This window comes from Astyanax mexicanus, chromosome 7, assembly GCF_023375975.1.
Source record: "Astyanax mexicanus isolate ESR-SI-001 chromosome 7, AstMex3_surface, whole genome shotgun sequence".
NCBI classification, from domain to species: Eukaryota; Metazoa; Chordata; class Actinopteri; order Characiformes; family Acestrorhamphidae; genus Astyanax; species Astyanax mexicanus.
Genome location: NC_064414.1, coordinates 4,825,101 through 4,943,623, shown reverse-complemented (window position 1 = coordinate 4,943,623; position 118,523 = coordinate 4,825,101). Strand labels below are relative to the sequence as shown.

Sequence of the window (118,523 nt, the reverse complement as noted above, 5' to 3'; positions counted from 1 at the left end):
ACCCTCAACCTCTATTCCTGATTGACTGTGCAACCTGAATGGGTTACAGGTACCGTATAATGCAACACAAAACTAGTGAAGAATATGTCAGGGAGGTATTTGTTATTCGTAAGAGTATTTGCCTTTTCCTGCCACCTTTAACACTATTTCCTGTTTGGGTCGGGGGGTTGTCTTACTTACTTATTTACTTTTTTTTAATTACCAATTACCTTTTTATAATTTTGGTGTTATTTTAGACCTCAATTTCTTTAATCATGTTTATATTTTATTATTCTAATTATAATTCAATTTGTTTTATTGCTTTACATTTTAGCCTGACAGCACAAGGCTGCGTCTGTGAGCCTGTCAGAATATCCTTTTATTCTCAATTATTTTGACTTTATTTTATTCTATGTTCTTCTTTATTAAATCTTATATTGTTTGCTTGTATTTATAATTTAAACTTACTTTTTAGTCCCTTTAATTTTGTAAAGGCTTGGAAATGAGGAAAATTGAAAATAAATGTTACCAAAATTCAGAAGTCAGCTACCACCCCTTCCGATACATCAGCTCACAGACGCCTTGTGCGTCGACATCACCCTAGTCATGATGAGGGAAAGAGCGCCATCTACTGTACCCACCTAGTCTACAGATAAAAGACAAACTGCATCTAGTCGAGAATAAAATGTAAGAAATCTGAGCTGTCTAAATGTGCAATGCATTAAATAATATTAAAATAAACCAACAACACAGGGCCCGATTCTCAAATGGCACCACCATCCCTGATAGTCATCACCAGCACTGCCTACGTTTAATTTCCTATCAGGATATTGGCCCAGGTCCTATTGATAAATGCACAGTGCTGAAAAGAAAGCACAACAAAATAAGCAGACAATAACAGGAGACAAGCAGGGGGATGGCTCTGAATAAGAAGGGAAATCAAGAATCAATTTAATAGCAGGCTTAATGAAATGTGTTTCAGTATTGGAGCGATCCATGTTCCCCAGTCTGGCACTAACATAAACCCACAGTTTCACAGAGTCTACCCAGAAAAGACGCCACCACGCGAGGGTAGCACTTTTAGGGAGAGCGCAGCAATTTTAATTAGAGTTTTCCCTGCATCTAATTAGAAGTATGAGAGTGGTGGGGGAAGTGGAGGTTGAGGGGCATTAAGCACAAATGAAAACGGCTTTCTGTGTCGCCTGAATTTAATCTAAAAAAATAAACAATAACTAATAACGCCACCCCCCTCCAAGGCTGGCGCAGGGAAACAACAACAACAAAAAAAAAAAACTAACAAAAAAACAAATCAGCATAGAGACGCAGCCTCTCAGAAGCTCTTCAGCTAAATGAAAGAGAGGTGAAAGGATGATAAGAAATGGAGAATGCATGTGCCACAGGTGGGTCTAATTAACAAACTAAACGCACCAGCCAAACAAGCTTTTAACACAGTAAATGAAGAAAAATAAAAAAAGTAAAAGTATAATAAACTCAGTTTAATAAGAGTTTATGTTGTTTTCTCAAGCTTTTTCAGAAACTCAATGCTTCAAATGGGTCAGCGGGTTTATGCATGAATAAAATATCTCACACAACTGCTGTCTTACAGTTTGCTCCCCCTGGCAACAACTGTGTTGATTGAAAATATTTTATTAATGTTCAACCCACTGACACGTTTAAATCAACCAATCGAATCGAAGCATGTGGGATCCTGAGTGGCAAAACCGACAAAAGTGACTAAACGCCTTTTCGCATCAAGTATGATCATTTGCTCCCTGTGCACCATTGTTGATTTCTTTAATTCTCTTAAAGGTCTGATTCCATCGTAAAATCCATTTTAAAATGTGTAGTTGTGAGCTCTAGTGTAAACAAATGCCATGTGAGCCGTTTTTGTGGAAAAAAGTGCTCCGGTGTTTCTAATTAGCCCTGCTTTAGATCACTGGATTAGTGGTCTCTGAAGAAAGACAGGTTCTTGCTAATGAATATTCATACATGCAAATATATTACAAACTCTGACAGCTAACAGCACTCTTTGCGACTCTTGCGCTTTCCCCTCGGCCGCAAATAAAGAGTCCATATACAGTACAGGCCAAAAGTTTGGACACACCTTCTCTTTTTCAATGCCTTTTCTTTATTTCTATGACTATTTGCATTGTAGATTCTCACTGGAGGCACCAAAACTATGAATAAACACATGTGGAGTTTTTTTATGTACTCAACAAAAAAATGAGCTGTCCTCCACAGTCACCGGACCTGAACCCAATCCAGATGGTTTGGGGTGAGCTGGAGCACAGAGTGAAGAAGGCAAAGAGCAACAAGTGCTAATAAACACCTCTGGGAACTCCTTCCTTCAAGACTGTTGGAAAACTTTTCATTTCAGGTGACCACCTCTTGAAGCTCTTTAAGAGAATGATGCCAAGAGTGTGCAAAGCAGTGATCAGAGCAAAGGGTGGCTCTTTGAAGAAACTAGAATATAAAAATTATATATATATATATTTTTTTTTTGTTAAGTATAAAACTCCACATGTGTTCATTCATAGTTTTGATGCCTTTAGTGAGAATCTACAATGTAAATAATCATGAAAATAAAGAAAACGCATTGAAAAAGAGAAAGTGTCAAAACTTTTGCCCTGTACTGTATATACGTTAAGATGTATTTTGTATTTTTCACAATATTTTCAACAGATGTCTATATTTAATCTGAGCTTCCTCTCTATTTAGGCCTTAATCTAAACAAAATGCAGAGCACAGATGTCCCTACATCCAAATAGAGGCACTTCCAGGACGCTGTACTCCTGCTGATTAATAAGTGGCTTAATTAGCTTCTTTAATGAATTGAATAAGTGGAGTGGACTTCAGGCCAGTGGTCCACCGGTGGAGATAGATGTGTCATGGGACTTCTGAGCAAGAGGCAGCCGCCATGCCAGCCAGAGTTGCCCAGCTAGATTGCAACACTGCAATCAGACAGAGTGGCCACAGCGCACAGAGCCAGCAGACAGTCCAGCGGAACACAAACACTCAAATCAAACTGGAACCAGAACATGTGGAACCAGTCCAGACTCAACCAAAACAAAAATATGTATTCAATTAAATACAACAGTTCAGTTTAAGATAGAAAAAATGCTCACTTTACAAACGTTTTTGATGTTATACAGTATATATAATCGCTGTCCGATGAAAAACAAGAATTTTCAAAACAACAACTTTACAGGAGAGAGAAAAAAACCTTCTAAACTTTCAATGGAAGTCAATGTAAAAAAAGTTTATTTCAGGTCATTTTGAAGTATTTCTATTGGTACATTCATCATGAAATTTTGGCACAGTGTAAAGGACAGTATGTCTGTATAAAATATGTAGTAAAATAAAAAGAAATACCAACAAAAATGAAGATACTTGTTTTTCATTGGACAGCGACGATATATACAGTATCTCTCAAAAGATATCCCAAAAATCTCCCTCGCATTTCTGCAAATATTTTATTAAACACTATAAATATTAAACTTGGATATAACTTAGAGTGGTCAGCGTACAGCTTGTATAGCAATTTATAAATTTCAGGCCCTATCGCACACCCTGCGTAGTGATGCTCATTGCTATCTTACAACCAGTCTATCTTGCCTGCGGGAAATATAGGTGCGCCACTGACTAATTAAAACCCTGACAACAGTCAACAGTCAGCCGTCCAGTCCTATCATTAATGAGTTATTTGGCATGTTTAGTTACTAAAATTATATAATATTGTAACTGTATAAACAGAGCATTTTTATTAAATAGGCCCTTATTTAATCCCTCTGTTCCACTACAAACTTCATCCTGGGCACTCCAGCAGAGATGCACTGTACTTCAAACAGAGCTTTATAAAAGAGCAGAGTCCATCTGGCTGACTGGCATTCTCCTGCTTTTTACGAGGCCTTAATGATGGGTAAAAATTACTGTCAGGAATGAAAGCTGAGCTTTAAATCACACACTAATAATCCTCATCCAAGTCTTACGCTCCAAAAACCCAAGTTAGCCTCAAAAGACAACTCGCACAGATGCTCAAAAGAGCTCTTTGTTCATAGTAAGTTTGAGAGAAGATGAAGGTATTACTGAGGATTTAACAAGAGCTGATGTTTAAAAAGTAAAAGAATTTAAGAATAGAATGTCTTAAAAAAATAATGATAATCCAAATTAAAAGACTAGCGGTCTCAAAATGTGTTTAGTATTACTTTTTAGTACATTCCTCTTATACACTGCAGTGCTTCTTATGTGAACACACATAATGAAGGCTTATAGCTGATATTCAGGATTCTTAAGCATGCTGCTTAACCTTATTCACAAGAGAACACCTCACGACTGAGTGTTCCCAAGGTAACATTTCATGATCACTTTACATACTGCAGTCTCATGACTTTTGGCACTGCTCTTTTATAGTCTCTAGTCATAGATATTCAGCCTGAATACAGACAGCGGTTTTTCATTATTTAAAAATGCATTTTCTGTATTGTAGATTAATACTTAAGTCATCCAAACTATGATAAAAAACACTTGGAATTATTAATGTGTTTGGGAGCATCAGTTGAGTAGTAGCCCTATTTGAGTAATGAATGGCCAATCTGAGATCTATGGCAAAAACTACTTAACTAAGTAAAGAAAAAAAAAAAACATTTTCAAGAACTTTTAAAGTATCCACAAGTGCCCCATCAAAAACATTATAATGAAACTGGCTTTCATCAGTCTGTTATTGTAAAGTGTTACTAAAGTTACACCATATTGTAAACTTTTGTGATTTTACTGACAATGCAAATAGAAAAAAAAATTGTTACATTTTACTTTGACTTTTTTTGATATATACAGAGTACAGGCCAAAAGTTTGGACACACCTTCTCTTTTTCAATGCATTTTATTTATGTTCATGACTATTTACATTGTAGATTCTCACTGAAGGCTTCAAAACTATGAATGAACACATGTGGAGTTTTATGTACTTAACAAAAAAAAATATATATATATATATATTCTAGTTTCTTAAAAATAGCCACCCTTTGCTCTGATTAGTGCTTTGCACACTCTTGGCATCATTCTCTCAATGAGCTTCAAGAGGTGGCCACCTGAAATGAAAAGTTCTCCAACAGTCTTGAAGGAAGGAGTTCCCAGAGGTGTTTATTAGCACTTGTTGCCCCTTTGCCTTCTTCACTCTGTGCTCCAGCTCACCCCAAACCATCTGGATTGGGTTCAGGTCCGGTGACTGTGGAGGTTCAGCTCATTTTTTATTAATTACATAAAACTCCACATGAGTTCATTCATAGTTTTGATGCCTTCAGTGAGAATCTACAATGTAAATAGTCATGAAAATAAAGAAAACGCATTGAAAAAGAAAACTTTTTTTTATCCTATACTGTATATATACAGTGTATATATATATATATATATATATATATATATATATATATATATATATATATAGAAACCCATCCATACACAACTTCATATGTATGACATTTTAGACAGTGCTCTGTAACGTCACAAGGCTACACACTCTACAGATATTTAGAATATGAAGCGATACGCCACTCATCGCTCATAAACCCCATTTACAGCTCCCTGAATAGATGAATAGACTGCCGGACAGCCAGCTCTGGTTTACTACACAAGGCAAAGGTCTCCTTCACACTCTGTCACGGACCCCCAGCATGAGCAGGAACCACGCTGAGGCCTTATCTCCAATTACGTCTGCGGTTACATTAGCAGCCTCTCACCCATGCGTGGGGTAGCTTCTGAACTGTGACCCTGCAGGAAACTGGGTGCAATGGGAGATGAGAAGTATGCAGCCTCAGGATGGGTCTGTACAGTGGGAGGTCTCTCACCAGGACACCAGCGCTGGTCTAATTACAGAGATGCTGACCGTATACACCGGATCCCCTCACTGTCTCTACTGCACACGTCTAAGAAATGCTGGGCACTCTGCCGTGCCACAACTGCGCATTCCAGCTTTTACCCACTTCAGCTACTGAGCGTACGTAACTCAATACACCCAACTCAATCCCAATGACCACCACATTCAATATGGCAAATACGTGCCTTTCAGTAAGCTGCTTCTGAATAAAAAAAGTTTAATTTCACAGTTTATTCATAAAAGAGAGACGCAGGACAGACAGAATATACAGTACCCAGTCAGCTTTAGTTTCTTCTATAATAAATGTATTAAATATGTCAGCATGTCTCATCAGATATAAAGAACACAGCAGAGCTTTAGCCAGCATGTTCCCACTGCCATTCCCTTTGTCCTAATTCCTAGTTCTGCCCAAGCCTGACCTGACCCACCCCTTAAACTGTCATTATGAGCCCGAGCCCGAGCTTGATTTAAAAAAATATTTTTTAGTAAGTAGAGCATTAAATCTGAGCTAAAAACATTTTGGGCTGTTTGAACACATTGCAACACTGAAGAAGCATAGAGTACTTATCATTTAAAAACATGTTTTTAAAGAACAGATCTGCGAAAGATTTTAATTATTGTGTTTTTATTATTATTAACACTTCAGCACAGTCACGCTGTGTCAACAGTTTGGAGGAAAATGTGAAGAGTGAAGTGTGGATGAAAGTAGTAGATGGTTCGATAAGCAGAGCAAGCTTGCTGGATTAGCGTCCGTGCTAGCATACTTAATAACATACTCAAGGTACAGTGTTCACCCTTGTGCTGCGGCAGTATTATGCTGGCAGTATTGGCAGTTCTTTAAAAATATTCTCAATATGTTGAGAATACCATTATGATTTTTTTTCCTTAAAATTAATTCCTTAAAATCACAATACTTCAACAAAACAGTTGAGCTAATTAAACTATTGTTGTGTAAACAAAACTCATAACTTAACTGTTTCAAGTCACCATCTAGCTTGGATTCAGTTAAGTTGAATAAACTTAAAATTGTATATAATATATTTACAACTTAACTGAATCAAAGCAAAATGATAAATTGAGTGAGTTAAGTTGTGTCAGACTGACAGATTGTCTGCATTACATGGAGTAGCTGATTTGTAGTTAAGCTATCAGGCAAATAGTAAGTTAATTATACTATTATTGATCATGTGGTGTTCTTATGTTGTTGGTCACATTAACTCTCCCCTCCCTATTTATTTTTTTAGTGTATTTATTTTGTTCTATTCTCTTTTTATTGTGTTCTTTATTTTGTTACCTATTTTATCTATATTACCTATTTTAACATCAGCTCTTGGGTGTACACTGGATCGCGAGATCACAATTTCGTTCCACCTCATGTACATGCACCACATGTGATGTGAATGACAATAAAATCTCCTTGAATCCTTGAATCCAGAAACTCTGTATAATGTTTTCATGCATGCAAATGATTCATGCAGAGGGCAATACTCAACCTAGAATTAGCTCTAGACTAGACCGGCACAAGCCATAAACCGCTCGGCTTGAGTCAGGCTGAAATATCCTTAGTGTAAAAGCCTCCCCGGTGTGATAAAAGAGCTTTTTACTCATGTCTGCTTTGTGAATAATATGGTTGCAGAAGCGCAGAAGGCTGAGGGACAGGAGAACAGACCTTTCGGATTCATGAATTTCAGATTCGTAGCTTTAACCCCTCAGCCACAGCTGCCACAGCTCTTAAGCATATGCTTGTGCCGGAGCATGTCTGTATATTTAAGAGTCGGGGCAGAACCGGTGCGTGGATCTGTACAGCTCAGGTGGAGAAGTAGACTGCTTGCTTTCCCTGACATTCCACTAATCTCAGCACCCAGAATCTCTTCATTTAGATTCTGGGAGGAAGCCAATTCCACTGCAGAGTGGAAATATATAAATAAAGAAAGAAATACAGTATATATATATATATATATATATATATATATATATATATATATATATATATATATATATAAATATACATATATTTAATGGGCCTCCTCTCCAAAACTCCCGCTTATTTGCTAAACGCAAACGCTTTAACCATGCTGCCCTCCATCGCCGGTTTGCACCTGCTTAAGAAAGTGTAAAATCTTACACATTTCTGCCAAACATCACACTGTTCACTAAGGCTGCATGAATTTAAATGACTTTGAATGATTCAGAGTTATTTGCAGACCAACTAGTTAGAGCGTTTGGAAGCAGCAGGATACAAAGACAATAACCCTGTTTATTTGCTCTTTACCCGAAGTTCACACTTTCTGCGCTAAACGAATGCACTGATAACACCCGGAGCTCGAGGTTTAGCACATATTGAATGCATTGTTATACTGACTGGTGATAAGTTGTAACACAGGCGTGCACATGAACACGATTCAGAAAAAGCTTATAGTATATGAATGAATACAGAGTATTAGATAAAAACTAGCAAAATCTTAGTGCATAAAATATTTCATATTATTTTTTCATTGTCCAAAGAAAAACATGTTGATTTTTTTTGCCAATTTTCTGTTGATTTCTATTTAAATTCGCTTAAATTACTTAACTAAAGAAATGAATACCTCTTTATTTTAGGTTAATAAGTTTAATAATGTGTTTTTCTTCCTTGTAAAGTTGGCATTATTATGAGGTATTTCGAGTATTTTCGGGATACAAGGGTTTCAGTGCTGTACAAAAAAGGTATTTGCCCCCAAAGGTTTCTTTAGTTTTTGCTTTTTAACATATTTTTTTAGGAGATTAACAAGCCAATTTAAATATCAGACATAAATAATTTAATTTATTAAGAGAAAAAATCTATTCAAATCAACCTGGCCCTGTGATAAAAAATATTAGTCCCCTAAAATGTGATGTACTCGCAAAAGGGACTTTTATGGTAAAATCGCCATGCTCAATTTGTTTGACCAATAAGCTGCTAAGAAAAAGTCTTCATGACAGTGCTACTGAGGACCCGCCCCCTTCCTTAGTCCTGCAGACTAGACTACAACATATGCAACATATATGTACCGAATGTTTGGAGAAAAATTCTCATTCAATGTTTTGTTTTATTTATTTATTTGTAAATGAATACGGGCATCATTCAGACTATGAAGAAACACATGTAGGAATCATGTAGTAACTTAAAAAAGGTTAAACAAACCAAAATACCCAAAATGCTCTTATCTGCAGTTCTGTTATCTTAAGGTTTCTGAGGCTGATAACTCTGATGAACTTATTCTGTGCAACAGAGGGAACTCTTGCTCTTCCTTTACTGGGGCGGTCCTGTTGAGAGCCAGTTCCATCATAAATAGATTCTTCAAATTTTTCGGATTTACTGACCTTCGTTTTTTATAGTATGTTTTTTTTTCCTTTATTTAGTTGAGTAGTTGTTGCTTCTCATAATCTGGATTAGAACATTACTCAAATATTCACTATTCACTGTATACCTGTAACTCTACCTCTTCACTACTGTACAACTGATGCTCTCAAACTTTACATTAAGAGACAAGAAATTCAAGTAATTAACTCTTGATGAGTTTAGCACAGCTGTTAACTGAAAGCCATTCAATGGGATGAAAAACGACTCAATTTAACGTGTGTTTAAACTTTTGACTGGTACTGCTGTGTGGTTTATTTCTGTGATTGGTTTTATTCAATACTGAAACTGTCTGTGATTCCTAAGGCCAATATTGCAATAACTCAGCCCTGTCACTCAGTTTAGCGGGATTTTTTTTTTATACGCTGGATGTTAAAACAGCTGTAATCTGTGCACTTGACACTTTTCCTCCTTTAATCTGACTCCTCATCACCTGCGTGAGAAAACGCTCTCTCAGCTCGACGAATAACAGCCCTGTTTAAGGCTCTGCATATATTTCCATTCTGCATCACAAGCCCCGAGCCCAGCAGGCTCTGATGTATGGAGCACGCTCTCTGCTCATACGCTGCCAATCAAACGGTGACAGGCAGAAAGGCGGGAATACGCAGTGTTTTGTCCTCTCTGTGCTAACGGTGGAGGGAGCTTTTAGTGGCTGGGAGCCCTTTTAGACGCAACTCAAAGCAGAGCAGACACGGCAGAGCAGGAATGAAGGCTGGCAGCGCTGAGAGGAGGGTTTTCAACTTGTACAAAAGCCTTTAAGTGCAAAGCTGAAGCATCGTCAACCACACAACTCGAGTGCATAAGTGTGTGTCAGAGAGGCTGCAAGGGAGATAAAGGGAGATAGGAGACTCAGAAAAAGCAGACAAACAAAGAAAAGAAATAGAGAGCGAGAGGGGAGAAGTGTAGGAAAAAAGTGTGACAGACAATTATGAGAAAGGTATACTAGTGATATGACCTGCCTGTAAAACTATGCAACAAAAGCCACGTAAAACTATGTAAAACTATAACCACAAATCAGAGAAAATTGAGATTAAATAACTATAAATAACTACATTAAAAATAATAACAAATAAGGTTCGCAGCCCCAGCTCATGCAGCTTTGCCATCAAGCTGCCAGCGCTCAGAGGGAGCACAATTGGCCCTGCCCCCTCCAGGTGGGTAGATGGCGTTCTCTCCCCACATCACTCCTAGGGTGATGTCCACAGCACAGGGCGTCTGTGAGCTGATGTACCGGAACCGAGCCTCTGCGCTTTCCTCCAAGCGTTAGCGCTGTGATGCTACTCAAGAATGCTACAGCAGCAGCAGCAGCTCGAAAAGAAGCGGTGGCTGACTTCACATGTATCGGAGGAAGCATGTGTTAGTCTTCACCCTCCTGGTGTGTTGGGGCATTACTAGTGATAGGGGGAGTCCTAATCAGTGGGTTGGGTAATTGGCCGTGTAAATTGGGGAAAAATGGGGGAAAAAAATCAAAATAATAGCAAATAAAAAGTGTTGTGTTTCTTACATTTTCTTAAAGGAGAACTCAGGTGTAAATGTACTTTTGTTGTAGTAAAACATGATAAAAAGTACTTACCTTTGATGAATAGCACAGCTCTGTTCTTCCACAGTGAGATCCAGAAATTTTAACATTTTTCCCAAACACCCTTTAGACTGGGTGACACGGGACATAATTTGCCCCGATAAATCGCTTTTTCCACCGTCATCCAATGTCTCAAAGTAGCTCCACACCTCCTTGCTAGAATCCGGAGATCTCTGACACTTAAAATGAGGCATTAATAATAAAAAAAAATGGCAAAAGAAGCTTATTAAAAAAACACTATTTACATCCAGTAGCACTAGCTTCAGATCAGAGTGCTGCCATTACTCTAGGCACCGGCTGCTACGCTATGCAGAGTCTATTTAGAGTTAAAATCCCAATGTAACAATTTCATAAGCTTTATTTTGTATACTTTTTATTCTAGAAATCATGTCAGAACTAGTTATATGAGGAGGAAAACATTTCAATACAACATTTGAATTGTTAAAATGGTTGAAACAGACCTATAGATACACTGTTAAAACCTAGAGATAGTTTAGTTTTATCTGCAGAACTGACCCAGCACACCTACACCCTGTAAATAAGGCCAGATGGGCTCTTTTGGGTTAAGTAAAGAGATAGTATGAAATATCGGCCCAAACTTGGATGCTGGAACTGGGTCAAGTGTGGTTCATGCTAGGCCCTAGGTGCACTTTGTTCATACCATGCTGGAGCACAATTTAGAGATTGCCTAGTGTGAGTACACTATTAGGCTTTGTAGTCTGGTAATTGGCTGAGTAGTGTTTCCTATATCAACACTTGTCTTTATAAGTAATGGGTGGGCTCCTTTCTCAGAACACTGTTACTCAGAACTTTACTATCTGTGATAATTGACTGAACTTCTGAACCAAGCTCTGGTAACTCTGCTGTAAAATTCTCACATTCCAACCGTCCATGCAAGAGGCCCAGGTCCCTGTCTAAGCTAATACACCATAACATATTTAAATACCATTACTAACTCGATTACAGTAACAGCTGAGCACAGGTGAGATAGTTATTTTATTATTAATTGTTATATTGTGTGTTAGGCCAAAGGTAGAGATGGGTAATGGCCTGGTGGACCAGACTATAATATTTTGCATTTTAACCAACAAAAAGAGAGAGATCTGTTGTGTTTTTCATTCAAAACAAACCTGCTTGGGTGGACATAAATCCCATCATGATTTTTTTTTAACTATTTACAATGTGAACCAATTATAGTTACCACCTAAAATACAGTATATTCCTGACAGTGGCATGTCGTTATTACAAACAAAACTAGCATCATTACCTTCATCTACAGATTATAGTTATATTGTTGTGCTATATTATTATATTGTTGTGCTTCGTTGCTATATCTAATATGCCTATTATTGTGGAGTGTGTGTATGCTCATGTTTTAGGCTGCAGTGTGCCAAGTCCTGCTGGAAAATGAAATCAAACAAAACTGCACTGACTTTAGACTTGATGATAAAACACAGTGGATCAACACCAGCAGATGACATGTCTCTCCAAACCATCACTGATCATCAGTAAATTTTACATTTCATTTGTAAATCAAGGGAGCAGAGTCTGGAGGAAGAGTGGAGAGACACACAGTCCAAGCTGCTTGAGGTCTAGTGTAAAGTTTCCACCAATCAGTGATGGTTTTGAGAGAAATGTCAACTTTTAAGGACGTGTAGATTTCATTTTTCAGCAGGACTTTTGCAGCACACTGCCCAGACTGCCAAAAGTACCAATTGGTCTTATGTAATATTCTAATTTTCTGAGATACTGATTTTTGTGTTTTCATTGGCTGTAAGCCATAATCATCAACAATGAAGAAAATAAATGCTTAAAATAGATCACTATGTGAGTAATACATCTATATAATGCAGTTTCACATTTTGAACTGAATTATTAAAAGAAAAAAGTAACTTTTCAATTATATATATGGCTTTGATTTTTTCCTACCACTGCCAAACACGATAACATGACAACTGATGTTATTTAATTTATAATATACAAAAAGATAATGGTGTGTATAATATACAAAATATATTTTTTTTATTTTTAAGTCATGCTTAGTTAAGTTTGAAGAATTTTCTTATAAATGATCCTCTCTGCAGTTGCCTCATACTGTTTGTATTATCTGGGAAGAAGCAGAGTTTACCATATGATGCAACGATATGTAGGCAGCGAGCTCAGTTAAGGGTCAGGTAAGTGGGCTGTTTGTCAGGTAGGAACACCTGTGAGGGATTAACCACGTCAGGAACACTGCGGCAGCCATGCTAACAGAGTACTTCTGACTGAGTGAGCCTGTCTGAGTTTGGGCTTCTGTGTACATGAGTGCTGCCATGTGTGCAGTGGCCCATGGGATTTGTGTGGGGAGACAGGAGAGACTTAAAAAATTAGAAGTAAAAAATGACTGGACTGGCCGCTCTTGGTTTATTCAGCGGCAGAGACTGAAACGAACGGTAAAAGCCCTCTGACAGACACACACACTCACACACTCATAGACACAGCTACCTTATCTATCCTGGTTTGATAAAATGCTCTATTACACCAAACTGTGACACTCAAAACCAAACAAACAAAACACAAAGTTCTAATTATAGCTCTCTCAGACTCACCATGTGCGTGTATGGACATGGTAGCAGTAGAGAAGGTTCACAAGGCCATATTTGTTGAAAGAATAAGTGCTTTGTAGCCCCTGTGAACGTATAAGGAGTGAGAGGAGCCGTCATACACACTGCTGTGCCCATAGCCTCCCTGTACTCTCGCTCTCGCTTCACAGGCCTCCACAACAAGCCTAACAAGAGCTAGTGCCTGGGATATAAAGGAGCAGAGACTTGCATTATTATGTACTGCTTATACACGTGTATTACTGTATACTTAGTCGAGTCCAGTCAAGTTAAAGCAGCACTAGGTAGGATTTCCTTGATTTTTTATCTTTTTAAAGAAGTAAAATTACAGCTTGAAACTCACTGCAGTGCTGCATTGAGGTGTAATAGGAGGAATAGCGGTGCTCTCGTGTCTGTGCCGGAGCTCCTCTGAGCTCAAACCAGACTCTGTAAGTTTTCCGAGGCGGCCGCGACCAACGCTCGCGAGAACTGCGACCTGCTTTCCGACCTTTAGTTCTAACAGTTCTACACGGACTACTGGTCCATTCTTTACAACGACCGCAGCACAGTGAGTTAAAATAGTTCCATAGCTGCTCTGTTTGTAGCTGTGCTGTTTGGCTTGTAAGCGCTGCATCGTTGCTAGGTTACCTGTATGTGGCAGAGTAAAACATGGAGAGCTTCGGAAACAGCACATTCTAAGAACCTTCAAAAAACTTGACACTTGATTGAATGTTCTAAGAATGTTAACCGTCATGTCCAGAAAGCGTTCTACTGACCAAAAAACTGTTTGACCAACGTGACCAGCCAGACAAAACAACTTAATCTGTTCACTTCATAAAAGCATTAATGCAGCGATATTAATCTATCCATATCATTTAATTCAGTGTAGTGGTGGTTTTGCGGCTTAATAGTTAGAACATCTGTAACAGTTTTTTAAAACTTTAAATAAGAAGAAAATGAAAAGAAAAGTAAAGGAGACGAGAGAGATACAAAGATAGAGAAAAAGAGAGAGCGGGGTAGAAGAGATATAGTTAAAGAATGAGAGAGAGAGAGAGAGAGAGAGAGAGAAAGAGAGAGAGAAGAGCACAGACACATTAATCATACTCTTAGAGCCAATATGGTGTATTTTAAGTGTCAAGAAAAGTATGTGTGTGTGTGTATGAGTGAGCACACGGGTTTGTTAGTAGGAAAGTCAGACCCGTAGAAAAGTGAGCATCTCTCTGTAATGACCAAGGAAAAATGAGGACTGAACAAGCTGTTTACTACGGCCAACTGAACACAGTAGCCATAACGCTATACTACAGTGCCATCTGCTGGACATAAACAGCACAGTAAACAAGTTTATTACATTCAAAAGTAACACTTTCATCTGCTTAGAAATCAACACAAAACAAAACTGACTCAAAAGCCTATTACTGTATTAACCCCAGCTGGCACATTACTGACTGACAATGTGGAAATGTGGTGGAAAGAATCTCAGTTGTAGTGTCAAATGTACATAACGTACATCAAACAGAATTAAGCCTAACTGCCTGATTCAGAAGAGGAAAACAGAGAACTTACAGTAGTGATTTTATAGACGGTATAATGCAGGTATAATAGGCAGAGATTGGGTTGGGACATGTTGGATTATAGTCTCAATTCCAGCTGTCAATAGTTTTGCATTTGTTAGAAACTGAGAGAATCTGTCAAGCTCGATTAGGCTCAAGCAGCATCACTACACTACATTTATCCACATTTTAACCCTTGTGTGGTGTTCGGGTTTGTGGGACCCGTTTTCATTTTTCATCAAATGATACTAAAAAAATATTTTTTCTAACTCAAACTCATTGGCATTGGCTCATTTTTTGTGAAAAACATATATCAAAACACATTTTCGATAAACACACACTGTACACCCCCCCCCCCCCTACACATTTATATTACATACAGTATGTTTGGCCAAGGGTTAATAAACATTGCTTCATTTGTAAATTTGAAACTAAACAAATTTTCTACTCATATCTTGAGTTTAATTCATTTTCTTATACATTTTATTAAAAAACTAATAAAAAAAGAGTAGCACTTTTTGAAAGAAATGTAACATAAGAAAGGTAAAGGGCAAATATTAACCATGTAAGCTGTTTATATTGCTTGCAATTTAGGTGAAGCAAGCATGTGTAAAGCATTTTAATGTAGAACTGCTTAATTTTGCTGAATTAAATACAAGTAACAAAGTAAACGAGTAACAAAAATATGAACACCACACAAGGGTTAAGGATGTCTAACTATGAATGCTTTAATATTTTACTCAAGTGTTTTGGGTGTAATGTAAAAATAAACCAATCAGTGTGCCAGTTGCCATTCCCTTTAAGAGGCAGGTGCGCTCAGTGTAACGCTTTTGTGTGTCTCACCAGACAAACGCTATTTTACACTGGGTCAAAAGTCTTTTTTCACGCCTTGCCCCGGCGCCACTGATGGGTGTGGTGGTCTGGAAGTGAGGTGTGTTGAAGTAAATTTTTGCTGTGTTTCTATCTTGGCAGCGTGAAATACAGGTGCGCCAATGATTGATTAAAACCATGACAATAGTCAGGGTTGCTGCACCACACAAACCCGACTTTTAACTCAACAATAAACCGATTCAAATAGAAAATAACATTGCTGTTCCCTTAAATGAGCTGCTGGTGTATCTTCACAGCGTGAACCCCCATCAGTATCCTCTGCTGAGATGCACAAAGTGCTGCGTTGTTAAGATACAAACCTGCAAAAGTCAGTCTCACGCACACACTTTGATTATTTTGCATTATGCTTTGTCCCCTGACATTCACGGCAATTCACCCTACATTATCAGCATCCTAACACTTCTCTCCTCCAGCTCATTAGAATGTGTGAAGAGGAAACCTCCTCCTCTCTAGATCTGTTCATTTATATGCTAATTACAGGACTGTCCACTCACAGTGCAGCGCTGACTGATTCCAGCTTCACATCAAGAGACAGCAAAGAAGTAAACACATAAAGAGGAATAAAGTATATGTTACTACAGTACATTTAAGGATTTACATGCATGGCTGATAAGGACAATTTATGAATTAACATTAAGGGGTAATATCCCAAATATCATGCCAGTTATGTCAATGGGTTCCACGTTGGAAACACATTTGGATATGAGGTGGGACAATACATTGTATCGATAAGTGGTGTCAAATATTGACATTTTGTTAGATGTCTGTGCTGCAGACACGCGAGAGGCCCATGTTCGATTCCCGGCCAATGCACAGTATAATTTTTGTTTGTGCCAGTGCTCAGGATACATTTCAATTGGGCCGGGTACAGTCACAGTTGGATGACATGTGTAAAGGGTGGAAGAAGGCATTGGTGGTTCAGTGGTAGAATTCTCGCCTGCCACGCGGGAGGCCTGGGTTCGATTCCCGGCCAATGCACAGTATTATTTTTGTTTGTGCCAGTGCACAGGATACATTTCAATTGTGCCAGGTACAGTCACAGTTGGATTACATGTGTAAAGAACGGAAGCAGGCATTGGTGGTTAAGTGGTAGAATTCTCGCCTGCCACGCGGGAGGCCCGGGTTCGATTCCCGGCCAATGCACAGTATAATTTTTGTTTGTGCTGGTGCACAGGATACATTTCAATTGTGCAAGGTACAGTCACAGTTGGATGACATGTGTAAAGGTTGGAAGCAGGCATTGGTGGTTCAGTGGTAGAATTCTCGCCTGCCACGCAGAGGGCGGAGTCGATTCCCGGCCAATGCACAGTATAATTTTTGTTTGTGCCAGTGCACAGGATACATTTGCATTGTGCCAGGTGCAGTCACAGTTGGATGACATGTGTAAAGGGTGGAAGCAGGCATTGGTGGTTCAGTGGTAGAATTCTCGCCTGCCACGCGGGAGGCCCGGGTTCGATTCCCGGCCAATGCACAGTGTAATTTTTGTTTGTGCTGGTGCACAGGATACATTTCAATTGTGCAAGGTACAGTCACAGTTGGATGACATGTGTAAAGGTTTGAAGCAGGCATTGGTGGTTCAGTGGTAGAATTCTCGCCTGCCACGCGGAGGGCCGGAGTCGATCCCGGCCAATGCACAGTAAAATTTTTGTTTGTGCTGGTGCACAGGATACATTTCAATTGTGCAAGGTACAGTCACAGTTGGATGACATGTGTAAAGGTTGGAAGCAGGCATTGGTGGTTCAGTGGTAGAATTCTCGTCTGCCACGCGGGAGGCCCGGGTTCGATTCCCGGCCAATGCACAGTATAATTTTTGTTTGTGCTGGTGCACAGGATACATTTCAATTGTGCAAGGTACAGTCACAGTTGGATGACATGTGTAAAGGTTGGAAGCAGGCATTGGTGGTTCAGTGGTAGAATTCTCGCCTGCCACGCGGGAGGCCCGGGTTCGATTCCCGGCCAATGCACAGTATAATTTTTGTTTGTGCTGGTGCACAGGATACATTTCAATTGTGCCAGGTACAGTCACAGTCGGATGACATGTGTAAAGGGTGGAAGCAGGCATTGGTGGTTCAGTGGTAGAATTCTCGCCTGCCACGCGGGAGGCCCGGGTTCGATTCCCGGCCAATGCACAGTATAATTTTTGTTTGTGCTGGTGCACAGGATACATTTCAATTGTGCAAGGTACAGTCACAGTTGGATGACATGTGTGAAGGTTGGAAGCAGGCATTGGTGGTTCAGTGGTAGAATTCTCGCCTGCCACGCGGGAGGCCCGGGTTCGATTCCCGGCCAATGCACAGTATAATTTTTGTTTGTGCTGGTGCACAGGATACATTTCAATTGTGCAAGGTACAGTCACAGTTGGATGACATGTGTAAAGGTTTGAAGCAGGCATTGGTGGTTCAGTGGTAGAATTCTCGCCTGCCACGCGGAGGGCCGGAGTCGATTCCCGGCCAATGCACAGTAAAATTTTTGTTTGTGCTGGTGCACAGGATACATTTCAATTGTGCAAGGTACAGTCACAGTTGGATGACATGTGTAAAGGTTGGAAGCAGGCATTGGTGGTTCAGTGGTAGAATTCTCGTCTGCCACGCGGGAGGCCCGGGTTCGATTCCCGGCCAATGCACAGTATAATTTTTGTTTGTGCTGGTGCACAGGATACATTTCAATTGTGCAAGGTACAGTCACAGTTGGATGACATGTGTAAAGGTTGGAAGCAGGCATTGGTGGTTCAGTGGTAGAATTCTCGCCTGCCACGCGGGAGGCCCGGGTTCGATTCCCGGCCAATGCACAGTATAATTTTTGTTTGTGCTGGTGCACAGGATACATTTCAATTGTGCCAGGTACAGTCACAGTCGGATGACATGTGTAAAGGGTGGAAGCAGGCATTGGTGGTTCAGTGGTAGAATTCTCGCCTGCCACGCGGGAGGCCCGGGTTCGATTCCCGGCCAATGCACAGTATAATTTTTGTTTGTGCTGGTGCACAGGATACATTTCAATTGTGCAAGGTACAGTCACAGTTGGATGACATGTGTGAAGGTTGGAAGCAGGCATTGGTGGTTCAGTGGTAGAATTCTCGCCTGCCACGCGGGAGGCCCGGGTTCGATTCCCGGCCAATGCACAGTATAATTTTTGTTTGTGCTGGTGCACAGGATACATTTCAATTGTGCAAGGTACAGTCACAGTTGGATGACATGTGCAAAGGGTGGAAGCAGGCATTGGTGGTTCAGTGGTAGAATTCTCGCCTGCCACGCGGAGGGCCGGAGTCGATTCCCGGCCAATGCACAGTATAATTTTTGTTTGTGCCAGTGCACAGGATACGTTTGCATTGTGCCAGGTACAGTCACAGTTGGATGACGTGTAAAGTTTGGAAGCCGGCATTGGTGGTTCAGTGGTAGAATTCTCGCCTGCCATGCGGGAGGCCCGGGTTCGATTACCGGCCAATGCACAGTATAATTTTTGTTTGTGCCAGTGCACAGGATACATTTGCATTGTGCCAGGTACAGTCACAGTTGGATGACATGTGTAAAGGGTGGAAGCAGGCATTGGTGGTTCAGTGGTAGAATTCTCGCCTGCCACGCGGGAGGCCCGGGTTCGATTCCCGGCCAATGCACAGTAGAATTTTTGTTTGTGCCAGTGCCCAGGATACATTTGCATTGTGCCAGGTACAGTCACAGTTGGATGACATGTGTAAAGGGTGGAAGCAGGCATTGGTGGTTCAGTGGTAGAATTCTCGCCTGCCACGCGGGAGGCCCGGGTTCGATTCCTGGCCAATGCACAGTATGACTTTTGTTTGTGCTGGTGCACAGGATACATTTCAATTGTGCAAGGTACAGTCACGGTTGGATGACATGTGCAAAGGCTGGAAGCAGGCATTGGTGGTTCAGTGGTAGAATTCTCGCCTGCCACGCGGGAGGCCCGGGTTCGATTCCCGGCCAATGCACAGTAGAATTTTTGTTTGTGCAAGTGCACAGGATACATTTGCATTGTGCCAGGTACAGTCACAGTTGGATGACATGTGTAAAGGGTGGAAGCAGGCATTGGTGGTTCAGTGGTAGAATTCTCGCCTGCCACGCGGGAGGCCCGGGTTCGATTCCCGGCCAATGCACAGTATAATTTTTGTTTGTGCTGGTGCACAGGATACATTTCAATTGTGCAAGGTACAGTCACAGTTGGATGACATGTGTAAAGGTTGGAAGCAGGCATTGGTGGTTCAGTGGTAGAATTCTCGCCTGCCACGCGGGAGGCCCGGGTTCGATTCCCGGCCAATGCACAGTATAATTTTTGTTTGTGCTGGTGCACAGGATACATTTCAATTGTGCAAGGTACAGTCACAGTTGGATGACATGTGCAAAGGGTGGAAGCAGGCATTGGTGGTTCAGTGGCAGAATTCTCGCCTGCCACGCGGAGGGCCGGAGTCGATTCCCGGCCAATGCACAGTATAATTTTTGTTTGTGCTGGTGCACAGGATACATTTCAATTGTGCCAGGTACAGTCACAGTCGGATGACATGTGCAAAGGGTGGAAGCAGGCATTGGTGGTTCAGTGGTAGAATTCTCGCCTGCCACGCGGGAGGCCCGGGTTCGATTCCCGGCCAATGCACAGTAGAATTTTTGTTTGTGCCAGTGCCCAGGATACATTTGCATTGTGCCAGGTACAGTCACAGTTGGATGACATGTGTAAAGGGTGGAAGCAGGCATTGGTGGTTCAGTGGTAGAATTCTCGCCTGCCACGCGGGAGGCCCGGGTTCGATTCCTGGCCAATGCACAGTATAACTTTTGTTTGTGCTGGTGCACAGGATACATTTCAATTGTGCAAGGTACAGTCACAGTTGGATGACATGTGCAAAGGGTGGAAGCAGGCATTGGTGGTTCAGTGGCAGAATTCTCGCCTGCCACGCGGAGGGCCGGAGTCGATTCCCGGCCAACGCACAGTATAATTTTTGTTTGTGCCAGTGCACAGGATACGTTTGCATTGTGCCAGGTACAGTCACAGTTGGATGACGTGTAAAGTTTGGAAGCCGGCATTGGTGGTTCAGTGGTAGAATTCTCGCCTGCCACGCAGGAGGCCCGGGTTCGATTCCCGGCCAATGCACAGTATAATTTTTGTTTGTGCTAGTGCACAGGATACATTTCAATTGTGCCAGGTACAGTCACAGTTGGATGACATGTGTAAAGGGTGGAAGCAGGCATTGGTGGTTCAGTGGTAGAATTCTCGCCTGCCACGCGGGAGGCCCTGGTTCGATTCCCGGCCAATGCACAGTATAATTTTTGTTTGTGCTGGTGCACAGGATACATTTCAATTGTGCAAGGTACAGTCACAGTTGGATGACATGTGTAAAGGTTGGAAGCAGGCATTGGTGGTTCAGTGGTAGAATTCTCGCCTGCCACGCGGGAGGCCCGGGTTCGATTCCCGGCCAATGCACAGTATAATTTTTGTTTGTGCTGGTGCACAGGATACATTTCAATTGTGCAAGGTACAGTCACAGTTGGATGACATGTGTAAAGGTTGGAAGCAGGCATTGGTGGTTCAGTGGTAGAATTCTCGCCTGCCACGCGGGAGGCCCGGGTTTGATTCCCGGCCAATGCACAGTATAATGTTTGTTTGTGCCAGTGCACAGGATACATTTCAATTGTGCCAGGTACATTCACAGTCGGATGACATGTGTAAAGGGTGGAAGCAGGCATTGGTGGTTCAGTGGTAGAATTCTCGCCTGCCACGCGGGAGGCCCGGGTTCGATTCCCGGCCAATGCACACTATAACTTTTGTTCGTGCTTCAGTGGTAGAATTCTCGCCTGCCACGCGGAGGGCCGGAGTCGATTCCCGGCCAATGCACAGTATAATTTTTGTTTGTGCCAGTGCACAGGATACATTTGCATTGTGCCAGGTACAGTCACAGTTGGATGACATGTGTAAAGTTTGGAAGCAGGCATTGGTGGTTCAGTTGTAGAATTCTCGCCTGCCACGCGGGAGGCCCGGGTTCGATTCCCGGCCAATGCACAGTATAATTTTTGTTTGTGCTGGTGCACAGGATACATTTCAATTGTGCAAGCTACAGTCACAGTTGGATGACATGTGTAAAGGTTGGAAGCAGGCATTGGTGGTTCAGTGGTAGAATTCTCGTCTGCCACACGGGAGGCCCGGGTTCGATTCCCGGCCAATGCACAGTATAATTTTTGTTTGTGCTGGTGCACAGGATACATTTCAATTGTGCAAGGTACAGTCACAGTTGGATGACATGTGTAAAGATTGGAAGCAGGCATTGGTGGTTCAGTGGTAGAATTCTCGCCTGCCACGCGGGAGGCCCGGGTTCGATTCCCGGCCAATGCACAGTATAATTTTTGTTTGTGCTGGTGCACAGGATACATTTTAATTGTGCCAGGTACAGTCACAGTCGGATGACATGTGTAAAGGGTGGAAGCAGGCATTGGTGGTTCAGTGGTAGAATTCTCGCCTGCCACGCGGGAGGCCCGGGTTCGATTCCCGGCCAATGCACAGTAGAATTTTTGTTTGTGCCAGTGCCCAGGATACATTTGCATTGTGCCAGATACAGTCACAGTTGGATGACATGTGTAAAGGGTGGAAGCAGGCATTGGTGGTTCAGTGGTAGAATTCTCGCCTGCCACGCGGGAGGCCTGGGTTCGATTCCTGGCCAATGCACAGTATAACTTTTGTTTGTGCTGGTGCACAGGATACATTTCAATTGTGCAAGGTACAGTCACAGTTGGATGACATGTGCAAAGGGTGGAAGCAGGCATTGGTGGTTCAGTGGTAGAATTCTCGCCTGCCACGCGGAGGGCCGGAGTCGATTCCCGGCCAATGCACAGTATAATTTTTGTTTGTGCTGGTGCACAGGATACATTTCAATTGTGCAAGGTACAGTCACAGTTGGATGACATGTGTAAAGGTTGGAAGCAGGCATTGGTGGTTCAGTGGTAGAATTCTCGTCTGCCACACGGGAGGCCCGGGTTCGATTCCCGGCCAATGCACAGTATAATGTTTGTTTGCGCTAGTGCACAGGATACATTTCAATTGTGCCAGGTACAGTCACAGTTGGATGACATGTGTAAAGGGTGGAAGCAGGCATTGGTGGTTCAGTGGTAGAATTCTCGCCTGCCACGCGGGAGGCCCGGGTTCGATTCCCGGCCAATGCACAGTATAACTTTTGTTTGTGCTGGTGCACAGGATACATTTCAATTGTGCAAGGTACAGTCACAGTTGGATGACATGTGTAAAGGTTGGAAGCAGGCATTGGTGGTTCAGTGGTAGAATTCTCGTCTGCCACACGGGAGGCCCGGGTTCGATTCCCGGCCAATGCACAGTATAATGTTTGTTTGCGCTAGTGCACAGGATACATTTCAATTGTGCCAGGTACAGTCACAGTTGGATGACATGTGTAAAGGGTGGAAGCAGGCATTGGTGGTTCAGTGGTAGAATTCTCGCCTACCACGCGGGAGGCCCGGGTTCGATTCCCGGCCAATGCACAGTATAATGTTTGTTTGTGCCAGTGCACAGGATACATTTCAATTGTGCCAGGTACAGTCACAGTCGGATGACATGTGTAAAGGGTGGAAGCAGGCATTGGTGGTTCAGTGGTAGAATTCTCGCCTGCCACGCGGGAGGCCCGGGTTCGATTCCCGGCCAATGCACAGTATAACTTTTGTTTGTGCTGGTGCACAGGATACATTTCAATTGTGCAAGGTACAGTCACAGTTGGATGACATGTGCAAAGGGTGGAAGCAGGCATTGGTGGTTCAGTGGTAGAATTCTCGCCTGCCACGCGGGAGGCCCGGGTTCGATTCCCGGCCAATGCACAGTATAATTTTTGTTGGTGGTTCAGTGGTAGAATTCTCGCCTGCCACGCGGAGGGCCGGAGTCGATTCCCGGCCAATGCACAGTATAATTTTTGTTTGTGCCAGTGCACAGGATACATTTGCATTGTGCCAGGTACAGTCACAGTTGGATGACATGTGTAAAGTTTTGAAGCAGGCATTGGTGGTTCAGTGGTAGAATTCTCGCCTGCCACGCGGGAGGCCGGAGTCGATTCCCGGCCAATGCACAGTATAATTTTTGTTTGTGCCAGTGCACAGGATACGTTTGCATTGTGCCAGGTACAGTCACAGTTGGATGACGTGTAAAGTTTGGAAGCCGGCATTGGTGGTTCAGTGGTAGAATTCTCGCCTGCCACGCGGGAGGCCCGGGTTCGATTCCCGGCCAATGCACAGTATAATTTTTGTTTGTGCTAGTGCACAGGATACATTTCAATTGTGCCAGGTACAGTCACAGTTGGATGACATGTGTAAAGGGTGGAAGCAGGCATTGGTGGTTCAGTGGTAGAATTCTCGCCTGCCACGCGGGAGGCCCGGGTTCGATTCCCGGCCAATGCACAGTATAATTTTTGTTTGTGCTGGTGCACAGGATACATTTCAATTGTGCAAGGTACAGTCACAGTCGGATGACATGTGTAAAGGGTGGAAGCAGGCATTGGTGGTTCAGTGGTAGAATTCTCGCCTGCCACGCGGGAGGCCCGGGTTCGATTCCCGGCCAATGCACAGTATAACTTTTGTTTGTGCTGGTGCACAGGATACATTTCAATTGTGCCAGGTACAGTCACAGTCGGATGACATGTGTAAAGGGTGGAAGCAGGCATTGGTAGTTCAGTGGTAGAATTCTCGCCTGCCATGCGGGAGGCCCGGGTTCGATTCCCGGCCAATGCACAGTATGATTTTTGTTTGCGCTAGTGCACAGGATACATTTCAATTGTGCAAGGTACAGTCACAGTTGGATGACATGTGTAAAGGTTGGAAGCAGGCATTGGTGGTTCAGTGGTAGAATTCTCGCCTGCCACGCGGGAGGCCCGGGTTCGATTCCCGGCCAATGCACAGTATGATTTTTGTTTGCGCTAGTGCACAGGATACAATTCAATTGTGCCATGTACAGTCATTGTTGGATGACATGTGTAAAGGGTGGAAGCAGGCATTGGTGGTTCAGTGGTAGAATTCTCGCCTGCCACGCGGGAGGCCCGGGTTCGATTCCCGGCCAATGCACAGTATAACTTTTGTTTGTGCTGGTGCACAGGATACATTTCAATTGTGCAAGGTACAGTCACAGTTGGATGACATGTGCAAAGGGTGGAAGCAGGCATTGGTGGTTCAGTGGTAGAATTCTCGCCTGCCACGCGGGAGGCCCGGGTTCGATTCCCGGCCAATGCACAGTATAATTTTTGTTGGTGGTTCAGTGGTAGAATTCTCGCCTGCCACGCGGAGGGCCGGAGTCGATTCCCGGCCAATGCACAGTATAATTTTTGTTTGTGCTGGTGCACAGGATACATTTCAATTGTGCAAGGTACAGTCACAGTTGGATGACATGTGCATAGTTTGGAAGCCGGCATTGGTGGTTCAGTGGTAGAATTCTCGCCTGCCACGCGGGAGGCCCGGGTTCGATTCCCGGCCAATGCACAGTATAATTTTTGTTTGTGCTGGTGCACAGGATACATTTCAATTGTGCAAGGTACAGTCACAGTTGGATGACATGTGTAAAGGTTAGAAGCAGGCATTGGTGGTTCAGTGGTAGAATTCTCGCCTGCCACGCGGGAGGCCCGGGTTCGATTCCCGGCCAATGCACAGTATAATGTTTGTTTGTGCCAGTGCACAGGATACATTTCAATTGTGCCAGGTACAGTCACAGTCGGATGACATGTGTAAAGGGTGGAAGCAGGCATTGGTGGTTCAGTGGTAGAATTCTCGCCTGCCACGCGGGAGGCCCGGGTTCGATTCCCGGCCAATGCACACTATAACTTTTGTTGGTGATTCAGTGGTAGAATTCTCGCCTGCCACGCGGAGGGCCGGAGTCGATTCCCGGCCAATGCACAGTATAATTTTTGTTTGTGCCAGTGCACAGGATACATTTCAATTGTGCCATGTACAGTCATTGTTGGATGACATGTGTAAAGGGTGGAAGCAGGCATTGGTGGTTCAGTGGTAGAATTCTCGCCTGCCACGCGGGAGGCCCGGGTTCGATTCCCGGCCAATGCACAGTATAATTTTTGTTTGTGCTGGTGCACAGGATACATTTCAATTGTGCAAGGTACAGTCACAGTTGGATGACATGTGCAAAGGGTGGAAGCAGGCATTGGTGGTTCAGTGGTAGAATTCTCGCCTGCCACGCGGAGGGCCGGAGTCGATTCCCGGCCAATGCACAGTATAATTTTTGTTTGTGCCAGTGCACAGGATACGTTTGCATTGTGCCAGGTACAGTCACAGTTGGATGACGTGTAAAGTTTGGAAGCCGGCATTGGTGGTTCAGTGGTAGAATTCTCGCCTGCCACGCGGGAGGCCCGGGTTCGATTACCGGCCAATGCACAGTATAATTTTTGTTTGTGCCAGTGCACAGGATACATTTGCATTGTGCCAGGTACAGTCACAGTTGGATGACATGTGTAAAGGGTGGAAGCAGGCATTGGTGGTTCAGTGGTAGAATTCTCGCCTGCCACGCGGGAGGCCCGGGTTCGATTCCCGGCCAATGCACAGTAGAATTTTTGTTTGTGCCAGTGCCCAGGATACATTTGCATTGTGCCAGGTACAGTCACAGTTGGATGACATGTGTAAAGGGTGGAAGCAGGCATTGATGGTTCAGTGGTAGAATTCTCGCCTGCCACGCGGGAGGCCCGGGTTCGATTCCTGGCCAATGCACAGTATGACTTTTGTTTGTGCTGGTGCACAGGATACATTTCAATTGTGCAAGGTACAGTCACGGTTGGATGACATGTGCAAAGGCTGGAAGCAGGCATTGGTGGTTCAGTGGTAGAATTCTCGCCTGCCACGCGGGAGGCCCGGGTTCGATTCCCGGCCAATGCACAGTATAATTTTTGTTTGTGCAAGTGCACAGGATACATTTGCATTGTGCCAGGTACAGTCACAGTTGGATGACATGTGTAAAGGGTGGAAGCAGGCATTGGTGGTTCAGTGGTAGAATTCTCGCCTGCCACGCGGGAGGCCCGGGTTCGATTCCTGGCCAATGCACAGTGTTTTTTTTGTTTGTGCTGGTGCACAGGATACATTTCAATTGTGCAAGGTACAGTCACAGTTGGATGACATGTGTAAAGGTTTGAAGCAGGCATTGGTGGTTCAGTGGTAGAATTCTCGCCTGCCACGCGGAGGGCCGGAGTCGATTCCCGGCCAATGCACGGTATAATTTTTGTTTGTGCTGGTGCACAGGATACATTTCAATTGTGCAAGGTACAGTCACAGTTGGATGACATGTGTAAAGGTTGGAAGCAGGCATTGGTGGTTCAGTGGTAGAATTCTCGCCTGCCACGCGGGAGGCCCGGGTTTGATTCCCGGCCAATGCACAGTATAATGTTTGTTTGTGCTGGTGCACAGGATACATTTCAATTGTGCAAGGTACAGTCACAGTTGGATGACATGTGTAAAGGTTGGAAGCAGGCATTGGTGGTTCAGTGGTAGAATTCTCGCCTGCCACGCGGGAGGCCCGGGTTCGATTCCCGGCCAATGCACAGTATAATTTTTGTTTGTGCTGGTGCACAGGATACATTTCAATTGTGCCAGGTACAGTCACAGTCGGATGACATGTGCAAAGGGTGGAAGCAGGCATTGGTGGTTCAGTGGTAGAATTCTCGCCTGCCACGCGGGAGGCCCGGGTTCGATTCCCGGCCAATGCACAGTAGAATTTTTGTTTGTGCCAGTGCCCAGGATACATTTGCATTGTGCCAGGTACAGTCACAGTTGGATGACATGTGTAAAGGGTGGAAGCAGGCATTGGTGGTTCAGTGGTAGAATTCTCGCCTGCCACGCGGGAGGCCCGGGTTCGATTCCTGGCCAATGCACAGTATAACTTTTGTTTGTGCTGGTGCACAGGATACATTTCAATTGTGCAAGGTACAGTCACAGTTGGATGACATGTGCAAAGGGTGGAAGCAGGCATTGGTGGTTCAGTGGTAGAATTCTCGCCTGCCACGCGGAGGGCCGGAGTCGATTCCCGGCCAACGCACAGTATAATTTTTGTTTGTGCCAGTGCACAGGATACGTTTGCATTGTGCCAGGTACAGTCACAGTTGGATGACGTGTAAAGTTTGGAAGCCGGCATTGGTGGTTCAGTGGTAGAATTCTCGCCTGCCACGCAGGAGGCCCGGGTTCGATTCCCGGCCAATGCACAGTATAATTTTTGTTTGTGCTAGTGCACAGGATACATTTCAATTGTGCCAGGTACAGTCACAGTTGGATGACATGTGTAAAGGGTGGAAGCAGGCATTGGTGGTTCAGTGGTAGAATTCTCGCCTGCCACGCGGGAGGCCCTGGTTCGATTCCCGGCCAATGCACAGTATAATTTTTGTTTGTGCTGGTGCACAGGATACATTTCAATTGTGCAAGGTACAGTCACAGTTGGATGACATGTGTAAAGGTTGGAAGCAGGCATTGGTGGTTCAGTGGTAGAATTCTCGCCTGCCACGCGGGAGGCCCGGGTTCGATTCCCGGCCAATGCACACTATAACTTTTGTTTGTGCTGGTGCACAGGATACATTTCAATTGTGCAAGGTACAGTCACAGTTGGATGACATGTGCAAAGGGTGGAAGCAGGCATTGGTGGTTCAGTGGTAGAATTCTCGCCTGCCACGCGGAGGGCCGGAGTCGATTCCCGGCCAACGCACAGTATAATTTTTGTTTGTGCCAGTGCACAGGATACGTTTGCATTGTGCCAGGTACAGTCACAGTTGGATGACGTGTAAAGTTTGGAAGCCGGCATTGGTGGTTCAGTGGTAGAATTCTCGCCTGCCACGCAGGAGGCCCGGGTTCGATTCCCGGCCAATGCACAGTATAATTTTTGTTTGTGCTAGTGCACAGGATACATTTCAATTGTGCCAGGTACAGTCACAGTTGGATGACATGTGTAAAGGGTGGAAGCAGGCATTGGTGGTTCAGTGGTAGAATTCTCGCCTGCCACGCGGGAGGCCCTGGTTCGATTCCCGGCCAATGCACAGTATAATTTTTGTTTGTGCTGGTGCACAGGATACATTTCAATTGTGCAAGGTACAGTCACAGTTGGATGACATGTGTAAAGGTTGGAAGCAGGCATTGGTGGTTCAGTGGTAGAATTCTCGCCTGCCACGCGGGAGGCCCGGGTTCGATTCCCGGCCAATGCACACTATAACTTTTGTTGGTGATTCAGTGGTAGAATTCTCGCCTGCCACGCGGAGGGCCGGAGTCGATTCCCGGCCAATGCACAGTATAATTTTTGTTTGTGCCAGTGCACAGGATACATTTGCATTGTGCCAGGTACAGTCACAGTTGGATGACATGTGTAAAGTTTGGAAGCAGGCATTGGTGGTTCAGTGGTAGAATTCTCGCCTGCCACGCGGGAGGCCCGGGTTCGATTCCCGGCCAATGCACAGTATAATTTTTGTTTGTGCTGGTGCACAGGATACATTTCAATTGTGCAAGCTACAGTCACAGTTGGATGACATGTGTAAAGGTTGGAAGCAGGCATTGGTGGTTCAGTGGTAGAATTCTCGTCTGCCACGCGGGAGGCCCGGGTTCGATTCCCGGCCTATGCACAGTATAATGTTTGTTTGCGCTAGTGCACAGGATACATTTCAATTGTGCCAGGTACAGTCACAGTTGGATGACATGTGTAAAGGGTGGAAGCAGGCATTGGTGGTTCAGTGGTAGAATTCTTGCCTGCCACGCGGGAGGCCCGGGTTCGATTCCCGGCCTATGCACAGTATAATGTTTGTTTGCGCTAGTGCACAGGATACATTTCAATTGTGCCAGGTACAGTCACAGTTGGATGACATGTGTAAAGGGTGGAAGCAGGCATTGGTGGTTCAGTGGTAGAATTCTCGCCTGCCACGCGGGAGGCCCGGGTTCGATTCCCGGCCAATGCACAGTATAACTTTTGTTTGTGCTGGTGCACAGGATACATTTCAATTGTGCAAGGTACAGTCACAGTTGGATGACATGTGCAAAGGGTGGAAGCAGGCATTGGTGGTTCAGTGGTAGAATTCTCGCCTGCCACGCGGGAGTCCCGGGTTCGATTCCCGGCCAATGCACAGTGTAATTTTTGTTGGTGGTTCAGTGGTAGAATTCTCGCCTGCCACGCGGAGGGCCGGAGTCGATTCCCGGCCAATGCACAGTATAATTTTTGTTTGTGCTGGTGCACAGGATACATTTCAATTGTGCAAGGTACAGTCACAGTTGGATGACATGTGCAAAGGGTGGAAGCAGGCATTGGTGGTTCAGTGGTAGAATTCTCGCCTGCCACGCGGGAGGCCCGGGTTCGATTCCCGGCCAATGCACAGTATAATTTTTGTTTGTGCTGGTGCACAGGATACATTTCAATTGTGCAAGGTACAGTCACAGTTGGATGACATGTGCAAAGGGTGGAAGCAGGCATTGGTGGTTCAGTGGTAGAATTCTCGCCTGCCACGCGGGAGGCCCGGGTTCGATTCCCGGCCAATGCACAGTATAATTTTTGTTTGTGCCAGTGCACAGGATACGTTTGCATTGTGCCAGGTACAGTCACAGTTGGATGACGTGTAAAATTTGGAAGCCGGCATTGGTGGTTCAGTGGTAGAATTCTCGCCTGCCACGCGGGAGGCCCGGGTTCAATTCCCGGCCAATGCACAGTATAGTTTTTGTTTGTGCTGGTGCACAGGATACATTTCAATTGTGCAAGCTACAGTCACAGTTGGATGACATGTGTAAAGGTTGGAAGCAGGGATTGGTGGTTCAGTGGTAGAATTCTCGTCTGCCACGCGGGAGGCCCGGGTTCGATTCCCGGCCTATGCACAGTATAATGTTTGTTTGCGCTAGTGCACAGGATACATTTCAATTGTGCCAGGTACAGTCACAGTTGGATGACATGTGTAAAGGGTGGAAGCAGGCATTGGTGGTTCAGTGGTAGAATTCTCGCCTGCCACGCGGGAGGCCCGGGTTCGATTCCCGGCCAATGCACAGTATAACTTTTGTTTGTGCTGGTGCACAGGATACATTTCAATTGTGCAAGGTACAGTCACAGTTGGATGACATGTGCAAAGGGTGGAAGCAGGCATTGGTGGTTCAGTGGTAGAATTCTTGCCTGCCACGCGGGAGGCCTGGGTTCGATTCCCGGCCAATGCATAGTATAACTTTTGTTTGTGCTGGTGCACAGGATACATTTCAATTGTGCCAGGTACAGTCACAGTTGGATGACATGTGTAAAGGTTGGAAGCAGGCATTGGTGGTTCAGTGGTAGAATTCTCGCCTGCCACGCGGGAGGCCCGGGTTCGATTCCCGGCCAATGCACAGTATAATTTTTGTTTGTGCTGGTGCACAGGATACATTTCAATTGTGCCAGGTACAGTCACAGTCGGATGACATGTGTAAAGGGTGGAAGCAGGCATTGGTGGTTCAGTGGTAGAATTCTCGCCTGCCACGCGGGAGGCCCGGGTTCGATTCCCGGCCAATGCACAGTAGAATTTTTGTTTGTGCCAGTGCCCAGGATACATTTGCATTGTGCCAGGTACAGTCACAGTTGGATGACATGTGTAAAGGGTGGAAGCAGGCATTGGTGGTTCAGTGGTAGAATTCTCGCCTGCCACGCGGGAGGCCCGGGTTCGATTCCTGGCCAATGCACAGTATAACTTTTGTTTGTGCTGGTGCACAGGATACATTTCAATTGTGCAAGGTACAGTCACAGTTGGATGACATGTGCAAAGGGTGGAAGCAGGCATTGGTGGTTCAGTGGTAGAATTCTCGCCTGCCACGCGGAGGGCCGGAGTCGATTCCCGGCCAATGCACAGTATAATTTTTGTTTGTGCTGGTGCACAGGATACATTTCAATTGTGCAAGGTACAGTCACAGTTGGATGACATGTGTAAAGGTTGGAAGCAGGCATTGGTGGTTCAGTGGTAGAATTCTCGTCTGCCACACGGGAGGCCGGGGTTCGATTCCCGGCCAATGCACAGTATAATGTTTGTTTGCGCTAGTGCACAGGATACATTTCAATTGTGCCAGGTACAGTCACAGTTGGATGACATGTGTAAAGGGTGGAAGCAGGCATTGGTGGTTCAGTGGTAGAATTCTCGCCTGCCACGCGGGAGGCCCGGGTTCGATTCCCGGCCAATGCACAGTATAACTTTTGTTTGTGCTGGTGCACAGGATACATTTCAATTGTGCAAGGTACAGTCACAGTTGGATGACATGTGTAAAGGTTGGAAGCAGGCATTGGTGGTTCAGTGGTAGAATTCTCGTCTGCCACACGGGAGGCCCGGGTTCGATTCCCGGCCAATGCACAGTATAATGTTTGTTTGCGCTAGTGCACAGGATACATTTCAATTGTGCCAGGTACAGTCACAGTTGGATGACATGTGTAAAGGGTGGAAGCAGGCATTGGTGGTTCAGTGGTAGAATTCTCGCCTGCCACGCGGGAGGCCCGGGTTCGATTCCCGGCCAATGCACAGTATAATGTTTGTTTGTGCCAGTGCACAGGATACATTTCAATTGTGCCAGGTACAGTCACAGTCGGATGACATGTGTAAAGAGTGGAAGCAGGCATTGGTGGTTCAGTGGTAGAATTCTCGCCTGCCACGCGGGAGGCCCGGGTTCGATTCCCGGCCAATGCACAGTATAACTTTTGTTTGTGCTGGTGCACAGGATACATTTCAATTGTGCAAGGTACAGTCACAGTTGGATGACATGTGCAAAGGGTGGAAGCAGGCATTGGTGGTTCAGTGGTAGAATTCTCGCCTGCCACGCGGGAGGCCCGGGTTCGATTCCCGGCCAATGCACAGTATAATTTTTGTTGGTGGTTCAGTGGTAGAATTCTCGCCTGCCACGCGGAGGGCCGGAGTCGATTCCCGGCCAATGCACAGTATAATGTTTGTTTGTGCCAGTGCACAGGATACATTTCAATTGTGCCAGGTACAGTCACAGTCGGATGACATGTGTAAAGGGTGGAAGCAGGCATTGGTGGTTCAGTGGTAGAATTCTCGCCTGCCACGCGGGAGGCCCGGGTTCGATTCCCGGCCAATGCACAGTATAACTTTTGTTTGTGCTGGTGCACAGGATACATTTCAATTGTGCCAGGTACAGTCACAGTCGGATGACATGTGTAAAGGGTGGAAGCAGGCATTGGTGGTTCAGTGGTAGAATTCTCGCCTGCCACGCGGGAGGCCCGGGTTCGATTCCCGGCCAATGCACAGTATAATGTTTGTTTGCGCTAGTGCACAGGATACATTTCAATTGTGCCAGGTACAGTCACAGTTGGATGACATGTGTAAAGGGTGGAAGCAGGCATTGGTGGTTCAGTGGTAGAATTCTCGCCTGCCACGCGGGAGGCCCGGGTTCGATTCCCGGCCAATGCACAGTATAACTTTTGTTTGTGCTGGTGCACAGGATACATTTCAATTGTGCAAGGTACAGTCACAGTTGGATGACATGTGTAAAGGTTGGAAGCAGGCATTGGTGGTTCAGTGGTAGAATTCTCGTCTGCCACACGGGAGGCCCGGGTTCGATTCCCGGCCAATGCACAGTATAATGTTTGTTTGCGCTAGTGCACAGGAAACATTTCAATTGTGCCAGGTACAGTCACAGTTGGATGACATGTGTAAAGGGTGGAAGCAGGCATTGGTGGTTCAGTGGTAGAATTCTCGCCTGCCACGCGGGAGGCCCGGGTTCGATTCCCGGCCAATGCACAGTATAATGTTTGTTTGTGCCAGTGCACAGGATACATTTCAATTGTGCCAGGTACAGTCACAGTCGGATGACATGTGTAAAGGGTGGAAGCAGGCATTGGTGGTTCAGTGGTAGAATTCTCGCCTGCCACGCGGGAGGCCCGGGTTCGATTCCCGGCCAATGCACAGTATAATTTTTGTTGGTGGTTCAGTGGTAGAATTCTCGCCTGCCACGCGGAGGGCCGGAGTCGATTCCCGGCCAATGCACAGTATAATGTTTGTTTGTGCCAGTGCACAGGATACATTTCAATTGTGCCAGGTACAGTCACAGTCGGATGACATGTGTAAAGGGTGGAAGCAGGCATTGGTGGTTCAGTGGTAGAATTCTCGCCTGCCACGCGGGAGGCCCGGGTTCGATTCCCGGCCAATGCACAGTATAACTTTTGTTTGTGCTGGTGCACAGGATACATTTCAATTGTGCCAGGTACAGTCACAGTCGGATGACATGTGTAAAGGGTGGAAGCAGGCATTGGTGGTTCAGTGGTAGAATTCTCGCCTGCCACGCGGGAGGCCCGGGTTCGATTCCCGGCCAATGCACAGTATAATGTTTGTTTGCGCTAGTGCACAGGATACATTTCAATTGTGCCAGGTACAGTCACAGTTGGATGACATGTGTAAAGGGTGGAAGCAGGCATTGGTGGTTCAGTGGTAGAATTCTCGCCTGCCACGCGGGAGGCCCGGGTTCGATTCCCGGCCAATGCACAGTATAACTTTTGTTTGTGCTGGTGCACAGGATACATTTCAATTGTGCAAGGTACAGTCACAGTTGGATGACATGTGTAAAGGTTGGAAGCAGGCATTGGTGGTTCAGTGGTAGAATTCTCGTCTGCCACACGGGAGGCCCGGGTTCGATTCCCGGCCAATGCACAGTATAATGTTTGTTTGCGCTAGTGCACAGGAAACATTTCAATTGTGCCAGGTACAGTCACAGTCGGATGACATGTGTAAAGGGTGGAAGCAGGCATTGGTGGTTCAGTGGTAGAATTCTCGCCTGCCACGCGGGAGACCCGGGTTCGATTCCCGGCCAATGCACAGTATATTTGTTTGTGCTAGTGCACAGGATACATTTGGATTGTGCCAGGTACAGTCACAGTTGGATGACATGTGTAAAGGTTGGAAGCAGGCATTGGTGGTTCAGTGGTAGAATTCTCGCCTGCCACGCGGGAGGCCCGGGTTCGATTCACGGCCAATGCACAGTATAATTTTTGTTTGTGCTAGTGCACAGGATACATTTCAATTGTGCCAGGTACAGTCACAGTTGGATGACATGTGTAAAGGGTGGAAGCAGGCATTGGTGGTTCAGTGGTAGAATTCTCGCCTGCCACGCGGGAGGCCCGGGTTCGATTCCCGGCCAATGCACAGTATAATTTTTGTTTGTGCTGGTGCACAGGATACATTTCAATTGTGCAAGGTACAGTCACAGTTGGATGACATGTGTAAAGGCTGGAAGCAGGCATTGGTGTTTCAGTGGTAGAATTCTCGCCTGCCACGCGGGAGGCCCGGGTTCGATTCCCGGCCAATGCACAGTATAACTTTTGTTTGTGCTGGTGCACAGGATACATTTCAATTGTGCAAGGTACAGTCACAGTTGGATGACATGTGCAAAGGGTGGAAGCAGGCATTGGTGGTTCAGTGGTAGAATTCTCGCCTGCCACGCGGGAGGCCCGGGTTCGATTCCCGGCCAATGCACAGTATAATTTTTGTTGGTGGTTCAGTGGTAGAATTCTCGCCTGCCACGCGGAGGGCCGGAGTCGATTCCCGGCCAATGCACAGTATAATTTTTGTTTGTGCCAGTGCACAGGATACATTTGCATTGTGCCAGGTACAGTCACAGTTGGATGACATGTGTAAAGTTTTGAAGCAGGCATTGGTGGTTCAGTGGTAGAATTCTCGACTGCCACGCGGGAGGCCGGAGTCGATTCCCGGCCAATGCACAGTATAATTTTTGTTTGTGCCAGTGCACAGGATACGTTTGCATTGTGCCAGGTACAGTCACAGTTGGATGACGTGTAAAGTTTGGAAGCCGGCATTGGTGGTTCAGTGGTAGAATTCTCGCCTGCCACGCGGGAGGCCCGGGTTCGATTCCCGGCCAATGCACAGTATAATTTTTGTTTGTGCTAGTGCACAGGATACATTTCAATTGTGCCAGGTACAGTCACAGTTGGATGACATGTGTAAAGGGTGGAAGCAGGCATTGGTGGTTCAGTGGTAGAATTCTCGCCTGCCACGCGGGAGGCCCGGGTTCGATTCCCGGCCAATGCACAGTATAATTTTTGTTTGTGCTGGTGCACAGGATACATTTCAATTGTGCAAGGTACAGTCACAGTTGGATGACATGTGTAAAGGTTGGAAGCAGGCATTGGTGGTTCAGTGGTAGAATTCTCGCCTGCCACGCGGGAGGCCCGGGTTCGATTCCCGGCCAATGCACAGTATAATGTTTGTTTGTGCCAGTGCACAGGATACATTTCAATTGTGCCATGTACAGTCATTGTTGGATGACATGTGTAAAGGGTGGAAGCAGGCATTGGTGGTTCAGTGGTAGAATTCTCGCCTGCCACGCGGGAGGCCTGGGTTCGATTCCCGGCCAATGCACAGTATAACTTTTGTTTGTGCTGGTGCACAGGATACATTTCAATTGTGCAAGGTACAGTCACAGTTGGATGACATGTGTAAAGGGTGGAAGCAGGCATTGGTGGTTCAGTGGTAGAATTCTCGCCTGCCACGCGGGAGGCCCTGGTTCGATTCCCGGCCAATGCACAGTATAATTTTTGTTTGTGCTGGTGCACAGGATACATTTCAATTGTGCAAGGTACAGTCACAGTTGGATGACATGTGTAAAGGTTGGAAGCAGGCATTGGTGGTTCAGTGGTAGAATTCTCGCCTGCCACGCGGGAGGCCCGGGTTCGATTCCCGGCCAATGCACAGTATAATTTTTGTTTGTGCTGGTGCACAGGATACATTTCAATTGTGCAAGGTACAGTCACAGTTGGATGACATGTGTAAAGGTTGGAAGCAGGCATTGGTGGTTCAGTGGTAGAATTCTCGCCTGCCACGCGGGAGGCCCGGGTTTGATTCCCGGCCAATGCACAGTATAATGTTTGTTTGTGCCAGTGCACAGGATACATTTCAATTGTACCAGGTACATTCACAGTCGGATGACATGTGTAAAGGGTGGAAGCAGGCATTGGTGGTTCAGTGGTAGAATTCTCGCCTGCCACGCGGGAGGCCCGGGTTCGATTCCCGGCCAATGCACACTATAACTTTTGTTCGTGCTTCAGTGGTAGAATTCTCGCCTGCCACGCGGAGGGCCGGAGTCGATTCCCGGCCAATGCACAGTATAATTTTTGTTTGTGCCAGTGCACAGGATACATTTGCATTGTGCCAGGTACAGTCACAGTTGGATGACATGTGTAAAGTTTGGAAGCAGGCATTGGTGGTTCAGTTGTAGAATTCTCGCCTGCCACGCGGGAGGCCCGGGTTCGATTCCCGGCCAATGCACAGTATAATTTTTGTTTGTGCTGGTGCACAGGATACATTTCAATTGTGCAAGCTACAGTCACAGTTGGATGACATGTGTAAAGGTTGGGAGCAGGCATTGGTGGTTCAGTGGTAGAATTCTCGTCTGCCACACGGGAGGCCCGGGTTCGATTCCCGGCCAATGCACAGTATAATTTTTGTTTGTGCTGGTGCACAGGATACATTTCAATTGTGCAAGGTACAGTCACAGTTGGATGACATGTGTAAAGATTGGAAGCAGGCATTGGTGGTTCAGTGGTAGAATTCTCGCCTGCCACGCGGGAGGCCCGGGTTCGATTCCCGGCCAATGCACAGTATAATTTTTGTTTGTGCTGGTGCACAGGATACATTTCAATTGTGCCAGGTACAGTCACAGTCGGATGACATGTGTAAAGGGTGGAAGCAGGCATTGGTGGTTCAGTGGTAGAATTCTCGCCTGCCACGCGGGAGGCCCGGGTTCGATTCCCGGCCAATGCACAGTAGAATTTTTGTTTGTGCCAGTGCCCAGGATACATTTGCATTGTGCCAGATACAGTCACAGTTGGATGACATGTGTAAAGGGTGGAAGCAGGCATTGGTGGTTCAGTGGTAGAATTCTCGCCTGCCACGCGGGAGGCCTGGGTTCGATTCCTGGCCAATGCACAGTATAACTTTTGTTTGTGCTGGTGCACAGGATACATTTCAATTGTGCAAGGTACAGTCACAGTTGGATGACATGTGCAAAGGGTGGAAGCAGGCATTGGTGGTTCAGTGGTAGAATTCTCGCCTGCCACGCGGAGGGCCGGAGTCGATTCCCGGCCAATGCACAGTATAATTTTTGTTTGTGCTGGTGCACAGGATACATTTCAATTGTGCAAGGTACAGTCACAGTTGGATGACATGTGTAAAGGTTGGAAGCAGGCATTGGTGGTTCAGTGGTAGAATTCTCGTCTGCCACACGGGAGGCCCGGGTTCGATTCCCGGCCAATGCACAGTATAATGTTTGTTTGCGCTAGTGCACAGGATACATTTCAATTGTGCCAGGTACAGTCACAGTTGGATGACATGTGTAAAGGGTGGAAGCAGGCATTGGTGGTTCAGTGGTAGAATTCTCGCCTGCCACGCGGGAGGCCCGGGTTCGATTCCCGGCCAATGCACAGTATAACTTTTGTTTGTGCTGGTGCACAGGATACATTTCAATTGTGCAAGGTACAGTCACAGTTGGATGACATGTGTAAAGGTTGGAAGCAGGCATTGGTGGTTCAGTGGTAGAATTCTCGTCTGCCACACGGGAGGCCCGGGTTCGATTCCCGGCCAATGCACAGTATAATGTTTGTTTGCGCTAGTGCACAGGATACATTTCAATTGTGCCAGGTACAGTCACAGTTGGATGACATGTGTAAAGGGTGGAAGCAGGCATTGGTGGTTCAGTGGTAGAATTCTCGCCTACCACGCGGGAGGCCCGGGTTCGATTCCCGGCCAATGCACAGTATAACTTTTGTTTGTGCTGGTGCACAGGATACATTTCAATTGTGCAAGCTACAGTCACAGTTGGATGACATGTGCAAAGGGTGGAAGCAGGTATTGGTGGTTCAGTGGTAGAATTATCGCCTGCCATGCGGGAGGCCCGGGTTCGATTCCCGGCCAATGCACAGTATAATTTTTGTTTGTGCTAGTGCACAGGATACATTTCAATTGTGCCAGGTACAGTCACAGTTGGATTACATGTGTAAACGGTGGAAGCAGGCATTGGTGGTTCAGTGGTAGAATTCTCGCCTGCCACGCGGGAGGCCCGGGTTCGATTCCCGGCCAATGCACAGTATAATTTTTGTTTGTGCTGGTGCACAGGATACATTTCAATTGTGCAAGGTACAGTCACAGTTGGATGACATGTGTAAAGGTTGGAAGCAGGCATTGGTGGTTCAGTGGTAGAATTCTCGCCTGCCACGCGGGAGGCCCGGGTTTGATTCCCGGCCAATGCACAGTATAATGTTTGTTTGTGCCAGTGCACAGGATACATTTCAATTGTGCCAGGTACAGTCACAGTCGGATGACATGTGTAAAGGGTGGAAGCAGGCATTGGTGGTTCAGTGGTAGAATTCTCGCCTGCCACGCGGGAGGCCCGGGTTCGATTCCCGGCCAATGCACAGTATAACTTTTGTTTGTGCTGGTGCACAGGATACATTTCAATTGTGCAAGGTACAGTCACAGTTGGATGACATGTGCAAAGGGTGGAAGCAGGCATTGGTGGTTCAGTGGTAGAATTCTCGCCTGCCACGCGGGAGGCCCGGGTTCGATTCCCGGCCAATGCACAGTATAATTTTTGTTGGTGGTTCAGTGGTAGAATTCTCGCCTGCCACGCGGAGGGCCGGAGTCGATTCCCGGCCAATGCACAGTATAATTTTTGTTTGTGCCAGTGCACAGGATACATTTGCATTGTGCCAGGTACAGTCACAGTTGGATGACATGTGTAAAGTTTTGAAGCAGGCATTGGTGGTTCAGTGGTAGAATTCTCGCCTGCCACGCGGGAGGCCGGAGTCGATTCCCGGCCAATGCACAGTATAATTTTTGTTTGTGCCAGTGCACAGGATACGTTTGCATTGTGCCAGGTACAGTCACAGTTGGATGACGTGTAAAGTTTGGAAGCCGGCATTGGTGGTTCAGTGGTAGAATTCTCGCCTGCCACGCGGGAGGCCCGGGTTCGATTCCCGGCCAATGCACAGTATAATTTTTGTTTGTGCTAGTGCACAGGATACATTTCAATTGTGCCAGGTACAGTCACAGTTGGATGACATGTGTAAAGGGTGGAAGCAGGCATTGGTGGTTCAGTGGTAGAATTCTCGCCTGCCACGCGGGAGGCCCGGGTTCGATTCCCGGCCAATGCACAGTATAATTTTTGTTTGTGCTGGTGCACAGGATACATTTCAATTGTGCAAGGTACAGTCACAGTCGGATGACATGTGTAAAGGGTGGAAGCAGGCATTGGTGGTTCAGTGGTAGAATTCTCGCCTGCCACGCGGGAGGCCCGGGTTCGATTCCCGGCCAATGCACAGTATAACTTTTGTTTGTGCTGGTGCACAGGATACATTTCAATTGTGCCAGGTACAGTCACAGTCGGATGACATGTGTAAAGGGTGGAAGCAGGCATTGGTAGTTCAGTGGTAGAATTCTCGCCTGCCACGCGGGAGGCCCGGGTTCGATTCCCGGCCAATGCACAGTATGATTTTTGTTTGCGCTAGTGCACAGGATACATTTCAATTGTGCAAGGTACAGTCACAGTTGGATGACATGTGTAAAGGTTGGAAGCAGGCATTGGTGGTTCAGTGGTAGAATTCTCGCCTGCCACGCGGGAGGCCCGGGTTCGATTCCCGGCCAATGCACAGTATGATTTTTGTTTGCGCTAGTGCACAGGATACATTTCAATTGTGCCATGTACAGTCATTGTTGGATGACATGTGTAAAGGGTGGAAGCAGGCATTGGTGGTTCAGTGGTAGAATACTCGCCTGCCACGCGGGAGGCCCGGGTTCGATTCCCGGCCAATGCACAGTATAACTTTTGTTTGTGCTGGTGCACAGGATACATTTCAATTGTGCAAGGTACAGTCACAGTTGGATGACATGTGCAAAGGGTGGAAGCAGGCATTGGTGGTTCAGTGGTAGAATTCTCGCCTGCCACGCGGGAGGCCCGGGTTCGATTCCCGGCCAATGCACAGTATAATTTTTGTTGGTGGTTCAGTGGTAGAATTCTCGCCTGCCACGCGGAGGGCCGGAGTCGATTCCCGGCCAATGCACAGTATAATTTTTGTTTGTGCTGGTGCACAGGATACATTTCAATTGTGCAAGGTACAGTCACAGTTGGATGACATGTGCAAAGTTTGGAAGCCGGCATTGGTGGTTCAGTGGTAGAATTCTCGCCTGCCACGCGGGAGGCCCGGGTTCGATTCCCGGCCAATGCACAGTATAATTTTTGTTTGTGCTGGTGCACAGGATACATTTCAATTGTGCAAGGTACAGTCACAGTTGGATGACATGTGTAAAGGTTAGAAGCAGGCATTGGTGGTTCAGTGGTAGAATTCTCGCCTGCCACGCGGGAGGCCCGGGTTCGATTCCCGGCCAATGCACAGTATAATGTTTGTTTGTGCCAGTGCACAGGATACATTTCAATTGTGCCAGGTACAGTCACAGTCGGATGACATGTGTAAAGGGTGGAAGCAGGCATTGGTGGTTCAGTGGTAGAATTCTCGCCTGCCACGCGGGAGGCCCGGGTTCGATTCCCGGCCAATGCACACTATAACTTTTGTTGGTGATTCAGTGGTAGAATTCTCGCCTGCCACGCGGAGGGCCGGAGTCGATTCCCGGCCAATGCACAGTATAATTTTTGTTTGTGCCAGTGCACAGGATACATTTCAATTGTGCCATGTACAGTCATTGTTGGATGACATGTGTAAAGGGTGGAAGCAGGCATTGGTGGTTCAGTGGTAGAATTCTCGCCTGCCACGCGGGAGGCCTGGGTTCGATTCCCGGCCAATGCACAGTATAACTTTTGTTTGTGCTGGTGCACAGGATACATTTCAATTGTGCAAGGTACAGTCACAGTTGGATGACATGTGCAAAGGGTGGAAGCAGGCATTGGTGGTTCAGTGGTAGAATTCTCGCCTGCCACGCGGGAGTCCCGGGTTCGATTCCCGGCCAATGCACAGTGTAATTTTTGTTGGTGGTTCAGTGGTAGAATTCTCGCCTGCCACGCGGGAGGCCCGGGTTCGATTCCCGGCCAATGCACAGTATAATTTTTGTTTGTGCTGGTGCACAGGATACATTTCAATTGTGCAAGGTACAGTCACAGTCGGATGACATGTGTAAAGGGTGGAAGCAGGCATTGGTGGTTCAGTGGTAGAATTCTCGCCTGCCACGCGGGAGGCCCGGGTTCGATTCCCGGCCAATGCACAGTATAACTTTTGTTTGTGCTGGTGCACAGGATACATTTCAATTGTGCCAGGTACAGTCACAGTCGGATGACATGTGTAAAGGGTGGAAGCAGGCATTGGTAGTTCAGTGGTAGAATTGTCGCCTGCCACGCGGGAGGCCCGGGTTCGATTCCCGGCCAATGCACAGTATGATTTTTGTTTGCGCTAGTGCACAGGATACATTTCAATTGTGCAAGGTACAGTCACAGTTGGATGACATGTGTAAAGGTTGGAAGCAGGCATTGGTGGTTCAGTGGTAGAATTCTCGCCTGCTACGCGGGAGGCCCGGGTTCGATTCCCGGCCAATGCACAGTATGATTTTTGTTTGCGCTAGTGCACAGGATACATTTCAATTGTGCCATGTACAGTCATTGTTGGATGACATGTGTAAAGGGTGGAAGCAGGCATTGGTGGTTCAGTGGTAGAATTCTCGCCTGCCACGCGGGAGGCCCGGGTTCGATTCCCGGCCAATGCACAGTATAACTTTTGTTTGTGCTGGTGCACAGGATACATTTCAATTGTGCAAGGTACAGTCACAGTTGGATGACATGTGCAAAGGGTGGAAGCAGGCATTGGTGGTTCAGTGGTAGAATTCTCGCCTGCCACGCGGGAGGCCCGGGTTCGATTCCCGGCCAATGCACAGTATAATTTTTGTTGGTGGTTCAGTGGTAGAATTCTCGCCTGCCACGCGGAGGGCCGGAGTCGATTCCCGGCCAATGCACAGTATAATTTTTGTTTGTGCTGGTGCACAGGATACATTTCAATTGTGCAAGGTACAGTCACAGTTGGATGACATGTGCAAAGTTTGGAAGCCGGCATTGGTGGTTCAGTGGTAGAATTCTCGCCTGCCACGCGGGAGGCCCGGGTTCGATTCCCGGCCAATGCACAGTATAATTTTTGTTTGTGCTGGTGCACAGGATACATTTCAAATTGTGCAAGGTACAGTCACAGTTGGATGACATGTGTAAAGGTTGGAAGCAGGCATTGGTGGTTCAGTGGTAGAATTCTCGCCTGCCACGCGGGAGGCCCGGGTTCGATTCCCGGCCAATGCACAGTATAATGTTTGTTTGTGCCAGTGCACAGGATACATTTCAATTGTGCCAGGTACAGTCACAGTCGGATGACATGTGTAAAGGGTGGAAGCAGGCATTGGTGGTTCAGTGGTAGAATTCTCGCCTGCCACGCGGGAGGCCCGGGTTCGATTCCCGGCCAATGCACACTATAACTTTTGTTGGTGATTCAGTGGTAGAATTCTCGCCTGCCACGCGGAGGGCCGGAGTCGATTCCCGGCCAATGCACAGTATAATTTTTGTTTGTGCCAGTGCACAGGATACATTTGCATTGTGCCAGGTACAGTCACAGTTGGATGACATGTGTAAAGTTTGGAAGCAGGCATTGGTGGTTCAGTGGTAGAATTCTCGCCTGCCACGCGGGAGGCCCGGGTTCGATTCCCGGCCAATGCACAGTATAATTTTTGTTTGTGCTGGTGCACAGGATACATTTCAATTGTGCAAGCTACAGTCACAGTTGGATGACATGTGTAAAGGTTGGAAGCAGGCATTGGTGGTTCAGTGGTAGAATTCTCGTCTGCCACGCGGGAGGCCCGGGTTCGATTCCCGGCCTATGCACAGTATAATGTTTGTTTGCGCTAGTGCACAGGATACATTTCAATTGTGCCAGGTACAGTCACAGTTGGATGACATGTGTAAAGGGTGGAAGCAGGCATTGGTGGTTCAGTGGTAGAATTCTTGCCTGCCACGCGGGAGGCCCGGGTTCGATTCCCGGCCTATGCACAGTATAATGTTTGTTTGCGCTAGTGCACAGGATACATTTCAATTGTGCCAGGTACAGTCACAGTTGGATGACATGTGTAAAGGGTGGAAGCAGGCATTGGTGGTTCAGTGGTAGAATTCTCGCCTGCCACGCGGGAGGCCCGGGTTCGATTCCCGGCCAATGCACAGTATAACTTTTGTTTGTGCTGGTGCACAGGATACATTTCAATTGTGCAAGGTACAGTCACAGTTGGATGACATGTGCAAAGGGTGGAAGCAGGCATTGGTGGTTCAGTGGTAGAATTCTTGCCTGCCACGCGGGAGGCCTGGGTTCGATTCCCGGCCAATGCACAGTATAACTTTTGTATGTGCTGGTGCACAGGATACATTTCAATTGTGCCAGGTACAGTCACAGTTGGATGACATGTGTAAAGGTTGGAAGCAGGCATTGGTGGTTCAGTGGTAGAATTCTCGTCTGCCACGCGGAGGGCCGGAGTCGATTCCCGGCCAATGCACAGTATAATTTTTGTTTGTGCCAGTGCACAGGATACATTTGCATTGTGCCAGGTACAGTCACAGTTGGATGACATGTGTAAAGTTTGGAAGCAGGCATTGGTGGTTCAGTGGTAGAATTCTCGCCTGCCACGCGGGAGGCCCGGGTTCGATTCCCGGCCTATGCACAGTATAATGTTTGTTTGCGCTAGTGCACAGGATACATTTCAATTGTGCCAGGTACAGTCACAGTTGGATGACATGTGTAAAGGGTGGAAGCAGGCATTGGTGGTTCAGTGGTAGAATTCTTGCCTGCCACGCGGGAGGCCCGGGTTCGATTCCCGGCCTATGCACAGTATAATGTTTGTTTGCGCTAGTGCACAGGATACATTTCAATTGTGCCAGGTACAGTCACAGTTGGATGACATGTGTAAAGGGTGGAAGCAGGCATTGGTGGTTCAGTGGTAGAATTCTCGCCTGCCACGCGGGAGGCCCGGGTTCGATTCCCGGCCAATGCACAGTATAACTTTTGTTTGTGCTGGTGCACAGGATACATTTCAATTGTGCAAGGTACAGTCACAGTTGGATGACATGTGCAAAGGGTGGAAGCAGGCATTGGTGGTTCAGTGGTAGAATTCTTGCCTGCCACGCGGGAGGCCTGGGTTCGATTCCCGGCCAATGCACAGTATAACTTTTGTATGTGCTGGTGCACAGGATACATTTCAATTGTGCCAGGTACAGTCACAGTTGGATGACATGTGTAAAGGTTGGAAGCAGGCATTGGTGGTTCAGTGGTAGAATTCTCGTCTGCCACGCGGAGGGCCGGAGTCGATTCCCGGCCAATGCACAGTATAATTTTTGTTTGTGCCAGTGCACAGGATACATTTGCATTGTGCCAGGTACAGTCACAGTTGGATGACATGTGTAAAGTTTGGAAGCAGGCATTGGTGGTTCAGTGGTAGAATTCTCGCCTGCCACGCGGGAGGCCCGGGTTCGATTCCCGGCCAATGCACAGTATAATTTTTGTTTGTGCTGGTGCACAGGATACATTTCAATTGTGCAAGCTACAGTCACAGTTGGATGACATGTGTAAAGGTTGGAAGCAGGCATTGGTGGTTCAGTGGTAGAATTCTCGTCTGCCATGCGGGAGGCCCGGGTTCGATTCCCGGCCTATGCACAGTATAATGTTTGTTTGCGCTAGTGCACAGGATACATTTCAATTGTGCCAGGTACAGTCACAGTTGGATGACATGTGTAAAGGGTGGAAGCAGGCATTGGTGGTTCAGTGGTAGAATTCTTGCCTGCCACGCGGGAGGCCCGGGTTCGATTCCCGGCCTATGCACAGTATAATGTTTGTTTGCGCTAGTGCACAGGATACATTTCAATTGTGCCAGGTACAGTCACAGTTGGATGACATGTGTAAAGGGTGGAAGCAGGCATTGGTGGTTCAGTGGTAGAATTCTCGCCTGCCACGCGGGAGGCCCGGGTTCGATTCCCGGCCAATGCACAGTATAACTTTTGTTTGTGCTGGTGCACAGGATACATTTCAATTGTGCAAGGTACAGTCACAGTTGGATGACATGTGCAAAGGGTGGAAGCAGGCATTGGTGGTTCAGTGGTAGAATTCTTGCCTGCCACGCGGGAGGCCTGGGTTCGATTCCCGGCCAATGCACAGTATAACTTTTGTATGTGCTGGTGCACAGGATACATTTCAATTGTGCCAGGTACAGTCACAGTTGGATGACATGTGTAAAGGTTGGAAGCAGGCATTGGTGGTTCAGTGGTAGAATTCTCGTCTGCCACACGGGAGGCCCGGGTTCGATTCCCGGCCAATGCACAGTATAATGTTTGTTTGCGCTAGTGCACAGGATACATTTCAATTGTGCCAGGTACAGTCACAGTTGGATGACATGTGTAAAGGGTGGAAGCAGGCATTGGTGGTTCAGTGGTAGAATTCTCGCCTGCCACGCGGGAGGCCCGGGTTCGATTCCCGGCCAATGCACAGTATAATGTTTGTTTGTGCCAGTGCACAGGATACATTTCAATTGTGCCAGGTACAGTCACAGTCGGATGACATGTGTAAAGGGTGGAAGCAGGCATTGGTGGTTCAGTGGTAGAATTCTCGCCTGCCACGCGGGAGGCCCGGGTTCGATTCCCGGCCAATGCACAGTATAACTTTTGTTTGTGCTGGTGCACAGGATACATTTCAATTGTGCAAGGTACAGTCACAGTTGGATGACATGTGCAAAGGGTGGAAGCAGGCATTGGTGGTTCAGTGGTAGAATTCTCGCCTGCCACGCGGGAGGCCCGGGTTCGATTCCCGGCCAATGCACAGTATAACTTTTGTTTGTGCTGGTGCACAGGATACATTTCAATTGTGCAAGGTACAGTCACAGTTGGATGACATGTGTAAAGGTTGGAAGCAGGCATTGGTGGTTCAGTGGTAGAATTCTCGTCTGCCACACGGGAGGCCCGGGTTCGATTCCCGGCCAATGCACAGTATAATGTTTGTTTGCGCTAGTGCACAGGATACATTTCAATTGTGCCAGGTACAGTCACAGTTGGATGACATGTGTAAAGGGTGGAAGCAGGCATTGGTGGTTCAGTGGTAGAATTCTCGCCTACCACGCGGGAGGCCCGGGTTCGATTCCCGGCCAATGCACAGTATAACTTTTGTTTGTGCTGGTGCACAGGATACATTTCAATTGTGCAAGCTACAGTCACAGTTGGATGACATGTGCAAAGGGTGGAAGCAGGTATTGGTGGTTCAGTGGTAGAATTATCGCCTGCCATGCGGGAGGCCCGGGTTCGATTCCCGGCCAATGCACAGTATAATTTTTGTTTGTGCTAGTGCACAGGATACATTTCAATTGTGCCAGGTACAGTCACAGTTGGATTACATGTGTAAAGGGTGGAAGCAGGCATTGGTGGTACAGTGGTAGAATTCTCGCCTGCCACGCGGGAGGCCCGGGTTCGATTCCCGGCCAATGCACAGTATAATTTTTGTTTGTGCTGGTGCACAGGATACATTTCAATTGTGCAAGGTACAGTCACAGTTGGATGACATGTGTAAAGGTTGGAAGCAGGCATTGGTGGTTCAGTGGTAGAATTCTCGCCTGCCACGCGGGAGGCCCGGGTTTGATTCCCGGCCAATGCACAGTATAATGTTTGTTTGTGCCAGTGCACAGGATACATTTCAATTGTGCCAGGTACAGTCACAGTCGGATGACATGTGTAAAGGGTGGAAGCAGGCATTGGTGGTTCAGTGGTAGAATTCTCGCCTGCCACGCGGGAGGCCCGGGTTCGATTCCCGGCCAATGCACAGTATAACTTTTGTTTGTGCTGGTGCACAGGATACATTTCAATTGTGCAAGGTACAGTCACAGTTGGATGACATGTGCAAAGGGTGGAAGCAGGCATTGGTGGTTCAGTGGTAGAATTCTCGCCTGCCACGCGGGAGGCCCGGGTTCGATTCCCGGCCAATGCACAGTATAATTTTTGTTGGTGGTTCAGTGGTAGAATTCTCGCCTGCCACGCGGAGGGCCGGAGTCGATTCCCGGCCAATGCACAGTATAATTTTTGTTTGTGCCAGTGCACAGGATACATTTGCATTGTGCCAGGTACAGTCACAGTTGGATGACATGTGTAAAGTTTTGAAGCAGGCATTGGTGGTTCAGTGGTAGAATTCTCGCCTGCCACGCGGGAGGCCGGAGTCGATTCCCGGCCAATGCACAGTATAATTTTTGTTTGTGCCAGTGCACAGGATACGTTTGCATTGTGCCAGGTACAGTCACAGTTGGATGACGTGTAAAGTTTGGAAGCCGGCATTGGTGGTTCAGTGGTAGAATTCTCGCCTGCCACGCGGGAGGCCCGGGTTCGATTCCCGGCCAATGCACAGTATAATTTTTGTTTGTGCTAGTGCACAGGATACATTTCAATTGTGCCAGGTACAGTCACAGTTGGATGACATGTGTAAAGGGTGGAAGCAGGCATTGGTGGTTCAGTGGTAGAATTCTCGCCTGCCACGCGGGAGGCCCGGGTTCGATTCCCGGCCAATGCACAGTATAATTTTTGTTTGTGCTGGTGCACAGGATACATTTCAATTGTGCAAGGTACAGTCACAGTCGGATGACATGTGTAAAGGGTGGAAGCAGGCATTGGTGGTTCAGTGGTAGAATTCTCGCCTGCCACGCGGGAGGCCCGGGTTCGATTCCCGGCCAATGCACAGTATAACTTTTGTTTGTGCTGGTGCACAGGATACATTTCAATTGTGCCAGGTACAGTCACAGTCGGATGACATGTGTAAAGGGTGGAAGCAGGCATTGGTAGTTCAGTGGTAGAATTCTCGCCTGCCACGCGGGAGGCCCGGGTTCGATTCCCGGCCAATGCACAGTATGATTTTTGTTTGCGCTAGTGCACAGGATACATTTCAATTGTGCAAGGTACAGTCACAGTTGGATGACATGTGTAAAGGTTGGAAGCAGGCATTGGTGGTTCAGTGGTAGAATTCTCGCCTGCCACGCGGGAGGCCCGGGTTCGATTCCCGGCCAATGCACAGTATGATTTTTGTTTGCGCTAGTGCACAGGATACATTTCAATTGTGCCATGTACAGTCATTGTTGGATGACATGTGTAAAGGGTGGAAGCAGGCATTGGTGGTTCAGTGGTAGAATTCTCGCCTGCCACGCGGGAGGCCCGGGTTCGATTCCCGGCCAATGCACAGTATAACTTTTGTTTGTGCTGGTGCACAGGATACATTTCAATTGTGCAAGGTACAGTCACAGTTGGATGACATGTGCAAAGGGTGGAAGCAGGCATTGGTGGTTCAGTGGTAGAATTCTCGCCTGCCACGCGGGAGGCCCGGGTTCGATTCCCGGCCAATGCACAGTATAATTTTTGTTGGTGGTTCAGTGGTAGAATTCTCGCCTGCCACGCGGAGGGCCGGAGTCGATTCCCGGCCAATGCACAGTATAATTTTTGTTTGTGCTGGTGCACAGGATACATTTCAATTGTGCAAGGTACAGTCACAGTTGGATGACATGTGCAAAGTTTGGAAGCCGGCATTGGTGGTTCAGTGGTAGAATTCTCGCCTGCCACGCGGGAGGCCCGGGTTCGATTCCCGGCCAATGCACAGTATAATTTTTGTTTGTGCTGGTGCACAGGATACATTTCAATTGTGCAAGGTACAGTCACAGTTGGATGACATGTGTAAAGGTTAGAAGCAGGCATTGGTGGTTCAGTGGTAGAATTCTCGCCTGCCACGCGGGAGGCCCGGGTTCGATTCCCGGCCAATGCACAGTATAATGTTTGTTTGTGCCAGTGCACAGGATGCATTTCAATTGTGCCAGGTACAGTCACAGTCGGATGACATGTGTAAAGGGTGGAAGCAGGCATTGGTGGTTCAGTGGTAGAATTCTCGCCTGCCACGCGGGAGGCCCGGGTTCGATTCCCGGCCAATGCACACTATAACTTTTGTTGGTGATTCAGTGGTAGAATTCTCGCCTGCCACGCGGAGGGCCGGAGTCGATTCCCGGCCAATGCACAGTATAATTTTTGTTTGTGCCAGTGCACAGGATACATTTCAATTGTGCCATGTACAGTCATTGTTGGATGACATGTGTAAAGGGTGGAAGCAGGCATTGGTGGTTCAGTGGTAGAATTCTCGCCTGCCACGCGGGAGGCCCGGGTTCGATTCCCGGCCAATGCACAGTATAACTTTTGTTTGTGCTGGTGCACAGGATACATTTCAATTGTGCAAGGTACAGTCACAGTTGGATGACATGTGCAAAGGGTGGAAGCAGGCATTGGTGGTTCAGTGGTAGAATTCTCGCCTGCCACGCGGGAGTCCCGGGTTCGATTCCCGGCCAATGCACAGTGTAATTTTTGTTGGTGGTTCAGTGGTAGAATTCTCGCCTGCCACGCGGGAGGCCCGGGTTCGATTCCCGGCCAATGCACAGTATAATTTTTGTTTGTGCTGGTGCACAGGATACATTTCAATTGTGCAAGGTACAGTCACAGTCGGATGACATGTGTAAAGGGTGGAAGCAGGCATTGGTGGTTCAGTGGTAGAATTCTCGCCTGCCACGCGGGAGGCCCGGGTTCGATTCCCGGCCAATGCACAGTATAACTTTTGTTTGTGCTGGTGCACAGGATACATTTCAATTGTGCCAGGTACAGTCACAGTCGGATGACATGTGTAAAGGGTGGAAGCAGGCATTGGTAGTTCAGTGGTAGAATTGTCGCCTGCCACGCGGGAGGCCCGGGTTCGATTCCCGGCCAATGCACAGTATGATTTTTGTTTGCGCTAGTGCACAGGATACATTTCAATTGTGCAAGGTACAGTCACAGTTGGATGACATGTGTAAAGGTTGGAAGCAGGCATTGGTGGTTCAGTGGTAGAATTCTCGCCTGCCACGCGGGAGGCCCGGGTTCGATTCCCGGCCAATGCACAGTATGATTTTTGTTTGCGCTAGTGCACAGGATACATTTCAATTGTGCCATGTACAGTCATTGTTGGATGACATGTGTAAAGGGTGGAAGCAGGCATTGGTGGTTCAGTGGTAGAATTCTCGCCTGCCACGCGGGAGGCCCGGGTTCGATTCCCGGCCAATGCACAGTATAACTTTTGTTTGTGCTGGTGCACAGGATACATTTCAATTGTGCAAGGTACAGTCACAGTTGGATGACATGTGCAAAGGGTGGAAGCAGGCATTGGTGGTTCAGTGGTAGAATTCTCGCCTGCCACGCGGGAGGCCCGGGTTCGATTCCCGGCCAATGCACAGTATAATTTTTGTTGGTGGTTCAGTGGTAGAATTCTCGCCTGCCACGCGGAGGGCCGGAGTCGATTCCCGGCCAATGCACAGTATAATTTTTGTTTGTGCTGGTGCACAGGATACATTTCAATTGTGCAAGGTACAGTCACAGTTGGATGACATGTGCAAAGTTTGGAAGCCGGCATTGGTGGTTCAGTGGTAGAATTCTCGCCTGCCACGCGGGAGGCCCGGGTTCGATTCCCGGCCAATGCACAGTATAATTTTTGTTTGTGCTGGTGCACAGGATACATTTCAAATTGTGCAAGGTACAGTCACAGTTGGATGACATGTGTAAAGGTTGGAAGCAGGCATTGGTGGTTCAGTGGTAGAATTCTCGCCTGCCACGCGGGAGGCCCGGGTTCGATTCCCGGCCAATGCACAGTATAATTTTTGTTTGTGCTGGTGCACAGGATACATTTCAATTGTGCAAGCTACAGTCACAGTTGGATGACATGTGTAAAGGTTGGAAGCAGGCATTGGTGGTTCAGTGGTAGAATTCTCGTCTGCCACGCGGGAGGCCCGGGTTCGATTCCCGGCCTATGCACAGTATAATGTTTGTTTGCGCTAGTGCACAGGATACATTTCAATTGTGCCAGGTACAGTCACAGTTGGATGACATGTGTAAAGGGTGGAAGCAGGCATTGGTGGTTCAGTGGTAGAATTCTTGCCTGCCACGCGGGAGGCCCGGGTTCGATTCCCGGCCTATGCACAGTATAATGTTTGTTTGCGCTAGTGCACAGGATACATTTCAATTGTGCCAGGTACAGTCACAGTTGGATGACATGTGTAAAGGGTGGAAGCAGGCATTGGTGGTTCAGTGGTAGAATTCTCGCCTGCCACGCGGGAGGCCCGGGTTCGATTCCCGGCCAATGCACAGTATAACTTTTGTTTGTGCTGGTGCACAGGATACATTTCAATTGTGCAAGGTACAGTCACAGTTGGATGACATGTGTAAAGGGTGGAAGCAGGCATTGGTGGTTCAGTGGTAGAATTCTTGCCTGCCACGCGGGAGGCCCGGGTTCGATTCCCGGCCAATGCACAGTATAATGTTTGTTTGCGCTAGTGCACAGGATACATTTCAATTGTGCCAGGTACAGTCACAGTTGGATGACATGTGTAAAGGGTGGAAGCAGGCATTGGTGGTTCAGTGGTAGAATTCTCGCCTGCCACGCGGGAGGCCCGGGTTCGATTCCCGGCCAATGCACAGTATAACTTTTGTTTGTGCTGGTGCACAGGATACATTTCAATTGTGCAAGGTACAGTCACAGTTGGATGACATGTGTAAAGGCTGGAAGCAGGCATTGGTGTTTCAGTGGTAGAATTCTCGCCTGCCACGCGGGAGGCCCGGGTTCGATTCCCGGCCAATGCACAGTATAACTTTTGTTTGTGCTGGTGCACAGGATACATTTCAATTGTGCAAGGTACAGTCACAGTTGGATGACATGTGCAAAGGGTGGAAGCAGGCATTGGTGGTTCAGTGGTAGAATTCTCGCCTGCCACGCGGGAGGCCCGGGTTCGATTCCCGGCCAATGCACAGTATAATTTTTGTTGGTGGTTCAGTGGTAGAATTCTCGCCTGCCACGCGGAGGGCCGGAGTCGATTCCCGGCCAATGCACAGTATAATTTTTGTTTGTGCCAGTGCACAGGATACATTTGCATTGTGCCAGGTACAGTCACAGTTGGATGACATGTGTAAAGTTTTGAAGCAGGCATTGGTGGTTCAGTGGTAGAATTCTCGACTGCCACGCGGGAGGCCGGAGTCGATTCCCGGCCAATGCACAGTATAATTTTTGTTTGTGCCAGTGCACTGGATACGTTTGCATTGTGCCAGGTACAGTCACAGTTGGATGACGTGTAAAGTTTGGAAGCCGGCATTGGTGGTTCAGTGGTAGAATTCTCGCCTGCCACGCGGGAGGCCCGGGTTCGATTCCCGGCCAATGCACAGTATAATTTTTGTTTGTGCTAGTGCACAGGATACATTTCAATTGTGCCAGGTACAGTCACAGTTGGATGACATGTGTAAAGGGTGGAAGCAGGCATTGGTGGTTCAGTGGTAGAATTCTCGCCTGCCACGCGGGAGGCCCGGGTTCGATTCCCGGCCAATGCACAGTATAATTTTTGTTTGTGCTGGTGCACAGGATACATTTCAATTGTGCAAGGTACAGTCACAGTTGGATGACATGTGTAAAGGTTGGAAGCAGGCATTGGTGGTTCAGTGGTAGAATTCTCGCCTGCCACGCGGGAGGCCCGGGTTCGATTCCCGGCCAATGCACAGTATAATGTTTGTTTGTGCCAGTGCACAGGATACATTTCAATTGTGCCATGTACAGTCATTGTTGGATGACATGTGTAAAGGGTGGAAGCAGGCATTGGTGGTTCAGTGGTAGAATTCTCGCCTGCCACGCGGGAGGCCTGGGTTCGATTCCCGGCCAATGCACAGTATAACTTTTGTTTGTGCTGGTGCACAGGATACATTTCAATTGTGCAAGGTACAGTCACAGTTGGATGACATGTGCAAAGGGTGGAAGCAGGCATTGGTGGTTCAGTGGTAGAATTCTCGCCTGCCACGCGGGAGGCCCGGGTTCGATTCCCGGCCAATGCACAGTATAACTTTTGTTTGTGCTGGTGCACAGGATACATTTCAATTGTGCAAGCTACAGTCACAGTTGGATGACATGTGCAAAGGGTGGAAGCAGGCATTGGTGGTTCAGTGGTAGAATTCTCGCCTGCCACGCGGGAGGCCCGGGTTCGATTCCCGGCCAATGCACAGTATAATTTTTGTTTGTGCTGGTGCACAGGATACATTTCAATTGTGCCAGGTACAGTCACAGTTGGATGACATGTGCAAAGGGCGGAAGCAGGCATTGGTGGTTCAGTGGTAGAATTCTCGCCTGCCACGCGGAGGGCCGGAGTCGATTCCCGGCCAATGCACAGTATAATTTTTGTTTGTGCTGGTGCACAGGATACATTTCAATTGTGCAAGGTACAGTCACAGTTGGATGACATGTGTAAAGGTTGGAAGCAGGCATTGGTGGTTCAGTGGTAGAATTCTCACCTGCCACGCGGGAGGCCCGGGTTCGATTCCCGGCCAATGCACAGTATAATTTTTGTTTGTGCTGGTGCACAGGATACATTTCAATTGTGCAAGGTACAGTCACAGTTGGATGACATGTGTAAAGGTTGGAAGCAGGCATTGGTGGTTCAGTGGTAGAATTCTCGCCTGCCACGCGGGAGGCCCGGGTTCGATTCCCGGCCAATGCACAGTATAATTTTTGTTTGTGCTGGTGCACAGGATACATTTCAACTGTGCCAGGTACAGTCACAGTCGGATGACATGTGTAAAGGGTGGAAGCAGGCATTGGTGGTTCAGTGGTAGAATTCTCGCCTGCCACGCGGGAGGCCCGGGTTCGATTCCCGGCAAATGCACAGTAGAATTTTAGTTTGTGCCAGTGCACAGGATACATTTGCATTGTGCCAGGTACAGTCACAGTTGGATGACATGTGTAAAGGGTGGAAGCAGGCATTGGTGGTTCAGTGGTAGAATTCTCGCCTGCCACGCGGGAGGCCCGGGTTCGATTCCTGGCCAATGCACAGTATGATTTTTGTTTGCGCTAGTGCACAGGATACATTTCAATTGTGCCAGGTACAGTCACAGTTGGATGACATGTGTAAAGGGTGGAAGCAGGCATTGGTGGTTCAGGGGTAGAATTCTCGCCTGCAACGCGGAGGGCTGGAGTCGATTCCCGGCCAATGCACAGTATAATTTTTGTTTGTGCCAGTGCACAGGATACATTTGCATTGTGCCAGGTACAGTCACAGTTGGATGACATGTGTAAAGTTTGGAAGCAGGCATTGGTGGTTCAGTGGTAGAATTCTCGCCTGCCACGCGGGAGGCCCGGGTTAGATTCCCGCCCAATGCACAGTATAATTTTTGTTTGTGCTGGTGCACAGGATACATTTCAATTGTGCAAGGTACAGTCACAGTTGGATGACATGTGCAAAGGGTGGAAGCAGGCATTGGTGGTTCAGTGGTAGAATTCTCGCCTGCCACGCGGGAGGCCCGGGTTCGATTCCCGGCCAATGCACAATACAATTTTTGTTTGTTCCAGTGCACAGGATACATTTCAATTGTGCCAGGTACAGTCACAGTTGGATGACATGTGTAAAGTTTGGAAGCAGGCATTGGTGGTTCAGTGGTAGAATTCTCACCTGCCACGCGGGAGACCCGGGTTCGATTCCCGGCCAATGCACAGTATATTTGTTTGTGCTAGTGCACAGGATACATTTGGATTGTGCCAGGTACAGTCACAGTTGGATGACATGTGTAAAGGTTGGAAGCAGGCATTGGTGGTTCAGTGGTAGAATTCTCGCCTGCCACGCGGGAGGCCCGGGTTCGATTCACGGACAATGCACAGTATAATATTTGTTTGTGCTAGTGCACAGGATACATTTGGATTGTGGCAGGTACAGTCACAGTTGGATGACATGTGTAAAGGTTGGAAGCAGGCATTGGTGGTTCAGTGGTAGAATTCTCGCCTGCCACGCGGGAGGCCCGGGTTCGATTCCCGGCCAATGCACAGTATAATTTTTGTTTGCGCTAGTGCACAGGATACATTTCAATTGTGCCAGGTACAGTCACAGTTGGATGACATGTGTAAAGGGTGGAAGCAGGCATTGGTGGTTCAGTGGTAGAATTCTCGCCTGCCACGCGGGAGGCCTGGGTTCGATTCCCGGCCAATGCACAGTATAACTTTTGTTTGTGCTGGTGCACAGGATACATTTCAATTGTGCAAGGTACAGTCACAGTTGGATGACATGTGTAAAGGTTGGAAGCAGGCATTGGTGGTTCAGTGGTAGAATTCTCGCCTGCCACGCGGGAGGCCCGGGTTCGATTCCCGGCCAATGCACAGTATAATTTTTGTTTGTGCCGGTGCACAGGATACATTTCAATTGTGCCAGGTACAGTCACAGTTGGATTACATGTGTAAAGAACGGAAGCAGGCATTGGTGGTTCAGTGGTAGAATTCTCGCCTGCCACGCGGGAGGCCCGGGTTCGATTCCCGGCCAATGCACAGTATAATTTTTGTTTGTGCTAGTGCACAGGATACATTTCAATTGTGCCAGGTACAGTCACAGTTGGATGACATGTGTAAAGGGTGGAAGCAGGCATTGGTGGTTCAGTGGTAGAATTCTCGCCTGCCACGCGGGAGGTAAAACAACTTAATGCACTTTCCTGTTATATGATGACCCTGACCCGCACGATCGTGCACGCAGTGGTGGATGAAAAATAAAATTTGTTTGTAAAAACAATTATTTAGAAACAAGACACATGCTGTCTAGAACTGCATACACGTATGTGACGCACAGTCCTACCTGTCCCAGCTGATCTGCATCTGGGCTGATTGAGCAGCCAGCTGGAACAGGTATAAAAACGCAACCTCAGTTCACACTTGTGACACTTTGCTAGTGATTGGAGGGCTGAGGCAAAAGGGACCACTAAAAAGACTTTAAAGAACACGACTAGAGCCCCGTTTGGACCGCGGTATGTTTATTTGAGTTCTGTTGGGTGTGGTGAAGGGTTTAAAGCCAAATAAAGGTACGTTTTGAGTTGATTTACTCCTCGTGTCTGTGTTCTCTCTGTGCTTCCTACTATACTATACTGTGTTCTCTGATGCTTTGATGTGATGGTCAGTCACTGTTTGTATTAACCTCATCCCCACAGATTCCATCTGTCATCCAAAATGGAAATATTTCAGTAAAGATACTCAAATAAACTACTTGATTATAGTAACACAATACATTTACTTTTTTACTTTCCACTACTAATTACGTGGTTACCAAATGTGATTTGAAAAAATCCCTGTAAAATCAGTATTTGTCACAAGTATCATCTTACAATATTTTCTTGAAATAAACTTAAAATTGTGTTTTTATTTATGGTAGGTGGTAGATGCAAAAGAAAGTGGTGTTCTTCCGGGGGAAACCCCATGTTGTGTTACACAAGGGACCACTTGAATTTCTCCTCCAGGAGCCGTCCAAAGAAGCCAAACACATTAAGGGCAACCCCACTCTGCAGGACAAGACTGCATCCATGAGGGAGGACCTTGTGCGGGAGAAAGCTCTGGCTGTGGTCCGTCAGAGAGGAGGGGATGCGTCAGACAGGAACGAGGTGCTGGGACAATACATCCTGCAGTTTGGGAAATATAAGGGCAAGTCTTTTCAGTGGCTTTTGGAGAATGATGTAGGGTACACTATGTACCTCATCAAGAACCTCCAGAAGGAAGAGGCTTTAGGGCTTTCTGTGACTGAGGGGCATAGCAAGGACAGCCTACAGTCATTTGTCCATTATGCTCTCAGTTTTAAAGAGATCCAGTCTGTTCTTCGCTATGAGGCCAGTGGAGTGGCAGTCACTGCGGTCTCATCAGAAGATGACCAGCTGGTTGGCTTTGGATCTCGAGCTAAGAGCACCTGGAAGGAGATTTGGGAAAGCAGAGCTGATGGATACTCAGACTTTGTCCTTAGGAAGAGCTGTGTTGTAGGTACACGTATGTACAAACTTCAGCAGTACCTGAGGAAGAGGCAGCAATCGGCTTCTGTTGACCACGCCACAGGGACACCTGCTGAACCCCTGGGTACATTATTTTATTCATATTTTTATTCACTTACTTTGTGAATGCAATACAGTGTTCTTTATTCTCATATATATATATATATATATATATATATATATATATATATATATATATATATTGTACACTCTCATTCTTGTCTGCACCACAGTGATGGAGGAGGATGAAGAGCTGGAGAAGGCAATGTTGAGCATTTTCCCCTCTAAGCTACAAATGGAGAGCTGTAAGCACACAGCTACTACACTGAGACAATGTCAGAGTTCATGAGTATATATTTAGTGTCTGATGTCTCCCCTATTTATTTTTCTGTGTCTGTGTGTTAACAGATGCTGTGCTAACACTTGCTGTCACACCAGGACCAAAAACAGGTTTTTGACATAAAATGTTTCAGGACTGCAGTACCATCCTTTTTACGTAATGAATTGTCCTCCAAAACTGAACCTTGCCTTAAACTGTTCTGTTATTTGTGTTTTGGCCCTGTGTCTCAAACAATATGAATGTGTGCTGGTGTTATACTAACTGTCCTAAGGACTATGAAATGATTTCTACCATGATGAACTGATTTCAACTTCAATGAGGGCAAGTATGTATTATTCTCTTCATATGTCTTGTATTAAAAACAAATTGGTACTAACCCTTTGAATGCATGCTTGATTATTGAGCCATATTCTCAGAATGCTGAGTAGTAAATTAGACATTTTGTCTCAATGGCTGTTCTCATCCGCAGGTGGTCTCTGCTGGTGTGGGCAGGCTTCGGTTGATTGTTGGCACCAGCGGTCAATATTATATATTGTCCTCACGACTCTGCTGCAAAGCATGTCCAAGGAACTGGTTTGCTGACAATCCACGATGGCTGAAGAAGCTGCCTAAGCGGTTTACCAACATTCTGCCTGCTTTCCTGACTTACAAGAAGAAGGTCATCTGAAAGTGTGATGGATGAGTTGAGGTGCACTTATTGTTTCTGTTTCAATTTCAAAAATTGGTGTTGGATTTGGATTTACAAGTAAAACATTAAAGATACCTTTGTTTCCTACTTTTATCCAGTCCACCTGTGTTACCTGTCTGTCGAGTTGGCAAGTCACGGACAACAGGGGCAGAACACGGACAAAGACTTATCTTGCATGTTAACAGCTGAAGTGTCTATATGAGACAGATGGATCCTTCATCCACCTTTTCTTCCAATAAGGGCCTGTGTGCTATTGCTCAAGGAGGGTGCATTAAAGTCGTGCTGCTGAGGGACTCTTTAACCCCAAAATGCCTTTTGAACAATTTGCAGAGACAGAATTTTTTCAGAGGGAGCTGGTGGGCACCAAGTTACGGGTGGAGGGAAAAAAGAAAGAAAAAGGCCAGATTCCCAACAAACAGGCTGCTGCTGCATTTTCTGCCACAAGGAACTGAAACAGGGAACAAACAGCCCACGCATTCACACAGGCTTCCCTGGAGTGGCAGTGAAATACATTTACTGCCCATCTAAAGTATACTCTCTATACAGAGATAAGGGCATAATTAAGAAGATGACCTGGATGGAGTTAAAGAAGTCCCTTTTCTATGAATCAGTGAGAAAAAGATGGGTGGAAAAAAGGAAGATCTGCTGTATATATTTGTACATACTTCAAAGAATTAATCAAATTACTTTTCTGGACATTTATATGTTGAGTTCGAGTGTGCATTTGCTCTAAATATATATGATTATTGGTTGTAGTTTCCTACAGTTGTTCATTGGCTCTCTTGTTTAGTCATTTGGACTACAGGGGTGTGTGTGTGTATATGGATATAGGTACAGCATGTGTATGCTTGTTGTTTAGTCCTTGTAAAAATTAAACTTACATGCTGGCCTGCCATACCTACTAATAAAACAAATAATTTTAAATGTAATATTTGAGTGTCTTTACTGCTCCTTAATACCTGATCTGTAGAGTTTATTCAAAAGGTGCAACAGATTATAAGGTGCACTGCTGATTTTTAGGAAAATTAAATTATTTAAAGTGGCTTAGTCCTATAGTGTGAAAAATAAGGCCCAAGGCCTAATTTGACTTATCTTACATCATTTTTATTTCTGTTTGATATTACTGTTCCTTCCCTGTTAATCCCTAGCATGACCTTAATACCAGTGCTGGGAAATATAACCATAAAATCATATCAAGATTAATTCAAAATATTTTCCCTATTTAATAAACGCATTTCTCTTTTGTAGAAACTACTTGTGCTGCCTAGTTGCTCTCTTCCATGATGATTCCATGTCTCAGAGTGGATGCGGAGGGGTCATGTGACAACACACTGGGTGGTATGTTTGTAAGGGGACAGTACAGGAACCCTATACTATATGCACCTGATTTGATGCCAGAGAGTGTCCATACTGCTGCGCTGGACTACTGTCACTTGGAACCGTATTCCAGCCGCTGGTCTCCAGATTGTAACTGGAAAATAAATAAATAAATAAATAAATCTAAATACATAACAGCAAAATCCCAAAGATTCTCAATGAGGTTAAGGTCTGGACTCTGTGTTGAACTCTCTCTCAATCCATGTGTGAAAATGATCTCATGCTCCCTGAATCACTCTTTCACAATTCCAGCCCCATGAATCTTGGCATTGTCATCTTGGAATAAGATCAGGGGGAATAAAAACCCAATTGATGGAATAAGCTGGTCTATATTCAGTATATTCAGGTAGTCAGCTGACCTCATTCTTTCAGCACATACTGTTGCTGAACCTAAACCTGCAGACAAACTGCAGCATCAACCAACCCCACATCATTTACTTAGTTAAACCCAGGTGGCGACTTATAGAGCAAAAAATACAATACCATCTGTAATTACAGAAATAGAAAGTGTCCTATATGCTCAGTGGAGATGAACAATGGATTATCGACATAGAAACAAGGAGGTGCTATGCTTGATTGGTGTGTAGTATAATACAATTTAACTGTTTAGAAGTAAAAAAGAGACATTTCTGATAAAAGACTATACTGCCATCTAGTGGTGATGATACATATCACCCCACACTGAATAAAACAGTTCAGTGTTTTAGGCTCACAAAATGACCAGTCACAAAATTACTACAGTCCATTTTATGAGCCTGTCCGCTGAACATGCTGTAGTTTGCCCTAACTCTGAGATTTTCAAAGTCAAAGCCAAATTTTTAAACTCAGTCTATCTATCAGACTTTACTATATTATATAGCATTCTGAACCCTGCTCTTCCCACTCAACTCATTCCTTACCTGAACTTACTCATAGTTATTCTGTCACCTATTGGACTATTTCCTCACTTCCACACACACTCTAGATATCTGCATATCTACATAGCATTGTATAATTACTTATTCAGTCTTACTTAACATATTTCTGTGCAATATTTGTCTGTAGTGTAAGTTATGTGTATCGTTATAGAGTATCCTGTGTATATTGTTTATACTGTAAAGGTATCTGTACGTCTTATTTTATATATTGTTTATTTTATTCTTCTTCTTGTAAATACTGTTCTCTGCACATTGGTGGGAATTTGCACCCAATTTTTCCATTCACATGTACACCTGTACTCTGTGACAATAAAAATCTTGAATCTTGAATCAGTCAAATGTCATTCCTCATGTTTACGTACGTAAAAACATTTTACGTTTGTGTGTTTTATGGTAGTTCTAGTAAGTTTTACTTGGGTGCATTCCACAATCTGAGCCCTCTGTCTTTGTTATTTTTGTATGTGTTGATGAGTGTTACAAATGTGTAAAGTGCAGTTAATAATAATAATAAAAAAAATTAATAAAAAAAACGGGTTATAATCACCCCTTTTTAGCATTAAGTGTACATTAACTCTATCCTGATATATTCATGCAAGCTTTCCATATATCCCACCGAGAGTATTTATTTTAAATTTGGTGCTATTTCTAGCTTTTTTACGATTTAATGTACACTGCGTTTTTTTTAGGATACTAAAAAAACGCCAAAAAGAGTGGTGTTGCCTTGGATTTTACGCCTTTGGAATATTAAAAAAAGTTTTGTGTCTTTTGGCTGGATATTTTTGTTGGACCTGGCAACCCCGTCTATCTCAGTACTCTCTCTCTCTCTGCATCTACGGCAGCGGTGTTAGCTTGGGTGGCTAGGCTAACAGTTCAGTCTCCCACGCGGTGCTGGTGAAAGTTTGGCTGGACGGATGGGATAACCGCTAGTTAACCTGGTGTTTTAGTGTCTGAAGAACAGGCGAGGTTCTGAGCTCGGGTCGGACACGATAAAACTCGGCTTTTCTACCCAAACATGTCCAGTGTTTGCTATCTATCCCCACGAGGCTCGGTGCTATGCTAGGCAAGGTTAACCTGCACGTAAATGAGGCTTAAACTCATCCCTACACGCAGTAAAACACAAGTGATAACAGAACATTACCGTCATTTCACTCATATTACACTCTCACAGCAGCGAATTCACAGTTTACCGTGATATTGAGCTGAAAACACAACTGCAGGACTGTGCTTTTCTCCGTTGGCCACAGAGACAACTCTACTAAGAACTTTCCTCTCAGACTGGCTTTTCCCCTCACTCTCCTCTCTCTTAGACCCGCCCCCTTCTCCCAGCAGACCCACAACACACAGAGATACGGGAGGAAAAAAAATAAAATAAAAACAATTAAATAAAATAAAAGCCAGAAAAATATGCAGAGACTCAACCGACCACATTTGTTAGAAACATTTCCATTAACTATTTAAAGAACTAATTGTTTTTTACAAATTAATATTACTTTTGCTAATTGTTTAGCAGCAGGGTTCATACACTGTTTAAATAACACGTTTTCATGATTTTTCCATGTCTTTAAGACAAATTTCCATGACCAACAAAAACTATAATGAGAAAAAAATCTCTTCTTTTTTGCTTTATTTTGAGATGTTTTTTGTGGCTTTCTTTTGAGAACTCGTTGCTTGTTTAAGGCTTTTGCTTTTTTTGAGATCTTTTTTTTTTTACTTTCTTTTGAGATTTCATTTTTCCTTCTTTTTTCCTTTAATTCTATTTATTTTTATTTATTTTTTTCTTTCTTCTTGTCACTTCAACACTCTCTGTTACCGGTCACCCCTCTACTAAGGTGTGACAAGGAGGCACTGCTTTCCATGGCCTTATATACCAGTGCCAGCAGGTGTGCCTTGTTGGCGCTGATCACCTATTTGCATTTTTATGTTCGCCCTCTGCTGGCAGGACAAACCCTTACAATGCAAATGTCACAGTTTTTGAATCACAAGAAACCAAACCAAGCATTTTATGATAAAACAAAGTATCACTTTAGGCTTTAAAAATGAATTTAAAGGGTCTATATGTATTTTTTTAATGTCATTGTAAAATGACACTCATAACTAAGTCAATATATTAGTCAATAGGGGGTCAAATTTCAGTGTCTATCATAATGTTTTGTTGATAGTAAACAGCTGTGACCTGTCTACTCCTCTCGTTATGACTGATAACCGGTCCTGTTAGTATTTTACATTTACATTTTACGCCATTTAGCTGACACTTTTATCCAAAGTGATTTACAAGGTTTAGAAGGATGCCAGCACAGGCTGTAGCACCCTGTGTTTACCTGCTACTGTATGTGTTCCGTACCTGGCAACCTGGGTTGTGGATATAGGGTTGGGGAATTGTTGGGGCCACAACAAATTATAGTATACCTTACTTAAACTTAACATGCTTTCTTAATATCTGGCCACACATCCTGTTTATTTATGAGTTAGTACAGAAGATATAATATAGAGTGATCCTTTAAGGAGAGTTTTGCAACACACCACATTATTAGTTTATAAAAATGATTAATTATACATTCATGCATCACTGGAAAGGTATACAATATATGTTTTTAAAAAATTGGCTGATGCTATTCACCCTAAACTTTACCAGTAGGACTACCATTAACAGGGACAAAGTCTAATCTGAAACAAACACTTTCCTACGCTGGTAAATAGTAAAAGCCTAATGGTAAAAGATACAGAGTCCAACATTCGACGAAAAAAGGGGACTGTTGAGAAATTGCTGATCAGATCAGTATGTGTACAGTGTACACACACACACACACACACACACATAGGTCACTGAACTTGTTCTGTTTCAGTAAGTGGACTCTCCAGGGTCCTACCTTCAGGTTTGTCACTCCATCCTACAGCCACCATGAAGCTCAAGCTGCCGCTGCTTTTCCTCTTCCTCTGTGCTTTCATCATACCTGCACAGGTGAGACCAAAACATCATTTTGCTCTTTCTGCCCTGTTTTAAATGGGAAATGATATTTAACTACTGCATTAACGATTGTCCTATTTTACACTAAATCACATTTTCTGATTACAAAACCAGTTTTTACCAAACAAGAAACATGATGAACATCACGACAGAGAGGGTAAAAAGGAAAGACCAGGAGAGAAACCAGGACATAAACCTGGAGATAGACCAGAACATAGACCTGGAGATAAACCTGGAGATAAACCAGGACATAGACCTGGAGACCGACCTGGAGAAGGGCCAGGAATAAAGCCACGTGAAAGAGGCCAAAAACATGACAGTAGACCTGGAAAACTACGAAGCAGAGTTGAGCGTAAGTGACATTTTAAAAACTTTTTCCATTTTATTCACTTCCATAATATGTTCAGCACTCAACAACTGAATGCAACTGTTACACTGTGGTGCACAAAACAAGTTTAATTTCAAATTCAAATTCAAAGCTCTTACAATCGCCTACAAGGTGATGACAGTACAGGCTCCTTCCTACCTGCACTCGCTCCTGAAGGCTTACGCTACCTCCCGGCCGCTGCGCTCCTCCAATGAACGTCGCCTCGCTTTGCCAAACATTCACACAAAGCAATCCAGACTGTTCTCATACAGAGTTCCCCAATGGTGGAACAAACTACCTTCCACTACCAGATCAGGAGAATCTCTCGCTATCTTTAAGAAACTCCTGAAGACAGAGCTCTTCAAAGAGCACTTACTCTCTTAACACCTCTAACACACTAACTACTTCTAACCTCATTTCCTTCTTCCCCTCCTTCACTCCTCTATCCTATTATTCCCCTTTGACCTCCTTTTATCCCTATCCAAAGATGTTTTTACCTTTAAACTTATTTTACATTGTACTTGACTATTGTAAGTCGCTTTGGACAAAAGCGTCTGCCAAATGTAATGTAATGTAATGTAATGTAAATTCATTTTAATGTTCACTTTTTCCATCTATTCCACTTAATTTAAAATTGTAATTATTTTAATTATTGCAAAAAAGTGGCCTCATTGAGGGGTTCTTTACTTATTTGTTTAACTAGTTATGTAGCATATAGCAACATACTATAAATGTGCTTAGACATTAGGGCACATTTGCTTACAGATGTTGCAGTTGGACCTGTAGATCCTGCACACTCATAGATAAATATGACATCTGTCACACAAGATCAGGGTACAGGATTTAAAAAAAAATCTGAAAAACACAGATTTTAAATAACAGAAATAAAATCAAATAAAACAGATAAGAGAGAATACACAGAATGCTAGGAAACTTAAGTTAAGAAAGCAAAAATACGTCACACCCATGTTCAAGTGCAGCGTCCGTAACACTGTGATAAATGAGCTAGCAAGGAACAGGTGTGCTTAAAGGGGCACTAAACCCAACCTCAGCTCAATGGGAGGGGTAGTTTGGGAGGGACTGGGTGATGTATGGGTTTAGAGGCAGGGCAAGAGAGAGAGAGCTGATTGGCTGAGCTGCAGCAGCAGTAGTGTTTGATCTGCATATTGTGATGTCATCATTCACGCCTATAGCACTGTTGAACCTGAGAGGGCGCTGCAGAGACAGAAATTACCACAATAAAAGCATTTTTAAAGGTTCTGAAATGTTTATTAAAAAAATTAAGCAGGACTGGTATGTTTCATTACTTTAAAGGAACACATTTCAGCTATTCATGAAAAAAATATGGTTTAGGGTTTAGTGGCTCTCTAAAATGTTCTTAAAACTCGGGTGACAGTTATTTTTGAGAATAATTTTTTGATTAATTACCTTTAATACCATAAAACATCTATTAGACAACACTATAAACTATAAACACTATGTTCATCAGAATTGCTGGCTGACTATGATGACCTGGATGACAGCAGAGACGATGACGATGATAGAAGGGGACAGTGGCTGTTTGAGATCCAGGATGTGAAGGGTATGATTTTATGATCTGTTATTGATACTTGTTAAGTGTGTTCCGTATATGATGACAGTTCTTACAGCTTCTTACATTGCATGAACCTGTCACTTCACTGTATGTCCTCATGTATGCACATTCAGGCAGTTGCACCCCAAATCCATGCCTCAATAACGGAGTGTGTGAGGAGAGTAGAGGCAAATTCAAATGCAAATGCCTCAAAAGCTTCTATGGCAGGAGATGTGAGAAAGGTAAGTGTTTATTACCATGCCCCTATTATGGGCAGTACTCATTCTAAACCTCCAGCGGCAAACCTGATACCTCTTGTTTGATAAGATGGTCAGTGTTTAAACAACTAATCATGTGTGCTTCTGGACACTCTGTTAAATTAACATGATTAAAAGCCATTTTTGTCCTGCATGTCATTGGACTATTATACAGTATATTTGGATTATGAATATGGCTACATGCTAGCTAATACTGCTAAACTCATGAAAACACCCCACTTCAACCAGTACAACTGGTAAAATGTGGTATTTACATCACATTAACAGCAGCAGTTGCCATGCTTGTAGCATGAATGTTGTGCTCCATAATAAAATCAGTGGATTTGGACACATCCAGAGAAAAATATTTATAGGACAGCATGTACTGGGTTTCACTTTTCTGATTATAAACAATAATAAAAATACAGGGTGGAGTCAGCTAAAATGGGCAACACAATGTTCAGCTAAAATGAGCCAGAACCTAAAATTACATTTTGCTTTGTTGGTAAGCGTCATACTAGGCAATCTGTGCTGGTTACCTCCCAAAGCACAGCTTGATTGACTAGTCTGATTGCTCCAAACCATGACTGGGCACGGTCCACTTGAAGAGATGGGCCAGAGCACGGTTCACTTGGACTTGGACTGCAGTGCACATGCAGTGCAAGCACGATCCATGCCCAAGCAGGAAACAAGACGATGTCAGTGATGCAATGTTTCTGTAGACAAACATGGTGGTGTTGTGCCAAATTCAGCACTGCCATCAGGAAAAGCCCCTCTCAGGAGTGCTCACCGTGTTGCTATATTTGTAACTGTGACTGAGATAACTGTGACTTTTGGTGTGTATTTCTAAGTTAGTTAAAGTGGATTGTATCCACTTTTATCAAGAAGATTTGCTCCCGAGAGAGGGTGCTTTTCATGGCGGGGGTGTTGAATTCGGCACAAGTGAGGTAGGTGTGCTGATGTGCTCGGAAACTGCTTGTTATCTCGCCTCTAACCATTCATTCATTTCAGGTAGAGTGATCTGTAAGAAGGACACGTGTGGGCATGGTCAATGTGTTCTAACATCAAAACCACCTTTCTATGAGTGCAAATGCAAAGCACCGTTTAAACCTCCAAACTGCAAATTAAGTAAGCATTTCATTTTCCTACAGTAAATATATCTGGAACTGATCAAATAAGAGTACTGTAGCAATACGATATTGACATGTTAATAAAACATCAGAGCATTATTGATATTAATTATTGATAAGTAGAATAAGCAATCAGTTTTTGATGACTTGTAGTTATTATATTGCAGTATTAACTGGTTTGTTTCCATTTATGTGTCGTTTGTGTTTTATAAGTTGCTCCATGCGACCCCAACCCGTGTCTGAATGGAGGTACTTGCGTTAAGGATGGGCAAGACTTTGACTGTGACTGCAAAGAAGGCTTTTCTGGAAAATTCTGTCATGTTGGTAAGTACATATAGAACAGTTCCTGAGGGAGGACAGTATTATACTATAACAAGACCTCTATAAAAGCCATTGAGATATTACTTATGCAGTAAGATGTAATGTAATTTGCTCTTCAGGCCCAGGAGACTGTTATACAGGAGACGGGGAGTCATACAGAGGGGTGGTGTCTGAGACAGATGACGGAGACGACTGTCTGTACTGGAATTCCCACTTCCTTCTGGATAAAGGAATAAACCCCTTCACCACATATGAGGATCCTGAGGGCCTGGGTCCACACAACTTCTGCAGGTTAGAAAAAAAAGATACACACAGATGGGTAAATGCAGTTTAATGGAATTGATCTACAAGCTAATTACTATTCAGTAATTATAGTATCATAATTTAGTATCTATTATACATTATTCTCAAAGTGCTGCAAAGCTAATAAATACATTTTGGAACGGTAAGTGTGAGGACCTAGAAAGTGAATGTATATAATGTAATTATTTGTAACAATACCTAACAAAATGCATTCAATTTTGAATTCATACCAATATACTTTATTACTGTGTGATGACCAACATTGTTGTAAATACATGGGCTGGAAAATGATACTTTAATCCTATAGAAATATTACAGTAATAAAGTAATATGGCAAACACTGTTGATGCTATCGATACTGTGTATACTGGAGGAATTTCCAATGTAAAAAGGGCAAGAAAACCAAATAAAGGACACACCAAGATGCCCTTTTTTATACTGGAAATGAAACCTTGTTCATCTTAATTGTGTTTCCTAAATCACAGAAACCCCGATGGTGAATCAAGGCCATGGTGCTTCATACGATTAGGAAAGAAGCTAAGATGGGATCACTGCAATGTGAGGAAATGTTTAGCCAATGGTAATTATTATTGCTTCATTTCCTTATTCCCATTTCCTTGCTGCAAATCAATGTATGTGAGATGGTAGGTTTTAGTATAGCTCACTCATTTCTCTCTTTACAAAAACGCATTCTCTTCCAGAGACCGAGCCCACTGCTCCTCTAAAACCCAAACCCACTACAGCCAAGCCTGAAGACAAGCCCACCCCACCACTTCCACAGCCAACACCACCCCGCCAACCTCCAGAAACCCTCGACCCAGCAAGTGTGGTCCCAGAAGACCCCACTGCCCCAGAAATCCCAGCATCCGGAACTGCTGCCCCAGATACCTCCGCCTCCCAACTGGCTGAGCAGTTTGCAACCTGTGGGAAGCCTGAACCAAAGAAATCAATGACTCGTATCTATGGGGGTCTAAAGGCGCTTCCTGGAGCTCAGCCATGGCAGGCATCTGTACAGGTCAAACCCAAAGGCACCACCCTGCCCTTCAAACACATCTGTGGAGGCATCCTTATCAAGCCATGCTGGGTGTTGACTGCAGGACACTGTATGTGAGTAAATGGAGTCTGTGCACCATATTTAAGCAAAAGGGTCAGCCAGTGATGAGATGAGTATCATTTAAAATTATTGATCAAGGGGCATAAACCTTTTTAGAGGATTATATGACGTGAATCATCACCCCTTAACCTGGTCCTCAGCCTAAACCTAACCCCTTGCCCTGGTCCTAAACCTAAATCTAACTCAAACCTACCCCCTTAGCCTGGTTCTCAACCTAAACCTACCCGCTTAGCCTGGTTCTCAACCTAAACCTAACCCCTTACCCTGGTCCTAAACCTAAATCTAACCCAAACCTAACCCCATAACATGATCCTAAACCTAAATCTAACCCAAAACTAACCCCTAAGCCTGGTTCTCAACCTAAACCTAACCCCCTAGCCAGGTCATAAATCTAAATCTTACCTAAACCTAACCCTTTAGCCTGGTTCTTAACCTAAACCTAACCCCTTAGCCAGGTCATAAACCTAAATCTAACCTAAACCTACCCCCTTAGCCTGGTTCTCAACCTAAACCTAACCCCTTACCCTGGTACTAAACCTAAATCTAACCTAAACCTAACCCCTTAGCCAGGTCATGAACCTAAATCAAACCTAAACCTACTAACCCCTTAGCCTGGTCCTAAACCTAATTATTAATAATGTAGATTGTAGATATTCTACACAGGGCTAAAACACTGCAACTAAATGCAAATAAAGTAAGTATCAAAAAAACATATCTGAGCATTTCCTTTTAGCTGCCAAACTGTTCCAACTGTAAAACAGCCCATACGTTCTGAGACAGGTAATCTAATCAGATCTCTGACCTCAGAAGTCACCATCTACAGCCATCCAAACTCAAACAGAAAAGAACAAACAGTAAATGTAGCTGGATGTTGGCACACCTGGCCAAATGTGTGGGAGTATACAGGGCTTTCTGGTTAAAGAGCAAGGGGTATGTTTAAAAACTCAACACCTCATTAATCATTTCCTAAATATTCATCTCCTAAACAATTTTTAAAGAGAAAGAATTTATGGAGAAGTTATATGTTTGGATATGGATAGCAGATAAAACGCTTAAAAAGTATATGCTGAGATGCCAAAAGTCATGAGACACCAGTGTAGATCGAACACTGACAAGAACTACAAATACTGAGATATGTGTAACTTCTCTGTGTCCACAGTGACAAAAAAAATGACTTCCAGGTGGTTCTGGGAGGATTGGATTTAGGAAAGGTCGAACCATCAGACCAGACGCTGCAGGTTGTGGAGACCATTGTTCATGAAGAATACAAAGAAACCCATGATCGCGTCCAAAATGATATAGGTATAATCTATATATTTATTCTTTTTATTATGTTTACTATTTTCACATGACAAAGATTTGTTGGCTGTTGTATGACACACAGTGCCCTATCTTATACCCTGTGCAAGGCGTGTCACAATGCTCATTGCTATCTTACACCCCGCCAATTTATAAACCTGCATCTATACTAGAATATACTTTGTTTTCTTATTGTTTATGTTATGATATCTTGTAATTGTATTATGTTATAAATGTTTTTCTTACAATACAATTGTATTCATTTTAGTTCTGTTATAAATGTAAATATTCCCTTTCATTTATAATTTCCTTATAAATTGTTAAACTTCTGCACTGAGTCTTAAATCTTTCTGTAATGTACTTTCAATTGCCTCTGTGTATGAAAGGTATGAAACGTGCTATACAAATAAACTTACCTTGCCTTATTAAATCCCCACTTTTGTGTTTTAAAAAGAATTAAAAAAATATATATAATTAACTATTGTTAATCTTGTGTTTAATGAAAGTACTAACAGTACTTGTACTAACAGAGCTTAATATTAAAAATATTGTTGTCTTTATTAATCCACTGGCTGTGTTCCTGTGATGCAGCTTTGCTGAAGCTTAAGGCTAAAGACGGTAAATGTGCAGAGGAGAGCCAGTTTGTGAAGACGGCCTGTCTGCCCAGCGAGGCGTTTCCTGATGGTACCGAGTGCACCATCTCTGGATGGGGAGCCACTCCAACCTGTGAGTCAGAGAGCTACACACTATTGTAATATAATAACAGGTATATAAAACACAGCATGGGGTGAATACTCTGGACGAAATTCTGTCTTAATATCCCTTTATCTCTGCATGCAGCACAACACGGCTCCAGCCAGCTGCTGGATGCTGAGGTCCTGCTGATTTCTCAGGGCGTTTGCTCCAGCAGTAAAGTGTACGGGGCAGCTGTAGATCAGACCATGTTCTGTGCAGGTATCCTGGAGGGAGGTGTTGACTCATGCCAGGTGAGGAAATTTCTACACCAGTTTAACTATGTAACTTAACCCACAGTTCTTAGATATCAACACCGAATTGTTTGGTTTGGGCAATTCAGGCGTGTACACAGATTTTTTTATGTTAAGAATAAATGTGGTGCAATGATCTACTCTAATCTACTCTACTTATGCTCAACCAATACACACCATGGTATTTTAGACAACATTTTTGAGTCAAGTTAACCTCGATTGGTCTTGCACTCATTTATTTGTTGTTTTATATTCATCCCATTTTACTCCTATTCACTCCCATTCTTTTTCGTCCATGACCAAGGCCTAGAGTTTCCTTTGCCCGACAGCCACCAAAACTGCATGTTCTTATTTGGTGCAGGTCCTCAAGTTCTAATCCAAAGTCATTCCTGAGGCATTATAATTAAAGAGATCAACCGTTGGTTAAAATATTACTGGAAGTTCTTGTAACAGTCAATAAGCATCCGTTCAAGTTCTTGTAACAGTCAATTAGCATCCTTTCAAGGATAAAGTCCTGCCATTCAACACAAAGCAGAATTTCCCCTCGATTAGAAGACAAAAAACCCTGTTCAAGAGATTTGGTTTGATTTTATCAGTGATGCAAAATATGTTCTAGAAATATAATTTCAAAACTTTGGACTGAAGGTCTTGTATGAATGGAGATTCAAAACAAAGATGCAAAGATGGCCGATAAGGGAACTGACTTGCCTATAAAGATTTTAGACATACTGTCCCACACTCATCTATTTCCTCTATACTTGCTTATTTATTGTTTCTTCTAAAAATATCAGCAGGTTTTAAAAAGGGTTTATCCCGCTGTTGTTGAAGTAAATGTCTCTACTAGATATTTTTAATTCACATTACTGTGAGGATTTGATTGCACACTGCGACAACAATCACTATCCCACCTCATCCCAACCGTATTTGATAGAGGTCCAATCATTTCAGAGAGCACAAATCCACTGCTCCACAGCTCAATGCTGTGGGGGATTTATACCCTTTAAAGCCCAAGCACAAGGCAATAGTGTTGGTGTGTTTCAGCAACAGATGCAATGTAAAATAGCGTAATGCAAAATTCATTACAAGTTGTGTCCACGAACATTTGGACATTCCATATATTGTATATACCTATAATTCAGTTTCTGTTCTGCATTACTTTACCCTACATTTCCCGACAGGGTGATTCTGGAGGGCCCTTGACCTGTGCAAGAAACCAGACACACTACGTCTACGGTGTTGTTAGCTGGGGAGATAGCTGTGGAGAGAAGAACAAGCCCGGAGTTTACACTCGCGTCACTCATTTCCTGGACTGGATCAAAGCGAAAACAGCCAGTACAGCAGCTTAAACAGCTTTCCTTCCTTCAATTCCTTCTGCCCTGAAAATGAGAAGTCATCAGCAGACACATCTACATGTTCCTGCGTCTGTGATGGGAAATCAATTCCTCAGTGTAACCTCATAGCAAATGTATGGGTTATTTGAGTAACTGTACTAATAATAAAAGAAGTAAAAGTTCTCTTGTTTTTTGAGTATTTTCTTTATTTGCTCATGGATATAAAGTGCAAAATATGAGCAAGGGATGCTGTGTACTTTGGAACAAAGATGAAAAGCACTATGTAGAAGATCATTAACAAGTCCTAAAGCCAGAGTCTGACGTGATATAGGGTTGTGTCAGTACATTTCTGTGATGGCACTATTATTGCAGAAAAGTACACTTACACTTAGAGATCTAAGAACAACATATGATAACTTATATGATAACTAATATGGCACGTCCATGCAGATATGCATACCTTAGGCATACTGGTGAAATTCACTTTATTCACAACTGCATACTACATGCTGTTTTTAGGCATTATTAGTACAAAATGCAAAATGTTACTAAATTACTTTCTATAAATGGAATACATCATTAAGAACAACCTTCCCAGTAGGGATGTGCCATATCATATCGTACGCGATAATATTGCCAACATTTTTTATATATCTTGAACGATATTATACCCTGAAATATCGTGCCATAACGCTCACCACTAATTATAACATCAGGGTACTACTTTCTTGCTGTTTTTAGCAAAAGAAAAAATCACACATTCCTCATTTCCTATTATATATCTACTAGAGACAGATTATATCTGTCCGTTATCATTTATTTTTCTTTAATCCTGGAGATATGGAGATACTTGGAGTGCATTATTATTATTATTAATATCATGACATTCTGGATCATTGACTTCTGTTGCAAATCTGCTAAAATTCTTGTATTTTTTTAATATCTCAGTTAGAGGTGTGCCATATCATATTGTATACAATAATGAAATGTTAGGTTTGTTTTGTTGCAGTAGTGTATTTGTAATTTTTTTTTGTTATATCGCCAAGAGTATCGTTATCGCGATAATACCATGAAATATCATGATATTATTTTAGGGCCATATTGCCCACCCCTACTTCTCAGTCTATTAATAATTAATGATTGTCACTGTTTGACAATTAGCACGCTATGAGGCGCTCCTGCAACTAGCAATGTCTCAAACCATTTTTGTAATAAAACAAAAAAAGCAATTGAGTTGAGTGTAAATTGAGTGTAAATTGCTTGTTAGTATTACAGTTATTTAGTTACAGTTGGTTTGCATTAATTCTGTATAAAATGCCCCTGAATCTCAGTAATGAGCACAAAACCTGTGCTTTAAAAATTATTTTCCATGGAACAACTGTCCTGATTGGAGACTTGCTAGCACTTTGGGTGAGCAGCATGACAGATTTTAATTGGCTGAGAGTTGCATCCCTGAAGATCATGTCCTGGACACAGAGCCAGCTGTAGGTGTTCAGTAAACGTCCCGACGCAGAACGCAAACAGAGGCGTCATACTGTCCTCCCCCAGGAACATCACCAGACCCGCGGGGAAACTGCAGAAGATACCGATCCGGTTAAAGTGAGTGCCGATGGGCAGAGGATGGGATTTGCCATCGTGCCAAGCTGTGTAATCCCCGTCAAAGAACTCCACACACCAGGACCCTTTGTTCCGGCCCAGCCAGCAGTCCTCCTTGCGGCCCTTGCGGGGAATGGAGGGGTAGGTGAGGCCCAGCTCCCAGTACACCTTTCCTCTCACATCCACCACCCAGTAATGGCGGCCCGAGTCCCAGCTCTGGTGGCTCAGGACGTTGAGGGTGGTGTCAAACCTGGCATCATTTTCAGATACGTCCTGCCACTCGTTGGTGAAGGTGACACAATCCTGTGATGGGGAAATGATCAGTTTGGGATGAGCCGTGTTTGGGTCCAGACTCACCTCGGTTAGGCCTGGAAAAGAGAAAAAGATCTATTTGTTAAAATACACCTTTTATATGTGTAAACACTACCACCTACTAAACACCTATAATAATGATGATTTTTGTAACTCATAAAAGTCCAGGTCCAGTTTTGAATATTGCTATAATATATATATATATATTTAAATCCTTATGCAACATTGCCGAGTAGCATCACAGCGCTAACGCTCAGAGGAAAGCGCAGCGACTCGGGTTCTGACACATCAGCTCACAGATGCCTTGTGCTGATCCACATCACCCTTTGGAGTGAAGAGGGGAAAGACAGAGCAAAGCCGATTAGGCTCTCTTAGGGCTCTGGCAGCTGATGGCAAGCTACATAAGTGGGATTCGAACCGGCGATCTCCTGATCATAGTGGCAGTGCTTTACACTGCAGGATCACTTGGAGCATGGCATACTATATTTAATAAATGATGTTCAAGGCTGCATTATTATATTGGTTTATTACCATAATATCAGCAGTATATTGTCTTAAAATGGCAATTATATTGCTTGTAGTAATACATTGTCCAAAGTATTTAAATAATAAATCATAACAGGCATAGCCATGGTTTATTGTTTCTTTTACTTTCAGCTAATCAGCTGTTTTTTTTAGTATCAATCTTTCCTTTAGACGGATTAATGTGGTTATTTGATTATTTGATTAGTCATGTAAACAGTGGGTTATGATTTCTAGGATTAGAGTAGGATGTAAAGCAGACGTACAGCTTTTGAGCAGTCTCTTGGTGATGGGCGTTTGGGAGCGGATGAACAGCAGCAGGTTGTTGGTTAGGTCCAGGATCTGCTCCGCCTTCACCTCGTCTAGTTTCACCAGACTCGGGTCAGTAACAATCAGCAGTTCCTCCACCCTGTCAACGAGCCAAACACCAACCCAACAAATCACTCCCATAAAGCCCTATTACCAAACCATTAACGGCCAGTCCCATTATAAACAAGACTGACTGTAAACCTGAGACACAACTAGGGCACAGCTGTCACCACCCCGCACCCCTGCCATCCACCCGGCACACAAACTCCAACGCCTGGTCCATATATGTTATTTATAATTTAACCCATTACTATTGCATACATACTTGCTCAATCACTTATGAATACATGTAGATGGATATATGTTTGTCTGATTTTGTTATTTTTAGGTATATGTTTGGTTGTTTTATTCTATAAACTACAGACAACATGTCTCTCAAAATCCAAGTAGTCATATAGAGCATTTATTTGCAGAAAATTAGAAATGGCTGAAATAACCAAAAAAGACCTCAGTGGCCTCTTACTTTCTTCTATAGCTGTATATTTTAGAAAGGTGACGATATATTATATTTGTGTTTGGGTAATGTTGCCTATTTGTCATTACAAGGCCAACGAGCCACATCACTGTTGGACAGATGCCTGTAAATACACGACTTCACAGTGCCATAAGTGCCATACCGCACGAGTTCTCAGATCACATGACTGCAGTTTTATGTGTAATGTAGTAGCAAGCGTGCCTCACGATGTGATGAGCATTAATGCTCAGCAGGAGGAGCAGCTGTACATACCTGTCCTGAAGCTCTGTGACCTGAGAGAGAAAGTGAGGAAAAGAGAGGGTGTGTTAGAGATGGACCATGGAGTTAATTTTGTCCTAAAGGTTTTACACAAAAGAATAAAATCTGATCCGATCAAAATGTTAAGAATCAAAAGGTATAAGTTTATGTTGCAATTACAAAAGCAAAAATATATAACATATATATACTTTAAATATACTTGTTTACTTTATTATTATTTGTTGTTACTTTCAAATTATTTCAGTTTGGATTTTGCCAGTTTTTGGTTTCATTTCTGTGTTTTTTGTGGATATTGTGTAGATTTTTTGTAAATTTAGCTGCTAAATACTTTTACTTCTGGAATCTCTTGTTTGCTTCTGCATTAGTTTTTTGCTTTTGAGTTTTGGCAAAGTCTTCACGAGTGGGTGGGGCTTAGAAGCAGGCATTCCCTTTGAATCTGCATTGGTCACCTGACTTTGGAGTGACGGGTACCCTGAACCCTAGTCTGAGACCTGCCACAAAAAACTGACAAAATCCAAACTGAAATAATGTAATAATAATGGCAAAATATAATAAAGTAACTAAATATATTTAAATATAAATCTTTTTTTGCTATATTTTTTCTCTTTTGAATTTGCAAGATACACTTTTTCCTTTTGATTCTTAAAATATTGATTGCGTATTCTAATTTGTTTGTAAAAAACTTTTGCCACAAAATTGACCCCATAATGGACACCAAAGCCTTTGTTCTATTTCCTGTGGGAAAAAAAATAATTGTCACATACTGAATGATGCAGTGCCCAAAATTAGTGCTCCACAAATGTAAAATATCTTCTGTTTATCATTCCTATGAGAACTATTAGAGTTTTTTTTTTTACCAATTTCTTTTTTGTTTTGAATCAGATGAGCTATAACCTGGAACACTAAAATCTGCTGGACAGTGAGTCTCCAGGGTTTGGGTTGGGTCCACTACTGTATCACACAAATGCACAAGCAAAAAAAAGTATAAGCTTTTCTCTTATATTAAATTAGAAAATTAATATCATAAGCAGTTCCAGACTTTTAAATTGTGGCTCATATATGTTAGGGCTCAGCCAGTTCCCGCAGCGGCCACCAGAGGCCGCCATAAACCCACCAAGGTGGTAAGAAGGGAACCGGCTGAGAGTTCATTAGAACAGGGATCATTAAGGCCACCTGAAGCCAATCACGCGTCATCAGCCTCAGCTGTGGTACCGTCTTTAAAAAGGCGAGCTTCCAGCAGACTGATGTCGCAGACTTCATGCCCTGTGACCGGTAAACGGTAGCTCCACGGAGCAAAGCTGAAAAGAAAAAAAATAAAAGAAAGCCTGCAAGGCTGAAAAGAAAAAATAAAAGAAAGCCTGCAAGGTTGAAAAGAAAAGAAATAAAATAAAAGAGAGCTTGCAAAGCTGAGAAAAAAGAAAAAGAAAAAGAAAGCTTGCAAAGCTGAAAAGAAAAAAAATTATAAAAGAAGAAAGCCTGCGAGGCTAAAAAGAAAAAAATAAATAAATAAAAGAAAGCTTGCAAAGCTGAAAAGAAAGAATAAATAAACACATAAAAGAAGAAAGCCTGCAAGGCTGAAAAGAAATAAAAGAAAGCTTGCAAGGCTGAAAAGGGAAAAAGAAAAGGAAGAAAAGAAAACAAAATAAGAGAACAGAAAATAAAAGAAAGCTTGCCAGGCAAGAAAGAAAAGATAAGGGAAAGCCTGCAAGGCTGAGGAGAAAAGAAAATAATTAAATTTTCTTGAATTTTTGTTACTATTTCTGTCTTTATTTTATTTCAAACAGAGGCATTATTTAGTTAGCTTTGTTGCGCCGAAAGGGCATTCTCTTGTTTATTTTCCCCTTTTTCTTTGATGCACACATAATTATAGTAAAACCCTTTTCGTTATATCTCCGCACTTGGCTCCTCCCACACCCCTACCATGACAATATAATCATCGCCTTCACTGATTTTATTCCTCTTAGGAATCGATTTCAAGGTCTTAAACACAAGCTGTAAAAACTCAATACATTCAATCAGGTTCTCACCATGTCTTCAGACTGCGCCTCACTCTCCATTAACCCCTCACTCAGCTGGAACTCTATATCACTGAACACAGAGCAGTTTCTTTCTATGAGGTCATCCAGAGCTCGGACCGTCGCCTGCTCTTCCATCTCCAGCAGAGAGAGAGTGATCCTGCAGTCCTCCTCCAGAACCCGCCTCATCTCCTCATACTTCCTCTCGATGTTGTTTCGAATTTCTGAGGCCTTTTTCTAATGGAGAGAATAAAGAAAAAATCCCAAAAGAATGAAAACCACAGCTTACACTGTGAAAAAAGTAAAAAAAAAAAAAAAAACAGAATGCAATAATTTGCTATTCTTATAGACTTATGCTTCAGTTTTTTGCTTCTGAGTTATGGCACAGTTTTCATGGGTGGGTGGGGCTTAAAAGAAGGTGTTCCCCTTGAATCGCCATTGGTCGCCTGACTTTGGACTGACGGGTACCCTAAACTCTAGTCTAAGACCTGCCACACCTAGCAGCAAAATCCACAAATATCCACAGAAAATCCAACAAAAACAAACAATTTTTTTTTAAATATTTAATTAAAGACTAGCAAAATCCAAACTGAAATAGTAAAGTAACCAAGCATATTTAAACAAATATATTGGCTAAATATTTTTTTCTCTTTTGAATTTGCAACATTCACCTTTTCCTATTGATTCTTAAACTTTTTATTGTGGATTAAATTTTTTTTGCACAAAACTTTTGTCAAAAAAATCACTCCTCCCTCATTTCCACAAACTTCCTGTACTGCCTGTTTTTTACAGCATTGCCACCTGAGGGTCTAAAGATCACCAGCATCCAACACTGACTAGCCAACACGGACCAGCAGCCTTGTCCCTTACGTATAGGGCTTTTTTTTTTTTTTTACCAGATTCATGTTTTATATTTATGTTTGCCAGGCTATGGTTACAACACACATGTGTAGCTCCAGTGCAACAAAATAAAAAAACTAAGAATTTTTCAGTGGTTAATTCCAGTGTTATTCATAACTCACCTTAATTTCATTTTGCTTGGCTTCCAGTTTCTTCATCCTGTTTGCAACTGCTTCCTTTTGTCTCTTTAGTCGTTCTTGACACATCAGTTTCATCTCCTGTGAAAAATCAGGCAAAAATCTGTAGAACAAGTCTGAAAAAAGCAGAAATTAATGTGCAAAATTTTACAAATAACATTTGGCTCATCTTACCTGACTTTGGGGCTTCATTCTAATCTTTTAATCTAAGCTAAGCAGCTAAACTTTAAACGCACACAAGCAAACTGTAAGAAGATTAAACTTGTTTAAAAATATGTTTTTAAGCTATGTTTAAAGCTATAATGCTAGCAAAACAAACCTTGAAAATGCTAATCTAATAAACTGTAAGAAGCAAAAAAGGTGTAAAGCTAATATAACAAACTGTACGAAGCAGAAGAAACCTTGTAAATCTAATCTAACAAATGGTAAGATGCCAGAGAAACATTGTAAAGCTAATGGAACAAATTGTAAGATGTTAAAAAGGTGTAACACTAATCTACAAACTGTTAGGAACAAAAAAAAAACTTGTAAAGCTAATCTGACATACTGTAAGATGCAAAAAAAGGTATAAAGGTAATCTAACACACTGTAAGAAGCAGAAGAATCCTAAAATAAGTTTTAAGGTAGTTTAAGCTAGCAGTAAGCTTTAAAGCTTTCAACAAACAATAAAAAGCTATGTTTAATAACCTAATCAAATACTAGCTAACTGTAAAAACATGCTAACAAAGCTAACAGCAAACTCTCAAAAGCTTTACACTAGATTACGTAGCTGTAAGAGGCTTTTAAAGCTGCTTCCAATCTACAAAAAGCTACAGAACAGATACACTACATCTTAAAGCGAACAACAAGCGATAACTAACCTAAGCTATGCTATCAGACTGTGAGGAGCAGGTCTGACTGCGGGATCCTCTGTCTCTGCATGACTGCCACCAGTTTGACACAGTAGCAGTGAACGTGATTAGATCACGTGGTCTGACCCAAAGGCTGTCCGTCATCATTCACCTTGACCTATCATCAGAGTGCAGAGTGTAACATCACTCTATCCACTCTGTCTCACCACCTGTGCGCACTCTCCATACCTCTCCACCTGATATTTATAGCTCTGGTATTCGTGGAAGTGCATTGTGGACCACAGTGAGTATTCACAACCGTCTACAGGCGAGCTGCCACAGCAGCCTGAGTGTAACACAGTGCAATTACGGCCTGCCTGAGATGGTGCCACTTGAAATTATTAAGAGTGCACTTAGAGTAATAGTGCGTAAGTGCATTCTACTGCGGTTACTGTGTCTACTGCGGTTACATGCGTTCATTCAGGGAGTAGGCCCTTTCTATAATTCCACAAAACAACAACAACAACACCAGCAGATGACATGGCACTTCACACTAGACCTCAAGCAGTTTGGACTGTGTGTCTCTCCACTCTTCCTCCAGACTCTGCTCCCTTTATTTTTAAAAAATGAAATGTTAAATTTACTGATAATCAGTGATGGTTTGGAGAGACATGTCATCTGCTGGTGTTGATCCACTGTGTTTTATTATCAAGTCTAAAGTCAGTGCAGTTTTGTTTTCCCACAAAATCTTACAGCACTTCATGCTTCCCACTGCTACTGACAACTTTTATGGAGATGCAGATTTCATTTTTCAGCAGGATTTAGCACACTGCCCACACTGCCAAAAGTACCAATTGATCTTATATATAATTCTAATTTTCTGCGACATTGATTTTTGGGTTTTAATTAGCAGTAAGCCTTAATTATCAACAGTAAAATTTAAAAGTAATAAACGCTTAAAATAGATCACTTTGTGTGTAATACATAATATATGAGTTGCACATTTTGAACTGATTTACTAAAATAAAGTAATTTTTAATGATATTCTATTTTTTTTTTAGATTTTTTGCTTCATTTAGTTTTATTTCTTGGCACATTTTACAACTTTTTTTTTTTTTTTAGGGCGGCATGGTGGAGTATGATTTTGAACCCAGCTCCAGGGCCCTGGGGTTATTAGTTTTGATGTTGAAACCTTTCTAAAATAATCACCTAATTCATTATTATTATTATTTTTAATTAAGTTTTTCAGAAAACACATAAAAAAAAAATCTGACATTTGTTATGGCTATTTAAAAATGAACAATAGTTTAAAGAGTATAGTTTATCATACAGTCAGGCAGCAGAACAAATTTTTAAACAAAATTCAACAATTACATTTTTTTTAAAATATTGATTGAAAAGATAACAGTTAATATATAGTTAATATGTTGTTAAAATACATTTTACCAGCTACAGACTGAGTTGTACCGCTGTCACTACTGCACTTTAAACACTTTAACTTTAAACAGTACCTCATCACACAAACATAAACATACCAATAATCTTATTGTAACTATTGTTTGTGTCCCCTGTACTTTTGCCCTATAAGTGTGTTTGATGTCCCCTGTACCTTCTGCCCCTACACTGTGTGTTTTGTTTTGCACTTCTCTGTATCTATCGTCTGAGCACTATTTACTCTGTCCTACACTTTTCTTGTCTGCACTGGAGATCTAGCCTAATAGTGTTTCGTTTTACTGTACAACCCTGTATCAGTATAATGACAATAAATTGAATTGAATTGAATTGAATTGATTATTTTAGGAAGGTAAGGATGTGGTAGGTAGGCTCCGGATCCACTGTGACCCAATCTGATAACTGATAGGACAAGGGTCTGAAGGATGTATTGATGGATGGATGGATGTTTGAGGACAGGGACAGTTCTAATACTGACATGTCTGGTGAAAGAAAAAAATATTTGCATGTCTTTTGAATAAAATATTTCCACCCTGTGCCACTAGATGGAAGCAAAACACAGATTTCAGTATTTAACTCAGTTCAGTTCAACTTTACTGTTATTGTACTGATACAGAGTAGTGCAGTTCCAAAAACACTGTTCTGCCAGTTCTCTAGAATAGACACTAACAGACAATAAATACAATGAAAAATATATGAGTACATGCTAGTGCATCTCAAAAAATGAGAATATCATTGAAAAGTTACTTTATTTCAGTAATTCAGTTCAAAATGTGAAACACATATATTATATAGATGTATTACTGTACACACAGAGTGATCTATTTTAAGCGTTTATTTATTGTTTAATTATTGTTAATGATTAGTCAGAGACAGAAGCTCTGAATCTGTTGCTGTATGTGATGGTCATCCTCTATTCCTTCATCTATCTATCTATCTATCTATCTATCTATCTATCTATCTATCTATCTATCTATCTATCTATCTATCTATCTATCTATCTATCTATCTATCTATCTATCTAGGCACCCATTCAGTGGAATGGTCCATATACTCTCTGACCCTTTCCTGCCCTAACAGTGCCCCCTTGTCCTTTTCTTGCCCCCAAAAACAATAAACTGGCTTTGCGTACACTCTAATCAACACAAGCCTGATCACATTTTTGGATTTAGGGAGTTTAGGGAAGACCCCTAAGACCACTCTGATCCATAATCTGTCTCCCAGCATAATTTCCTGTTGAAAAAAAAACACAACACGTCCCCTAATTTCCCTCCTCTCCTGTCCATTAGGCTCGGAGAGCATGACCGTACCTTTACCTTTCCGCTGGACTCCCACTAAACCACCGTCTATTATACGCTTCAAATCAAATCCCTGCCGTCGGACTTTAATAAGAGAATATTTGCTCCAATATTTTAACCTTGTTATCCAATATCCTGCGCAGTACTCTGCTGGGTCTGTTCAGAGAGCTGCAGTAATGCAGGCGGAGAGTGCTGAGGCCTGTGTGGCTTCTCTGAGAAGAAACCCAGTAACACACTGAACTGTACAGAGTCCTGTACAGAGAACTGTACGCACATACGCTCATAACATTATGACCATCACCTATTTTTCAGCTCCACTGAACTACAGTACACAGTAGGAGCACTTTGTAGTTCTATAATTACAGACTGTAAATCTGTGTCTCTGTTTACTTTATTATTATCCTCCTTATTTCATCCTGTTCTTCTATGGCCATGAACCGGCAGGGTAGAACACCACAGAGCAGCCTTTTTTTTTTTTTTTTGGGTGGTGGGTCATTTGTTCTCAGCACTGCAGTGATTAGCACTGATTAGCATGGTGGTGGTGTGTTAGATTGTGTGTGTTGTGCTGGTAAAAGTGGGTGAGACACAGTAGTGCTGCTGGAGTTTTTAAACACTCACTGTTTACTCTACTCCTACCTACAACTGCTCCAACTTGTAAATAAAGTAAAGTCAGAGACAGAAGCTCTGAATCTATTGCTGTATGTGATGGTCATCTTCTAGTCCTTTATCAGTGCCCACAGGATGCTGCCCACAGGACGCTGCCCATAATGCCCAATAATGACCCTCCACCAAAATAACAATAAGTTATAAACTTACTTCAGTGTGTGAAGATGTCCGGTGATGTTCAGCCTCCGGTGGTGCTGTGCGGGGCTGTGCAGGGCTGTGCAGGGCTGTGCAGGGTTAGTGTGGCAGCTGTTGGGCCCAGTGCTCGGGACACCTGTCTGCGCCAGGCTCTGAGACTATCCGCTCATTAAATATGTATAGCTGGTGTGTAGTAGCACAGGGTGAGGCTAAATGGGGAATGACCCTTTAGAGGCATCTCAAAACATGTCTGTTAGTGTCCTGGGTGTCATCACTTCAGCCTGTTAGATGAAACGTATCAGACAGCTCTGGCTCTGCAAGGTAATCCGATGGGCGTGTGGGTAAAGGTGTTGACGGGTACGAAAACAGCAACAGCAAATATGTGTGTGTGTGTGTGTGTGTGTGTGTGGTTATCATATAAAAAAAAAAAACTTTTCATGACTATTTTTCTTACTGTATCTTTAATGCTGATATAAACGCTAAATAATAAACACATGATATATGGTTACACTTGACAATTTTAGGTTTCTTACTTAATCATGTGTAAAAAGAGTTAATCCTGTTAACTCTACTGCCTCTACTGTCCATAGAAGGTGTAATGTTTATAAGGGTTTGATTGCATTTGATAAGATGTTAGTAAGGTCAAGATGGTAGATGTTCACCACCCCACCTTATGCTCAACTCCCCTTTCAAACTATTGGATAGAGCTCCATCATTTCAGAAGACATAGTTCCACTGCTCTACAAAAATCCAGGCAGTGGATTCAATTTAGAGCATATATTAGGCCTGCTAAAACCAATGGTGAGTAGATATAGATGATCTACCAGGAAGTAGAGCTTAGATTAGACCCACAAAAATCCAGCTTGATCAGACCCGAGTCTGATTGAGCACTTTCTACTCGAGCTGACCTAAACTTTCATTATGAACCCAAGCCCGATTTAAACCCAATTTTCTTTTTGTGAGTACAGCGTTAAAACTGAGATTTAAAAAACATTTTCGAGCTGTTTAAATGCCCCAAATCTGTTCAGAATGATGTTAACTAACATTGCAACACTGAAGAAGCACAGACCTATTTAAAAAAAGCTAAGAAAAATGTGTATTGTTGGATTTTGTAATTCTTTGTGGGACATCTGCCTTTTACTGAGATTCTTTTTACTGAGATTCTACTTTTTTCCTACTAAATGTCTTATATAGATAAAGATAAGTATTAAAGATAAGTATCAAAACTCCCAACAGTATCAAAAACAGACCTCCAAAAGATTAAAATACAAACAATGCGAACAATGATCCATAATATAATTAGCATATAGCCTATGTATAAAAACTAGCAACTATTTTATGAGTTTATATGGGTTCTCCAAAAATCAGATAACAAACACTGGTTAACGTGTGGTGGACAATCTCAATTTACAATTCTGTTGGCCCCACAACGATTGTCATCAATTAGGGGGCCTAGAGAAGACCAACCTTGGCTGATTGTATTCTCAAAGACTCAAGACAAGCAGGGCTAAATAGATAAATGTTTAAAAAATGTTGTTGAATAGAAACCATCCACAACACCATAAAACATGTACCCTGCTCTCCCAGGTGATCCAAGAACGATCAGTTTTTCCACTTCTATTGTTATAAAGTCATAAAGTTTCCAAGCTACAATGCACACTGTAGCTACGTCTGGCAGCGTCCTAATGAGTTTCTAAGCAGTCTTGACTTAAGTACTATCTGGGCATGAAATAGTAAACGGTCGTCTTAGTTAAGCACAGGCGAAACAATGGGCTCGGCTAATATGTTGCCTGTACACACGGGCAGACGTGCCCATTTGAGCTGAAATAAACATGACCGGGGCCTGGTTTCTGTTGCCTGAGGCCACCGAACAAAAGGCAGCAGCCGTCTGGGCCGCCCCGATCCACAAAGGGTAGCGGGGCACTGTATGGGCCCGCTCGCGTTTCACCCCCTCACTTATGTTACCATCTCACTTACTGTACTTCCTCCACGGCCCAGGGAAAGCTATCCCCTCTATCTCCATCCCTAATGGCCGCTCGCCTTTTTTGGGGGGGGGGAGGGAGGGGGGTGGCAGGGGGGAGAATTTTCAAGCGGGAGGAACCGAGAGCAGACAAGCAGCAATCGCTTAGCTCAGCTAAACGCTGCGCGCAATCTTGAAATAGAAAACTGGAATGGGGTTGCCTGGATGAGCTGAAATGTTATTTGGATGATACCCTGCATTAAAAGCTGTGTTGAGTTTCTCATTGAGAGGCAGCAGCAGGACTCATTGCGATAAGGAAATAAGGCTAATGTTACCTGATCTGGTATAATGTGAACCAATTACCACTCCATTGCACTTCATTACAGAACTGTAATAGGGCCGGGGTCAGCCGAATGCTACCCGAGCGGACGGGGGGTGGGGGGGTGAGGTGGGGAGAAATTGAGTGGTCATTGATAATATGATAAAAAGTGACAGCGAGAGAGGCCACTCAAACAAATTATTGAAATTTACAGTGAGTCGGGGAAACAGAATCGGCTCGTTTAGGCGAGCCGTGGGCCAGCGCTTGTGCAAAGCAGCCCGGTCCACACAAAGAGGCGTCTATTGGTGGGGGAAATCTAAAACGATCGAAGAATTGCTCAAGACGCTGAACTCCGGAGTTCGGTAAAGGACACTGAAATTGGTCGGGGGAAGCAGTGTTCTTTTGTGCGAAACACAAATGATCCGTTCATGTGTTTCAGTTATTCGGAGTGTAACGGAATTAACGTATGAATTGTGCGAACGATCGCGCAATTAAGAGGCACATACTAACACTTTTAGTACTAAAAAACTCTTTAACTTCGACTCAAGTCACTTTTTAGCAAGTCTAGCAAGTCTCTACACACTAAAACACCTCTCTTTTTCCTCATCACTTCAAAGGGTGATGTTGATCAGCACAAGGCTGCGTCTGTGAGCTGATGTATCAGAACCGAGTCGCTGCGCTTTCCTCCAAGCCCTGTGATGCTACTGTGATGCAATGCTGCATCAGTTTAAAAAGAGGCGGAGTCGGACTTCACATGTATTGGAGGAGGCATGTGCTGGTCTTGACTTTGCATGTGTTGAAGCATCACTAGTGCTTAGCTAAATTGGCAGAAAAACAGAGAAATATATAGATGTATATATAATAGTTTAATCAAAAAAAGCAATGAAAGGGAAAATGTCCAAGTGGTGAATCCTTATTATAAGCACAATATTTATTAATATATAAACTGATATAAGTTAACATGATAATAATGGAAAACAGCAATCACAAACATTTTTACATATAGTATATGGTGTTTGTTCTCTCTCTCTCTCTTTCTCTCTATCTCTCACATACACACACATAAAGAGAGAAAGAGAGAGAGAGAGAGAGAGAGAGAGAGAGAGAGAAAAAGCATCTAAAGCTGGTATTTGTTCCTCTGAGAAAAGTCTCCTTTTGCAGCCCTTAAAGAAACAACAAAAAAGAGAAATCAAACAAATTGCTGTCAGACCCACGTTTTCCAATCCATCAGGGTAATCAGATTGTGTTTACCTGGATGCGGACAATTGTAAAATGTTATTAAAAACTTAAATGGAGTTTAGCTGGAGAAAGACAGCACATGCGGAGTGATGTGCAAACAGCAGGGGGAAGATCGCTATCAGTATTTAGACAGGCACTGGACGGACTGGTAAAAGGAAAATTAGCATTGAGACTGTCTTGTGTTGATAAGGACCCCTCGTGGAGGGGAATACCAAGAGGGGTGGGTAACTCGGTGCTCAGCCTGATACAACACTGCTGAAGTGCTCAGTAAACTGAAGAGACGGTGCACTTTAACGCAGTGTGGAGTCAGATAACTGCACCTGAAGAGCTTTATATACAGAGACAAAATTATAACAATAAATCAACACTAAAGAGCACTACAGATATCATCACTAGAGAAAATAAAACCAGAAAAAACATCCATGCTTCTACACAAAACTGTACTAAGTTAATCCTTATTTTATTATAAGATACAGTACTGAATAGAGGTGGGCAATATGGCCCTAAAATAATATCATGATATTTCATGGTATTTTTCGTGATAATGATAATCTTGGTGATATGAGAAAACACTGAATTAAAAAATATACATAATCCAGAATGTCATGATAGTAATAATAATGCACTCCAAATATATCCATATATTCAGGATTAAAGTAAAATAAATGATACTGGACAAATATAATCTCTCTCTAGTAGATATTTAATATGAAATGAGAACAGTGTGAATTTTTATTTTGCTAAAAATAGCAAAAAATCAGAACCCTGATTTCATAATTAGGGGTGGGTGATATGGCACCATATTTCAGGGTATGATATTATCGTTGGCGATATTAAAAAATATTGGTGATATTATTGCTTATGATACGATATGGTACACCCCTAGTTGTGACAAGAGAAATATTAAAGATAATAGATAATAGTGATGGTTAGTGATACATTCACATAAGAGGAGAAGATTTATACACTAAAGCTGAAAATGATTAACTAATAATTATATCAGTTAACAGTTATCATGTGAATGTGCTCTTAATCATTTGGACAGTTTTTATTTCTCAATATTTGACCAGTTTTTGACATATTTTAGGCTCTAATTATTTTAATCTGGGGTTTTTTTTGTACATAAAGTAAGTAAACCCAAGAAAATGTATTGGAAAAGAGGATTCAAACAAAATGATATTTTCAATATATATCTTTTCGGCTTCTGTGATGTTAGAGTCCATTTTTATCTTTTTTTGACCTTTGGTTTGTTGATGGCTACCAAAAGCTTATTTGAGAGACATTTAATCAAATTTAAAATGTGTTATATGTGTAGTTTGGCCCAGTAAGTATAATATTGATTGTTTTAATTCTTTAATGCTTGAAAATTTGAAGATCACTGAAACCCTATTAGTGTCATGATGCACTGTAAACGACTTTATTAGTTTTACAAATTAACCTTGTATCTATAAACTACGAAAGATTTCCATAAAAAAGTTACATTCTTTTATTCTATTTTATTTTGGACATTTTCTGTCTACTTTTTAATAGATACTAAGATAATAAAAGGATAATAAAAGATGATAAATAGCTGTGATCATTTAATTGCAATCAGCGACAACAGCATTACAGATGTTTAGGATATTGATTATTAATCACCACCTCAACTCAACCCTAACTCCCATTAACTCAACCCTAACTCAACACATTTGTAAATATGAAGAGAGCTCCATCATTCTAGAGAGCAGACTTTTATATACAGCTCCACAGCTCAATGCTGGGGGTCTTTATACCCCTCTAGCCCCCACCTGGCATTAGGCTAGGTTCTAATAGTCTCATATTTTCATATTTATCTGCTCCTATTCTACAGTATTGGCAGTACTTCCATATAGAGACTGAAGTCAGGTGAAGCTTAAAGAAGCTGAATTCTGATGCATTCATTAAAAAGGGTGTCCACAAACATTTGGACATATAGTGTTTGTATATATATCTGGAATCTGGAAATATTGTAATATTTTATCTTTGCAGAGTTTTGTGTTCTTCATGTTAAAGAGCATAAGTCGCACCTAAGACCTTATATTTTAATAATGTTGGCATTTTGACGTTGTCAAAAGATTGCAGTTTTGTAGATATAATTTAAGAGGCTTTTAAAGGTGCGGTCTAGCTAATCTGAGTGATCTAAATAGGCAATATACTGAATGCATGCTTCATTGATCAAACCAGTTGTTGCGTGACTTATCACCGCCGCTGATCTTAAACCACTATTTAAAGATCATTTTGCTTTCATGCGCCGCCCGCGCCTCAGAAAAATCGCAGGGGCTGCGATAAGCGCCCAATTTGGAATGCCACTGTAGGCCATACAGTAATCCCGGTGTCGAGACTACTCTTGTTTATCTGCGTGCGGGGCTCTAGCGTGTGCCTGGTTCGAGGTAATTGTGTCGTTCTGAATGGAAAGCTGGCCTCCGAAACTTAAATGCCCTCTTCAGGCCAAAGCGATTAGCGGAAATGAACGCTTTTAGAGGTGCCAGTCTTGGCCTGCCAGCACACGGCAAGATCCATCAGGTGTGATGTTCAACAGTATATGGAGGCCATACTATAATCCTTATAAAGAATCCCCAATTTCTGAAGTGTTGTGAGGTCACAAAGTGCTGTAGTTCCTCTGTCAACCATTAGTTGGCAATATAGACCTCCATTGCAGCTGCAGAAACGTTTAAAGTCATTAGTAGTCAGGGCTCAATGTGAATTAAACATATACGTAGAATGTGTAAAACTAACGTGCCTCATGGAGGAAGCAGGGGAAATACTTTAAAACTGTAGTGAATCCATCATTCAGCCCAATACATTAAGAATCAGAACACAAACCAGATATCCATTGTAAAAATACATCTCTCAGCTTAGTGCAGGAAGTATCAAAACACTAACCAGATTCCAGTTTAAAAGTACATCAGCCAGCCTAGTACAGAAAGTATGATACCACTAACCAGAATCCCATCTTGAGAGTCCATCACTCAGCCTAATACAGTACCAGAAGACTAACCAGATACCCCTTTTTTAAAGTACATCACTTAGCCCAGTACAGTGAGTATCAGAAAACTAACAGGATACCCCTCTGGAGAGTTCATCACTCTAGAAATGGGACCAGCTGGGACACCAACTTCAGCAACCTACAGATGTGTATGATCTACAGACCCAGCTGTAACATCTCTATCATTGTAATCGTTACATATATCATCGTTACATTCACGCATACTGTATATACAAGTTTCATTCATTTTTTAAACTTCTTCTTGGTGCATTAGTTTTTTTTTTTTTTGTCAATGAATGCATTTACTGTAGCGTTCCTGAAAAAAACATACACACATCCCTTAATATCTCCATGGCTCAAAAACTAACATTAATTGAAAACAGAAAGAACTCACAATGCACTGTAATGTAATGTAATGTTCTTTGAGGCAACAATACTTTGTTGCTGCTCATATTAGTGACTCCATAATGAATTACCTTCATTTGCTTCTCAGGGGCTTTGAAAAGTGCCTGATTACACGGTGAGCATTGTGCACGGTGTTGACAAACGTCCCGAAAATGTCTGGAGGCTGTCGTGTTTGTGCAAATATAATACTTTCCTAATGCAATAAATTATAAAAGAAAGAGCACATTTCCTGGGGTCGGGTGCATGCATCACTTAAGCTCACTTAAACCCAAACTGTCCCAGTTCGTTTAGTCTCACTTGGACATGAAGGGTATTTGTTTACGTCCTTTTGTGGAGGGTTTCATTACAATTAGAGCCGTGCACCTTTTTCAGAAGAGTAAGGTGTGAATACGGTTAAGGCTTGGGTCACTACAGGACTTTTAAAGTGGTAGAAGATTATTAGACTGGGGAAATTTTGACAACTATTAATTATAAATTTTTAACTATAAAATTTTCACAACTAGTTGCCTTTCACCACCAGCAACCGGAACTTTTATACAAAGTAATTCCAGGTTCACACTACACAACTTTTTGAGTCGTCAGTTGTATAGCTCACATTCGGGATGCTTAAAAATGTATGGAAGTAGGGAAAAAAAATAGTATGCCATGATAAAAAAATGTACTATTTTATTTGAATTATCTCTCTCTAAATATACATCTCTGTGAAGTAGGAACTGTACAATTACAAACAAAAGGAATATATTACTACCAGTAGATAAACACTAGAAATACTAGTTACTCACCCATACTCACCCATACTAATCTAATCTGAATCTAATCTGATTAAACACCTGATCTCAAAAACACAACAGTAAAACAAATAGAACATGAACATTCCCCCAGGTGCAGAATTGGTGCCATCCAACTGTTTTTTTTCCCTAAAATTGTATGGTGATGAAATGTAAAATGCCAATTCAAAAGGCAGAAGACTGAGGACATTATGGCTACGTTCACATTACAAGCCACATTGCTTAAATCTATTCTTGGCTCAGATCAGATTTGACTATCTTGATGGTTCATATTCACAAATGTAAGTGATCTGTATCTGTCTGTGTAATGTGAACGAATCTGTTCCTGAAACTCCTCACATGCGCACACTGATACCTGTATAAACGTCGCCTTCTTCACCAACAACAAAAAAAACCTCATATTAGAGAGACGAGAGACTCGTGGCTTTATAGAGGGTTATAAATGGATGAGTTAACAGCTCATATGTGGAGCATCTTTTGCTGTGTGGAGTGTAGAGTAAACAGCTGGTCTGAAGTTCATGCTCAGGTCGAGGAGGAGAAAAAGGCCAGGTGGTTTGCTTTTGCTGTTTTTTTGCAGCCATAGCTGCACCAAGAGAACGTGTGGGGATGAGATTCTGATTTGACCGTTTCACATACATGTTGCATGTCCGTGGTTTGGATATGTAACCAGTTTTGGACCACATATAAAAGTGACTTAAATCTGATTTTAAAAAATATTAAAAAATGATTTGGCACATTCACACAGCCATGAAAAAATCTGATCTGAGCCACATTGAGCAAAAAATCTGATTTGAGTCACTTCGGCCTTGTAATGTGAACGTAGCCTATGTTGATTCAATGCAAAAATTTGCACATTTGCACAGCAAATTAAGCATTTAACACTAAATGTTGTTTTAATGTTATTTGAAGTTTGAAACAACAACAACAGACATTAATTTAACCATACTTAAACCACATCTCAAAGTTGAAGGTTGAAGGACGACCACAGTCTTTATGTAATTATTATAAAACTACCAAGTGCACCATATATGGTCAGTGGAGCTCATATAATGGAATATAGATATGAAATCACTGTAGGAAAAGGACATAAGGTTATAAATATCATGTTTAATCAGTGTATTATTTTTTTTATCTTATATATTTTGTGTGATTTTCTTTTTGCGCTTTTTAATCATTAGAGCGAGGTTTAGTCCTGCTGAGAATTAGTCTTAGAGGAAAGTGTATAAGTTTCACTCTAAGACTGCTATCGCATTTTCCCTCCCTCAATCCTGACATGTTAGCTTAATCACGCTCTCATTTACAATGATAGCGAACGGTAATGTGATTATACCAATGTCGAGTAAGTAATTACCCAATTCTAGGGTACAGGCAATGCTAAGATTGAGCGGATCCCGTGAAATGCAACCTTCGCCGTGGAAGCAATAGATTCCTATAGGCCTCTAGCTCTCCGTTCCACGTTGCTCGGTCTTTGAGAGCAGTACAGAGCGCCGTACGAACGCCCGAAGGCCCCGAACAAACAGCGCCTTTGTATCGGGCCTAACATGACACCCAACGTGGAGGAGGTAAGCTTCCTAAAGTTAAACGCATCACTTAGCTCATTTTAAAGGGCTTTGGACGAACAGACATTAACCTGAAATATATGCGGCCCTCTTCCTCCCGCTTAATCCAGTATTTAATTAGAGCGGGTCAAGGGCTGGGGTCGCGTGCCTGCCTGATCGCCGGCTAACACCGGGCGAGCCGCACAAAGAGAGCAGTGATAAAGTGCGGCCGCAGGAATGGGAGGAGATTTCGGTCCAACATATTGCAGGTATTCTTACCCGGCGGAGGCTGAGCTGAGAGAACAGCACACACAGTTAGATACGGCTTTGAGGATACACACACACACACTCACACACTCTCAAAAGTGGCTTTGAACTCATGCTGAAGCTCATTTCATACATATCCCTGCATTTACACGCTGATCTCAATAGCTTACACTCTTTCATAGAATTAATGTAATTGCATTAATAGCATGTTATAATCACTAAGATCGATTAGGGATTTTAACCCAAAGCACGAGATATCAACGAGAAATGAAATGTAATGTACATGTTAACACATGGCAACAGTGTGTGATATTAAGTCTGCAACACACACACAGGGTAAACCAGTACACTTTTCTCATAGTAAAAAAAAAACAGCCATATTCATTATACAGCCATGGAAAATGCAAAAAAGTGTGTTTTTAATAAACAGGGTTAAATTAAGGAAAAACATCATTAAAGATTATTGAATTAGTAAAATAGTATTTGAATTAAATTAATTAAAATGCTATTTTTTTCTAATAGGAAGGCATAAATCAAAATGACTGTACCTATACTACTGAGGGGATGAGGAGTAGCTTCTTTCCACAAGCAGTTTTCACTCTCAACCACAAAAACAATAAGGAATACCAGCACACACACACACATACACACACACACAAGATTTTTGTATGTAAAGGACAGTTTGTCTGTTTAAATTATGTGGTGAATTAAAAAGCATTGTTTCCAAGTTGATATATTAGTCTTTTTCTAAATTAAATAAATGTAGTGCACATTGTTCTATATATATTTCTATAGTACAGTATTATTACATATTTTACTGTTTGTTTATGACAATGTATGCAACAAATAAGTATCTCATTTTCTGTGGTAATTTTTATATTTTCATTTTAACATTATAATATGTTTAATATTATAGATTTTATTAAAAATATTATATTAATTTTAAATATAAAACTGAGAATATATATTTTACAACAGTTACTATACAGCTATTAATACTCTGGGTCAATGTTTTTAAAGCACTGATTATATATAATCAATATGCTTTAATATACTGTCAATTTTTATAAATAAATGAATAAAAGAATAGAAAGCAAAAATAGAAAACAAATGATTTTTTTTTTTTTTTTTTTTGGGTCAATTTGTTGCCCTTTTATATTTTTAAGCATTTTGCAATCCTGCACTGTGGCCACTAGAGAGCAGAGCTTTACTGCAAATGTCCATCAGCTGCTCCTCCTCAGCCATGCATGTCATGTTCTGAACGCGGCCTGCTTATCAGGAGCGGCAAAGCCGGGCGAGATTTAAAGAGAAATAAGTTTAAAAAGTCATTATAAATCCCATTAATCTAAATATCCTGATGAATCTAGATTAGCAGCATGACAATATGCTTTAAATTATTTTCAAATAAAGACAATATTAATAACTCATGCTGGCAGGTAGCTGAGGGGGCTTTGACAGTGATGGGCTCTGTCTGAATAAAGACGTTTAATTGATAGCAGCTACCCCGGCTGCATTAGATGAACACTCGTTTTATGTCATTTCTTCACTAAGTGGAAGATTATGGCTATGAATGGTATGTTAGGTGCCTATTAGGTAACCCATGCTCACCATTGCAAAAAAAAAAATTTTTTTTTAGTCTAAAAGAAACTATTACTGGACATTACAGCTTTGTATTACATGCACTGGGAAATTACTTGATATGCTTTAATAGAAATTTCAACATTTTTATTTATATTTACATTTGCATAATCCAATCACTTAAGATAAACAAAGTTATAGTAGTTATAGTCGTTTTTGTGTGAAAATGATTCTGTGTTTGAAAAACTATGACTAAAAAAAAAAAAGCTATTTTATTTTATTTAATAATCCAAACCAAACAGTAAATCTAAACTTTTTTTTTTTACATTATTGCTCTTAAGCAAAAAAAATTGCATTTGCAAAATGAACACCAAACAGGTGAAAATTAAAAAGATTTAAAAAAAAAAGATTTAATAACTCATTTTGGAGCATTTCTATTGGCTATTTCTTCATATAATGTAAAAAGAAATACATTTACATGTCAAAAAGTTAAAAAGTGAATTTGCAGATACCAATGTGATGTAAGAATGTTTACAGTGGTAAAAAAAATAATAATAACAAATTAATTTAAAAAAAATATTTATAAACTGATTTTTCAACTGAGCATGGGTTATAACTGATTATATAATATGATAAATCAATAGTGCATGTAAGTTTTACATTCACAGACAAGCCAAAAGTCATGGGACAGCAGTATGCACCTCTATAACTTTCACCTTGCTGTCTTGCGAACAAGGCTGAACAATGGCCAACGTGCTCATGGCAAGGCCATGTAAATGATGGGAGTTGATGGGAGTGATGCTTGATAGAGGGTGCAGATGGATAGGACATTCTATTAAAGTAAATCTAAGCGTAATTGTGGTTATTTACTATTCCTCCATCCACAGAGTCACATGTGTAGCAGGAATACATAATAGAAGGCTATTATTATCACCCACAGAGGACAGCGATGGCAGTGGGTGATAATTGTGATTGTGACTGGCTGTGTCTGGTTAGAATTGTCCATACAGAAATCACATCCGCATTTAATGCAGGGGGTTCCACACACATATCCCACAGGTCAGTGAAGCCAGCATTCTATAGCTTCCTTGGGACATGGCAAAAGTCATGGGACATGATATTAGTCCCATATCCTGTGAGATTAAGCATGCTAGTGTATTTCTTTAATACATGAAATAGAATGCATATTAGGACCAAATATTATTGGTAAACTGTTATTAAACATTGTCTGAAAACGTAGGCCATGTACAAATAGAACATTTAATGATGCAGAATTTGCAAAATATCAGAATTTGAGAAATCCCCCTGTAAAAGAAGCCTGGCAGAGCCTCAGATCTGGACCAGAAACAGAAGCAATATAAGGAAATGATTATATTACAGTTGTAAATTACACGCGCCACGCTTGTAGCAGAAGATGTGGACGAAACAGATGAATAAAACATGCATTTATGAATTGAAATATATAATATATCCCCTTTTATCCCTATCACCGAAAGGAAAAGATAAGGTTAAGGAGCCCAAGCACCACAGATCAAAAGCAGGCTCTCGAGAGCATTTAATTTCTAACTGCTGAGGATCACCGTATTATCAAGCAGCGCGAGCTTCCACCACGCCGGCTATTGACGCTGCAGCGTTCAGCGATGTAGCTATTGACAGCCGGCGGATTAGCGAAGCAGTAAAATCAATAACAGCGCGCTTACCACAGATAGGTCAGCAGCTTACACAATAGTGACTGCGGAAGCTAATACGTGAGCGTTCACCAGGGCCGGCAGAACGGAGGAGGTGTTTTTTTGTACGCTCCACAGATAACAGGGCAGCATGTATGTGAGAGCTGAATGACAGGATTTCATCCAGAAATGTGAATGATGTGCATATTCTGTATGTTCTGCATGCTAAGAATGTCGCTGCTGCAGAAAGAAGTCAGGCTGCAGAAATACACACATTAAAAGGCCTGTATCATATCAAAATCATTTATATCAAGTGCATGTGAATTCTCTTCATGTTTAAAAGGAGACATAAAAAGCTTATATATAATATGGAAACATTTTAAATGGTGCCATTTACTAAAAAGTGTGTATCTGGTAGCTAAGATGCAAAAACAAATAAATATACTGTGCTATTTCTTCAGAAAACAGCCGCTTTTATATACTGAACTCTTTTATAAACTGTGTTTCAGAGAGCTTTTTTTGCACCAGACAAAATATACTGATGTATAGGCAGTCAGGCCAATCAGAACAAGAGTCATTTCCATATGTTATTTTTAAAGGCACAGTCAAGAAAAAAGAGTTTATTGGGAAAATAAAATATAACACTTACAAAAAAATTTTGATTACAAAAATTATATTTTTTCAAGATAAATAACTTAATATTAATAACAGTAATATGTAATCTTATACATTATAACTTTTTCATTCATTATTTTGAATAATTTATAAAGCCAAAAACTTTCTAAGGCAACACTTTCTATGAATGTCATCTCTATTAGACTCTATAAATACATTCATATACCAAAATTATAAAGCATTTTTAAGGCATTATAAACATTCAAAAATGCATAACCCATTATAGCCATGTTTATTAGATAGATAGATAGATAGATAGATAGATAGATAGATAGATAGATAGATAGATAGATAGATAGATAGATAGATAGATGAAATGAAAATATTAAAATAAAATATTATTACATTAACTTACACAGAAATGCACTTCTCACAAATTACTTTTGTGTGTGTGGGTGTAATTCTGGATCAATGTGGAGCATTCTGTTCCTTTCTGCAACTGTACAACTGTCAGAGTTACATTATAACACTTATAATTACATAATTACACTTATAATTACATGAAGTATTATATTAATGTAATTTTAAAATACAATTATATATATATATATATATATATATATATATATATATATATATATATATATATATATATATATATATATATATATATTAAATAGTCATGCAAGGTTTTTGCAAATAATATAATATCGATCAATACCCCACACACCACATCCCATACTCTGCTTATCACAGTTTATCAAAGCTGGGTGGCTTCATACCCCTCTAGCCCACACCATTAGGCATGGTGCCAGTAGGTTCCTATTTTAGAGTCCTATTCTATTGGCATGTATTTTATTTTACACAGTAGTTCTATACAGGGTCTAGAGAAGCAACAGTATAGTTTGTGCATTTGCACATCAGTCTCAGCAGTGGGTTCAAACATTTGGACACATATTAAATGAGCATACATGTACAAATAATTATCTTATTGCAATATAGTAACTGCATATTTGTAATTAAGCATACCTTTATAGCTTAGGTGAACATATATATATACATATATATAGCAGGAAATGCTCCTGGCTGTTGGTTCCACTGCTATGATTGCTATGAAAAACGCAGCACAAAACCATAAAAACAGACATCCACAAAACGTGTGCGGTCAGTTGGTCAGAGTTGGCACTGCCCTGGACAAACACAGTTAACGCTAGCTCATAGCTCGCTGAAGTCACAAGCCGGCTGACTGGCCCTTTTTTATTATTTTTTTATGGTAAAAGCGGGTGTGGATCCGGCACCGAGCGAGAGGGAGACAGGCCCGTTCCACTGCCGCCTCTTAACAAGCATAGTAATACATCAGTCAAAAGCAATAATTTTACAATTAATGAAATTCCAATTTGCCTTCAGAGCATTTCGCGTTGACATTTTCCACATTGCAACAGCGCTTTGATAAAGTTTTTAAAATGCAAAAGCGCACGGCGGAGGCTACGGAGCAGCCCGGGTGTCACCGCGCCTGCCAGAGGACTGTGGTACTTAATTTTTATCGCCGGCCGCCCCGGGGCAACGGAAGCCTGAATGTTAACACTGGCTCCATTTTCATTATCACCATATGATTATGGATTTTACTGCGTTTAGGTGATAATACAGCTAGGAGCTCACCTTAAAAGAATTTGCTGCGAGCCTCCATTCCTGCCCAAATGAAATTTTCATTTGACAAACAAGTACAATTAGGCCGTACTTCTTGTTCAGTGTCAGTCTGTTTTCTGATTGAACTTAGACCAATTTGCTGCCGCTAAATGAGTTTGAATAATTTACATTCTGAATGGCTCGGGGACATTAGCTTTTGGAGTGCTAAGTGGCAGCATGCTTTTTGAAGTTGCTGATGATGAGATGTCACCCCCCCCAACCCCTCCATCCTCCCTCCCCCCCCCCCCTTTTCAAACCACCCACCGCCACCACCCTCCCCTCCTAATCCACCTATACGTTTTTTTTATTTTTTCTGCTCCCTACTTCAAAGTTACGGAGTGAAAAATCCCATATACCTCAAAGTACAATGAGAAGTTAAAATTGATTTTTTTTTACCCCTGTTGAGGCCAATTCTGTGAGGCAAAGCGAAAATGACTTTAATATGTGTGTAATGCACTTCGCTGGCTTCAATGCACTTTGCCATTTTTTTTTCCCCCAATGATGGCACTTTTCTTATTAGGCACATTTCACGTCCGCTTGAATGAGAGGATTTGTTTCTACGGAAAAAAGAGAAGAAGAAAAAAAAGCTGTATAACTAATAAAACAGTATCGGCGTCATTAAGCAGAAACATTTACTAATTGGGATTTAATAAATGAGACAGCGAGAAGGTGCAGCGTGTGCAGCGCGAGCAGCGTCTCAGCTAAGCTTGTGCAGTTGAAGTTGAAGCCCATTAACACGAGCTTTCCGTCACTGTCCTAATTAGAACCGTACACAGTAGTTCTGTTCTGTTGGTAGGGTGAAGGTTTGGCTTTAGTAAATTGCTGTTTGTAGTGCAGCATTCAACCGTTTATCCATCATTATCAACAGATCATTATCCAGATTAGTATGGACATTTAGTTATGATCTCAGATGATGAGCGTTATTTTTTTTTCTCGAGGATGTGCTAAACTCTGATGCCAGAGATGACATAGATTTACTCTGACAGTTTTACATTTGCTGTAATGACAGAAAACTGAAGCACATCTTGACATTCTTCAGGTGTTTCTGATGCCGATTTGTAGTGAGCACACAATACTGCTTCATTTGTTAAAGTCCTTCTGGTCTTAATTGGTGGGCATGGATTTAATAATACAATTCAAATTGTATTTAAGTGTATTAATATTGCTCTTTTCTACAACATATGTCATCACAAAGAAGCTTTACATAGATCCAAGTCTTTAAAAAAACATCCTCAGAAAATGAGGAACAAAAAAAAGGGAACCCATCCTTCTCTGGTCATAAATATCATATTTTTCGCGCTATAAGGTGCACTTAAAATCCTTAATTTTTTTCCAAAAATCATCATAATTATAATCTGGTGTGCCTTGTGTATTAATTTTACCAGTCAGGTATTAAGAAGCAGTAAAGCCACTCCGCTGAAGTACAGAGTTATACAGAAGTTTCAGTTTAGTTCTCCAGCACCGGGGCTGGATTAGCATTAGCCGCTAACCGCTATTTCCTCGTTAAGAGGTGAGTATTATCTGCCTGTAGCCTGCTGCTAACCCCGGTTTGCACTGCTGGAGCAGTATTAGCATTACCCGCTAACCGCATTAAGCATTAGCCCTTTAAAGGTCAGTATTATCTGCCCGTAGCCTGCTGCTAACCCTGGTTAGCACTTCTGGAGCAGCATTAGCGTTACCCCCTAAACACGCTAAGCCATTCAGAGGTGAGTATATCGGACTGTAGTCTGCATTTTTACAGTGTAAAAACAAGCTACGAGGTGCGGACCACTAGCTAACATCGCCCTGACTTACCGGAACACTCAGGGTTCCTCAGTGTAGCGCTATCAGGCAGCGCAGCATTAGCCACTTACCACTAGCGGTTAGCTGCTGATGCTAATGCTCCAGCCTTGGTGCTGGGAAAATTCAGGAAATCTTAGCTTACTGTAAATAAACTGAAGCACTTCACTCACACAAATAAACTGCTTTAGGAGAAAAATATGTGTAGATTAACATCCAGAGCTTGTTTGACTTTAAAAGTAAGACTTTTTTTATTACAGCTTTGTTTACTTATCTTAGTTTTACCACCCTTAACCACCTGCTGAATTAGAACTTCCTTATATTATCTCTTAAAATTGGCCTTATAATCCTTATAATGTATGAAAATGGACCAGAAAATAGGTTCATAGTAAACAGCAATGTACCCTGTTTATCATGATATTATCTTTTTTATTGTTTAAACAAAATATGACAATTATATTGTTTGATATGAAATGGCACACCTTTAATCTGAAGTATTTTTAGTACGCTTATTTTCAACACATTTTCGAACCCATTGACAGCGTCTGCTCTGCCATCATGTTGTGTAACTGTGTTTACTCTATTGTTTTCTGGCTTTCTTCTCGCACAGTGAATCATTATGAGGATTTAACACACCCACTACACACTCACACACACATTTATCTCACAAGTGCCTAATAGCTGTGTTTATGTGGGACGGCATACAGAAAATGAACCTTCTTGCCAAAACGGCATTCAAACACATACTCACACACACATATACACACATATATACATGCACACACTCTCTCCCAGGCTAGACAGGCAAGAGGTCCTCTCCACTCAATGACATCCAGTTGTTGTGTCAGTTTGCCAAGTCCGTTTATGGTTTCCCTTTCCTGTGGATCCGGTTTCGTCCCTTTACAAATGTACCTATTGTGCGGGGTCTCTTGGCACGGCGACCGCGCTTTGCTTTAATATTTGCGGGGCAGGATAACCCAGCCGACACAGAGGAGGTCAGCTTGCCTCTCCGCTCTCTGACTCATTTTCCAGATTATAACTCCATGATTCCATGAGTGCGAACGAACTGAGAAGCAGCTTTATATCACCAGCCACGTCTGAGTTGCAGCACACAAACACACACACAATGATATATACAGGGGTTGGACAATGAAACTGACAATGAAACACCTGTCATTTTAGTGTGGGAGGTTTTATAGCTAAATTGGACCAGCATGGTGGCCAATCTTCATTAATTGCACATTGCACCAGTAAGAGCAGAGTGTGAAGGTTCAATTAGAAGTAATCAGGGTAGGAGCACAGTTTTGCTCATAATATTGCAATGTACACTATAACATTATGGGTGACATACCAGAGTTCAAAAGAGGACAAATTGTTGGTGCACGTCTTGCTGGTGCATCTTTGACCAAGACAGCAAGTCTTTGTGATGTATCAAGAGCCACGGTATCCTGGGTAATATCAGCATACCACCAAGAAGGACCAACCACATCCAACAGGATTAACTGTGGATGCTGTAAGAGGAAGCTGTCTGAAAGAGATGTTCGGGTGCTAACCCAGATTGTATCCAAAAAACATTAAACCACAGCTGATCAAATCACGGCAGAATTTAATATGCACCTCAACTCTGTTTCCACCAGAACTGTCCGTCGGGACAATAAACTATTTAGTTATTTCAGTTTCATTGTTCAACCCCTGTATATGCATACACACTCATACACACGCTGAACTACACATGCATATAGACACTAATACACACACACATGCTGACTGTCGTCCTAGAACAAAAAGGCAGAGAAGAAGCGTCCTCGATAAACGAAGAAGCTCCACGTGTAAGCGTTCAGATCAGATGTCCATTCTCATCCTCAATTCTGCGCTAAATTGAATTTACGACAATTTACTTTGCATCTGCCGAGAGTCATAATTAGAACGCGACGTAAAAAAAGGAATCCATTGTTGTTTATGTCATTATAGGCCTCTTCCGTCTGACATCTGTTTAGGATCAGTCCTGTAGGCAATTTCTCGCGACGGAGCCGAGCCTCTCTGAGCTCTGAAAGGCTGTTTTTTTTTCTCCCCCTCTTCTCTCTTCGCTCCAGCACAATTCATGTAAATATATTAGAAGCGAAATTGTGGCGAAGATTACCTTCTATCAATGGGGGGAACTAAGCCTCCGCTCCAAACAGAGCGATGAGGAAGTGCTGAAAAGCAGGTCACCGTGGCTGGGCCAATACAGCGATGTTATTTGTCTCTCTCTCTCTCTCTTTCTCTCTGTCTCTCTTTTTCTCTGTCTCTCTCTCTCTCTCTCTCTTTCACAAATGGATTTGGAGTTGACCTCAAATTTGAGTAACAGCTATTTCGGAGTAATCCATTCATGGTGGAGAATGTGAACACCAACGCAGAAGAGAGCGAGGCAGGGGAAAAAAAAGCGAGGGAGAGGAAAAAAGAAGGGGGTGGGATGGATGAAAGGCAGTGAGGATTTTTACAATGTGATTAGGAAGTAATGGGCTCAAAGTAATGCCTCCGCAGCTCATGGGAACTGTGCAACGGGAGGAAAAAAAGGGTGAACAGAGGAATAAAAAAGGGAAAAAGGGAAGAAAAATGGGGGAATTTCCACTGAAGGGAGATTCTTCTGTCCCCTCGCTGAAGGTCAAGGGCTCAAGCTGGCACACAGATACCAGAATGGTTATGGGGCAAACGAACAAGCCAGGCCTGATTTGGTGCCCACCACCTTCAGCAACAATACACCCTCTGTATTCCCTGCACTGTGATAAGTTACTGCACACACACACACACATATACTACACACACGCACACACACACACACACACACAGCAGCTCCGTCAGTGGCCAGCAGGCCCAGGTGGAAACGCTTCACCCTGTAATGGCTCCATGGAATGCAGAAGACTGACCCCTGTTGGTTGCGTGTTTAATAAGAGCGCAGGACCCAGAGGTTTAGGTTTACACCAGGGTTATTAAACGAAACCCAACAAGCCTTCTTCTCATTAAGGGCCGTCCTGGACCTGTTTCTTGCCCCCTGATCCAATCTGAGTACTTAAATCCGAGCATCGTCTGATACACATCTCATTAGATTCACAAAGAAACACAGTGAAGGTAAGTTACTGCAGGCAGAGCTCCTTGTACTTGTAAAAAGGTGGATACATATTTTTTGTGACAACAAAAAGTGACAACAAGATGATACACTGCAATCAAATATTAATATACTGAGACTAACGTACAGCAATGGAAAAAAACTAAGAGACTGATTTAACCAAATTAAAAACCTCTGGAATATAATCAAGAGGAAGACGGATGATCACCATCCAACAAACCAAGCTGAACTGCTTACATTTTTGCATCAGGAGTAAAGGCATAAAGATATCCAAAAGCAGTGTGTAAGACTGGTGAAGGAGAACATGCCAAGATGTATTAAAACTGTGATTACAAGCCAGGGTTATTTTACCAAATATTGATTTCTTTAATTATAGTATATAGTTTATCCAGTTAGCTGAATTAAACTAAATTAAATAGATTCATTAATGTAGGTAAGCAAAATTACATTTGATTTGATTCATTGAACCAACATTTACATTTACAGGGAAAGTGGAAATACAGTAGCTTGCTAGCAGAGAGCTAACATGTCACTACCAGCAAGTCATTACTGATCTGTTAGAAAAATAAAACTGTCAGGAAAATTACTTTTTTTTTTTTTAAACCAAACACATTTTTATAGCCTTCTTTTGCAATCCAGAATTGTGTTCCCCAGTGGACACGGCTAGTTTCCTGCTTGATTGCATACTCTTTTACTCTTTTAAAACTTCCCTCCTTTGGGGTCTTATTTGCTCTTCCGTCTACAGAGGCAACAAGAGGGCAACAGCTTACCCAACACACTTTGTAAAATATAATGCGCACTCTGAACAAAAGCACTTAAAGCGCTTACAGGTGCTACTGTTGCCTCATCAGGAAATGCAGAGGAATAAACCTGATTTACAGAAGCCAGACGATGGGTGTTTCATGTTCGTGCCCTGAAGTATCTTCAGAGACCAATACAGACCAATGTGGGCCTTCTCTGTTGTCCAGCCTGGGGTCAGGGAAAGCATTAATGAAAAGAAAAGGCGAATCTTGAAAGAAAAAGATGGTGCCACCAGCAGAAATAAGGTGCTGGCGGAGAGAGAGTGCGAAAAAACAAACAAGCGCCGAGAGCAGGCCGATCACTTATGCGGTCTCCGGAGAGATCAAAGCCTGTAAGTGCCGTCGCAATTGTTTGCTTTTTGTTTCCCGTCCTCCGACAACTCCCCATGCCGCCGCAATGTTTAGCATATGTTCCGCATCCACTTCGGGGATTACGCAACTCAGGACTGATGAGGTGAAGCAGTTTGGGTAATGAACGTTCGCTGGCTGTTTATTTGTGTTGATTCTGAACAGTCACAAAGATGTTTTCCCTCCATTTGGACCATTTGCAACCTTCGAGCAGATGAATGGCGTGCGTTGTGTGATGTCACGGCTTATTTATTTCTAAGGTATGTTCAGAAACTCCCAGCCAATATCCTGTAGGTATTACATCATAAAATGTATCGATGTTCATTACAAAGCTGACTGACCATCTGGTTAAAAAAAAATCCCGTCTTCATTAGTTACTCCTCAAGTATCCATCAAGCTCGGATCATCTAGAAACATCTGTAACAAAGTTTGCTTAGTAGATTTTTTTTTTATTTTTTTTTATATATATATATATATATATATATATATATATATATATTTATTTTTTTTTTTAGAAAAGAACATGCTGGAAACACACAGGTATTAACTTCAAGTAGGCCCAAGTTGTAGAACAGTGGAGCTATGTATACGTACATCTAAAACCATGCAACTACAAAAATGAACATACTTACCCAAACATTTACTCATTTACCAACATTAATAAATATTACTTTAATAAACTATATTACCAAATCAGCTTCTTTCATTTCAGCTAATGAGCCATATATATTAAAAAGCAAATAAAAATGTAATTTTACCACCCTGTTCTAGACCATTTTTCTGCATACTTTATTATTATATACTTTTATCTTGTTCTTCAGGCGAACAGCTGGTGGAGCAGTGGAGACTTCAGAAGGGGGAACTCAGAGCTCAGTATCTCATTAACTCATAGTAAAACCAAAGGACCAAAGAGTGAATTTTCTGACTGAGCGCTCTCTCTCTCTCTCTCTCTCTCTCTCTCTCTGACTGAACATAACCTGGAATCGGATTCATCCGCTCTGAAAGGACACCACATCACACACCCAGTTTAAAATGATTCTTCCGCATGCTTGGTGCAATTACCCATTCTCACCAGAGAGGGCCCTAAATCCCCAAATCACAAAACCTACAGACATCAGCTTTAAATGGAATGTCCCCTCCATCTGGGACCCACTATCAGGCCTCGCTCTAACTCACATAATCCAAAACTGGCCAATGTTTAACCTATATTTTTAAGCTGTTCTCTGAGGTAACACTTCATGATCAGTTTATATACTACTGTACAATGACTTTCATCACTGCGTTAACTGTTAAAGAGTTAAACTGTATAGGTTTCTAGTATTCGCTCTTCATCTCTGGCTGAGGTTTGACATGGGTGGTTTTAGAACGAAAGCCAAATGAGAGAAATTGTGCCTGTTGGGGGGCAGATTTGGCCCTTCATTATAACATATTGTTGTGGAAGCTTACGCCTTTGCACAGCTTAGCCATTTACTGCTTTGAGTCGCTTTGGCCGGGACCGCAGCTAAGGAGGTGGAACATGGCATTTTAGCTTACTTTATTTGTGGTCTTAGCTACGGGAGGCATGTGATGTCACACTGTTCCAATGACCAAACTTCGCTCGGCGGGCGAAGTTCGACTCGGCACCGTCCCTGAGGATTATATTCACTGTAAAGTGCGTGTTGGCCTGGCCACTGGATGAGATGCTCTTAGCTCTTAACTCACCTCTTCGAATTTGATCCTCAGCCTTTAAGTCTTTGATGTTGTTTTCCACGTCGCTCAAATCCTGTGTCACAGCAGTCAAATCTCGGTATTATGCTTGTCAGTGTCAAAAGTGCCGGGGTTTTATCAGCGCCCCTGTACTATAGTCCCAATGAAGAGGACTCTGGATTCCTTTCCTCTCTGTCTCGTTTTTTTTTTTCCTCCCCAGCCTAATCAGACGTTCAGCAGCAGAATCCGCGAAAAAAAAAAAAAAGCCCTGCAGTTTGCAAAGTTTAAAAACTCATTAAAGCCTCTGGAAATTCTACATGCATTGTACTCCCCCCTGACAGAGATTTCAGGAAGATCTGGAGTGCCTAAATCCCTCCCAAACCACTGGGCAAACAAAAGCTAAGTAATAAATCCTAAATCTGATTGTGGTATCTGCAGTCGGCAGCCCATGTACCCCACTCCAGACAGGGCCTCATTGTGTGCTGGCTGCACCCGTCTGTCTGTCTGGATCTAAGGAAACGAGGACCAGTATAGCCGTGCAGCGCTAGTGGGGAAGTGGGTTAAAGCAATCTGACGTGATTAGCAAGCAGGCAGACTCTGTGAGCTAATCAGTACTATGAGCTAAACGAAACTAAAGTATAGCTAATGTGCAACTAAAGCAAATTAGAAAAAGGGGTCTATACAGTATCCTGTCAACTGAACAAACAATGGGAATAATAATGTACTGCACTGACCTGCACTTTTACTGTGGAGACACTGCACTTACTGGACAAACTGGGTATCCAGCGGAAAACCTCACTCTGTTTCTGGTCTTTTAGGCTGCACTGTAAGCTCAATGAAGGCAGTCTGAGACACTAGTTCTGAACGAAATGAGACTCCACTCCAGACAGGGCATTATTGTGTGCCGTCTGTCTGGATCTAAGGAAACGAGGACCAATATAGCCGCGCATAGCTAGTGGGTAAAGGGGTTAAAGCAATCTGACATTTAAATTTAAATAAGTAAAATTTTAGAACTATGAGCTTAACAAATTTAAAGTAAAGCGAATTGAGAAAAGGGGTTCGTGTGGAATCCTTTCAACTGCACAAACAATAGGAATAATAATGTCACAGTAGCTTAGTGGTTAATATTTGTGTGTATTATATTGTGCCCATATATGTTTTTAGTTTAAATCTATGACTGAAGAGCATGGAGAGTGCAATGTCTCTCAAAAGCCTCGGCTGGCTGGACGCAAAATGACATGTGGTTCCACCCGAAATTCTTTACGTTTTTTTAAACCTTATTCTGCTATATACTAGTAAGAAGTAGTAAGAAGGCAGGGCTAAACTTAGGAATAAACTGTTGACGTCTGCCTAGGTTGTATTCAGTCAGTGGTGCACATTACCTGAATGCATCTTATTTGCAGACCACTTTTATGCCCATCAGCGTAGATATATTCACAAGCACTGTTGCTATTTAGGTGACACAGGTGTAAGGCATGAAAATAGACCACTGGCAGGGTGTAAGAAAGCAATGAGCATTGTAGAAAATAGGGCACATTATCTTTTTGGAACCAAACTTTTATCAATTCATTAAGTGAAATTCAAGATGAAAATTGCTTATAATGAAAATGCTGTACATTGTTAGTACTACAATATCAGTATTAATCTAAATTGAGTCCAGCTTGAAACAATGAAAACAGGTATACGTTAATTTTTATGTTTAGTATAAGGCTATTTAAAAATGTTAAACTGGTTCATATATGATTCTCAGAAACCAGATTTTTTGTGTTCACACTGCTCAAAAAAAAAAAAACTGCATTACATTTAAACAAACCACAGTCTTTTAATATGTACACAGCCTAAACGCCCACTCAATACTGGAAGTGGAGACGAGTGAAGACCACCAGGTTTGTTCCTTCCCCCTGCTGGTGTGAAAGCACACGTTTCGACAAGTGAAGCGAGATTGACGTTGAATTGACGCTGAATTTTAGTGGCGTTCAGGTCCTGTCTGAAAGGTGATATCGCCGCGTGCGTTTACGCGCCGCGTGGAACGGCGACATAAAGGTGCTCCTTCAGGAGCCTCCACTGAAGCGAACCCATTTCAGCATATAAAATACTCTCTCTCTCTCCCCTGCAACATGAAAGAGGAGGCAGGAGAGAGAGAGGGAGAGAGACAGGGGGGGCGGAGGAATGGAGGGGTGGGGGTGTTTTAGCGTTGGAGGCGGAAGAGACTCAAACAAATGGTGGAGAGTGGCAAGTTTGCATTGCCCATACCAACAAGGCCCTATCTCATTAACACACCGCTGAAATAAAAGAGGGCTTTTTTGGCTCACAGCTATAAAAAAAATTATCATAGTGATGATGTTCCTCAGCCGTCAACAGAGCCGCGATAACGTTGTTTGATGATGACTTTCCCATGAATGTTAAGCAGCCGCCGCAGCGGAGGAAAGGAGCTTATCAGAGCCTAATGCCCATCTCTAATTCCTGCCCTTCTTGAACTAGCCATTTTCTAACAGCGTTAACTGTCAAATTTACATCCCGTCTTAATGCCACTAAAGAGGACGAGGGATGAAGAGTAAATGACAGCAGTGTAATGAGGAAGGCATCTCTCTCTCTCTCTCTCTCTTTCTCTCTCTCTAGGCATGAGATTTTCCACAATTTGGGAGTCCCTTTTTTTTCCTCCTGCTTTCTGAACTGTGCTACAGAGCTTACCTGGCTTATTCCGCAGCAGACATGTTCAATTAGCTGCTGAATCTTTTATGACATATAAAATAAGTGAAATGATTAATTTTAAATAAATTTAATTGAACACAAATGAATTCATGTTGCTTTCACGAGAGTCCTTTTTTATTAATGGGAGCCAAAATCTCCTAAAGTAGCTTTAGATCACATTTATTAATGTGCATCAGCTTCAGAGAAACTTCTACCAGGTCTTGACCAATCACCAATCAGCTTATACACCTTCTCTGCCGCTGGTGTTGGCTCCGCCCCTCCTTATGGCTACTTACGGCAGGATCTGCAAGGGTCCAGATATTGCAAACCAGGGCTGAAAACAAAACTTTCCCCAAAGACTTTTAAATGTACTACTATACTATTAGTACTGCTACTATTAGTACTATTATTACTACTATACTAATCACTATCTAACATGTTGTTAATACTATCAAGAATAGAGATTTTTCCTATTGCATGCTTGCTTTTGGAGTCTACCTGGTTGAACTGCAATATTTAGTCATTTTCTTTTTTAATAATCAATAAAACTGTGTATGGGTGGCCAAAACCAATACAATACATGACACAATACCAACTTAATACATATCATACAGGGCTTACGAGTCAGTATATTTAGTATATTTCAGTATATGGCAAAACTGTAGGCAGGTGATTATTTAAATCAAATTTTAGAAAACTTCCATTCTATTGAAAAACAAATGCATAGAATCTGAGTAAAAGAAACATTTACTTTTTATCCAATCAGAACATTGGGTTCTAACAACAGAGTACAGCAGTCTAGCTGTCAGAGTTTTAACACAGCACTAAATGAAGCACTGTCTGACTGTAATCTTTAACTAAACTAAAAAAAAATAATCTATAACTTATAATAAAGATTATGTATAATTTTTTTGAAAATCAATACAATATTGCAAAACAGAATATTGCAGTATTTTAATATATCACTATTTCCTTACACCTCCTACTAGTAATTAGTAGGAAACCTGAATGTTTCCAGAGCTAGCTGGGCTTTCATTAGACTAATTACATGTTAATTAGCTAATTAGCTATTAGCAATCTTTTCACAACATGGTGTGATAATGATATGTGATAATGAGACATTGCTGAGGTCGTTTTCGCACACCTGTAACTGGTTTGCTCTGGTCTGAATCCGTTACTCAGTTAGTTAATTAGATTTGGTTTAACACTGAAAAAAAATTTCAAGCTCACCTAAAAGTAGGCATTACTAAAAACACTGCTCAAAAACAATGCTCTCTCTCTGCCTACATTAAACATTACATTAAAACATTACTTCGGAACAGAATATGCATGCTGTTTCCGTTAGCCACATTGGCTATGCTAAGTTTTACAGAGCAGGTCCTCTGTTTTAATTTTTACCATTCAGTTCACCCAGTTATTACTATAAGATGACATTTAAGATTACAACATGCTTTTGTTTTGGCATCCAATTAGGACTTGATTACTTTGGTAAATTAATTATAATGGGTATTATTTTATTTAAAATAATATATTATGATTGTTAGTAGTCAATTTAATTTGATTATTGATACAATTTAATATGGTTGCAGTGAAACATCTCATATATGTCTCATATATATATTTTCCTCAAACTACCAGCGTGTGAATTCCCAAAACTGGTCAGATTAGCACTGAATTAAAACCACCTCTGGCTAACCAGCAGTCCAACAGCAGCAACAACATTTTAGCTCCTGTTTTTTGTCAGAAGCCTTGCAGATAAATGCATCCAAAGCAGGCCATTAGCCAATTCATTTCCGTTTCCTGACACTAATTATTGGAATGGCCTGTTGAATCTAATTAAAACATGTTAATGAACAAGAGCCCATTATTGTAGTCCACTTATTTCACCTTTTCAAAAAGCCGCTCTGTTTTGACCACATCTAAAATGCAAACCGACTTAAAAAGTGGTTGCCATTTTACTTGCCAGCAAAGTCAATTGCACACTGACCTGAAAAAGCAATCAAAGCAATGAAAGGTCCAAAGAAATCGCCTGCTGCTTAATGGCCAAAAAAAAGAATAGAAACTGTGTGCCCGATGGCAGGGGATATATTCCTGTAACTTGGCCATGGATGAGAGTCTACACAGTCTAGACACACTGAGAAAAAACAGAATAGTGCTTTTTCATTTCTGATATTTATTGTGATTGTAAAGTCTTGAGTATCAGCAGATATTTTAGTAACGGTATCTCTTTCTTTATACTTAAAGATGTGGTAACACTGTAACTTACATCAAGCTAATTACAGAGTAAGTACTTGTTAATTAAGGCATAAGAACCAATAAGTACCAAGTGTAAGGCATAAGGGATAATATATCTACATGATTTTTACACAGCTATCTGTATCTGGCTGGTGTGGTGCAGTGGATAACATCACCACCTGCCAATGAGCTACCATGTGGGAGTCTGGGGCGGGGGATATATTCCTATAACTTAGCCATGGATGAGAGTCTACACAGTCTAGACACACTGAGAACAAAAAAAAAGAGAATAGTGCTTTTTAATTTCTGATATTTATTGTGATTGTAAAGTCTTAAGTATTAGCAGATATTTTAATGATGGTATTTCTTTCTTTATACTTAAAGATATGGGAACACTGTGATTTACAACAAGCTAATTACAGAGTAAGTACTTGTTAATTAAGGCATAATAACTATTATGTGCCACGTATGTAAAGGGGTAATATATGTACATATTTTTTACATGAGTATCTGTATCTGGTTGGTGTGGTGCAGTGGATAACACCACCGCCGGCCAGTGTGCTACTATGTGGGTGGCTGGGGTTCAATTCCATGTCTGGGTAAATATGCTGTGCTACACCAATAAGAGTCTTTGGGCAAGACTCCTAACACTACATTGGCCAACCTGTGTAATAGGAATAACCTTGTAAGCCGCTCTGGATAAGAGTGTCAGCTCCTGTAAATGCTGTTAAATGTATTTTTAAATTTTACAAATAAGGAGCACAATTATGCTTCTGAATTTATTGTAATTCTAAGCATAATTTATGGAATACATATTTATAAATGATCCACTATCCAGTAATATTCACTTACTTCTTCTTTTGATCTATATTTTAAGCCATTTTTACATGCCTAGAAGTGCAGTGGATATTGAATGTTGAATTGTAGTAATGTGCTTTTTTAAATAAAATTTAAGATTCTCTTTTTTATATACTGTTGACACTATAGGACAGAGGTCAGCAATTGGCGGCCTGCAAGCATAAAACATCTGGCCCGTGAGGTTGTTTGAACTATAATGAACGATTATGAAAAAAATAATAAATAAAATGCTTTTCTGGGCAGTTTGGGTTTACATTCCTCTCCCTGACTCTCTGTGTTGCGCTCATTCTCATTTTTTCCGCCTGTTCTTGGGAGCCCAAGAACCCATATTTCCTTATTAGGGTGTTTTTCCCAGCCGTGTCCCAATTCACTAGCCAGGGCAGCGGTAGTGTATTGGACCGCGGCCCTGACGACACGGGTTCGATCCTTTGTGAGGAGCGGTGTGTTTATATATATATAAATTATTGGGTTCAACAACCCTCTGGGCTGGAGAGCTACTAGTCTGTAGCTGCACTCCATCCCATTACACTTCATTTTCCATTTCATTACATTACATTTCATTTTCATTTTTTTTTTGTGGCCTGCTACATAATCTTTCGGAAAATATATGTAAAAATACCCGCGGCCAAACTTAATTGCCAAACCCTTGCTATAGGATAATGTATACATCTCAAAAAACAGAAACTTTACAGGAAAAGGGGAGCATTTCTATTGGTCTATATATTATGAAATTCTGCTACAATGTTTCACATCATATCAAAAAGGGCGTGGCAGTTACAATATATTAGCCGTGGCTTCATTCCACCTCTATTGACCATTGACCGCCCATTATATTAAGGTTCTGCAGTATAATGGAGCTTGGGAGGACCGGAGAAACAGCGTTCCAGTAAATTAAGCTCTAATGCTAACTGAGATAAAGAGAGATAAAGGTGGAGTGAATTGAGAGCTTAGCAAATTTAGCTAATTTTAGCTTCTTTTTTTTTTTCTTAATTTATTTTGCATATAGTAGTGGTGGGTGCAAACACCTGCTAATTGCACTGTTTTGCTGTTTTGTGACACGTTACAATTATTTCATCAATTAGGCTTCCGAGGCTTCAGAGTGCGGGGCAGGAGGAGAACCGGCACTGCCGCCATGTAAATGAGACGAGTTGAAAGTTTCTTTTTTTTTTCCTGCATGTAATTTAAGATGGCATTTAAGCCTCTTACCCCCGATCTTATCTGCTAAATGAATTCATCAGGTAATATTTCCCATTATTCAAAGGCATTATTTTATGTCAGAGGAGGTAATGGAATGATTACAGGGCCATGCTCACAAATTAGCGGCGTTAAAAAAAAAAGAAAAAAAAAAAGCGAAAAGCGAAACGCGAAACGTCTATCCTTGTGAAAACTGTAGCGGCTCTGAATTAATAGTTTTTTTTCTTTTAAACTCCTTTTAAAGTCTCGGGACGGTCGGTTGCAAAATTCGCCACAATATATACTAACAAGTCTCGGAGGCCAATTCAATTTGCGATCCGCTTTCATCTTTAATGATACATATCTCCCTCCTGTTCCTATTTTGATTTGCCAGCCATGAAGGAGTGTGTGCGCGTGTGTGTGTGTGTGTGTGGTTGGGGTGGGCGTCGCTGGAATTAATATTTAAAAATTTTCATATGAAGGGAAAAGCGGAATCGTGTGAAGAAAGAGAGCAGGGGAAAAAAAGAGCTAAAAGAATGGCCACCTCCTATCACCTGGTTTAAAATCAGGCATGTAAGTGGAGTTTGGTCCGGGCGGCCCCTCTCCAGCGGCCATGCCGTCTTTCCTCGCTCCGATTAAATCTGCTCCCGTCTGATCGGAGCGTGGAAGGCAGATTCCGGGCCCGAGCTAAAAAATTTCACACTAATCTGCAAGAGGCTTTCCGACGGGCGAGAATTGAACACGGTCCGCATAAAGAAACAGAAAAACAGATAATTGGCGGTAGGCTCACTCTCCACAAAAAGAGAATAAATGTTTCAATTTAAATGTACGATTTTATCAGAATGTGATCCAGCTGTGGTGGTCCGCGATTAGACCACTTACACGCCAACGATAGCGAACCACAAGGCCCACACAAGCTGTAGTTTAATGCACTTTATACTGTACACTCACTGTACTGTACGCTAACGATTAATAACACCAACTGACACTGTATGCTTCAAATATTATCAACAAATATTAGACCCTTTATTGGAAACACTTACATACTGTATTGTACTTACATTAACTTGACTTTAATTAGACTAGTGGAAACACCTATCAAACCTACCAGAACCTAACTAGAAGCATCTGGAAGTATAAAGGTGTTTCTAATAAAGTGGCCAGTGAGTGAATGTTAATATACTGTGCTTCTAATAAAGTGACCAAAGAGTAGAAGTAGATGAAAAGTGTTTTTTAATAAGCGGAATCAAATAATAGGTGTTTCTAATAAAGTGGCCAAAGAGCGAAAGTAGATGATAGGAGTTTCAAATAAAGTGGCCAAATGTGGAGGTAGGTGGCAGGTCTTCAGTTAGGGGATTCACAAGATGTAGGTGTTTCTAATAAAGTGTCTGGTGAGTGGAAGATGGTATGTGTTTCTGATAAAGTGGCCAGTCAGTGGATGCACAAATCTTGTGTTTCTAATAAATTGACCAGTGAGTATAAAAACCAAACAATAGGTGTTTCTAACAAAATAACCAGTCAGTGGAAGCACAAGTTTGGTGTTTCTAATAAAGTGGCCAAAGCGTAGACACAGATAAAAAGCCTATGTAGATGTATACATGTGCACAGGGTGGTTGTATAGATGTATAAATGTGTATATGGTGGTTGTATTGGTGTATAAATGTGTATATGGTGGTTGTAGAGATGTATAAATGTGTATATGTTGGTTGTATTGGTGTATAAATGTGTATATGTTGGTTGTACAGATGTATAAATGTGTATATGTTTGTAGTGACTCTTGTTCTCTTAAAGGTAGGTGCCATCTGTGCTGTGTGTGCATAATGATGGTGAAACAAAGCGGCGTTTTGCGGGAGTGTGCTGCAGATTTGTGCGGGTACGGGCTGCTGAGCGTCTGGCATGAGCTGTTGTTGAGATTTGCCCATGGGCACTGTGGATTTGACACTAGACTGCTGATGAATCTCATCTGTTTAATGTGTTTATGCTTGCTAAGCCTACAAAGCTTATTGCTGTTCAATGGAGTGTCTCAAATTTACCCCTCTCTCTCTCTCTCTCTCTCTCTCTCTCTCTCTCTCACATACACACACACACTCTCTCTTTCTCTCTTCCTCCCTCACTCTCACTATCTCTCTTTCCTCTCTCTCTCGTGCTTCTCATTGTTGACACTGTTTGCGTTTCACTTGAACAGAGATTTTTCCCATTTTAGAACAACACGGCTAGATTGCCTCTTTACACGAAAGCACAGCTGCTGTAAAAATCAGTCTTTAGTCGTGAAAATTGGTGTGCACTGTTCAACATTCTCAACACCTTATATTATTTTATTATGTTATTAGACACATTACAGAGGTGTAACATAGTACAATAATTACTATTAAGCTAATACAGTACGAGAGTGAGTAATAGAAATTCTATCTTGGATAGAAATATTATAATTTTAACTGTATCTAGTATGTATTTAGTGCTGAAAAAAAAAAAACACTCATTATGAACACTGCAATATTCCATGAGGTGATAATGATCCTTTGGTAACACACAAACAGTACCAGTAAGGTGCACTAAATCAATAAACGTCTATATTCTGGTCTATTTTCATACATAAGGCGCACTGGATTATAAGGCACATTTTACGCAACACTAGTAAGGAACAATGGTGTCGCCATATTTTCTTTCTAATTGAGCAAAGTCAAACGATCGCTGGATGATTTCTCTTCTGAAAGCTGCTTATTTGGGTGAGTAAAGCGCTTCTGTTTATTTACAGTAAGCTTAGATTTCTAATAATATTAAGATTTTTAACTGCCGTGGTTATCGGCAGCACTTAGCGCTAGTAAACGCCACCTGACAGCGCTAAACTATGGAACCCTGAATGTTTTGGTAAGCCAGGATGCTAACAGCTAGCGGTACATCCGAATGAACTTGCTTTAACACAGTAAACTCAGGCAACAATCTGATATACTTACATCTGAATGGCGAAAGAACTAGCACTGCGGTTAGCAGCTAATGCTAATACTGCTCCAGCCTTAGTGCTGGAGAAACTTGACTGAAAACTCACCTTTATAACGCTGTACTTCAGCGGAGTGGCTTTACTGCTCCTTAATACCTGACTGGTAGAATTCATAAATGAGCCTTACAATGCAAAAATTACAGCATGTATTGAACATCACTACCACTGTATTAAAAACTATACTATTCCAGAGGATGCTATAGAATATTGTTCCCAGATTTCCAGTATGTATTAGAGGCTACTAACACTCGATTATTATCTCCTAGTCTTATTCCAGGATGTATTGAAACTGTATAATTCCATGCGATGATGCTTGTTTATTAACTATATCATGTTTCCAGTATGTATTCAATCTTAGAGCATGATGGATACTGGATAAACAAACCAACTGATGGGAATAAATGCTTAATATCATACCAGAATATAGAATATAGGTACAATATTACTCATAAGCTTGTTCTCAGTGCTAGTTTGCCCGTATCCTCAACTTCCTGCACTTCCCCTGCTTATCCTAATAACGACACTAGTTGACTTCAAACAGCATGTATGAATTAAAACGTCATGCTGGCAAACCATTAAAGTATAATGGCTGAAAAACTGCTCCACATTACTGCCACGATAAGTAGTCCTGGCTGACAGGTGAGTCGGCCAAGTAAATAGTTGAAAGTGGCGTGATGGAATTATCCAGTGGGAACATGTGCCATTAAAATGTATGACCCCCTGTGAGATGCCTCCTCTCGCACAATTACAAATTAGCCACACTGTCACGTTCAGTGCTGCGCTCCAACTGCAGATCCACAGCTCGGCTCCCTCGTGCTGGAGGAACGCGTAAGCTGGAGAATGAAAAGGTGTATAAAGGGAGAAAGGCTGCATGGGGTCTTTTAGCTGTATTGGGTTGTACTGGGTCAATAAATAGGTTTTTGCTAACTGGACTCATGCACATATATAAGCAGGAATTGATGCATTTCCTTAAGCATATTTATATACTTGCTGACATCTTTAACTTCTGTAGACATTAGTGGCTTAATAACTAACACACCTCACTACAGTGTTTATTAAAGTTTACTAGTTTTCTTATTACCAGTAATAAACTATTCCACTGACAACAAGTGCTTTATTTCCTAAATTTAGCTTCTTAACCATTAACATCACTGTATTATTCTGGTGATGCATTTAGGAGGAAAGCGCAGTGACACGGTTCTAATACATCAGCTCACAGACGCCTTGTGCTGATCGACAACGTCACCTGCCCACCCAGAGAGAGCAAGGCCAATTGTGCTCTCTCAGGGCTCCGGCAGCTGATGGCAAGCTGCATGACCAGGATTCAAAACAGCAATCTCCCAATCATAGTGGCAGCGCTGGACCACTCCGCGCCCCATATGTAATGAAATTTAACAACACACATATATATATTTTTATTTACCCCACTCCTTGAAAACTTGTGAAAACCTCAACAGTTAGCAACAGTGTTGAATCTTGTAGTCCATTTTTTAACCCTTTTCTAGTATATATTGAATTAAAAGTCTTACCCACTACAACACTGTATTATCCCAGGATGGTAATACATCCATATATCCAGTGTGTGCTAAATGTCAAACACACCATTTCCTAACCCTTTCCAGCATGTATTGGAGTTTAGGAGTACACCCATTCACAACACTGTACTGTGTACTAGATGCTAAAACACATCTAGTATATAGTGAATGGCAAAAACGTGATAGTTCGTATCATTGCCAAAAATCTCTTCCAGTATGAACCCTCATCCAGTACGTACTAAAAATTAGGAACACAATAGTTAGCAGCATTGGATTAGTATGGGGATGCTATGGGTTCAGATTCTAACAAATTTCCAATATGTATTTAGCAACCCATCCATTTAAATACATACTTAAATAATTATTACAGAAGTTGCAACAAAACTGTATTTTCCCAGGGATTCTAGGACACATCCAGTATATACTAAAAAATAGAAACTTTTAGCACAGTTAGCAATACTGGATTAATCTGGGGACGCTAATACAGTAGTTAGTTTCAATACACATCCAGTATGTATTTATTAGAGCCCCTAATATTCCAGCAGTGTTTCAACTGCTAACACTTGTCTGTTGTGTACTGAAATGCAGCAACAGAGCCATTAACAAAACAATGCTGTTATTACAGGGGATGCTAGCAGTTCAGTTGCTAAGGATGCTAGCAGCACATCCATTAACAGGC

General features: G+C 42.6%; 3 protein-coding genes and 207 non-coding genes across 213 annotated transcripts; 209 read left to right on the top strand and 1 right to left on the bottom strand.

Annotated features, from left to right (window-relative positions):
- Positions 1–16,736: 16,736 nt before the first annotated feature.
- trnag-gcc (transfer RNA glycine (anticodon GCC)) lies at positions 16,737–16,807 on the top strand. The gene has a single exon. It is a non-coding gene; the product is annotated as a tRNA-Gly (tRNA).
- A 94-nt stretch (positions 16,808–16,901) lies between these two features.
- trnag-gcc (transfer RNA glycine (anticodon GCC)) lies at positions 16,902–16,972 on the top strand. Its single transcript has one exon. It is a non-coding gene; the product is annotated as a tRNA-Gly (tRNA).
- Positions 16,973–17,229: 257 nt separating this feature from the next.
- trnag-gcc (transfer RNA glycine (anticodon GCC)) lies at positions 17,230–17,300 on the top strand. Its single transcript has one exon. It is a non-coding gene; the product is annotated as a tRNA-Gly (tRNA).
- Positions 17,301–17,557: 257 nt separating this feature from the next.
- On the top strand, positions 17,558–17,628 carry trnag-gcc (transfer RNA glycine (anticodon GCC)). Its single transcript has one exon. It is a non-coding gene; the product is annotated as a tRNA-Gly (tRNA).
- A 94-nt stretch (positions 17,629–17,722) lies between these two features.
- trnag-gcc (transfer RNA glycine (anticodon GCC)) lies at positions 17,723–17,793 on the top strand. Its single transcript has one exon. It is a non-coding gene; the product is annotated as a tRNA-Gly (tRNA).
- Positions 17,794–17,887: 94 nt separating this feature from the next.
- On the top strand, positions 17,888–17,958 carry trnag-gcc (transfer RNA glycine (anticodon GCC)). The gene has a single exon. It is a non-coding gene; the product is annotated as a tRNA-Gly (tRNA).
- Positions 17,959–18,052: 94 nt separating this feature from the next.
- trnag-gcc (transfer RNA glycine (anticodon GCC)) lies at positions 18,053–18,123 on the top strand. Its single transcript has one exon. It is a non-coding gene; the product is annotated as a tRNA-Gly (tRNA).
- A 258-nt stretch (positions 18,124–18,381) lies between these two features.
- On the top strand, positions 18,382–18,452 carry trnag-gcc (transfer RNA glycine (anticodon GCC)). The gene has a single exon. It is a non-coding gene; the product is annotated as a tRNA-Gly (tRNA).
- Positions 18,453–18,546: 94 nt separating this feature from the next.
- On the top strand, positions 18,547–18,617 carry trnag-gcc (transfer RNA glycine (anticodon GCC)). The gene has a single exon. It is a non-coding gene; the product is annotated as a tRNA-Gly (tRNA).
- A 94-nt stretch (positions 18,618–18,711) lies between these two features.
- On the top strand, positions 18,712–18,782 carry trnag-gcc (transfer RNA glycine (anticodon GCC)). The gene has a single exon. It is a non-coding gene; the product is annotated as a tRNA-Gly (tRNA).
- A 94-nt stretch (positions 18,783–18,876) lies between these two features.
- On the top strand, positions 18,877–18,947 carry trnag-gcc (transfer RNA glycine (anticodon GCC)). Its single transcript has one exon. It is a non-coding gene; the product is annotated as a tRNA-Gly (tRNA).
- A 256-nt stretch (positions 18,948–19,203) lies between these two features.
- On the top strand, positions 19,204–19,274 carry trnag-gcc (transfer RNA glycine (anticodon GCC)). Its single transcript has one exon. It is a non-coding gene; the product is annotated as a tRNA-Gly (tRNA).
- Positions 19,275–19,368: 94 nt separating this feature from the next.
- trnag-gcc (transfer RNA glycine (anticodon GCC)) lies at positions 19,369–19,439 on the top strand. Its single transcript has one exon. It is a non-coding gene; the product is annotated as a tRNA-Gly (tRNA).
- A 94-nt stretch (positions 19,440–19,533) lies between these two features.
- On the top strand, positions 19,534–19,604 carry trnag-gcc (transfer RNA glycine (anticodon GCC)). The gene has a single exon. It is a non-coding gene; the product is annotated as a tRNA-Gly (tRNA).
- A 94-nt stretch (positions 19,605–19,698) lies between these two features.
- trnag-gcc (transfer RNA glycine (anticodon GCC)) lies at positions 19,699–19,769 on the top strand. Its single transcript has one exon. It is a non-coding gene; the product is annotated as a tRNA-Gly (tRNA).
- Positions 19,770–19,863: 94 nt separating this feature from the next.
- Positions 19,864–19,934, top strand: trnag-gcc (transfer RNA glycine (anticodon GCC)). Its single transcript has one exon. It is a non-coding gene; the product is annotated as a tRNA-Gly (tRNA).
- A 94-nt stretch (positions 19,935–20,028) lies between these two features.
- On the top strand, positions 20,029–20,099 carry trnag-gcc (transfer RNA glycine (anticodon GCC)). The gene has a single exon. It is a non-coding gene; the product is annotated as a tRNA-Gly (tRNA).
- A 258-nt stretch (positions 20,100–20,357) lies between these two features.
- trnag-gcc (transfer RNA glycine (anticodon GCC)) lies at positions 20,358–20,428 on the top strand. Its single transcript has one exon. It is a non-coding gene; the product is annotated as a tRNA-Gly (tRNA).
- Positions 20,429–20,522: 94 nt separating this feature from the next.
- On the top strand, positions 20,523–20,593 carry trnag-gcc (transfer RNA glycine (anticodon GCC)). The gene has a single exon. It is a non-coding gene; the product is annotated as a tRNA-Gly (tRNA).
- Positions 20,594–20,849: 256 nt separating this feature from the next.
- trnag-gcc (transfer RNA glycine (anticodon GCC)) lies at positions 20,850–20,920 on the top strand. The gene has a single exon. It is a non-coding gene; the product is annotated as a tRNA-Gly (tRNA).
- A 94-nt stretch (positions 20,921–21,014) lies between these two features.
- Positions 21,015–21,085, top strand: trnag-gcc (transfer RNA glycine (anticodon GCC)). Its single transcript has one exon. It is a non-coding gene; the product is annotated as a tRNA-Gly (tRNA).
- A 94-nt stretch (positions 21,086–21,179) lies between these two features.
- trnag-gcc (transfer RNA glycine (anticodon GCC)) lies at positions 21,180–21,250 on the top strand. The gene has a single exon. It is a non-coding gene; the product is annotated as a tRNA-Gly (tRNA).
- A 94-nt stretch (positions 21,251–21,344) lies between these two features.
- On the top strand, positions 21,345–21,415 carry trnag-gcc (transfer RNA glycine (anticodon GCC)). Its single transcript has one exon. It is a non-coding gene; the product is annotated as a tRNA-Gly (tRNA).
- Positions 21,416–21,509: 94 nt separating this feature from the next.
- trnag-gcc (transfer RNA glycine (anticodon GCC)) lies at positions 21,510–21,580 on the top strand. Its single transcript has one exon. It is a non-coding gene; the product is annotated as a tRNA-Gly (tRNA).
- A 175-nt stretch (positions 21,581–21,755) lies between these two features.
- On the top strand, positions 21,756–21,826 carry trnag-gcc (transfer RNA glycine (anticodon GCC)). The gene has a single exon. It is a non-coding gene; the product is annotated as a tRNA-Gly (tRNA).
- A 94-nt stretch (positions 21,827–21,920) lies between these two features.
- On the top strand, positions 21,921–21,991 carry trnag-gcc (transfer RNA glycine (anticodon GCC)). Its single transcript has one exon. It is a non-coding gene; the product is annotated as a tRNA-Gly (tRNA).
- A 94-nt stretch (positions 21,992–22,085) lies between these two features.
- Positions 22,086–22,156, top strand: trnag-gcc (transfer RNA glycine (anticodon GCC)). Its single transcript has one exon. It is a non-coding gene; the product is annotated as a tRNA-Gly (tRNA).
- A 94-nt stretch (positions 22,157–22,250) lies between these two features.
- Positions 22,251–22,321, top strand: trnag-gcc (transfer RNA glycine (anticodon GCC)). Its single transcript has one exon. It is a non-coding gene; the product is annotated as a tRNA-Gly (tRNA).
- Positions 22,322–22,415: 94 nt separating this feature from the next.
- On the top strand, positions 22,416–22,486 carry trnag-gcc (transfer RNA glycine (anticodon GCC)). Its single transcript has one exon. It is a non-coding gene; the product is annotated as a tRNA-Gly (tRNA).
- Positions 22,487–22,744: 258 nt separating this feature from the next.
- Positions 22,745–22,815, top strand: trnag-gcc (transfer RNA glycine (anticodon GCC)). The gene has a single exon. It is a non-coding gene; the product is annotated as a tRNA-Gly (tRNA).
- Positions 22,816–22,909: 94 nt separating this feature from the next.
- Positions 22,910–22,980, top strand: trnag-gcc (transfer RNA glycine (anticodon GCC)). Its single transcript has one exon. It is a non-coding gene; the product is annotated as a tRNA-Gly (tRNA).
- A 94-nt stretch (positions 22,981–23,074) lies between these two features.
- trnag-gcc (transfer RNA glycine (anticodon GCC)) lies at positions 23,075–23,145 on the top strand. The gene has a single exon. It is a non-coding gene; the product is annotated as a tRNA-Gly (tRNA).
- Positions 23,146–23,239: 94 nt separating this feature from the next.
- trnag-acc (transfer RNA glycine (anticodon ACC)) lies at positions 23,240–23,310 on the top strand. The gene has a single exon. It is a non-coding gene; the product is annotated as a tRNA-Gly (tRNA).
- A 94-nt stretch (positions 23,311–23,404) lies between these two features.
- trnag-gcc (transfer RNA glycine (anticodon GCC)) lies at positions 23,405–23,475 on the top strand. Its single transcript has one exon. It is a non-coding gene; the product is annotated as a tRNA-Gly (tRNA).
- Positions 23,476–23,569: 94 nt separating this feature from the next.
- On the top strand, positions 23,570–23,640 carry trnag-gcc (transfer RNA glycine (anticodon GCC)). The gene has a single exon. It is a non-coding gene; the product is annotated as a tRNA-Gly (tRNA).
- Positions 23,641–23,977: 337 nt separating this feature from the next.
- On the top strand, positions 23,978–24,048 carry trnag-gcc (transfer RNA glycine (anticodon GCC)). Its single transcript has one exon. It is a non-coding gene; the product is annotated as a tRNA-Gly (tRNA).
- A 94-nt stretch (positions 24,049–24,142) lies between these two features.
- Positions 24,143–24,213, top strand: trnag-gcc (transfer RNA glycine (anticodon GCC)). Its single transcript has one exon. It is a non-coding gene; the product is annotated as a tRNA-Gly (tRNA).
- Positions 24,214–24,307: 94 nt separating this feature from the next.
- On the top strand, positions 24,308–24,378 carry trnag-gcc (transfer RNA glycine (anticodon GCC)). The gene has a single exon. It is a non-coding gene; the product is annotated as a tRNA-Gly (tRNA).
- A 94-nt stretch (positions 24,379–24,472) lies between these two features.
- Positions 24,473–24,543, top strand: trnag-gcc (transfer RNA glycine (anticodon GCC)). Its single transcript has one exon. It is a non-coding gene; the product is annotated as a tRNA-Gly (tRNA).
- A 94-nt stretch (positions 24,544–24,637) lies between these two features.
- trnag-gcc (transfer RNA glycine (anticodon GCC)) lies at positions 24,638–24,708 on the top strand. The gene has a single exon. It is a non-coding gene; the product is annotated as a tRNA-Gly (tRNA).
- Positions 24,709–24,802: 94 nt separating this feature from the next.
- Positions 24,803–24,873, top strand: trnag-gcc (transfer RNA glycine (anticodon GCC)). The gene has a single exon. It is a non-coding gene; the product is annotated as a tRNA-Gly (tRNA).
- Positions 24,874–24,967: 94 nt separating this feature from the next.
- Positions 24,968–25,038, top strand: trnag-gcc (transfer RNA glycine (anticodon GCC)). Its single transcript has one exon. It is a non-coding gene; the product is annotated as a tRNA-Gly (tRNA).
- Positions 25,039–25,213: 175 nt separating this feature from the next.
- trnag-gcc (transfer RNA glycine (anticodon GCC)) lies at positions 25,214–25,284 on the top strand. Its single transcript has one exon. It is a non-coding gene; the product is annotated as a tRNA-Gly (tRNA).
- Positions 25,285–25,378: 94 nt separating this feature from the next.
- trnag-gcc (transfer RNA glycine (anticodon GCC)) lies at positions 25,379–25,449 on the top strand. The gene has a single exon. It is a non-coding gene; the product is annotated as a tRNA-Gly (tRNA).
- A 94-nt stretch (positions 25,450–25,543) lies between these two features.
- trnag-gcc (transfer RNA glycine (anticodon GCC)) lies at positions 25,544–25,614 on the top strand. The gene has a single exon. It is a non-coding gene; the product is annotated as a tRNA-Gly (tRNA).
- A 175-nt stretch (positions 25,615–25,789) lies between these two features.
- Positions 25,790–25,860, top strand: trnag-gcc (transfer RNA glycine (anticodon GCC)). The gene has a single exon. It is a non-coding gene; the product is annotated as a tRNA-Gly (tRNA).
- A 256-nt stretch (positions 25,861–26,116) lies between these two features.
- On the top strand, positions 26,117–26,187 carry trnag-gcc (transfer RNA glycine (anticodon GCC)). The gene has a single exon. It is a non-coding gene; the product is annotated as a tRNA-Gly (tRNA).
- A 94-nt stretch (positions 26,188–26,281) lies between these two features.
- Positions 26,282–26,352, top strand: trnag-gcc (transfer RNA glycine (anticodon GCC)). Its single transcript has one exon. It is a non-coding gene; the product is annotated as a tRNA-Gly (tRNA).
- A 94-nt stretch (positions 26,353–26,446) lies between these two features.
- trnag-gcc (transfer RNA glycine (anticodon GCC)) lies at positions 26,447–26,517 on the top strand. The gene has a single exon. It is a non-coding gene; the product is annotated as a tRNA-Gly (tRNA).
- Positions 26,518–26,611: 94 nt separating this feature from the next.
- Positions 26,612–26,682, top strand: trnag-gcc (transfer RNA glycine (anticodon GCC)). Its single transcript has one exon. It is a non-coding gene; the product is annotated as a tRNA-Gly (tRNA).
- Positions 26,683–26,776: 94 nt separating this feature from the next.
- trnag-gcc (transfer RNA glycine (anticodon GCC)) lies at positions 26,777–26,847 on the top strand. The gene has a single exon. It is a non-coding gene; the product is annotated as a tRNA-Gly (tRNA).
- Positions 26,848–27,105: 258 nt separating this feature from the next.
- On the top strand, positions 27,106–27,176 carry trnag-gcc (transfer RNA glycine (anticodon GCC)). Its single transcript has one exon. It is a non-coding gene; the product is annotated as a tRNA-Gly (tRNA).
- Positions 27,177–27,270: 94 nt separating this feature from the next.
- Positions 27,271–27,341, top strand: trnag-gcc (transfer RNA glycine (anticodon GCC)). The gene has a single exon. It is a non-coding gene; the product is annotated as a tRNA-Gly (tRNA).
- Positions 27,342–27,435: 94 nt separating this feature from the next.
- trnag-gcc (transfer RNA glycine (anticodon GCC)) lies at positions 27,436–27,506 on the top strand. Its single transcript has one exon. It is a non-coding gene; the product is annotated as a tRNA-Gly (tRNA).
- A 94-nt stretch (positions 27,507–27,600) lies between these two features.
- On the top strand, positions 27,601–27,671 carry trnag-gcc (transfer RNA glycine (anticodon GCC)). The gene has a single exon. It is a non-coding gene; the product is annotated as a tRNA-Gly (tRNA).
- Positions 27,672–27,927: 256 nt separating this feature from the next.
- Positions 27,928–27,998, top strand: trnag-gcc (transfer RNA glycine (anticodon GCC)). Its single transcript has one exon. It is a non-coding gene; the product is annotated as a tRNA-Gly (tRNA).
- A 94-nt stretch (positions 27,999–28,092) lies between these two features.
- trnag-gcc (transfer RNA glycine (anticodon GCC)) lies at positions 28,093–28,163 on the top strand. The gene has a single exon. It is a non-coding gene; the product is annotated as a tRNA-Gly (tRNA).
- Positions 28,164–28,257: 94 nt separating this feature from the next.
- Positions 28,258–28,328, top strand: trnag-gcc (transfer RNA glycine (anticodon GCC)). The gene has a single exon. It is a non-coding gene; the product is annotated as a tRNA-Gly (tRNA).
- A 256-nt stretch (positions 28,329–28,584) lies between these two features.
- Positions 28,585–28,655, top strand: trnag-gcc (transfer RNA glycine (anticodon GCC)). The gene has a single exon. It is a non-coding gene; the product is annotated as a tRNA-Gly (tRNA).
- A 94-nt stretch (positions 28,656–28,749) lies between these two features.
- trnag-gcc (transfer RNA glycine (anticodon GCC)) lies at positions 28,750–28,820 on the top strand. Its single transcript has one exon. It is a non-coding gene; the product is annotated as a tRNA-Gly (tRNA).
- Positions 28,821–28,914: 94 nt separating this feature from the next.
- trnag-gcc (transfer RNA glycine (anticodon GCC)) lies at positions 28,915–28,985 on the top strand. Its single transcript has one exon. It is a non-coding gene; the product is annotated as a tRNA-Gly (tRNA).
- Positions 28,986–29,160: 175 nt separating this feature from the next.
- Positions 29,161–29,231, top strand: trnag-gcc (transfer RNA glycine (anticodon GCC)). The gene has a single exon. It is a non-coding gene; the product is annotated as a tRNA-Gly (tRNA).
- Positions 29,232–29,325: 94 nt separating this feature from the next.
- On the top strand, positions 29,326–29,396 carry trnag-gcc (transfer RNA glycine (anticodon GCC)). The gene has a single exon. It is a non-coding gene; the product is annotated as a tRNA-Gly (tRNA).
- A 94-nt stretch (positions 29,397–29,490) lies between these two features.
- trnag-gcc (transfer RNA glycine (anticodon GCC)) lies at positions 29,491–29,561 on the top strand. Its single transcript has one exon. It is a non-coding gene; the product is annotated as a tRNA-Gly (tRNA).
- A 94-nt stretch (positions 29,562–29,655) lies between these two features.
- trnag-gcc (transfer RNA glycine (anticodon GCC)) lies at positions 29,656–29,726 on the top strand. Its single transcript has one exon. It is a non-coding gene; the product is annotated as a tRNA-Gly (tRNA).
- Positions 29,727–29,820: 94 nt separating this feature from the next.
- On the top strand, positions 29,821–29,891 carry trnag-gcc (transfer RNA glycine (anticodon GCC)). Its single transcript has one exon. It is a non-coding gene; the product is annotated as a tRNA-Gly (tRNA).
- A 175-nt stretch (positions 29,892–30,066) lies between these two features.
- Positions 30,067–30,137, top strand: trnag-gcc (transfer RNA glycine (anticodon GCC)). Its single transcript has one exon. It is a non-coding gene; the product is annotated as a tRNA-Gly (tRNA).
- A 94-nt stretch (positions 30,138–30,231) lies between these two features.
- Positions 30,232–30,302, top strand: trnag-gcc (transfer RNA glycine (anticodon GCC)). The gene has a single exon. It is a non-coding gene; the product is annotated as a tRNA-Gly (tRNA).
- Positions 30,303–30,394: 92 nt separating this feature from the next.
- trnag-gcc (transfer RNA glycine (anticodon GCC)) lies at positions 30,395–30,465 on the top strand. Its single transcript has one exon. It is a non-coding gene; the product is annotated as a tRNA-Gly (tRNA).
- A 94-nt stretch (positions 30,466–30,559) lies between these two features.
- trnag-gcc (transfer RNA glycine (anticodon GCC)) lies at positions 30,560–30,630 on the top strand. Its single transcript has one exon. It is a non-coding gene; the product is annotated as a tRNA-Gly (tRNA).
- Positions 30,631–30,724: 94 nt separating this feature from the next.
- Positions 30,725–30,795, top strand: trnag-gcc (transfer RNA glycine (anticodon GCC)). Its single transcript has one exon. It is a non-coding gene; the product is annotated as a tRNA-Gly (tRNA).
- Positions 30,796–30,889: 94 nt separating this feature from the next.
- trnag-gcc (transfer RNA glycine (anticodon GCC)) lies at positions 30,890–30,960 on the top strand. The gene has a single exon. It is a non-coding gene; the product is annotated as a tRNA-Gly (tRNA).
- A 94-nt stretch (positions 30,961–31,054) lies between these two features.
- On the top strand, positions 31,055–31,125 carry trnag-gcc (transfer RNA glycine (anticodon GCC)). Its single transcript has one exon. It is a non-coding gene; the product is annotated as a tRNA-Gly (tRNA).
- Positions 31,126–31,219: 94 nt separating this feature from the next.
- Positions 31,220–31,290, top strand: trnag-gcc (transfer RNA glycine (anticodon GCC)). Its single transcript has one exon. It is a non-coding gene; the product is annotated as a tRNA-Gly (tRNA).
- A 94-nt stretch (positions 31,291–31,384) lies between these two features.
- trnag-gcc (transfer RNA glycine (anticodon GCC)) lies at positions 31,385–31,455 on the top strand. The gene has a single exon. It is a non-coding gene; the product is annotated as a tRNA-Gly (tRNA).
- Positions 31,456–31,713: 258 nt separating this feature from the next.
- Positions 31,714–31,784, top strand: trnag-gcc (transfer RNA glycine (anticodon GCC)). The gene has a single exon. It is a non-coding gene; the product is annotated as a tRNA-Gly (tRNA).
- Positions 31,785–31,878: 94 nt separating this feature from the next.
- On the top strand, positions 31,879–31,949 carry trnag-gcc (transfer RNA glycine (anticodon GCC)). The gene has a single exon. It is a non-coding gene; the product is annotated as a tRNA-Gly (tRNA).
- Positions 31,950–32,043: 94 nt separating this feature from the next.
- trnag-gcc (transfer RNA glycine (anticodon GCC)) lies at positions 32,044–32,114 on the top strand. Its single transcript has one exon. It is a non-coding gene; the product is annotated as a tRNA-Gly (tRNA).
- A 94-nt stretch (positions 32,115–32,208) lies between these two features.
- On the top strand, positions 32,209–32,279 carry trnag-gcc (transfer RNA glycine (anticodon GCC)). Its single transcript has one exon. It is a non-coding gene; the product is annotated as a tRNA-Gly (tRNA).
- Positions 32,280–32,373: 94 nt separating this feature from the next.
- Positions 32,374–32,444, top strand: trnag-gcc (transfer RNA glycine (anticodon GCC)). The gene has a single exon. It is a non-coding gene; the product is annotated as a tRNA-Gly (tRNA).
- Positions 32,445–32,538: 94 nt separating this feature from the next.
- Positions 32,539–32,609, top strand: trnag-gcc (transfer RNA glycine (anticodon GCC)). Its single transcript has one exon. It is a non-coding gene; the product is annotated as a tRNA-Gly (tRNA).
- Positions 32,610–32,784: 175 nt separating this feature from the next.
- trnag-gcc (transfer RNA glycine (anticodon GCC)) lies at positions 32,785–32,855 on the top strand. Its single transcript has one exon. It is a non-coding gene; the product is annotated as a tRNA-Gly (tRNA).
- A 94-nt stretch (positions 32,856–32,949) lies between these two features.
- Positions 32,950–33,020, top strand: trnag-gcc (transfer RNA glycine (anticodon GCC)). The gene has a single exon. It is a non-coding gene; the product is annotated as a tRNA-Gly (tRNA).
- Positions 33,021–33,114: 94 nt separating this feature from the next.
- trnag-gcc (transfer RNA glycine (anticodon GCC)) lies at positions 33,115–33,185 on the top strand. Its single transcript has one exon. It is a non-coding gene; the product is annotated as a tRNA-Gly (tRNA).
- Positions 33,186–33,279: 94 nt separating this feature from the next.
- Positions 33,280–33,350, top strand: trnag-gcc (transfer RNA glycine (anticodon GCC)). The gene has a single exon. It is a non-coding gene; the product is annotated as a tRNA-Gly (tRNA).
- A 94-nt stretch (positions 33,351–33,444) lies between these two features.
- Positions 33,445–33,515, top strand: trnag-gcc (transfer RNA glycine (anticodon GCC)). Its single transcript has one exon. It is a non-coding gene; the product is annotated as a tRNA-Gly (tRNA).
- A 94-nt stretch (positions 33,516–33,609) lies between these two features.
- Positions 33,610–33,680, top strand: trnag-gcc (transfer RNA glycine (anticodon GCC)). Its single transcript has one exon. It is a non-coding gene; the product is annotated as a tRNA-Gly (tRNA).
- Positions 33,681–33,855: 175 nt separating this feature from the next.
- Positions 33,856–33,926, top strand: trnag-gcc (transfer RNA glycine (anticodon GCC)). The gene has a single exon. It is a non-coding gene; the product is annotated as a tRNA-Gly (tRNA).
- A 94-nt stretch (positions 33,927–34,020) lies between these two features.
- On the top strand, positions 34,021–34,091 carry trnag-gcc (transfer RNA glycine (anticodon GCC)). The gene has a single exon. It is a non-coding gene; the product is annotated as a tRNA-Gly (tRNA).
- Positions 34,092–34,185: 94 nt separating this feature from the next.
- On the top strand, positions 34,186–34,256 carry trnag-gcc (transfer RNA glycine (anticodon GCC)). The gene has a single exon. It is a non-coding gene; the product is annotated as a tRNA-Gly (tRNA).
- Positions 34,257–34,350: 94 nt separating this feature from the next.
- Positions 34,351–34,421, top strand: trnag-gcc (transfer RNA glycine (anticodon GCC)). The gene has a single exon. It is a non-coding gene; the product is annotated as a tRNA-Gly (tRNA).
- Positions 34,422–34,515: 94 nt separating this feature from the next.
- Positions 34,516–34,586, top strand: trnag-gcc (transfer RNA glycine (anticodon GCC)). The gene has a single exon. It is a non-coding gene; the product is annotated as a tRNA-Gly (tRNA).
- A 91-nt stretch (positions 34,587–34,677) lies between these two features.
- On the top strand, positions 34,678–34,748 carry trnag-gcc (transfer RNA glycine (anticodon GCC)). The gene has a single exon. It is a non-coding gene; the product is annotated as a tRNA-Gly (tRNA).
- A 94-nt stretch (positions 34,749–34,842) lies between these two features.
- On the top strand, positions 34,843–34,913 carry trnag-gcc (transfer RNA glycine (anticodon GCC)). The gene has a single exon. It is a non-coding gene; the product is annotated as a tRNA-Gly (tRNA).
- Positions 34,914–35,007: 94 nt separating this feature from the next.
- On the top strand, positions 35,008–35,078 carry trnag-gcc (transfer RNA glycine (anticodon GCC)). The gene has a single exon. It is a non-coding gene; the product is annotated as a tRNA-Gly (tRNA).
- A 94-nt stretch (positions 35,079–35,172) lies between these two features.
- trnag-gcc (transfer RNA glycine (anticodon GCC)) lies at positions 35,173–35,243 on the top strand. Its single transcript has one exon. It is a non-coding gene; the product is annotated as a tRNA-Gly (tRNA).
- A 337-nt stretch (positions 35,244–35,580) lies between these two features.
- Positions 35,581–35,651, top strand: trnag-gcc (transfer RNA glycine (anticodon GCC)). Its single transcript has one exon. It is a non-coding gene; the product is annotated as a tRNA-Gly (tRNA).
- Positions 35,652–35,745: 94 nt separating this feature from the next.
- Positions 35,746–35,816, top strand: trnag-gcc (transfer RNA glycine (anticodon GCC)). Its single transcript has one exon. It is a non-coding gene; the product is annotated as a tRNA-Gly (tRNA).
- Positions 35,817–35,910: 94 nt separating this feature from the next.
- Positions 35,911–35,981, top strand: trnag-gcc (transfer RNA glycine (anticodon GCC)). The gene has a single exon. It is a non-coding gene; the product is annotated as a tRNA-Gly (tRNA).
- Positions 35,982–36,075: 94 nt separating this feature from the next.
- On the top strand, positions 36,076–36,146 carry trnag-gcc (transfer RNA glycine (anticodon GCC)). Its single transcript has one exon. It is a non-coding gene; the product is annotated as a tRNA-Gly (tRNA).
- A 94-nt stretch (positions 36,147–36,240) lies between these two features.
- Positions 36,241–36,311, top strand: trnag-gcc (transfer RNA glycine (anticodon GCC)). The gene has a single exon. It is a non-coding gene; the product is annotated as a tRNA-Gly (tRNA).
- A 94-nt stretch (positions 36,312–36,405) lies between these two features.
- trnag-gcc (transfer RNA glycine (anticodon GCC)) lies at positions 36,406–36,476 on the top strand. The gene has a single exon. It is a non-coding gene; the product is annotated as a tRNA-Gly (tRNA).
- Positions 36,477–36,570: 94 nt separating this feature from the next.
- Positions 36,571–36,641, top strand: trnag-gcc (transfer RNA glycine (anticodon GCC)). Its single transcript has one exon. It is a non-coding gene; the product is annotated as a tRNA-Gly (tRNA).
- Positions 36,642–36,735: 94 nt separating this feature from the next.
- On the top strand, positions 36,736–36,806 carry trnag-gcc (transfer RNA glycine (anticodon GCC)). The gene has a single exon. It is a non-coding gene; the product is annotated as a tRNA-Gly (tRNA).
- A 175-nt stretch (positions 36,807–36,981) lies between these two features.
- Positions 36,982–37,052, top strand: trnag-gcc (transfer RNA glycine (anticodon GCC)). Its single transcript has one exon. It is a non-coding gene; the product is annotated as a tRNA-Gly (tRNA).
- A 94-nt stretch (positions 37,053–37,146) lies between these two features.
- trnag-gcc (transfer RNA glycine (anticodon GCC)) lies at positions 37,147–37,217 on the top strand. The gene has a single exon. It is a non-coding gene; the product is annotated as a tRNA-Gly (tRNA).
- Positions 37,218–37,311: 94 nt separating this feature from the next.
- Positions 37,312–37,382, top strand: trnag-gcc (transfer RNA glycine (anticodon GCC)). The gene has a single exon. It is a non-coding gene; the product is annotated as a tRNA-Gly (tRNA).
- A 94-nt stretch (positions 37,383–37,476) lies between these two features.
- Positions 37,477–37,547, top strand: trnag-gcc (transfer RNA glycine (anticodon GCC)). The gene has a single exon. It is a non-coding gene; the product is annotated as a tRNA-Gly (tRNA).
- Positions 37,548–37,641: 94 nt separating this feature from the next.
- On the top strand, positions 37,642–37,712 carry trnag-gcc (transfer RNA glycine (anticodon GCC)). Its single transcript has one exon. It is a non-coding gene; the product is annotated as a tRNA-Gly (tRNA).
- Positions 37,713–37,970: 258 nt separating this feature from the next.
- On the top strand, positions 37,971–38,041 carry trnag-gcc (transfer RNA glycine (anticodon GCC)). Its single transcript has one exon. It is a non-coding gene; the product is annotated as a tRNA-Gly (tRNA).
- A 94-nt stretch (positions 38,042–38,135) lies between these two features.
- trnag-gcc (transfer RNA glycine (anticodon GCC)) lies at positions 38,136–38,206 on the top strand. Its single transcript has one exon. It is a non-coding gene; the product is annotated as a tRNA-Gly (tRNA).
- Positions 38,207–38,300: 94 nt separating this feature from the next.
- Positions 38,301–38,371, top strand: trnag-gcc (transfer RNA glycine (anticodon GCC)). The gene has a single exon. It is a non-coding gene; the product is annotated as a tRNA-Gly (tRNA).
- Positions 38,372–38,465: 94 nt separating this feature from the next.
- Positions 38,466–38,536, top strand: trnag-acc (transfer RNA glycine (anticodon ACC)). The gene has a single exon. It is a non-coding gene; the product is annotated as a tRNA-Gly (tRNA).
- Positions 38,537–38,630: 94 nt separating this feature from the next.
- Positions 38,631–38,701, top strand: trnag-gcc (transfer RNA glycine (anticodon GCC)). Its single transcript has one exon. It is a non-coding gene; the product is annotated as a tRNA-Gly (tRNA).
- Positions 38,702–38,795: 94 nt separating this feature from the next.
- Positions 38,796–38,866, top strand: trnag-gcc (transfer RNA glycine (anticodon GCC)). The gene has a single exon. It is a non-coding gene; the product is annotated as a tRNA-Gly (tRNA).
- A 94-nt stretch (positions 38,867–38,960) lies between these two features.
- Positions 38,961–39,031, top strand: trnag-gcc (transfer RNA glycine (anticodon GCC)). Its single transcript has one exon. It is a non-coding gene; the product is annotated as a tRNA-Gly (tRNA).
- A 94-nt stretch (positions 39,032–39,125) lies between these two features.
- Positions 39,126–39,196, top strand: trnag-gcc (transfer RNA glycine (anticodon GCC)). The gene has a single exon. It is a non-coding gene; the product is annotated as a tRNA-Gly (tRNA).
- A 94-nt stretch (positions 39,197–39,290) lies between these two features.
- On the top strand, positions 39,291–39,361 carry trnag-gcc (transfer RNA glycine (anticodon GCC)). The gene has a single exon. It is a non-coding gene; the product is annotated as a tRNA-Gly (tRNA).
- A 337-nt stretch (positions 39,362–39,698) lies between these two features.
- trnag-gcc (transfer RNA glycine (anticodon GCC)) lies at positions 39,699–39,769 on the top strand. The gene has a single exon. It is a non-coding gene; the product is annotated as a tRNA-Gly (tRNA).
- A 94-nt stretch (positions 39,770–39,863) lies between these two features.
- Positions 39,864–39,934, top strand: trnag-gcc (transfer RNA glycine (anticodon GCC)). The gene has a single exon. It is a non-coding gene; the product is annotated as a tRNA-Gly (tRNA).
- A 94-nt stretch (positions 39,935–40,028) lies between these two features.
- On the top strand, positions 40,029–40,099 carry trnag-gcc (transfer RNA glycine (anticodon GCC)). Its single transcript has one exon. It is a non-coding gene; the product is annotated as a tRNA-Gly (tRNA).
- Positions 40,100–40,193: 94 nt separating this feature from the next.
- trnag-gcc (transfer RNA glycine (anticodon GCC)) lies at positions 40,194–40,264 on the top strand. The gene has a single exon. It is a non-coding gene; the product is annotated as a tRNA-Gly (tRNA).
- Positions 40,265–40,358: 94 nt separating this feature from the next.
- Positions 40,359–40,429, top strand: trnag-gcc (transfer RNA glycine (anticodon GCC)). The gene has a single exon. It is a non-coding gene; the product is annotated as a tRNA-Gly (tRNA).
- Positions 40,430–40,523: 94 nt separating this feature from the next.
- trnag-gcc (transfer RNA glycine (anticodon GCC)) lies at positions 40,524–40,594 on the top strand. Its single transcript has one exon. It is a non-coding gene; the product is annotated as a tRNA-Gly (tRNA).
- A 94-nt stretch (positions 40,595–40,688) lies between these two features.
- trnag-gcc (transfer RNA glycine (anticodon GCC)) lies at positions 40,689–40,759 on the top strand. Its single transcript has one exon. It is a non-coding gene; the product is annotated as a tRNA-Gly (tRNA).
- A 175-nt stretch (positions 40,760–40,934) lies between these two features.
- On the top strand, positions 40,935–41,005 carry trnag-gcc (transfer RNA glycine (anticodon GCC)). The gene has a single exon. It is a non-coding gene; the product is annotated as a tRNA-Gly (tRNA).
- A 94-nt stretch (positions 41,006–41,099) lies between these two features.
- Positions 41,100–41,170, top strand: trnag-gcc (transfer RNA glycine (anticodon GCC)). Its single transcript has one exon. It is a non-coding gene; the product is annotated as a tRNA-Gly (tRNA).
- Positions 41,171–41,264: 94 nt separating this feature from the next.
- On the top strand, positions 41,265–41,335 carry trnag-gcc (transfer RNA glycine (anticodon GCC)). Its single transcript has one exon. It is a non-coding gene; the product is annotated as a tRNA-Gly (tRNA).
- Positions 41,336–41,510: 175 nt separating this feature from the next.
- On the top strand, positions 41,511–41,581 carry trnag-gcc (transfer RNA glycine (anticodon GCC)). Its single transcript has one exon. It is a non-coding gene; the product is annotated as a tRNA-Gly (tRNA).
- A 94-nt stretch (positions 41,582–41,675) lies between these two features.
- On the top strand, positions 41,676–41,746 carry trnag-gcc (transfer RNA glycine (anticodon GCC)). Its single transcript has one exon. It is a non-coding gene; the product is annotated as a tRNA-Gly (tRNA).
- A 176-nt stretch (positions 41,747–41,922) lies between these two features.
- trnag-gcc (transfer RNA glycine (anticodon GCC)) lies at positions 41,923–41,993 on the top strand. The gene has a single exon. It is a non-coding gene; the product is annotated as a tRNA-Gly (tRNA).
- Positions 41,994–42,087: 94 nt separating this feature from the next.
- On the top strand, positions 42,088–42,158 carry trnag-gcc (transfer RNA glycine (anticodon GCC)). Its single transcript has one exon. It is a non-coding gene; the product is annotated as a tRNA-Gly (tRNA).
- Positions 42,159–42,252: 94 nt separating this feature from the next.
- On the top strand, positions 42,253–42,323 carry trnas-gcu (transfer RNA serine (anticodon GCU)). The gene has a single exon. It is a non-coding gene; the product is annotated as a tRNA-Ser (tRNA).
- Positions 42,324–42,417: 94 nt separating this feature from the next.
- On the top strand, positions 42,418–42,488 carry trnag-gcc (transfer RNA glycine (anticodon GCC)). Its single transcript has one exon. It is a non-coding gene; the product is annotated as a tRNA-Gly (tRNA).
- Positions 42,489–42,582: 94 nt separating this feature from the next.
- On the top strand, positions 42,583–42,653 carry trnag-gcc (transfer RNA glycine (anticodon GCC)). The gene has a single exon. It is a non-coding gene; the product is annotated as a tRNA-Gly (tRNA).
- Positions 42,654–42,828: 175 nt separating this feature from the next.
- On the top strand, positions 42,829–42,899 carry trnag-gcc (transfer RNA glycine (anticodon GCC)). The gene has a single exon. It is a non-coding gene; the product is annotated as a tRNA-Gly (tRNA).
- Positions 42,900–42,994: 95 nt separating this feature from the next.
- Positions 42,995–43,065, top strand: trnag-gcc (transfer RNA glycine (anticodon GCC)). Its single transcript has one exon. It is a non-coding gene; the product is annotated as a tRNA-Gly (tRNA).
- A 94-nt stretch (positions 43,066–43,159) lies between these two features.
- Positions 43,160–43,230, top strand: trnag-gcc (transfer RNA glycine (anticodon GCC)). The gene has a single exon. It is a non-coding gene; the product is annotated as a tRNA-Gly (tRNA).
- A 175-nt stretch (positions 43,231–43,405) lies between these two features.
- On the top strand, positions 43,406–43,476 carry trnag-gcc (transfer RNA glycine (anticodon GCC)). The gene has a single exon. It is a non-coding gene; the product is annotated as a tRNA-Gly (tRNA).
- Positions 43,477–43,570: 94 nt separating this feature from the next.
- trnag-gcc (transfer RNA glycine (anticodon GCC)) lies at positions 43,571–43,641 on the top strand. The gene has a single exon. It is a non-coding gene; the product is annotated as a tRNA-Gly (tRNA).
- A 94-nt stretch (positions 43,642–43,735) lies between these two features.
- Positions 43,736–43,806, top strand: trnag-gcc (transfer RNA glycine (anticodon GCC)). The gene has a single exon. It is a non-coding gene; the product is annotated as a tRNA-Gly (tRNA).
- A 94-nt stretch (positions 43,807–43,900) lies between these two features.
- On the top strand, positions 43,901–43,971 carry trnag-gcc (transfer RNA glycine (anticodon GCC)). The gene has a single exon. It is a non-coding gene; the product is annotated as a tRNA-Gly (tRNA).
- A 94-nt stretch (positions 43,972–44,065) lies between these two features.
- trnag-gcc (transfer RNA glycine (anticodon GCC)) lies at positions 44,066–44,136 on the top strand. Its single transcript has one exon. It is a non-coding gene; the product is annotated as a tRNA-Gly (tRNA).
- Positions 44,137–44,394: 258 nt separating this feature from the next.
- Positions 44,395–44,465, top strand: trnag-gcc (transfer RNA glycine (anticodon GCC)). Its single transcript has one exon. It is a non-coding gene; the product is annotated as a tRNA-Gly (tRNA).
- Positions 44,466–44,559: 94 nt separating this feature from the next.
- trnag-gcc (transfer RNA glycine (anticodon GCC)) lies at positions 44,560–44,630 on the top strand. The gene has a single exon. It is a non-coding gene; the product is annotated as a tRNA-Gly (tRNA).
- Positions 44,631–44,724: 94 nt separating this feature from the next.
- trnag-gcc (transfer RNA glycine (anticodon GCC)) lies at positions 44,725–44,795 on the top strand. Its single transcript has one exon. It is a non-coding gene; the product is annotated as a tRNA-Gly (tRNA).
- Positions 44,796–44,889: 94 nt separating this feature from the next.
- trnag-gcc (transfer RNA glycine (anticodon GCC)) lies at positions 44,890–44,960 on the top strand. The gene has a single exon. It is a non-coding gene; the product is annotated as a tRNA-Gly (tRNA).
- A 258-nt stretch (positions 44,961–45,218) lies between these two features.
- On the top strand, positions 45,219–45,289 carry trnag-gcc (transfer RNA glycine (anticodon GCC)). The gene has a single exon. It is a non-coding gene; the product is annotated as a tRNA-Gly (tRNA).
- A 94-nt stretch (positions 45,290–45,383) lies between these two features.
- On the top strand, positions 45,384–45,454 carry trnag-gcc (transfer RNA glycine (anticodon GCC)). The gene has a single exon. It is a non-coding gene; the product is annotated as a tRNA-Gly (tRNA).
- A 94-nt stretch (positions 45,455–45,548) lies between these two features.
- Positions 45,549–45,619, top strand: trnag-gcc (transfer RNA glycine (anticodon GCC)). Its single transcript has one exon. It is a non-coding gene; the product is annotated as a tRNA-Gly (tRNA).
- A 94-nt stretch (positions 45,620–45,713) lies between these two features.
- trnag-gcc (transfer RNA glycine (anticodon GCC)) lies at positions 45,714–45,784 on the top strand. Its single transcript has one exon. It is a non-coding gene; the product is annotated as a tRNA-Gly (tRNA).
- Positions 45,785–45,878: 94 nt separating this feature from the next.
- trnag-gcc (transfer RNA glycine (anticodon GCC)) lies at positions 45,879–45,949 on the top strand. The gene has a single exon. It is a non-coding gene; the product is annotated as a tRNA-Gly (tRNA).
- Positions 45,950–46,043: 94 nt separating this feature from the next.
- On the top strand, positions 46,044–46,114 carry trnag-gcc (transfer RNA glycine (anticodon GCC)). Its single transcript has one exon. It is a non-coding gene; the product is annotated as a tRNA-Gly (tRNA).
- Positions 46,115–46,208: 94 nt separating this feature from the next.
- Positions 46,209–46,279, top strand: trnag-gcc (transfer RNA glycine (anticodon GCC)). The gene has a single exon. It is a non-coding gene; the product is annotated as a tRNA-Gly (tRNA).
- Positions 46,280–46,373: 94 nt separating this feature from the next.
- trnag-gcc (transfer RNA glycine (anticodon GCC)) lies at positions 46,374–46,444 on the top strand. Its single transcript has one exon. It is a non-coding gene; the product is annotated as a tRNA-Gly (tRNA).
- Positions 46,445–46,538: 94 nt separating this feature from the next.
- trnag-gcc (transfer RNA glycine (anticodon GCC)) lies at positions 46,539–46,609 on the top strand. Its single transcript has one exon. It is a non-coding gene; the product is annotated as a tRNA-Gly (tRNA).
- Positions 46,610–46,703: 94 nt separating this feature from the next.
- Positions 46,704–46,774, top strand: trnag-gcc (transfer RNA glycine (anticodon GCC)). Its single transcript has one exon. It is a non-coding gene; the product is annotated as a tRNA-Gly (tRNA).
- A 94-nt stretch (positions 46,775–46,868) lies between these two features.
- trnag-gcc (transfer RNA glycine (anticodon GCC)) lies at positions 46,869–46,939 on the top strand. The gene has a single exon. It is a non-coding gene; the product is annotated as a tRNA-Gly (tRNA).
- A 94-nt stretch (positions 46,940–47,033) lies between these two features.
- Positions 47,034–47,104, top strand: trnag-gcc (transfer RNA glycine (anticodon GCC)). Its single transcript has one exon. It is a non-coding gene; the product is annotated as a tRNA-Gly (tRNA).
- Positions 47,105–47,198: 94 nt separating this feature from the next.
- trnag-gcc (transfer RNA glycine (anticodon GCC)) lies at positions 47,199–47,269 on the top strand. Its single transcript has one exon. It is a non-coding gene; the product is annotated as a tRNA-Gly (tRNA).
- A 94-nt stretch (positions 47,270–47,363) lies between these two features.
- On the top strand, positions 47,364–47,434 carry trnag-gcc (transfer RNA glycine (anticodon GCC)). The gene has a single exon. It is a non-coding gene; the product is annotated as a tRNA-Gly (tRNA).
- A 94-nt stretch (positions 47,435–47,528) lies between these two features.
- trnag-gcc (transfer RNA glycine (anticodon GCC)) lies at positions 47,529–47,599 on the top strand. The gene has a single exon. It is a non-coding gene; the product is annotated as a tRNA-Gly (tRNA).
- A 94-nt stretch (positions 47,600–47,693) lies between these two features.
- trnag-gcc (transfer RNA glycine (anticodon GCC)) lies at positions 47,694–47,764 on the top strand. The gene has a single exon. It is a non-coding gene; the product is annotated as a tRNA-Gly (tRNA).
- A 337-nt stretch (positions 47,765–48,101) lies between these two features.
- Positions 48,102–48,172, top strand: trnag-gcc (transfer RNA glycine (anticodon GCC)). Its single transcript has one exon. It is a non-coding gene; the product is annotated as a tRNA-Gly (tRNA).
- Positions 48,173–48,266: 94 nt separating this feature from the next.
- On the top strand, positions 48,267–48,337 carry trnag-gcc (transfer RNA glycine (anticodon GCC)). The gene has a single exon. It is a non-coding gene; the product is annotated as a tRNA-Gly (tRNA).
- Positions 48,338–48,431: 94 nt separating this feature from the next.
- Positions 48,432–48,502, top strand: trnag-gcc (transfer RNA glycine (anticodon GCC)). Its single transcript has one exon. It is a non-coding gene; the product is annotated as a tRNA-Gly (tRNA).
- A 94-nt stretch (positions 48,503–48,596) lies between these two features.
- Positions 48,597–48,667, top strand: trnag-gcc (transfer RNA glycine (anticodon GCC)). Its single transcript has one exon. It is a non-coding gene; the product is annotated as a tRNA-Gly (tRNA).
- A 94-nt stretch (positions 48,668–48,761) lies between these two features.
- trnag-gcc (transfer RNA glycine (anticodon GCC)) lies at positions 48,762–48,832 on the top strand. Its single transcript has one exon. It is a non-coding gene; the product is annotated as a tRNA-Gly (tRNA).
- Positions 48,833–48,926: 94 nt separating this feature from the next.
- trnag-gcc (transfer RNA glycine (anticodon GCC)) lies at positions 48,927–48,997 on the top strand. The gene has a single exon. It is a non-coding gene; the product is annotated as a tRNA-Gly (tRNA).
- Positions 48,998–49,091: 94 nt separating this feature from the next.
- trnag-gcc (transfer RNA glycine (anticodon GCC)) lies at positions 49,092–49,162 on the top strand. Its single transcript has one exon. It is a non-coding gene; the product is annotated as a tRNA-Gly (tRNA).
- Positions 49,163–49,337: 175 nt separating this feature from the next.
- Positions 49,338–49,408, top strand: trnag-gcc (transfer RNA glycine (anticodon GCC)). Its single transcript has one exon. It is a non-coding gene; the product is annotated as a tRNA-Gly (tRNA).
- A 94-nt stretch (positions 49,409–49,502) lies between these two features.
- Positions 49,503–49,573, top strand: trnag-gcc (transfer RNA glycine (anticodon GCC)). The gene has a single exon. It is a non-coding gene; the product is annotated as a tRNA-Gly (tRNA).
- Positions 49,574–49,667: 94 nt separating this feature from the next.
- trnag-gcc (transfer RNA glycine (anticodon GCC)) lies at positions 49,668–49,738 on the top strand. Its single transcript has one exon. It is a non-coding gene; the product is annotated as a tRNA-Gly (tRNA).
- A 175-nt stretch (positions 49,739–49,913) lies between these two features.
- Positions 49,914–49,984, top strand: trnag-gcc (transfer RNA glycine (anticodon GCC)). Its single transcript has one exon. It is a non-coding gene; the product is annotated as a tRNA-Gly (tRNA).
- Positions 49,985–50,078: 94 nt separating this feature from the next.
- trnag-gcc (transfer RNA glycine (anticodon GCC)) lies at positions 50,079–50,149 on the top strand. The gene has a single exon. It is a non-coding gene; the product is annotated as a tRNA-Gly (tRNA).
- Positions 50,150–50,325: 176 nt separating this feature from the next.
- On the top strand, positions 50,326–50,396 carry trnag-gcc (transfer RNA glycine (anticodon GCC)). Its single transcript has one exon. It is a non-coding gene; the product is annotated as a tRNA-Gly (tRNA).
- Positions 50,397–50,490: 94 nt separating this feature from the next.
- trnag-gcc (transfer RNA glycine (anticodon GCC)) lies at positions 50,491–50,561 on the top strand. The gene has a single exon. It is a non-coding gene; the product is annotated as a tRNA-Gly (tRNA).
- A 94-nt stretch (positions 50,562–50,655) lies between these two features.
- Positions 50,656–50,726, top strand: trnag-gcc (transfer RNA glycine (anticodon GCC)). The gene has a single exon. It is a non-coding gene; the product is annotated as a tRNA-Gly (tRNA).
- Positions 50,727–50,820: 94 nt separating this feature from the next.
- Positions 50,821–50,891, top strand: trnag-gcc (transfer RNA glycine (anticodon GCC)). Its single transcript has one exon. It is a non-coding gene; the product is annotated as a tRNA-Gly (tRNA).
- Positions 50,892–50,985: 94 nt separating this feature from the next.
- Positions 50,986–51,056, top strand: trnag-gcc (transfer RNA glycine (anticodon GCC)). The gene has a single exon. It is a non-coding gene; the product is annotated as a tRNA-Gly (tRNA).
- Positions 51,057–51,231: 175 nt separating this feature from the next.
- Positions 51,232–51,302, top strand: trnag-gcc (transfer RNA glycine (anticodon GCC)). Its single transcript has one exon. It is a non-coding gene; the product is annotated as a tRNA-Gly (tRNA).
- A 95-nt stretch (positions 51,303–51,397) lies between these two features.
- On the top strand, positions 51,398–51,468 carry trnag-gcc (transfer RNA glycine (anticodon GCC)). Its single transcript has one exon. It is a non-coding gene; the product is annotated as a tRNA-Gly (tRNA).
- A 94-nt stretch (positions 51,469–51,562) lies between these two features.
- trnag-gcc (transfer RNA glycine (anticodon GCC)) lies at positions 51,563–51,633 on the top strand. Its single transcript has one exon. It is a non-coding gene; the product is annotated as a tRNA-Gly (tRNA).
- A 94-nt stretch (positions 51,634–51,727) lies between these two features.
- Positions 51,728–51,798, top strand: trnag-gcc (transfer RNA glycine (anticodon GCC)). Its single transcript has one exon. It is a non-coding gene; the product is annotated as a tRNA-Gly (tRNA).
- Positions 51,799–51,892: 94 nt separating this feature from the next.
- trnag-gcc (transfer RNA glycine (anticodon GCC)) lies at positions 51,893–51,963 on the top strand. The gene has a single exon. It is a non-coding gene; the product is annotated as a tRNA-Gly (tRNA).
- A 94-nt stretch (positions 51,964–52,057) lies between these two features.
- On the top strand, positions 52,058–52,128 carry trnag-gcc (transfer RNA glycine (anticodon GCC)). The gene has a single exon. It is a non-coding gene; the product is annotated as a tRNA-Gly (tRNA).
- A 94-nt stretch (positions 52,129–52,222) lies between these two features.
- On the top strand, positions 52,223–52,293 carry trnag-gcc (transfer RNA glycine (anticodon GCC)). Its single transcript has one exon. It is a non-coding gene; the product is annotated as a tRNA-Gly (tRNA).
- Positions 52,294–52,387: 94 nt separating this feature from the next.
- trnag-gcc (transfer RNA glycine (anticodon GCC)) lies at positions 52,388–52,458 on the top strand. The gene has a single exon. It is a non-coding gene; the product is annotated as a tRNA-Gly (tRNA).
- A 94-nt stretch (positions 52,459–52,552) lies between these two features.
- On the top strand, positions 52,553–52,623 carry trnag-gcc (transfer RNA glycine (anticodon GCC)). Its single transcript has one exon. It is a non-coding gene; the product is annotated as a tRNA-Gly (tRNA).
- Positions 52,624–52,960: 337 nt separating this feature from the next.
- trnag-gcc (transfer RNA glycine (anticodon GCC)) lies at positions 52,961–53,031 on the top strand. The gene has a single exon. It is a non-coding gene; the product is annotated as a tRNA-Gly (tRNA).
- Positions 53,032–53,125: 94 nt separating this feature from the next.
- trnag-gcc (transfer RNA glycine (anticodon GCC)) lies at positions 53,126–53,196 on the top strand. Its single transcript has one exon. It is a non-coding gene; the product is annotated as a tRNA-Gly (tRNA).
- Positions 53,197–53,290: 94 nt separating this feature from the next.
- trnag-gcc (transfer RNA glycine (anticodon GCC)) lies at positions 53,291–53,361 on the top strand. The gene has a single exon. It is a non-coding gene; the product is annotated as a tRNA-Gly (tRNA).
- Positions 53,362–53,455: 94 nt separating this feature from the next.
- Positions 53,456–53,526, top strand: trnag-gcc (transfer RNA glycine (anticodon GCC)). The gene has a single exon. It is a non-coding gene; the product is annotated as a tRNA-Gly (tRNA).
- Positions 53,527–53,620: 94 nt separating this feature from the next.
- Positions 53,621–53,691, top strand: trnag-gcc (transfer RNA glycine (anticodon GCC)). Its single transcript has one exon. It is a non-coding gene; the product is annotated as a tRNA-Gly (tRNA).
- A 94-nt stretch (positions 53,692–53,785) lies between these two features.
- On the top strand, positions 53,786–53,856 carry trnag-gcc (transfer RNA glycine (anticodon GCC)). Its single transcript has one exon. It is a non-coding gene; the product is annotated as a tRNA-Gly (tRNA).
- Positions 53,857–54,114: 258 nt separating this feature from the next.
- On the top strand, positions 54,115–54,185 carry trnag-gcc (transfer RNA glycine (anticodon GCC)). The gene has a single exon. It is a non-coding gene; the product is annotated as a tRNA-Gly (tRNA).
- A 94-nt stretch (positions 54,186–54,279) lies between these two features.
- trnag-gcc (transfer RNA glycine (anticodon GCC)) lies at positions 54,280–54,350 on the top strand. The gene has a single exon. It is a non-coding gene; the product is annotated as a tRNA-Gly (tRNA).
- A 94-nt stretch (positions 54,351–54,444) lies between these two features.
- On the top strand, positions 54,445–54,515 carry trnag-gcc (transfer RNA glycine (anticodon GCC)). Its single transcript has one exon. It is a non-coding gene; the product is annotated as a tRNA-Gly (tRNA).
- Positions 54,516–54,609: 94 nt separating this feature from the next.
- On the top strand, positions 54,610–54,680 carry trnag-gcc (transfer RNA glycine (anticodon GCC)). The gene has a single exon. It is a non-coding gene; the product is annotated as a tRNA-Gly (tRNA).
- Positions 54,681–54,938: 258 nt separating this feature from the next.
- trnag-gcc (transfer RNA glycine (anticodon GCC)) lies at positions 54,939–55,009 on the top strand. The gene has a single exon. It is a non-coding gene; the product is annotated as a tRNA-Gly (tRNA).
- A 94-nt stretch (positions 55,010–55,103) lies between these two features.
- trnag-gcc (transfer RNA glycine (anticodon GCC)) lies at positions 55,104–55,174 on the top strand. The gene has a single exon. It is a non-coding gene; the product is annotated as a tRNA-Gly (tRNA).
- Positions 55,175–55,268: 94 nt separating this feature from the next.
- On the top strand, positions 55,269–55,339 carry trnag-gcc (transfer RNA glycine (anticodon GCC)). Its single transcript has one exon. It is a non-coding gene; the product is annotated as a tRNA-Gly (tRNA).
- A 91-nt stretch (positions 55,340–55,430) lies between these two features.
- Positions 55,431–55,501, top strand: trnag-gcc (transfer RNA glycine (anticodon GCC)). The gene has a single exon. It is a non-coding gene; the product is annotated as a tRNA-Gly (tRNA).
- Positions 55,502–55,595: 94 nt separating this feature from the next.
- Positions 55,596–55,666, top strand: trnag-gcc (transfer RNA glycine (anticodon GCC)). The gene has a single exon. It is a non-coding gene; the product is annotated as a tRNA-Gly (tRNA).
- Positions 55,667–55,760: 94 nt separating this feature from the next.
- trnag-gcc (transfer RNA glycine (anticodon GCC)) lies at positions 55,761–55,831 on the top strand. The gene has a single exon. It is a non-coding gene; the product is annotated as a tRNA-Gly (tRNA).
- A 94-nt stretch (positions 55,832–55,925) lies between these two features.
- trnag-gcc (transfer RNA glycine (anticodon GCC)) lies at positions 55,926–55,996 on the top strand. Its single transcript has one exon. It is a non-coding gene; the product is annotated as a tRNA-Gly (tRNA).
- A 94-nt stretch (positions 55,997–56,090) lies between these two features.
- Positions 56,091–56,161, top strand: trnag-gcc (transfer RNA glycine (anticodon GCC)). Its single transcript has one exon. It is a non-coding gene; the product is annotated as a tRNA-Gly (tRNA).
- An 878-nt stretch (positions 56,162–57,039) lies between these two features.
- Positions 57,040–57,985, top strand: LOC125802983 (uncharacterized). The gene is made up of 2 exons (XM_049481566.1): positions 57,040–57,721; positions 57,870–57,985. Exons 1-2 carry the CDS (start codon positions 57,040–57,042, stop codon positions 57,983–57,985), a joined length of 798 nt encoding a protein of 265 aa, XP_049337523.1.
- A 5,825-nt stretch (positions 57,986–63,810) lies between these two features.
- Positions 63,811–72,786, top strand: LOC103047539 (hyaluronan-binding protein 2). The gene is made up of 13 exons (XM_007238585.4): positions 63,811–63,917; positions 64,038–64,275; positions 65,780–65,872; positions 65,998–66,105; positions 67,132–67,248; positions 67,464–67,574; positions 67,691–67,862; positions 68,360–68,454; positions 68,576–68,981; positions 70,148–70,290; positions 70,879–71,013; positions 71,128–71,273; positions 72,452–72,786. The coding sequence occupies exons 1-13, from the start codon at positions 63,858–63,860 to the stop codon at positions 72,617–72,619; spliced, it is 1,992 nt and encodes a 663-aa protein (XP_007238647.3). The 5' UTR covers positions 63,811–63,857; the 3' UTR covers positions 72,620–72,786.
- A 1,052-nt stretch (positions 72,787–73,838) lies between these two features.
- LOC103046830 (E3 ubiquitin-protein ligase TRIM39) lies at positions 73,839–83,833 on the bottom strand. 4 transcript variants are annotated; one of them, XM_049481123.1, is made up of 7 exons: positions 80,049–80,152; positions 79,363–79,412; positions 79,174–79,269; positions 78,164–78,388; positions 76,131–76,150; positions 75,301–75,443; positions 73,839–74,568 (listed from the first exon to the last, which is right to left on the bottom strand). In XM_049481123.1, the coding sequence occupies exons 2-7, from the start codon at positions 79,378–79,380 to the stop codon at positions 74,003–74,005; spliced, it is 1,068 nt and encodes a 355-aa protein (XP_049337080.1). In that variant the 5' UTR covers positions 79,381–79,412; positions 80,049–80,152; the 3' UTR covers positions 73,839–74,002. The 4 variants fall into 4 exon arrangements, with proteins under 4 accessions (XP_049337080.1, XP_007238645.3, XP_022540886.2 ...); XM_007238583.4 differs by having other exon boundaries at positions 79,363–79,433; positions 80,049–80,142; XM_022685165.2 differs by lacking the exons at positions 79,363–79,412; positions 80,049–80,152 and adding an exon at positions 83,585–83,833.
- Positions 83,834–118,523: the final 34,690 nt, after the last annotated feature.

What these genes read in the sequence shown, in the direction of transcription:
- LOC125802983 (XM_049481566.1), top strand. Translation starts at nt 57,040, where the DNA reads ATGCAAAAGAAAGTGGTGTTCTTCCGGGGGAAACCCCATGTTGTGTTA. An exon ending in GACACCTGCTGAACCCCTGG is followed by an intron (nt 57,722 to 57,869) that starts GTACATTATTTT and finishes TCTGCACCACAG; the next exon opens with TGATGGAGGAGGATGAAGAG.
- LOC103047539 (XM_007238585.4), top strand. Translation starts at nt 63,858, where the DNA reads ATGAAGCTCAAGCTGCCGCTGCTTTTCCTCTTCCTCTGTGCTTTCATC. An exon ending in TGGCAGGAGATGTGAGAAAG is followed by an intron (nt 66,106 to 67,131) that starts GTAAGTGTTTAT and finishes CATTCATTTCAG; the next exon opens with GTAGAGTGATCTGTAAGAAG. An exon ending in GGTCCACACAACTTCTGCAG is followed by an intron (nt 67,863 to 68,359) that starts GTTAGAAAAAAA and finishes CCTAAATCACAG; the next exon opens with AAACCCCGATGGTGAATCAA.
- LOC103046830 (XM_049481123.1), bottom strand. An exon ending in AGGCGCAGTCTGAAGACATG is followed by an intron (nt 76,151 to 78,163) that starts GTGAGAACCTGA and finishes TTTCTCTCTCAG; the next exon opens with GTCACAGAGCTTCAGGACAG. An exon ending in CAAGAGACTGCTCAAAAGCT is followed by an intron (nt 74,569 to 75,300) that starts GTACGTCTGCTT and finishes TCTCTTTTCCAG; the next exon opens with GCCTAACCGAGGTGAGTCTG.